The 125,728-nt window shown below is 41.8% G+C and overlaps 1 protein-coding gene across 3 annotated transcripts; it reads left to right on the top strand.

The window, feature by feature from the left end:
• The first annotated feature begins 48,130 nt into the window (after positions 1 to 48,130).
• LOC119901600 lies at positions 48,131 to 107,318 on the top strand. 3 transcript variants are annotated; one of them, XM_038717179.1, is made up of 11 exons: positions 48,131 to 48,460; positions 65,035 to 65,092; positions 72,537 to 72,698; positions 84,231 to 84,428; positions 85,451 to 85,609; positions 88,806 to 88,886; positions 89,537 to 89,687; positions 92,107 to 92,151; positions 92,521 to 92,988; positions 98,927 to 100,461; positions 104,532 to 107,318. In XM_038717179.1, the coding sequence occupies exons 1-11, from the start codon at positions 48,399 to 48,401 to the stop codon at positions 104,577 to 104,579; spliced, it is 2,967 nt and encodes a 988-aa protein (XP_038573107.1). In that variant the 5' UTR covers positions 48,131 to 48,398; the 3' UTR covers positions 104,580 to 107,318. The 3 variants fall into 3 exon arrangements, with proteins under 3 accessions (XP_038573107.1, XP_038573106.1, XP_038573105.1); XM_038717178.1 differs by having other exon boundaries at positions 48,132 to 48,460; positions 64,574 to 65,092; XM_038717177.1 differs by lacking the exon at positions 48,131 to 48,460 and adding an exon at positions 60,701 to 60,824 and having other exon boundaries at positions 63,574 to 65,092.
• The last annotated feature ends 18,410 nt before the right edge of the window (positions 107,319 to 125,728 follow it).

Below are 125,728 nucleotides of genomic sequence, written 5' to 3'. Positions count from 1 at the left end.
GTCATTCACAACATGTTAAGTCTACATCCTGATAAAAGAGCCGTTGCTTTTTTATGCTTCTTTAAATCCATTGTGTATTTTTCTGCCATTCTCAGGCACCACCCAGTGAATGGCAGTATTTGTGCTTTTAGTGCTTGCTGTGCCATTAATTCTGGCTACAAAGAGCCTGGGTTGACCTGGCTAGTGCTTTCCTTTCTCATGGTCCATGGTCCTGCATTTGTGAATGGGCGTGCTGGCCTTTCTTGAGGACCTTCGGCCAGTATTGTGAATGGGGTGCAGTGGCTGATTTAAAGCATGTGGTCAGAGAAGCAGGTGAAGGTCGGGGCAGCAGAGGTCAACCCCGGAACATCTGATTTACTTCAGTATGCCTGCAGTCACATAGATGGAGCTGTAATGACTGTTAGGACTGAAGCTGCCGGGGCACCCAGCACACTGTCACGCAGACATGATGTAGAGCTTTCAGATGCAGCTATGCAGTTTATAAAATAGTGGATTATCTATCCAATCAGATCATTTTGTTGTTCAAAGTTTTAAGAATTTTTTCTTTCCAGATGTCTCAGGAAAAGTGTGTTATAGTGTGGTTATTCTGAAAAGTGCTAGTTTGTACTGAAGAAACAGTCCATATGAACCCCTTTGACTGTCTGTTTTTTGGATTATCTAGGGACACTGAATGCATTTACCTCCATTAAAAGGAGTGTAGGCAGGAATCTCAAAACATATAGATACATATCTCAAAACCAAATAAAATAAAACCCAGTCTGTATGGGTAGATATATACTGCTAGGGATCTTGGAAAAATTCAATATTCTTCTTTATTTGGGGGAACCAACCCTTTCTGGAGCGACTGGTCCACTTATCAGAAGGTTGGTGATTCTATCCCCAGCTCCCCCAGTCTGCATGTCGAAGTATCAAGATACCCCAAATTGCCCCCAATGGCTGTGCCATCGGTGTGTTAATGTGTATGAAGGAGTTTCTGTTTCTGGTGAGCAGTTGGCACCTTAACCTCTGCTCATCAGTGTATGAATGTGTGTGAATGGGATGAATGCACTTTTGAGTGGTCAGAAAGACTAGAAAGGTGCAATACAGATCTGGACCATTTACCATTCAGATGATATGTAAGCTGACTGATTCCAACTCCAATCGAGTTAACATCCTCAAAACATAATCAATGCTGTTTCAATACCTGTTACGTCACCAGACAAAGCCTTTAAACTGAACACACACACACATCTTGTTGATTGAAAAGCTACAGTGAAGCTGTGAGCTGTGTTATGCTGTGTACTGTAGGACACCGTGAATGCACAGGTTAGCAGTGAATGAAGACCTGAATTGTTTGGTTTCATTCAACTTTAGATAGCAATGCGAATAAGCCAGATAATCTATCAGCCAATGACTCAGCTTCCTGCCAATAACAGATTTATTGGTTACATTACTCAACCTTTCAGAAAAGCACAACAATTATAATTGACCATAACAGCTCAGTATACAAAGATTAAAGCAATCAATCCTTACAAAATCCTTTTACTTGCTATTTGTGCAGATTTAGTTTTAAAGTTGACACTATAATGTTCCAAAGTCACAGCTGTGTCTGAAGGCTCTAAATGTCTTTATTTTAATACATAGTTCATAGTCAACATATGTACTTTATAAAAGTTATTACACCTGGGGGAATTAGTGTTGAATAATATGCCTTCAGACTACACCTGCAGGCCTGCAGGGAACAGGTCGGTTCACAGAGAGCTGTGATTGGTAGCAGAAGCACACAAAATGACAAATAAACAACAAGTCAACAACATGGGCAGGCTAAACGCTCCGCTGCTGAAACGCTTCTGAAACGCTTCCAGTGTGAGCTACCCGCTGAGGACGGGTCAAAACTGTGGTGCAGCCACCTGTGTGAGTCTGGGGTAACAGTGAGAACTGTGAAGTTATAATGGCTGTGCAGTGCAGCTGATTAGACAATATTTGTCAGCTGGTAGTCAAACAGCTGATGAATGAGCCACTGATTGTGAAGCATAAATGAAACAGCTAATCAGCTAACATGAGTGTGGCTTCAATGCTCTGCCTGAAGAAACACTGTAGGCCTACTCCATATTCTAATAATACATCAAATTAAACTTTCTAGAATCGAGGCGCTTTTCTTGCTTGCGGGTGCAGGTGCCGACAAACTGCTAGCCAAATTTGCTGGTTTCAAGCAAAAGAAAACTAATATGTATTTTTTAAATTATTATTAACATGTTACATTTTATAGGGCATTTTTGCAGTGGTACCGTAAAACTTTAATTAATAGCCTCGGCTTTTAGTTGCTAAAATCAGTGAATTGACACTGCCTTTATTTGGGACAGGTGTCCATATGGGACAGGCCTTTAATTCCTCTTACACAAAACTGAAATAGGTTACTATGAAACATTTTATTTATTTCAAAGAGATATTACTTAAAAATAATCCAATAATATCAAATACACGTCATTCATTTGATCTAGCTCTGACAGACGGCTTATATGCTTTTATTTTGAAAGCAGCAACGTCAGTGTGGCAGAAAGTTTGCAGACAGAGAGTGATGGACTTCACATGACAGGATTCACAACTTGGATTCATTTTTAAGACAAGCTGTTTTGATTCTTTTGATCAGTGGACCCTTAAAGACTGAAGGAATATAGGCTAAATAATCAAAAGGTTTCAAAGGTAACGGGAGTTGGCACTTTTTTTCATTTTCATCTCTTGTACAATGCAAGTTACACCAGTAAATCTGTAAGAATTAGACTTTATGGCTAGTTAATTGATATTAACCATTGAATTGTGGAGAATCTAACCAATCTAACGCTGTGTAGCATGTCCATACTGACATACTGATCATACGTTTAAACATTAATATTTGAATTAATGATCTAAGCAGCTTAGAAGCAGCTAAAACGGGCAACTCCGTTGGATTTAAAAGGTTTTATACATTCAAAGAACTTATGTAAAAACCAGACCAGGTGTTTAATGGAGACCTGCGTTTATTTGTCAAAATGTGTTCCCACACCAGGCCAGTTTAATGGGGTAGGCGGCTATTTGGGACTCGGCTATTAATTGAAGTTTTACCATAATTTCACTTTGCGACATTACAACTGATGTATGCACCACTTCCATCTAAAAAATATGATGTGGGAGTAATTGGTTGCAATTGTCTGAATAAACAAAAATGCTACCAAAATTCTAGCATATTCATACTGAAGGCTAACTTGTATCCAAAAATTCAGTCAACAATAATGTATAATAAACCAGTAATATGATCCCAGTAAAAGGCCATGGTGTGGGAGGGATTCCCACCTTCTTGTCACATTATCAACTGGTGTGAAAGCATGTGTTAAAAATGCTTTGAGTGCCACTGGGGTGTTGACTGTGAGTGTGTGAGGGTAACTGTGAATCCATTTGTGCATGCTTATGTGTGCACTGAAGTGTGCTTGTGTGTGTGTGTGTGTGTGCTTGTGTGTGTGTGTGCTTGTGTGTGTGTGTGTGTGTGTGTGTGTGTGTGTGTGTGTGTGTGTGTGTGTGTGTGTGTGTGTAGTGAGTAAATGAATAGCAGCCTGGGCTGTCACATTAGGCACGGTTGGGAGTGTTAGTGGGCATTTTTCTGTCACTGTGTGTTTTGGTCTGGCTGAGACAAGCCTGTCAGAGTGAAACCCTCAGTTCTCTTTCTCTGAGAGGACAGAAAAGAGACAAGTCAAAATGGAGGAAGAAAGAGGGACAGACCTCCTGCTCGTCCAGTCCCTGATGTGCTTTGTACATTGAGACAAGACATTAAATGTGTAGGTGTTTGTCACTGACAATAGATTGCAAACAGCATCATCTGCCTGCTTAGTTACAAACCTACAGCCACCACACATTCAAATCACTGGCTGAAACCACTCACTGGGTCCTTCATTTACCTGGTGAAAAACAGAATTTTGTGCTTTTTACTGTTAGAAGTCTAAAGGTATAATCTGGGATCCAAATGTACAGAAGAGAGTCACAGAGCCACCGAAACACTGCATTATTTGGAACCTCACTTCCTGAAACAAAACAGGCCTATTTTTGGTATTCATGGTGAGTTGTGGAACACATCTGACAATACACAGGATACTGTAAAGAGCTAGTGTTTCCCAAACAGTTTGTTAGTCAAACTGATCAATGACAGCATTGATTAGTTGGATGACATCCATGTTTCACTTAAATGTTATGGAGAAAATTTTTAAAATTATAATTATGTATTTGAGTTTTTTGGCAGTGTTTGTAATTTCTATTTATATATTTTATTGATTTTTGTATAGAATTTTCCTTTTCTCTTCTGTTAGTTTGTTTTTTTTCACCTACGTAATATTGCAAAAATCAGGAACATCCTGTCTAAAAATGATGCAGAAAAACTAGTCCATGCATTTGTTACTTCTAGGCTGGATTACTGCAATTCCTTATTATCAGGCTGCTTGAAAAAGTCCATTAAGACTCTTCAGCTGATCCAGAATGCTGCAGCACGTGCTCTGACAGGAACCAGGAAAAGAGATCATATTTCTCCTGTTTTAGCTTCTTTGCATTGGCTTCCAGTAAAATCCAGAATAGAATTTAAAATCATTCTTCTTACCTACAAAGCTCTTAATGGTCAGGCACCATCTTATCTTAAAGAGGTCATAGTACCTTACTACCCCACCAGAGCACTGCGCTCCCAGAATGCAGGGTTACTTGTGGTTCCTAGAGTATCCAAAAGTAGACTAGGAGCCAGAGCGTTCAGCTATCAAGCTCCTCTCCTGTGGAACCAGGTTCCAGTTTGGGTTCAGGAGGCAGACACCATCTCCACATTTAAGAGTAGGTTTAAGACTTTCCTCTTTGATAAAGCTTATAGTTAGGGCTGGCTCAGGTGAGTCCTGAACCATCCCTTAGTTATGCTGCTATAGGTCCATGATGGGGCGGCTGTGGCTCAGGAGGTAGAGCGGGGGAGCCGGGTTTAATCCCGGCTCCCCCTGGCTGCATGTCGAAGTGTCCTTGGGCAAGATATTGAACCCCGAATTGCCCCTGGCGGCTGTTCCGCCAGTGTATGAATGTGTGTGAATGTCAGTTTCTGTTTGAGCACTTAGGCTCAGTGAATGAATGTGTGTGAATGGTGAATGCAGATGTAGTGTAAAAGCGCTTTGAGTGGCCGAAAAGACTAGAAAGGCGCTATACAAATACGGAGCATTTACATTTACATGATGCACTGAGCTCCTCTCTTCTCCTCTTTCTCTCCTTCTGTATGCAACCTCATCCCATTAATGCATGTTACTAACTCGACTTCTCCCCTTTCTCGTTGTCTTGTGCTTTCTCGTCCCTTTCCTCTCTCCTCCTATCACTTCCTGCAGGTGTTTCTGGAGGTGTGGAGTCTGGATGTGTGGTTGCAAGTCATCTGCTGCCCCTGTGTTCCTGCTCGACTCCCTTTGCTACAATTTTGATTAGTAGTCGAAGATTTTTTTCACCAAGATGGTAGCACGTCTCTACTCGTCTACATGTCTGTCTGTGTGATTGTCATCAGTGTGATTGTCTAGTGATGTTGTTATCTCTGAAAAGTTGGACTTGTTTCAGGTAAACTAGGCTACTGTCTTCGATCCGTAAAAACCAACAGTAGTCAATATGGCAGGCAAACATTGTAGGTGGTTTGCAGGCAACGTGCTGGGACTAACACTGGGCGTCTTCTGCAATCATTGCTTGTTACACAATACCAGTGTATAAAGGAACCCGTCCATCACATGTTGAACTTGGACTTAACTGAAGTGAAACTTACTCTCTCACCGTTTTGGATGGCCTGGATCGTTCCATCAGTACGGAACGTGGATTCTGTTCACCGGAACCAAAACACTGACACACCATTTGTGCTTCTCTTTTGCCTCTGTTATTAGTGCACTGTAAAAAAAAATCTGTAATTTTAAAGTTTTATTCCTTTTTATTTCACAGTTTTTTTCTTGTATTTTTGAAATACATGAAAATGTCAAAAAATTGCAAAATTAAACTGTGAATTTACATGTCTAATGTAAAATAACATGAAAAACCTGTAGCTGTGATTAACCATAACATTTCTGTTATTTTAAAGAAAATATTGGGGTTTCTGACGTAAACAAACTGTTACAATACATTCAGGAATTTCCCGTATTTTCACAAATATTATTTTTATTATTTAAAAGAAAAACTGTTAAAAATAAGTTTAATATTGTAAAAACATTTCTTAAACTTGGTACAATTAGTAACAGTTAACCGTAACAAAAAACATTTGTTCTGTAACTTCACATAGATTTTCTTGTTAAATGACAAATATCTCCTTTAATTATGGATATTTGGAAAATAAAAACATTGAATAAATGTTATTTTAATCAGTATATAGTGTCTACAAGTATTGTTAAACTGTCAAAACACAGTTTTGATCATTGAAAACAGCCATAATTACTGTAATTTCACACCTTTTGACTTTTATTATAATTCTTAGATTACAAGTTAGATTAACATAGTATATAATTCCCCCAAAGTGGTAAAATTACAGAAAGGTAATATTTAATATATTGTTTTAATGGGGTTAAAAAAGAAAACTTCCTGTAAAATTACAGGTTTGTGATGAAAAATTAATTTTAATGCCATTTTACAGATACTTGATTTAAGAGTCTTATTTAAATCCTGTTTTTTCATAGTTAAAATTTTCCACATGTCCACATTATTACATTATTTTACATATATCCATTTATCCTATAATAGAGACCAGAAACTCATTTTGAGTAATCTTGTTATTTATGACACTGAAACTGTCACTCACTTCCTTAAATTTACTTAATTTGAGCAAACTCAGACATTTATTCATCACTCACACCAAAGGCATGTGTCTTATCCATTGCGCCATCACCACCCCACAGACCTTTTAAAGTACCACCACAATACAAATTCCCACATCTGATACTATTTATAGACCTTTTATTCTGTTCCATTTCTCACAACAAATGAGTCAAACCACACAAGTCAAACATTTCAGTGTAAAGAATTGTTCTCCTGAAACAAAAGTAGTTTAGTTTTTATATACCTTATTGACGACATTTTCAGATCTATTCATTAGAAACCTAATTGGGTCAACATAAAGAATATTTTGGATACTGTTAGACACAGCTCCATTAAAGTGCAATCTGAATGTAAAGTAACTGGAAAGTATTTCTTAAAATGCTGGCATTTTGTTTGGTGGGACTGTACAGACATGAAAGGCAAAGGAGAGGGGGAAATGGTGGTTTTACATACAGTGAACTTAATGCACAATCCAAAGACTTCTTTCCAGGTTTCCATATGATATTTTATGACTTTCTAAAGCCAGTTTTTGTATCTAGTAAATGTTGTTATGGCTGTATGTGTTTCTCTGTGCTGTGCATCCTTGTTACTTTTCTGTCCTCTAGTTCTGCCACAGGAGTACTACAGCTGATTGCTGAATTAGGTCCACCTGGCCTTGCAAGGCAGTGCACAACTGTGTGCACGGGAGTTGGGGAAGTCCAAAATTTCTAAATTAAGTTGGTATACAAAAAGGATGCAAATATATGCAAGTAGAAAGACAAGTGCGAATGTGAAGTTTATCTTGGCAGTCCAAATGAATCCAAGTTTTTGGTATGCAAGCCAAAAGTACATTTTCAGATTCAACTGACTTTGCACAACAACACCTCTGGATGACCTAAAGAAACCACTTGGGTTCTTAGCTCAATTTGCTCAACGGCAAACAAAATCAACAGTTATCCAAGGTCTGCAAGACATTAAGTAAGTTTCCCTTAATAATTGGTATGGTGACCAAATTCTGGAAATGTATTAGTCCATAGCCCTCTCCACAGAATTGGGGAAGAATTCAAGTCTGGTGGCTACATGGCAAAAATGACAGATCAGATAACCACTCCACTGTATAAAATCAAGCACCTAGGCATGCAGACTGCTTCTACAAACATTTGTGAAAGAATGGGTCGCTCTCAGGAGCTCAGTGAATTCAAGCTTGGTACCCGTGCAATAAGTCCATTTGTGAAATTTCAACTGTTAGTGGTATTATAACTAAGTGGAAGCGATGTGGAACAACAGAAACTCAGCCTTGAATGGGTAAGCCACATAAAATCACAGAGCGGGGTCGGCGCATTTGCAGAAGCTGCCAACTTTCTGCAGAGTCAAGAGCTACAGACCTCCAAATGTCGTGTGGCCTTCGGATAGCTCTAGAACAGGGCGTAGAGAGCTTCATGGAATGGGTTTCCATCATCACCAAGTGCAATGCAAAGCGTTGGATACACTAAACACTAATGCAGTGGAGACGTGTTCTCTGGAGTGACGAATCACGCTTCTGTCTGGCAATCTGATGGATAAGTCTGGGTTTGGCGGTTGCCAAGAGAATGGTACTGGCCTGACTGCACTGTGCCAAGTTTGGTGTGGGGGTGTTTTTCAGAGGTTGGGCTTGGCCCCTTAGTTCCAGTGAAAGAAACTACCAAAACATTTTGGACAATTTCATGCTCCCAGCTTTGTGGAAACAGTTTGGGAATGGCCCCTTCCTGTTATAACATGACTGCGCACCAGTGCACAAAGCAAGGTCCATAAAGACATGGATAAGCAAGTTTGGTGTGGAGAAGTTGACCGGTCTGCACAGTCCTGACCCCAACCCGACAGAACACCTTTGGGATGAATTAGAGCGGAGACTGCGAGCCAGGCCTTCTCATCCAACATCTGTCCCTGACCTCACAAATGCTCTTCTAGAAGAATGATCCAAAAGTCCAATGAACACACACACACAGCTGATTACCAGTTTTAGAACAGTATTTTGACATTTTCATTAAAGGAAAACCTAGTATTTGCGGGTGTTGTATCATTCTTTTTTACAATATATATTGATTACGTTAACAAGATTTTTATGTGAAATTATATAATAAAACTCAGCAACACTCTACTATAAATTTTAAGCCTGATAATTTGTATTATAGCAGTGTTCAACTATATTTAAAGGTAATTTAATTGTTTTTACAGGTGTATATGTTCTTAATTAAACAATAAAATGTTGTGGTGGCAGCTCGGCTGAAGGTGAGTGTCCTTGTTTTTTCTCATTTTTATCAGTTTTTCTTCTTTTTTCCTTGGTTTTCTGTTCCCTGCCTGCCTCCCTGTGTTTTCTCCCCTGTGTGCTCTCTCTCTCTCCCTCCGCTCCTGAGCCCAGCCAACTACCTGCACCTGCATCTCATCAGCCACCTCGTCAGCCTGCCACACCTGCCAGTAATCACCTCATGACTGCCTGTATTTCAACCCCGGTTCTCCACACCATCCTCACTTGATCGTTGTTGCTCCATACCCGGTGCCACTTCCGTGTTCAGGCTTCCATGTTTCTTGTTTTTTTCACATTTACCCTGTGCCTTGTCGCTGTCTTCCCTAACCTTGTCTCTCTGTCTGTTTCCCTCCCAGGTACACTCACCCTCGTCCTCCGTTCGGCTGGGTTCATCCACTGGCCCACTCCTCCTCAGACCTCCCTCACAGCGTCCTCCCGGTTCCCCCGCCTCTCCTCGCTTCCTCTGCCCCTGTGTTCCCCGGCTCCCTGGCCCCCTGTCTCCTTGGTTCCCCGTGCCTGTGCTTCCCCGACGTCCTCCTCTCCCTCCACTCCAGTCCCTCTCCCCCTTTTTCCCTCAATAAACCTCCTTCCCTCAGAGTGCTGCATTTGGGTCCTCTCTGTCCACACACCCCAATCCCGTAACAGAAACTGTTAGGAATATATTTATCTTGTTTCTGTTTATTGTCTTGCTGGAAAATAATCTGTGAATAGTTTTCTGTTATTTATGTCTTCTTTCAAAATTTCCAATTTATTGTCTACACTTGATTTATTTAGACAAAAGATAGAAAATATATTATTATTAATCCAGTTATTTTAAGGGATGCACAAATAATGACTGATTCATATAAATAAAATGCAAAATTTAATCACTTTGGCAATATAATTTTACAAGAGAAATACATAGCTGAATATACAAATTAGTTTAACAATTTCAATTGCATTTCAATCTACCAGTTTGTTTTCCATGTTCTCTTCCCTTTACCAACCCTCAGCTTGATGTAAGCCTTAACTGGAACATTGTTCATTGGTGGACAAAGGTTTATGCTTTTAATCTCCACTGATCTGGCTCCAATCATGATTTATTCATGAAGCTACTTCGATATTGAACTGATTTATATGAAACAAATGATCATGCATTATCTGCCATGCTAAAACCGCTGCACCATATTAAATAACTGTCAGATGACAAGAACCTGACTCATAATTTGATACACTAAACTTCTATTTCCTTTTCCTATCCAGTGTGAAGATACTGTTTCATCATAATGATACTCATTTTTAGAAAACAAGGGAAACTTCACATATTGAAGGCTGAATGTGGCAGTGAATTACTTTTTAAGCCATGTGTTTTGCATTGCTGATCTTTTAAAACCTTCTGCTGAGGCCTTAAGACATCCACATTCCTGATGTTGGTAACAAGTGTTGGTTTGGACAGCCTGATGAATGCATTTCATTGTTGACTCTGTGCTTAACCAGCAGTTGTACATTAACTAAAATTCAATAGTGGCGGGAGCCATATGTGTGTGCAGCCCGTGTCTGTTTTCTCTTTGTCTGATAGCGCTAATGCTGTGATCTGAGGCTGCAAGGTGTTGCTGATTAAGCATTTTAGAGACGGACAGACTTTAACCTTTTTGTCACTGGGGCAATTGGTGACATGTTAATACCGGACTCAGGTGTGTTTCTCTCCCCAAACAAAATGCATGTATGGTCATCCCACATACTTGGCAAAATTTGTAAATCTAAATTAAAAATTCAAAGTGCAAACATCAGGGACATCCAATCTTCTGCATTACAGTGAAGAGGAGTGATGTTTGCATTGCCTCCTGGATCTGAGTCCCTTCTTCCTCACACGTTAAAGGTGCTGGTGCAGGTGGGGGAGGAGAGCAGTCTTCTTTCCAGCCTTGATTATTTCAGGCGGGATACAATCTTTGCCTGGAGCTTTGACACAGGTGAAGGAGTTGATGGCCTGGTTGAGTTCCCCTATAGTGGATGAAACGTTGAGGTCCTCCTTGACAGGCAGGTTGGGGGTGCTTGTGACAGCTTCATCTGTGATTATGTTCTCCTTTGAGTGTTTTTGTAGAAGAAACTGTTAGGAATATATTTATCTTGTTTCTGTTTATTCTCTTGCTGGAAAATAATCTCTGTGAACAGTTTTCTTTTATTTATGTCTTCTTTCAAAATTTCAAATTTATTGCCTACATTTTATTTATTTAGAAAATAAAAGCAGAGATTCATAAAATACATATTATTAATCAATCTATTATTTCAAGGGATGCATAAATAATGAATCATATAAATTAAATAACGCAAAAAAAGAGAAACTAATGCTAATCTAGCTTTGTTAAGGATACATAAGTGGACTGTGTGCTTGCCACGCTATTAGATTTTTATTAATAAATTATTAATTAATTAAATTTTTGTACAGTGATGACATCATCAGCCCTGGACAGACCAGGCATTCAGGCATTTTAGCGGTAGACGTAATGTATGTGACGGTAGTGATCTGGGCACAAGTGCAAAGCTCCACACAAGGCAACCATACCTCTCTCTACCTCCACATTGTGATGTATAAAATATTTGCTTCTAGCCACTCTGTCACAAAAGGCCTGACATTCAAAAGTGGGATGACAACCTTGCACCTTTGGTTGGATGTAGAGGAGTAAGCATTTTCTTTAACAAAGTTTAACCTTTAGTAAATTGTTTTTTGTTGTCATTGGGCAGCAGAACAAGCCATAAACACAATATTGACAGATCATCACCTTTTAAATTAATATGGTGACCTGGCAGACAGTTACCTATTTACACATCTAGCAGTTACAGATCAACCTTATCATTCATGTGCGATTAGTGCACCATAGTTCATTCCTTTGTAGGGTTGCTGCGAATGCCAAGACTGTACATTCTTAGTCTGGATCAGCAGGCTCTGTTGCAGTTTCTGCAGGTGAAATCTGCAGGAGCTGATGCTGCCCTCTGCTGTCTGGCCTCTCATCTCTCTTCCCACTGCCCCTCTCTCATCTCCTCAATTTTATGTAGAGCAGGTTGCCTGTTAATCGGAATGTTGGTGGTTCAATCCCCTGCTCTTCCAGGCTCCATGTCAAAGTATCCTTGGGCAAGATGCTGAACCCCAAATTGCCTCTGTTGCCCTCAATATGTGTCTGTTCTGTTTGAGCACTTACGCTCAGTGTGTGAATGTGAGTGGCTTTGAGAGTCTTAGAAGACTAGAAAGGCACTATACAAATACCGCTCGGCCATCTTGCATCTGTCCAACCATGGCCAAGCCAACGCAGAGCGAACATACTTGGAATGCCTACTTGGCCAAGGATGATCTTGCTTGGGATATGGCCTTGCCTGAGATTGCAAGATTAAAGGGTCCATGTCTTGCTCCTTTAAACAGTGTGCTAAGTACACATTCATCTTGGTGTTGACCCTCTTTGCCAGTAGAGCCATGGCTGTTTCTGCTCTGCCAGTCTGCATGTTCATCTCAGCATCCAGGGAGAGGTTGCTGGGGATGGTGGAGCTAAGGTAGGTAACGTTGCCCACCACCTTGAAGGTGTAATCATCAATAGACAGGCTAAGGGTACTGCTCATATCTTGAACCAGTGTGTGGGTATTCCTAAGCCTGATGGTCAAGCCAAACTCTCTGCATGCATGTGTGAATCAGTTGATGATACACTGTAGTGCCTTCTCGGAGTGTACCATCAGTGTTTAGTCATCAGCAAAGTTCCTTATGAGTACCTGGCACACTTTGGTCTTTGCTTGTAGGCACGCTAGTTCGAAGAGACTCCCATCACTTCTGGTGTGGAGGTATATGCCATCCGAAAAGTGTCGGGGCAAAGTACACAACAGTGTTTCACTCTGCTCTTAATTGGGAGTGGATCAGCAAAAAAGCCATCATACTGGAGGTGCCCGCATGTCTTTATGAAAAGATATGATCATCCTCAGGAGCTTGGAGGGACATCCAATCTTCTGCATTACAGTGAAGAGGAGTGATGTTTGCATTGCCTCCTGGATCTGAGTCCCTTCTTCCTCACACTGTTAAAGGTGCTGGTGCAGGTGGGGGAGGAGAGCAGTCTTCTTTCCAGCCTTGATTATTTCAGGCGGGATACAATCTTTGCCTGGAGCTTTGACACAGGTGAAGGAGTTGATGGCCTGGTTGAGTTCCTCTATAGTGGATGAAACGTTGAGGTCCTCCTTGACAGGCAGATTGGGGGTGCTTGTGAGAGCTTCATATGTGATTATGTTCTCCTTTGAGTCTTGTCATCGCCAGCAGCAAACATCATCAGCTTGACATTTGTTGTGCTTGGGCCAAAGGCCCTTTTCATGCTGTCAAACAGGCTGTGGATGTTGCCACAGTCAGGACAAAGTTGGATGCTCTGACAGAGATTCCGCCAGGTGTCCTTTCTGCTTTGATGGGTAGATCCATTTGTGCTGTAGGTGTACTTTGCTATCAACCAGAGAACGCAGCTATTACTGCGACACCAACCAGCTGTGTGTAACGCGGACACAGTTTTGTAATGGTCTGTGTGTAATGACAAGATCCAGCTGGTGCCAGTTATAGGATCTGGGGGGCTGCCAGGATACTCAATGAATCGGCTTGGTGGGGTGGAATGTGTTTGTGACGCAAAGGTTTTCATAAGAGCACAAATCTAGCAGCTTCTGCCCAACCCACTTCTTTTTGCTGCTGAGCAGGTAGTGTACAGTTGATTTGTCAGAGCTTGAAACAGCTGGGTGTTGTGGCCATTGATGACACTATGAGAGCAGTGAGACTAAACCAGCTGTACCAAAAGTAAAGCTTTTGGCTTCATAGAGCTGAGGGGAACTAACTGAGTTTTGTTTATCAGGTTTTTTTTTTGTGGTGTGGGTTATTGCAGGGCAGACCTCTAAAAAGTATAAATGAATGGAGAAACTTCATATAAAGTCATTCTGACCTATCAATCGAAAACTGGAACAAAATTACATATTACCTAAGATGCCAAGTATACATAAGCTACTCATAGAAAGTCAGTCATTTGTATAACTCATATTAATCACCTGTAGGTATCACCATGGTCAACACTACAACAGTAATGTATCATTTCATGTTTTTAATTTAGCCAATGCAATTGTGTTATTGTTAAAATAAGTATTCACATGCAGCTATGGTTTCTAGTGGCCTCAAAGCTTTGTGCTGAGTCCCAGCGGAGACTGACCACTTCTTTGAATATAGCACCTATTACTAAAGCCTATATAGTGCAGCAGAGAATGATTAGTGATTACAGAGATCTTGAAGGATGTGCATGTTTACTCTTAACACTTAAGAGCCACTTAAGCAAACTCAAAAAGCCGGTTTCTATTTAAACTCAAGGGAAGGAAGGCAGGGCAGTGATTATCGAACAGGTCTTTAAGTGCCATTGTTGTTAAAGAAATATAGTGGCTAGCTTGAAGATGTATTTATATGTTCGCGCATAGAAGCTGAGAGGCCCATCATTAAGCCTAGACACAAAAGTCCAAAACAATACTGTGTGGAAACATAGCCCAGAGATTGACCAGAGCTAAAAGACTGCACCTGCTTGTCTTTCTGCGCCTTACAGAGCAGAAATTGTCTAATCTAGGAAACTCATGTACAATTTGGATTTGTTTTCATCATACAACATACAACAAAATGTTGCATAAGCAGTAATCACTAGTATTTTATAAAAGGGCATACCACATTACCACACTGTTTGGCCTGGTGCTTATCAAGCCTGTTCACAGTCCAGAACAGATGCTTATGAAATGTACGTGCTATAAATCTACTGAGAAAAAGCAGTCAGCACCGTAAAGACATGGCTCTAGGGATGGCAAACTTGGTTGGGCCATCACTTTGGACCAACATTAAACAAAGTATTTCAGCAACTATTGCGTGCATTACCATGGAAGTTATCAGTTATTCATGTCTATGGATGGATCCAGACTTTAGTTGACTTTAGTCTTTTCATCCAGCACCAACATGGGACAGAGGACTGTTATCCCAACATTCCCAAAACGTTACTCAGGATGCTTTTCAGACGCATTTTTTAGTGGTTTCACGCGCTTCTGACAGAACAGATAAGCTTGTATTTCAATCAAGGCGGCTGCACATGCAGGTTATGTAACATCTTGTCTTTCACTTTTGCTTTTCAAGCAGAACAGTATGCTTTAAGTCACAGTGACGGATAAAGGGATATTCTCGCTGTGACTTTGGCATCACACTGGGAGGCATCCCACCCTACCCCCATACAAGTCCACTGACATTGATCAAAGCCACTAAAATAATGACAAAATCCACACTTTCCAAAGTTATCTTTCACACTTTGGGCCATGCCACCATGCGACCTGGACACTGAACTTTACTTTTCCAGTCAAAGGACTAAACAGACACACACATACACTTATAAAAACATTTAAAAAAAACAAGCAGAAACATTATAATTGAAAAGGTGGAGGGGAGGGGGTGGTTATTAGACAAAACATGGCAGACAATTGAAGTGACCTTGAATGGGAAAGGTCTTTATTAGTAAGACATTAACAGCAAGTGGGTCTCCACCCCCTGGCTGCAGCCAGCATCTGCTTTCTTACCCTTAACTCCACTAACATTCGTCCTACTATTTATCCATTTCTCTTTTGTCTGTCTATCTATCCTTCCATCCATTTGTGTGACTGTCCATGCATCGATCACTTTGTAATAAGTAGAGTGGTTCTATCAATGTGAATAGCACTATTTAACTCAAACCAATCTGCCTTTGTAATCTTCACTGTTTGCCCATGTTTACACGTAAAATGCCTATTAGTGTTGTATTGATTTTATTGGTAGCTTTTGCATGCTAACTCCTGAATTCCACTTCTATCCACTGAGCTGTGAGGATGAAGTACTCTCTCTCTGTCTTGATATTTTCTCTTAATTCAGCCGCTACTACCTCTCTTTATAGTGCAGCTATTATTGTCCCCCAATAGACTACTCAAATGGTTAGCCTTGTTTGTTTCTTCTGACAGGTGCCTCTGAAGAGGTGTTCTGAAACAGTTGGTTCTACAAATGGGGTCAAGGAACACCCAAGGAAGGCCCCAGAGGTCTCATGACTTTCACTCTCAGCACAATTGTCTCCTCATATGACCTGTTTAATTAAAAAAATGTATATAAAGTCAACAACATTAATCCATCTTGGTATGTGGAAGTAAATTTGATCTCATCTGACTCTAGTTGCATTCTAGTTGATTTGCATGCTGTCGGAAAGTTAGATAAGACGATTACAAGGTAGTTTGTTTATCATTACACAACACAATGTTGTATAACGTAATGTATATGTGTTAAATGTTTATTTAAATATTGTGTTAAAAATTAAGTGTAAATTGTTTAAATTGGTAACATACTACCAAACTGTGATGTCGTTATTACACTTTGTTTTTTGTATGAAACAAATGAGATATAACATGCTAATTAGTCAGCTTTAGAAGTGTACTGGTGGGGCTGTTTTTTTTACCTTTTGACAGAGTCAAGCTAGCTAAGCTAATCTAACCAGCTGCCAGCCGTAGCCTTATATCTAACAGAGAAATGTGACTTCAGTCTTCAATCTCATCTAACTCTCTGCCAGAAAGAGCATTGTTGAACTTGTGCTTTAAAGATCACGGCCTGATTTTGTAATAATACTCTAAAGAAATAGAAATCCTAACAGAAATGGAACAGAAGTTTTTATGTTTGGGGTAAAAAAAATTGACAGTAGTAGCATTTGGAGTGAAATGAGTGAAGTCAATAATTTAATATTGAGTTTATTGCTGAAAAAACTGTTGTTCTAACTTCCATACAATAATTTTTTTTAATAATTCTCTATTTGTCAGTAATCATTTCACATCAAAGAATTATTAATATGTTGCCATCCATGGTGCAACAAAGCTAAGGTTTTATTGGTGCTGAGGATGTCAATCCCAGCAAAAGTTAGGGGCCAGGTCAGTATATTTGTGTTTGATTTTGATTGAGTTGCCTCTTTTAGTCTTTCAACAATGCCTGTGTGTTTGCAAATGGGGGTTGTGAGGACAAGAGAAAACGCAACTGGAGCACTGGTGTTGTATGCCCTTTAACAGTAGCTAAAAATATTCAAAATAATGTAAAGATAAATTGAGCAATAAAATAAGGAATCAGAACTATTGGTTGACTGTATATTAGACAACAAACAAGACTAAGGCATAGTTCATAAGAAATAATACTTCCATAAACACAGATATGAAACAGATCAAAGTAACTATACACAATAACTGTAGCCCTATAGAGCGAGGTAGTGACATTTTCTAAGATGCGAGATGAGTATTCTCTTTTTGTCATTACTGCCCTCTGTCAACATTGGCTTGCAACAACGTGGGCTTGACCCATTTGAATATTACTTCACTATTGTATCCTGTGGGTAAGAGTTGGTTGTGACATCACATGAATGATTGATTTTCTTTTGTATTTAAATTTTGGGACTATGTTCAACCAATGTAGAGTTTTGAACGTCAGCGCCAATATTTTTTGGACAACCACTGTCATATGAAGTTATATATAAGTTCAGGAACAGGACCACGCCTCTCTCTCTCTCTTACTAATTCAACCACCTGCGTCTCATTCAATTCCTCCAACCATCCCTTCCTAATCCAATCACCTGCATATACAGTCCCCTCCAAAAGTATTGGAACGGTAAGGCAAATTTCTTTGTTTTTGTTGTTCACTGAAGACATTTGGGTTTCAGATCAAAAGATGAGTATGAGACAAGAGTTCAGAATTTCAGCTAACATTTCCTGGTATTCACATCTAGATGTGTTAAACAACTCAGGACATACCTCCCTTTGTTTGAACCCACCCATTTTTCAAGTGAGCAAAACTATTGGAACATGTGACTGACAGATGTTTCTTGTTGCCCAGGTGTTGCCTTTTAGGTTGATTGTCCAAACATTAAATAGCTCTGCATGACTAGTCTAAGTTTTCATCCTTGGTTCAAACCTATAAAGACAGCATTTCCTGTTGAAGAGGATAAACCAACATGAAGACCAGAGAGCTGTCTATGGGAGAAAAGCAAGCCACTGTCAAGCTGAGAAAAGAAGGAAAATCGCCCAGAGCCATTGGACAAACATTGGACATAGCAAGCACAACTATTTGGAATGTCCTGAAAAAGAAAGAAACTACTGGTGTACTGAGCAACAGACGTCCAACAGGTCGGCAAAGGAAAACAACAGTAGTTGATGACAGAAATATGGTGAGAGCTGTGAAGAAAACCCCCAAAACATCAGTAAGTGACATCACAGTGCAGGGGTGAAGGTATCACAATCCACTGTTGGAAGAAGAAATATAGAGGCCACACCACAAGATGCAAACCACTCATCAGCAGCAAGAATCGGAAGGTCAGATTGAAATTTGCAAAGAAGTACAGAGATGAGACGCAAAAGTTCTGGAACACAATCTTATGGACTGATGAGCCCAAGATTAATCTCTAGCAAAGTGATGGAAAGGCCAAAGTGTGGAGAAAGAAAGGAACTGCTTATTAACCAAAGCATACAAGCTCATCTGTGAAGCATGGTGGAGGTCATGTCATGGCTTGGGCGAGCATGGCTGCTTCTGGAACAGGCTCATTAATATTCGTTGATGATGTAACTGATGATGGTCGCAGCAGAATGAATTCAGAAGTGGACAGAAACATTTTGTCTGCCAATTTACGGAAAAATGCATTGAAACTAATGGGAAGGACGTTTATAATGCAGCAGGACAATGACCCAAAGCACACTGCCAACAAAACAAAGGACTTCATCAGGGAAAAAGTGGAAGGTTTTAGACTGGCCAAGTCAATCAGCTGACCTTAACCCAATAGAGCATGCATTTCACCTCCTTAACAGTAGACTGAAGGGAGAAACATCCCGAAACAAACAAGAACTGAAAGAAGCTGCAGTAAAAGCCTGGAATAGCATCACAAATGAGGAATGCAACAGTTTGGTGATGTCGATGGGTCGCAGTCTTGAGGCAGTTATTGCAAGCAAGGGTTCTGCCACCAAATATTAAATGTTATTTACTTTTAGATTATTTGTTCCAATACTTTTGCTCACCTAAGAATGCTGTGGTCTAATACAAACGGTGATATGTCCTGAGTTGTTTAACACATCTAGATGTGAATACCAGGAAATGAAAGCTGAAATTCTGAACTCTTGTCTCATACTCATCTTTTGATCTTAAACCCAAATGTCTTCAGTGAACAACAAAAATAAAGGAATTTGCCTTACCATTCCAATACTTTTGGAGGGGACTGTACGTATATAAGCTTGTCCAACCCCTTTTTGTCTCATTTGTCTCACTTCTCAGGACAAAAGTACTTATTGCCTACCTTAACGTGGATCACAAGCTGATTCTTACACAGAGGCCATGGCAGCCATCGCCGAGTTTCGGGAGAAGTTCGTGCTTCCAGACACCTGACTTGTTAAAACATGTTAAAAATTAACACCAACACTCCAAAAGTATAAAAAATAGGAGAATTAAATGTGGACTCTAAACCATTGGAACTCTGTCCTCTAAAGCTGTACTAGTAAATTAATTAACATCAGACTATAATATTGATTTATTTTGTCATATTAAACCAAATATGTTAGCCTAAATGAATCCACTCACCCTAGCAATATTAATATGCATATTCCTTGAGGCACCCACCGAGGAGGTGGAGTTATTCATTTAAAGCCTTGTTCTTAGTTTTTTACACCAAACATTGCAGCCAATTCTATTTGTTATAGTATACCGTGCTCCTACTCCATATTCTGACTTTTTATATGAATTTGTTCTTATCTAGTAAACAGATAGGCCTCACTGGACCTGTGGTTCTCAGTGCTGAAGAGACATCTCGCAGGTAGAAATGGACGAATAAGCATGGGGAAGGCCAGGAGGCCGGCGTGCAGATATCGTCCACCGTCATCCCATCATCCAACGCCACAGAGGAAGAGACACCTCTTGTGGAGTGCGCCCTGATGCCATACGGGGGAGATTCACCATCTGAATCATAGGCCTGTAAAATAGCCTCGCACAGCCAGTGAGACAGATGCTGTGCAGACAGGGGGAGCCCCGCTGCAAAAAAAAGCAGGATTAGGGCGCAGGACAGCCGAGCTGCAGTCACCCCGGATCCTGAGACGTGAAGGGGCCACAGAGAAGGCAGCCAGATCACTCACTCTCTTGCCCGATGTCAGAGCCAAGAGCAAGGCAACCTTGGCCGAAAGGAACTTCAGGTCAGCCGTCTCCAGTGTTTCCCCTATATGAATCACGACTGCCGCTACTAAAATTTCCCACGATCATTAAACTATGCTCTACAAATGTTTTCACCTGCACACTGTGCAAGCACGGCAGCACTCAATGCTCGGCTCGCTTCCTCTCCTCGTTCTATGTAGAACATACATGACAGATGGTGTTATAAGAGCAGCGTAACTCTGAATCAGGAGGTGCGTAGCGAGTGTTTGTCCGAGCGGCAGAAAGTGACGGTGAACGCGAGCGGAGGAAAATATTCTGGCAGTAAATGTACGGTGTCTGTTACAGTGTGTCTGCTTCTCAAGACCAAGAAAAGTCTGTTGTTTCCCACCTGCTGGAAAAGTGAAGCCGGTCAGCGCTAAGTTAGCTAACATCTCCCCTCCCCTTCAGACTGTGCAGCTGAGCAGCTTCTACAGCAGCTACAGAGCTGATATGTAACTTAACATTAGCTCAATTTATAGAAAGTAACTGGAAGCTGTATTTTATTACTGCCTACTTGTCCAATATTGAGAACATCAGGTACAAACTTAAACTAAACTGACGTAGCCTGCAGCTCTGTCCTGTACAGACTGATTCAATTATTTTTCAGTTTTCAGTCTGAAAAAGTGGTTTTGGAAAAGAAAGGACAGAGGTGACTGGAGGAGCTGAGGTTAGTAATGCTAATTAGTGATGTGACATTTCTTTTTGGATTTCTTTTTGGATTTTAATGTGCAAATAAAATGCACCTCAGAAGGGAGGAGGTTTCTCATGTTGCCTTTTTTTTATATTTATTACAGATAAATGTCAGAAGCTGTAAAATGAAGACACAAAAGGCAAACAGGAACAGTCGTATCTATAATGATTCTGAGGTCATATTAACAGGGCTGTTTGTCCTGCCCCCGCTGCTGAAAAAAATCCTAGAGGAAACACTGTGTCTCCAAAGGCTCAAAAGGGGCTTTGGTTAAGGCGCGTGAAACCAGCACCATATCCCATTGCGGAGCAGCAGGCCCTGGCACAGGCCTGTGCATCCGCACCCCCTTCAGAAAACGCTACACCAAAGGATGTGCGTACACCATCTTGCCACTGAAACTTCCATGACAGGATGATATGGCAGCAGCATAGGTCTTAACTCTACTGAACGCCAGACCTCTGTCCATCAGCAGCTGGAGGAACGAAAGCATCCCAGGCAATGGACAGGCCACCAGGTCCAATGCCTGGTCCAAACACCAGAGTTGGAACGCTGACCACAATTCAGACACAGGGACCGTGTCGGTAATGCCATGATCATACACGAGCCGGGCTCTGTCTTGGGGAATGTGCGTAATATGCGGAGCAGCAACAGGATAACACTACACACAGAGCTGTGTGTGTGTGTGTGTGTATCCTGTCCACACACTTGTTGCCGTGGGCCCGAGCTGCGGGTTAGCCAACAGGCTAACGGCAGTGGCACACACAGTGTGGGGATTGTGTGCTTGGTGTGGCTGAGTCGACTGAGACAGGCACAGAGCATTTACCGTAAAATTTTGAATAATAGCCCGGCCTTTTATTTGCTGAAATCACTGAACTGACCCTGCCTATATTTGGGACAGGGGTCCATATGAGCTAGATCAAATGAATGACGTGTATTTGATCAAATACACGTCATTCATTTGATCTAGCTCCAACAGACAGCTTATGCGCTTTTATTTTGAAGTAATGAGTGGACTTAACGAGTGCTTCAAAGGTAACGGCAGTCATCACTTTTTTTCCTTTCCTCTCTTGTACCAGGTTACACCAGTAAATCTATAAGAAATTAGTCTTTGGGCCTTGTTGTTTCCCTTAAATGAACTGAACTATTGAATTGTGGAGAATCTAACCGATCTAACGATGTGTAGCATGTTCATACGGATATATTGACCATACGTTTAAACATTAATATTTGTATTAACAATCTAAGCAGCTTAGAAGCAGCTAAAGCAGGCGACACAGCGGTGTTTAAGAGGTTTTATACATCCAAAGAACTTCTATAAAAACTAGACCAGGCGTTAAATTGAGGCAGGCGTTTATTTGTGTTCCCACACCAGGCCAGAAAACGGGGACTCGGCTATTAACTGAAGTTTTACGGTATTCCAAAAACAGCTTGCACACAATGAAACAAACTTACACAACATTATCACACACAGTCCCGAGCCATAGTATACCAGTCGTTTGCTCTGAGCGATGAGGCTCGGACCAGCAACAAGCAATCTGGATGCTAGATGCTGTTAGCTGCAGCTAATGTGGAGCAACTTGGTTGGCTGATTCACAGGCAGACCGCATGTTAGCTTCATTGTTGGGCTCCTGTTAGCTTCACATTAGCTTCCTGTTAGCTCAATGTTAGCTTTGCCTCACCGGAGCAACATAGCCACAGCTGCTAACCTCAGCCCCAGAATTTCTGTATATACATATATATACATGTGTATATATAAATACTAATTATGGGAGGGAGAAAATCGACAGGAAAGAAATAGGATTAGTACGTCAGGGCTGTGGCAGAATGCCAGTGTACTTTTAACTCCTTATCACTATTTGCTATTGGCTTGCCAGGAACCTACAATACCACACCATAAAGGTTCAAAGCTACAGCTCAGCTTTTCCCATTTACCATGTGTTTCAGCCAACTCAGTGTACAGCATGTCAATCATTAACTGGCTCTGTGTTGCCTTAGAAAAGGCTGATAGCATCCAATAAAGCCATTTAGTGTCTCTCCATCACTAGCCTGTTGGTTTACAGTAACACACAGCCTCAAATCTATTGGCATCTATTGTATTTGATGGATGGTTTTGCAAATACAGAGTGAGACACAATGTGGGGGTGAACTTTCACTGGTCTGATGTATAGTATTTTTTCTAAAATTCTGCCATTTCCTGTTTGTTTCCCTTTATTTAGCAGGCACTTTGCTCAACACAGTACATACTGCATATCTATGATGATTTATCTTTCTTTTTTTTGTTATATCAACTCCAGGATCTCAGGTAAGTGCTTGCATTAGCAGACTGTTGACTTCCTTATACTTTGCTGGTGAATTAATCAGCCATGCCTATAGATGGCTGATATCTCCATAAAATGGTATATTGACATGTAGAATATTCATGTTTGATGCATTGATGCAGCCAACATGACATCTTGGGTTTGCCATCATACATTAGTTAATATTAACATTTACTTTTTTGAATGGCAAGTAGGTTATTAGTAGCTTCTAGTATATATAATTTTATTTTAAAAATAGAGTTGAATGACAATACAATTTATATATACAATGATACTATCCCCGTCAGCTTCTTTTCAACTGACTGCAAACAACTGCACCACAGGGGTGTAATGCTTGCAGAGGTTTCTGCCATCCCCCCAGTCACAACCCCCTCAGCTCAGGATCCCCTGTGCAATCAGTGTTGACTCCTGCTGGTATGTGACAGAGACAAGGACAAAATCCAAGGCAGAAACAAGACACAATTCAAATGTATGTACATATAGGCTAGCCAGTAATTTCTATAAATTTCACATCCCCTTCCTTCACTAATGAGTTCTCTTTTTTCATTCATTGCACAACTATGTCACTTTGTATGCGTAAAACTGTTCTTTTCTTCCAGGAGAGACTGTCAGAAAATGTGCATTGTTATCCCTCTCTTTTTATCCCGCCTTCGAACATGGCCATTTACAACAGCTTTGCCTTCTGATGAAGTCGAATAAAACATTGTACAAACTACTGTAGCTCTGTTCAATCCTTACACCTCACACAGGGTCAAAGGACACAGGGAGCACAACATACACTGTCCTGATCTTGACATGGGTTGCTTTAACAATGCACTAAACCTCTGCAACACTCCATCCTCATCTAGGGGTAAAATCAGAAAGCTTTATTGTCATTGAATGTAGTTCAACGAGATTTGAGTGCAACTCCCCTCAATGTACAGTCAGTGAAGATAAAAAGACATAAGATAAGATAAAAAGACATACGGGTAGTAATAATAAATAATCGACAGAAATTCACAGAAACGGTTAAAAACTGGAATCAGCAGGAGCAGAGGATATTGCACAGTCCACATATCAAAACAAATATTGCACAGTTAATATAATATACGCTAAAACTATTGCACAAATTCCAGTGGCCATCATAGCACTCAGCCATGATGCTGAGTAGTACTGTTCATTGTTTTTGACAGTTCAGTTCTTTTATGGCTTGTGGAAAGAAACTGTAGGTGCGGGTCTTGATGGACCTGTAGTATTTCCCAGAGGGCAGCAGAGTAAACAGGTGGCTGCCTGGGTGGGATGAGTCAGAAAAGAGGTACTTAGTGGAAATGTGGAATGAGGTACTTCACTTGGTTTTTTGATGATCCACTCAGCGTACCATTCTTTGTCTTGACACTGTCTTGATCAAAGATCAAAGTTCTAGTGTGTTTTAGAATCCAGCTCCCTAAATTAGCCATACTAGTATAGAAAAAAAGCCAGTAGTAGTAAGTGGCTCTTTGCTTTCCTTTTTACTCTACGTGCTCTTAGGTTAACACAGAGCACACTGAGCTGATAATGTGAAGTTAGTACTCCTCAGGCCCATTGATAAGAAGGGCGAAGGCCTGGTTTCATCCAGTCTAATCTGCTTATATGCTTCAATGAAAAGGAACCTATAACCCTGACCATGTTAGTTCCCTGCCACTACCCAGTGAGCAACACATGAATCATACTACTAGTTCATATAAAAGACATTACCAGGTAATGTCATGCCTTGAAAGATACCTGGTAAAATCTCTAATGCCACCTTGATAAAAGAAACATAGCTAAGATATCTGTGGTGTACTCCTGAAACCAAAAACTTCAACTTTGAAATTTAACAGTTTTAAGCTGAGAAGCTATGTTGGCATATTTCACATTAAACTAATTTAAAAAACAATTACACTTAAGCAACACTGCTATAATATTTATTTACTACCAGTGAAAGAAATTAAATGTCTTGCTTTCAAAATAACACTACAGGGAATGCAAAATAAACAGAAATATTAGTTATTCTGTACAGTGTAGGATTCCTGCCTTTCATCTATGGTTTGTCATACTAATACCTGCACCTCTTTAGCACAACAGGTGATCACCTTCCATTCTGATAGAAGCAGCAGTAATTTGGCAAGAACTTTAGAATTTGTTTATTTCATCTGAAGAAATACATACAACCAGAGGTGGGTAGTAACGAGTTACATTTACTCAGTTACAGTACTCAAGTAACTTTTTTGAGTAAATTGTATTTGTCAGAGTAGTTTTAATGCATCATACTTTTACTCTTTCTTGAGTAGTTTTTAAGAAAAAAATCATTACTTTTACTCCGCTACATTTGGATACTTTTCATCGTGCTACCTGCTACTACTATTTTTTTATTTACCGCAGTCTAGCATCCACATGGCTCTGTTAGAACAGAAGCTACAGAATGGCTTTCAAATAGCGCAGCTAATATTTAGGCTACAGATTAAAATTTAGCAAACCGTGCAGTCAGCCTCGTCTCATTTCAGGGCGTCCCATCCTGACGCTTTGTCAGGCTTTCTCACAGCCATGGTATTTGACACCCTGGAATGAGGCCGTGCTGGTGCAGCGGGTTTTGGTTGTGAAGTCAGTAGGATACACCGTGCTGACACTGAACTGACAGAGAGCAGTGTCTGTTGTGCTAATGCTAATATGTTTAATGATAAATAGCTACACACAGTATATCATGCTTAACAACGCCTCCTGCTTTCTGCCTTAAAGTAAATATTCAAGCCAACAATGCACGAGCAGTCTGCATTTAACTAGTCATGCTCGTTGGTGTAGACTGATGAAGACAGAACAAAATATGCACACACAAAAAAGACCAACTACTCTTATTTCATGTGGATGTGACCGATGTAATGTTTCAACCACAGATGATCTCCCTCAGGTAAACGTGAAGAAGTGAACACACCTGTATTTAATAGGCAACAAATTATGAAATATTACAGCATTGCTTCGTAATGTGACGTGTTTGCCCAATCATAATTTAATATGAGGGTCAGCAAGAAAATAATTTATATATTATATTTTTAAACAATCTTAACTGACTATAATATTAAATGCTCCATACTTGTATAGCGCCTTTCTAGTCTTTTCGACCACTCAAAGCACTTTTACACTACATCTGCATTCACACACATTCATTCATTCATCACTGTTAGAACAGCCACCAGGAGCAATTCGGGGTTCAGTATCTTGCCCAAGGACACTTCGACATGCAGCCTGGAGGAGCTGGGGATTTAATCGCCGACCTTCCAATTAATGGGCAACCCGCTCTACCTCCTGAGCCACAGCCACTCAGTGTGGGTGGTGATGGCGCAGTGGATAAGACACATGCCTTTGGTGTGAGAGACCTCGGTTTGAATACACTGTGAGACACCAATGTGTCCCTGAGCAAGACACTTAACCCTTAGTTGCTCCAGAGGCGTGCGACCTCTGACATGTATTTTGTAATTAAACTTGATGGATACACGCTGGGTGTAAATGTGGCAGGTTATCTAATCAGGACATGATTTTCATGATGATTGTGATTTCATCACAAATAAATACAAGTGTATGTTCACTTTTTTACGTTTACCTGGTTAAGACCAACTGAAATAATTCTAATCACATCCACATCAAATAAAAGACTAGGTGAAAATGACCCATTGTTTAGTAATGTTTTTCTTAAGTTACTCACTGAGTTACTCACTACTCAAGTATTTTTTAGTAAATACTTTTGTACTCTTTCTCAAGTAAGAGTACAGTAACAGTAACAGTAATTTTACTTGAGTACACTTTTTGGGCAACTTTCCCACCTCTGCATACAACACAGTGCAATTATTTTCAATTCAATTCAATTTTATTTATATTGTGCAGAGACCCAACAAATCCCACCATGACTCCACACACCGAGAGCCAGAAACACCTGCAGGAAGTGATAGGAGGAGAGAGAGGGACGAGAAAGCACAAGAGTACCAGAAAGGGGAGAAGTTGTGTTAGTAACATGCAATAATGGGATGAGGTTGCATACAGAGGGAGAGAAAGGAGAGGAGAGAGGAGCTCAGTGCATCATGGGAAATCCCCCGGCAGTCTAGGCCTATAGCAGCATAACTAAGTGATGGTTCAGGACTCACCTGAGCCAGCCCTAACTATAAGCTTTATCAAAGAGGAAAGTCTTAAACCTACTCTTAAATGTGGAGATGGTGTCTGCCTCCTGAACCCAAACTGGAACCTGGTTCCACAGGAGAGGAGCTTGATAGCTGAACGCTCTGGCTCCTAGTCTACTTTTGGAGACTCTAGGAACCACAAGTAACCCTGCATTCTGGGAGCGCAGTGCTCTGGTGGGGTAGTAAGGTACTATGAGCTCTTTAAGATAAGATGGTGCCTGACCATTAAGGAGCACTGAAGAGCTGAAGGTGTAAAATGTCCAGTGTTATTCTAGGCTTGCACTAACAGATGGTCCTTTCTAGTCTTTCAGATGAAATTTACCTTAAAAATGTGGACAAACATCACAGGGGGTTATGGCTGTTCCTGGTGTGAACAACTCATCAATCACTGACAGATATGGTGTATATTAGTCTTGTTATCATTTCTACTGGAGCCCCTGAGGTTGCTGGCCAAGTTATATAAGCATGCTGAATAGCAGTCAAACATTTGTGCTAGATAAAGAAGCCCTTGAAAGCTATGAATCCACCTGTATTCTGTTTGTCTTCTCTCAGACAGCTCCCACACATTGTTCGACAGTGGTCAAATATACAAGTGTTGTCAAACATTGCAGGGTGATTGCTATCTGCTCTGAGTGTGCAGCTTCTGTCTTTATGTGTGAATACCATATACATGTATGAGCAGTCACCACAGTCAGTGGCTCCCCGTGGGTGTTTTGAGACTGTAGCATTGGGAGCTCAATATGCTTCTTCAGAACTGCATGTCACCATGATCAACTAGCTGCAAAAATCCCCACACCTTTTCATGTTGGTTTAGGAAGACTTGGGAGGCTGTGTCCAATGTAAATGCTCCGTATTTGCCTTTCTAGTCTTTTCGACCACTCAAAGCGCTACATTTACCATTCACACACTTTCATACACTAAGCCTAAGTGCTCAAACAGAAACTAACATTCACACACTGGTGGAACAGCCACCAGAGGCAATTCAGTATATTGCCCAAGGACACTTCCTTGGAGGAGCCAGGATCAAACCGCTGACCTTCCGATTAACGGGCAACCCACTCTACCTCATGAGCCACAGCCGCCCCTATAACTAACGATTTCTGTAACTTCACCAAACTGGCAATCTGACATTCCAAACCCGCTTGATGCAGTGATTGGTCAGCTGCGTGGAGCCAGGTTTTTAACTTCTCTCTCAGCACTCTTTTTTCATTCTTGACACAACTATTTCTGTTACTTCTGTTACTTACCCTGACAAGTTTAACGCTATGAATGCCTTCCAGGAGAAATTGTGGAAATGTGCACCGTTAACTCCATCTTTAAAGGGGCAAGGGGGTCTGAATATTAAGTTAGGAAACTTTGTGAGTTTTGTACAATTGCATTGCTGGTATAGTTACATCATAGTTACATAGGTACCTCTCATTTTAACATATACATAGGTATTCTTAACTGCACAGTCCTCTGAAGTCCCCATGGACCTCTGTCCTTGTGCACCCCAACATTTTTGACCATATTCATTATCTACACTTGTGAGGGCACATCTATAGACACCCGATATAGTATAAACGGAACAGTGTAATGAGTACGTGAGTATATGCGACTGTAACAGCTCATGTGACCCAAAGCATTTTTTTAACTGGCCAACATGAAAAGCAGCGACAGTGACTTCAGTCTCCTAGAGTAAACACCTGTACTGTTGAGACGGTGGCATGCCGACATTTTGTTTTTCTCTCTCAAATTGGCACTAGAAAAGCAGCACAATCCATGCAATTAAGTCCCCTTGTTTTTGTTGTAATGGAATCAAGGAAGTCGTGTGCACAATATGCTTGATGTTCAAGTGGTAAATCATGGAAACACCACTGTCACGTTACTGTCGGCATCTAGATGCCTCTGGGCTAACAATTTAGCAAGCTAGCGAGTGGTCGTGAATACCACAATAGGAGGCTTTTATATGGATTCTTCTTGTGAACACAGTGAACACCCATTTGAAGGCTACAATAGTGTACATACAATGGAAACCTTTTTTCAGAATCTTTTAAGGGGAGTATATAGAGCAAATCTAAATGCAATTCAGCCATTATTCATTTTGTTGTTTTCACCTGTGCTTCTGCTACTAAAAGTGTGTTCAAACCATTGGCAAAGCAAATTATCGATTGCTCGTATCGTACGAATATGGCCGCTCTAGTGTCTTTTGGAGTATTTCACAACCCACAAATATCTGCCCTTAGCAGCCAGTGACCTGTTGAATGTTACTCATCAGTGGGTATCTGCCTAATTCTGCTCAACATGCATTTGTTAGTGTTTTTCTGTGTAAAATGTCTCAGCAGAATTCTGCACGTAAAGATTCTGCTGGATGTATGTCCCAATGATGACTAAACCCATACTTCAGTGTCAAACAGCTCAATGGGCTGGGTGACACTAGAAAAACTTGAAGCCAGATTTGAATAGGAATTTGGAAATAATAAAATGTTCTTTTCATTGCAGAGCTCTTGGACCTTTCAGTGGTGTCACAACCTGGGTCAACAGTAAGTGACAAAAGAGGTAAGCCAGACAGTCTGCAAATAATACTAAATATTTTAAGAAGTAAATTAAGGAAAATATATAATTGGAGGTGTCTGTCAGATCAGTATGTAAGCAGTGTATGTGTGAATGGAGTGTATGGGTGTAAAACACAAAGAAACAAACAGAACAGAATCAGTCAGCAGGCCAGGAGAAGAGAGAGTCAAATCATCAAGCAGGATCCTTTATAGCCACCTGAGCCCCTCCTGCTCAGGTGTGTCAAACCAGATTTCAGCTCCACCCACCAAATACCTGGATTAAAAGGACAGAACACAGCATGAATCAAAGAACAAGAGAGGGCGCAAACCTGGGGCCGTCACAGTGGTAACTGCCATGTTTAAACTCCCTCCCAATGGTTATACCAAGGTAGCTATAACTCATAGTATGTTCTTCTTGTACTTCTATGCACTTCAGCTGTCTATCTATCTAGGAGGAGTGGCCGGAAGCAGCATACTGATCCAACAGAGCAGCTGTTGATCTAGTATACCTTAAACAAAGTCGGACTGAAGCTGCTGCCCTGACGAACATGTGGGTGAAGAATTCACTGTGTTTGTCTCCAATTATAACAGCACACCTAATACATTACATTACAGCACTCCAAATAGATTCATTTAAACAGATCATACATTTGCACCCTATACCACAATGTAGAAGTCTGTAATAGAGCCATTCATGCCAAATACAGTTGAAAGCACATGTACATGATTGTTAATTAAAGTGTGAATGGTATATAGATGGTTGGTGGTACGGTGACCGTGGGAGTAGGTCAATCTCTCTCTCTCTCTCTTTTTCTCTCTCTCTCCCACCCCCTCTCTCCCCCCTGAAATGAGCACAGTACATTGATACAAAAAATGTTATTCAGGAGGTCTGTTTGCCGAGGTGGATAATGTGCCTCATACTGGTGCTTGGTGTCACTCAGGTCAGTGCTTTGTAGACTGCCAACATTGGCAGCTGGGCTTGTCCACCCACACACACATTCACACATAGAGACAGAATCGTGTGCGTGTGTGTGTATTCTGTTGTTTGTGGAGATAGACAAGGATACTCCTGAAAAGTGAGTTTCCATTTGACTATTTACCTGGATAGTATGGCATACTGTAAAATAATCAGTGAAACATTCATTTCAATGTGGTGATTAATGAAATGTATAGTTCACTTGAACCTGAAATGAAATGAGAATACATTTTCTGGAAATTAACTTGTGTTTAGTTCACTGTGTTAGCAGCTTAACACTACTGTTTATTGGAGGGAGAAACAGTTTACAGAAACTAGTTTACATGAGCTTTACATCAGTTAGTGCAAACCGTTTGAAGCCTTTTCTCTTGTAAGGGTGAAACATATGTTTGCAGAACCATCTCAAACCATGCTTAAATAGTCATTTCCCAAAAGCCATACAACAAATGCAAAGATGCAATTTAGAAATATCCACTCTGGAGACCTGAAAAGAAAGACAGAGAGACAAGGAGGCATTTTTTAATGTAAAGATACTAACATTTTCACTCACACTCATCACTAACATTAAAACAACAGTCACGTGTCGATATGAACACTTTGTGTTTCGACTGAGCTGGAGGAGGAGTAGGAATTTTGAACTAAAAATGCTGTAACTTTGGAAGATACACTCTTGATTTGTCTAACTGGGACAGGTGAAGCCAGTTTGAACAGGAGGGAAGATAACAGCAGGCGAAAATCATGTTCATATGAACACCTATCATTTAAGACAGATTTGAAAAACTTATGAAACTATCCTTTGAGTAGTAGTGTGTGTGTGTGTGTGTGTGTGTGTGTGTGTCAGCTGTGCCACATCATCTGTCAGGAGCATCGGGCTTTCACACACACAAGCCTTCAGCACCTATCAGAATTTGTGACAAACATGAAAGACTGTGTGTGTGTGTGTGTGTGTGTGTGTATGCGCCCTCCTGTTCCCTCTCTTCCCTCCCCCATCCTCTCTGTCTGTCTCTTTCATTTTGTTTCGTTCACTCTGAAAGGCGGCAGTACTGTTTTGTGATCAGAGATCATATTTGAGTAAAGGAAATCTCCACTTTTTTCATAAACTGAAAAGGAGCTTTTCTGCCTCTACTGGAAGGAGTCCAGAACCTTTTCAATACAGCAGAGGAGACAAAGGCCTCCAAAACACCCGCTTTCATTCAGGTTGGCAAAATGACACAGTGAAACGTAGAGAAAAGGAAATAAAAAGGAGGGGAGGAGATATCAATTCAGTCGGTGTCAGAAGTCACGCTTCATGAGGCTGAATGTGAGAATGCTAAATGCAGCCAGTCAGAGGCATGACAGAGCGTCATAAACAGCCCCAACAAAAGAAATATAACACAACAATCACTCAGGGATTAGTGCTTAGCATCTGGGATTCAGTGTATGTGTGTGTGTGTGTGTGTGTGTGTGTGTGTGTGTGTGTGTATATGTGTGTTATGCTGTGCTTGATTGGCCAGTTGTAGTTTTTGGCCATGTGTTAGTGTCTTGCTGACTGTCTGGCCCTGGCTAATTGCTGGTCTGCTTAATCTGTGTGGGCACTGAGCCATTTACCTTGGCATCAACAGATTTCATCAGGCCTGTTTGTGCCCCGGCCACAGTGTAGGCCGACTGAAGTGCCACAATAGTACCACTTCATCCAAGGGGGGTTGAATCAAGGGCAACTGGACTTAAGTTATTCAGTTCACAAAGAAGAACTGAAGAAGCCTCGTGGAAATGGTGTATCATCAACTAAGTCAGTTTTAGTAATTTAACCCTCGTTGGATAACTATGACCTGGATGAATGAGAAGCTTCACTGACACTAGTACCACTTTCTTTCAAGTAAACCTTTATAAAGTGTTCATAAGTGGTAACTAATGACTTAACTAATCGAATACAGGTTTATTGCTAATAAGGTTTTCACATTTAAGTAATTTGCCACGGTGCTGTGGTGCATAATAGCAAAACATACAAAGTAGGAGCTAATACAAGTATTTCAAAATGCAATCTAAAATTTTTTTTTTATTTTTATTACATTTATTTAGCCGATGCTTTATTTATATGCTGAACTGCTTCAAGTGCTACATTTAGAAACAATAACAAAAGAGTCCTGGTGCAGTCTGAACAGATGAGTTTCTGCTGTCCTGACGTTGATGGGGAGATTAGTCCACCATGGTCGAGCAAGGACAGCAAACAGTTTTTTGATTTTGTTGAGCGGTAGCTGCGCCCACTCATAGTGAGCAGCAAGCCTTTTGGCAGTAGCAGAGCGTGGCAGACGGGCTGGGGTGTTTGCTTTGACCATGCCCTGGATGTATGGTGGACCTGAGCCATTCACAGCACGGTAGGCAAGTACCAGAGTCTTGAATGGGATTCGAGCAGTTACTGGTGCAGGTAGTTGGAGGATCAGGAGCTGCAGAGGTCGGATGGCACATGCAGGTCCAATATAAAATAGCAATTAACAATAGATAGATATGTGCAATATATTTTCTGTAGCATAAAGAGTTGTAGAGATTCCACATCAGGAGAATAGTACTGTAGGATCCCTGACACATCGTTACACCAGATCCTCCACCTTTCATTTTGCCTTAACATTCTGTGTCCAATCCGCTCTCTAAATGGAAGTCTGCCAGCTGCAGCTCAGAGTCAGATTTAGAGCCGTGTTTCAGTGAAGCACAAAACAGAAGATGAAGACAGGTCTGTCATTTTTATTAAATAATTAGTTATTTCTTTTTTTTTGCTCTGTAGCTGATGTGGGACTACTGCTCTGGTTGATCACTAGTCACAATTGTCTATTTAGGGAAGAGTACACTTCAGATTGTGTTGGTGATCATAGTTTCTGTGCAGAGTGAAAAGTGTTGTGATGTACAAGGAAGCTAGAAGCTGTTATTCCTGATAAATCTGCTATTTTCAGGACACTCTGCAGTGTATACAGTATCCATTAATCCAGTCATCAATCAGTGGAAAAGAAGAAAAGTTGCTTAAATCATTCAAAGCTTCCAAAGCATCAGCATCAGAGGAGAACAGCATAAAAAACAAACACATTCATATTCTCATCTCATCCTAAAAACAAAACCTGCAAACACACTGCTTCTCCCTCTCACCAACTCCCCCTCTTCTCTCTCTCTCTCACACACACACACACTCCCTTCTCTTCCTACAAACGGAGCTACAAATCTGTTCAACCTGCTAAAAGGGAGTTTTTCCTTTACCATTTCATCTTTTCTTTCCTGTTGCTTTCTGTGTGAAATGCTAACTGAATAAGCAGGGGCAAGGTTAGGCAAGGCAAGGCAAGTTTAGTTTAGCACATTTCAGCAACAAGGCAATTCAAAATGCTTTACATAAAACATAAAATACATAAATCCAGTGCAGTGTAAGATATCAATCTAAAATTCTTTTTTTTAAAAAGACTATAGAAACTTGCTTTCATGGATGTATTGTATACAATAAGAATTAATGAAAGACCAGCATTCAAGAGCAAAGCTTGAGCAGTGAATCAGTAACATTTCCTAAAAGGGCAAAACCACTGACTGTTTAACAGCCATTAACAACAGATCTGATTAGTACACAATGCAATATTTTAGCTTCTGTGAAGTGTCCTTCTTTGCCTTTTTATAGAAACAACATTGACAGATTTTCTAAATCACACTAGCAGTAAAATTCCATCGTTTGTATGTGAGTTACAAAAGAATGACTTGGCATCTTCACTTGCATTTTCCCTCCTGACTTTTTAGAAATGAGCTTAAACCTGCAAGATTTGGATGGAAACATTCCCAGTAAAATACTGTGGCTGTACAATTTCCACTGGATACTAGAAAACAATACTAGATGTAAAGGTGTACATCTATGACACAGGATGTGCCCAGAAAATAAGATGTAGCACTATCAGTGTTCCCTGATTTAATAAAGGTTCAAATAAAAACTTTGATACTTTCTGCTTTTGCTATAACAATCAAATGATTAAATCTCCTCCCAGCTCTCTCCGCTGATGTTCACAGTTGAATTCCAAACATCCTCTTAAATTAAGTACTTTTGAGGATTGGAGGCTCTGTTGTGTGTTGTAACAAAATGTGGAAGTGTCTGTTTAAAGAATAAGCTAATCCCCTTTTACGACTCTGAATCTGCCTCAGGCCAGCCTTTCAGCTGGTTCACTGCATAACTTTCTGTGCTCTCTGTTGAGATGAATAGGGACCACAGTGTCTGGAACTGGCTGCCACTAGCCTGCCAATCAATTTGTTTAACTCTCCAGGCGAGGGCAGTGATTGGTGGACCCTGCACACACACTCCCTTCCTGCCAACAAAGCAGCCCATATGCCCTCCCAGCAGGGGCTGGCCCTGATATGGGGGCCCATGCATTTAGAGACCCAGTTATAGGAATTTGGAGCTAATAGGATGAAAGGACTACCATCAGTGAATTGAAGCACTGAGCAAATGAAGTGGAATGCACATTCAGGATGTCACTCATCATCATGCCTGTACCTCCATCCCAAATTCCCCACAGCCACACTGTAATGCTGACAGGGACTCAACACTGTTAGTATGTTTCATTTCAGACAATTCTAATGGTAAGTTGGTCACAAGTTTGTTGGTCAAACCAGTTTTTGTAGCCAGGGTGTTCATGGCCTAATTCATTCGCTTTTTGAAGAATTTAAAAATACATGTAATAAGTGTCGCTTGTTGTGATAAGTTTGTGTTTGGTTGGGTGGTGGCTCATCATTTGACAAATACACCAAGCAACATCATTTAGGGGTGAAAGATGTGAGTATTTATCAGGCAGAGAGGTTCTAACAAAAGGCACCACTGAGTTGCATTATGGGATGTCTAGTTTGACCCATTCTAGGGACTAAAAGTCACGATATTTCAGCCACTGCTGTGTCAATTTTGACAATCCTTTTTAACCTGTCTCTTTGAGTAATATTACTTTATTGAATCACAGTACTAAATCAGTTCAGTATCAACATTTTCTGCCAATTAGCAGCAAGTCTTATTTGGATAGAAAGTGTAATCCAATTTTGTATACCCTAGTATACAAAGAGGTTAGCCAAGTTTATTTTTTATTTTTATTATGGAAAATAAAATGAATAAAACAGTTGAATTATTATCACAGTTGAGTTCTCAGTTTTCCTGTGCAATGAGGAAGTAGTATAGAATAGAACAGAATAGAATAGAACAGGATTTCATTGTCCAGCCAAGGCTAAATGGTTAACATGATTCACAAAGGAGGCCATGTCCAGGAAGCCATCATCTTTTCTTTTAGGCATCCTACTATTCTTAAAACCTAGTAGCCACTACATAAAAGCCACTAGTTCTTAGTTACTATTAACTATTCAATTAGCTCCTAGTAACTATTCTTGTTTTGCTAGTAACAACTGATTAGATACTGGTACTTAATTTTTAGTAACTAGTAACTATTAAATTAGTTACAAGTAACTATTTTTTAGTTACTAGTAACTAATTGCAGATTTTTGCCATTGAAATCAATGGGGCTCTATAATTCAGATATCACTTGTTCATTTGTTACTAGTAACTATATGAAAAGCTGTTTTAACATTTATCCTTAAAACTTACTAGTCACTATTTAATAGCTTGTAGTACTTATTTATTATTTACTAGCAACTATTCCCGTTTTACTAGTAACAATTGATTAGTTACTAGTACTTATTTAAATAATAACTAGTAACTATTTCCACTTTACTAGTATCTATTATTTAGACACTAGTACCTATTCATTAGTTACTAGTAACTATTCTAAAAGATACCATCCATCCGTTCATCTTCATCCGCTTATCCGGGGTCGGGGTCACAGGGGCCGCAGCTCCAGCAGGGGACCCCAAACTTCTCTTTCCTGAGCCACATTAACCACCTCTGACTGGGGGATCCTGAGGCATTCCTATGCCTTTGTAGAGATATAATCTCTCCACCTAGTCCTGGGTCTTCCCCGAGGCCTCCTCCCAGCTGGACGTGCCTGGAACTCCTCCCTAGGGAGGCATCCAGGAGGCATCCTTACCTGATGCCCAAACCACCTCAACGGGCTCCTTTCGAAGCAAAGGAAGAGCGGCTCTACTCTGAGATCCTTGCGGATCTCACCCTATCTCTAAGGGAGACAGCAGCCACCCGCCTGAGCAAACCCATTTCGGCCGCTTGTAACTGCAATCTCGTTCTTTGGGTCATGACCCAGCCTTCATGATCAAAGGTGAGGGTAGGGATGAAAATTGACTGGTAGATCAAGAGCTTTGCCTTATGGCTCAGCTCTCTTTTTGTCACAACGGTGCAGTAAAGCGAGTGCAATTCCGTCCCCACTGCTCAGATTCTCCGGCCATTCTCCTGACCCCAAGGTACTCCTTCACTTGGGGTAAGGACTCGTTCCCTACCTGGAGTTGGCACTCCACCGGTTTCCTGCTGAGAACCATGGCCACAGATTTAGAGGTGCTAATCCTCATCCCAACCGCTCCACACTCTGCTGCGAACCGATCCAGTGAGAGCTGAAGGTCATGGACCGATGATGCCATCGGGATCACATCATTCGCAAAAAGCAGTGACGAGATCCCAAGCCCACCGAACCGCAACCCCTCCTCACCACGACTATGCCTCGATATCCTGTCCATGAATATCACAAACAGGATTGGTGACAAAGCGCAGCCCTGGCGAAGGCCAACCCTCACCTGGAAAGAGTCCGACTTACTGACGAGTACTTGGACTGAGAAGGCCCCCCCCCCACCCCATACTCCCGCAGCACCTCCCACAGTATCTCCCGGGGGACCCATTCATACGCCTTCTCCAGATCTACAAAGCACATGTAGACTGGATGGGTATACTCCCAAGCCCACTCCAGGATCCTTGTGAGAGTAAAGAGCTGGTCCGTTGTTCCACGACCAGGACGAAAACCGCATGGTTCCTCTTCGATCTGAGGTTCGACTATCGGCCGAACCCTCCGTTCCAGCACCTTGGAGTAGACTTTACCAGGGAGGCTGAGAAGTGTGATACACCTGTAATTGGCACACACCCTCTGGTCCCCCTTTTTGAACTGGGGAACCACCACCCCAGTCTGCCACTCCTTTGGCACTGTACCCAACTTCTACGCAATGTTACAGAGGCCTGTCATCCAAGATGGCCCTCCACACCCAAAGCTTTTAGCATTTCTGGGCGGATCTCATCAATCCCTAGGGCTTTGCCACTGTGGAGTTGTTTGACTACCTCAGTTACTACTTCCCTACTTCCACCAGGGAAATTGACGAGAAACCCCCATCAGCCTCCAGCTCTGCCTCTACTAGAGAGTCGGATTTAGGAGTTCCTCAAAGTGTTCCTTCCACCGCCCAATTACCTCCTCAGTTGAGGTCAACAGGGTTCCATCCTTACTGTACACAGCTTGGATGGTTCCCCACTTCCCCCTCCTGAGGTGGCAGACAGTTCTCCAGAAGCACTCTGGTGCCGACCGAAAGTCCTTCACCATGTCTTCTCCGAACTTGTCCCACACCCGCTGCTTTGCATCTGCCACAGCAGAGGCTGCAGCCCTTGGGGCCTGTCGGTACCTTGCAACTGCCTCCGGAGTCCTCCGAGACAGGCCTCCTTCTTCAGTTGGACTTTTTCCCTGACCACCACGGTGTTCAAGGGTTACCGCCCCTTGAGGCGCCTAAGACCTTGAGACCACAGCTTCCCACTGCGGCTTCAGCAATAGAAGATTTGAACATTTCCCACTCACGTTCAATGTCCCCAACCTCCACAGGGATACCAGAAAAGCTCCACCGGAGGTTTGAGTTGAAGATCTCATGGACAGGGGCGTTCCCAGTTCAACCCCACTACCCATTTGGGCTTACCAGGTCTGTCCAGAGTCTTCCCCTATCCCCTGACCCAACTCACCACCAGATGGTGATCAGTTGACAGCTCCCCTCTCTTCACCCGAGTGTCTGAAATATGCGGCCTCAAATCAGATGAAACGATTACAAAATCGATCTCACCTAGGGTGCTCTAGTACCACGTACACTTATGAGCATCCTTCTGTTCGAACATGGTATTCGTTATAGACAATCAATGCAACAAACACCCACTTGGTTTCAGATTAGGGGGGCCGTTCCTCCCAATCACGCCTTTCCAGGTATCTCCATCATTGCCCACTTGCACGTTGTAACCGCTAAGCCTAAGCTTAAAGCAGCTGAGGGTTACGCAGAGGGTTAAAGTAGTTACTGTGGCCGCTTCTTTGGTTCAGAAAGAATGTAACAGGAGTTCAAGTTCTGATTTCTTCTCTGTCATGAGAGATATGATTTATTGTTACACATACAGTCTTCAATATCCATAATGGAACAATATTCCATCTTCATCGACAGTGTCACAATATCATACATCATACAAACAGCCACAGCATCGGTGGCGGTCAAAAACTAGTTGGCTTTTCCCCTCAGGCAACACCTGTGTCTGATTGCACCCACCCTCCTAAGTAGATAGCCCCAGTTAGCTATCCCAGCACCCTAGCACCACCTACAGGACATACTTGGACATAAAACACTGAAATAGCTCCTACACGCGTTGAAGTCTCCCAGCAGAACTATGGAGTCCCCTACTGGAGCCCCATACAGAACTCCATCTCCCGCACAAGTTCCGGTTCCTTCCCCCACAGAAAGGTGATGTTCCACGTCCCCAGAGCCAGCCTCTGCTGCCCGGGTCTGGTCCGTTGAGGCCCCTGACCTTCACTGCCACCCGTGTGGCAGCGCACCCAACCCCTGTGGATCTTCCTATGGATGGTGGGTCCAAAGATTGGAGAGGGGGGTGCCACGTTGCTTTTTCGGGCTGTGCCCGGTCGGGCTCCATGACAAACCCGGCCACCAGGCACTTGCCGGCGAGCCCTCCCTCTGGGCCTGGCTGCAGTCAGGGGCCCCAGGCTTCCTCCGGGCAGGGTCTCTCCTCCTCTTCCTCGGTTTTTCATCAGGCGTCTTTATGAACCATTCTCAGTCTGGCCCCTCACCTGGAACCACTTCTTGGGAGACCCTACCAGGAGCACTAGGCTCCAGACAACACAGCCTCCAGGCTCACCAGGGCACGCAAACCTCTCCACCACGATAAGATGATGGTTCCCGGAGAGGTGTAACACCTTATCACCAAAGCAAATTCCTCATATGTGTAAAACACTACTTGGCAATAAAGCTCCTTATGATTCTGATTCTCCATTTCACTAATATCTATTACCGTGACCCTGTAGGCAGGATAAGTGGTTGATGATGGATGTATGGATGGATGGGTAGTATCTATTATTTAGATACTAGTACTTATTCATTAGTTACTAGTAAGTTTTTCAAAAGATACTAGTAACATGTGGAGTCTTATTAGTAAATTTTCTTTGGTTACTAATCATTCATTAATGACTAGTAAAATGGCTTGTTGAGAAATTGTTACTAGTAAGAATGACATAGTTCCTAGTTACTAGTAACTATTCCATTAGTTACTAGTAACTAAAAAAATAAGCCAACAAACAAAAGTGTAGCGAAGTTTGAAGGAGCTACCGGCTGCTGTTTCTATAAATGCTATCAGCTCATGTGATGTTCCCATTTTACATCTATTATTCGATGAGTACAATATTATCACAACTACTAAAATAAGACTCAAGTTGTATTAAAACTGGCATTTAATGTTGTATGTTGATCCTGAAGCTACTGAATGTCCAGTTGACTGTGTCTGGTACACATGAAGAACAATACTGGAGTACAGTGTCTCACAATACAGTTAGTGGCAACCGTGGCATCTGAACAATCCAGCATTTTTTTCAGCATTCTGTGTATTCATAATTAATCCCTGTATTTTATCAATTTAACTTGGATTAGTGTTCATGACACTATGAAAATTTCTAATTATTCCCCAGAGACACATGTTTTTGATGCTTCTAATCGGGTTTCGCAAGCTTTCTGGTAATATTTTTTGGATTAGTAAAATCAAGCCAATCTAACCGCCCAAACATATTGAAAGCAATAGATCTGAGAGGATTTGTGGGACAGATTTATATTCCAAAACCATAGCTTTTACATCTGTGAGCCATTTGATGTCTGTAGCTCTCCCCTTAATCACAAAGCTGATTGTTTTCACCCAACAAAACTATTTGGAATTAATCTCCTTCCCTGGTGGAGTCTGTTTTGGTCAAACATAAGCTGCCAGAGTCTGATTGAGCTGCATAATCCCTGGATGAGGAAATGAATGGTCCCTGGCCCCTCCAGCCTCTATTGGATATCTCTGTTGGTGGCTGGAGATGTGACCCCACCCCCGGCTCCTCTGGCGTAGGTTCTCTACTGTATGAGTCTGCCCTGGGGGCTAAACAATATGCTCCTATTTTGTCATTAATCAAACCTAAATCTTTGTCTATGAGAGTAGATTTGATGATGAGATGTTGATGTTCAGGCTTTTCCCCTGTTGATTGATTACCCTTCTCCTTCCTTTTCCTGTTCCCTCACTTACCCCACCACCCCACTACCACCCCGTTGCCCATCAGGAACTGCTTCAGGGTCAGTGTTTTTTGTCCCCTGATGTCTTGAGCAGTGAGCAGGCAAATTGCATAACTGAGTCCAGATAGGCGTCTGGAGCTTGACTGTGACACTGTGCAGCCGTTGGAGATGCAGTGACGTGGAAATGACTGACAGCTGGGCTGGTCGAGGAATGAATGGAGGATCAATGACACATATCAACAGACAACTCCGAGCTGTGGGAGGGAGAGGGGGAGGAGTGTGTGTGTGTGTGTGTGTGTGTGCGCTATGCCAAGTTAAATTTACATAATTCTGAAAATTTTTCATTGTGTGTGTTTTGTTGATAAAGGCATGATTTACTGTTGTGTTCACTAACATTAGTGACATAAACCAACTCCTGACTACATCAGAAAAAATGATGAACTAAGACTGAATTGTTGTCTAGTCGAGCTGCTGGAATTAAAAAATACCTATTGCCAGTTGTCAGATGTGACATCTTTAGATCACTTGTGCTGTCCAACCAAGTCTAAACCCCAAACTGCAAAAAACACTTAGCAGCAAATATTCATGTTTGAGAAGTTGGAACCAGGCATTGTTTGCCATTTTTTATAAATAAAAGTTAAATTTATAATCAAAAAATGTTGCCAAATGACTAATTAACTGATTAATGGACTAATTGTTTCAGCTAATTGTCCAGTGTTTATGAATTAAAAGAACCATAGCAGGGCTAAGCTTTTTTCATACATGTTGACCTTTTTTACAACAGTTACCACTTTCAAATCCAAGCCAGAACTTCCAAAACTCTCCCTCCAGACTTGTGTCATACATGGGGTTTCTGTGTCACTGTCCCCTTGATGGAAATTCATTGTGCATTTCCTGCACCTTGAGCGCCCTCTGGTGGTAACATTACAGTTGAGCATCATTCCCTTTGTGGATAAGGGTCTCAAACTACTGGCCCAGGGATCAAATCAGGCTTATTAGATCATTTTACATGTTTAAAATGTATTGTTTCATCAAATTGACTTTCTGTGTTCTCCCATTTAGATTTTTCTCCAGTCTCTTTAATTTAACAAGGCTGCCAAAATAAAAGCTGAAGAAGTTTTTTTTCTATTTTCACAGGGAATATAGAATATTGTATTTGATGTTTTTGTTATATGTTCAGACCACACTGGCTGAGAACAATAGACCATCTGTGATCAAGAACAATGGTAATGTCAGTTTCAACTGAGAGAGGGAGGGGGAGAGAGAGGGAGAGGCGGGGTGAATGGTGTGTGTGTGTGTGGGGGGGGGGGGTATAGTCAACAGAGAAATAAAATAAAAAATATAGAGTGCGTAGATCTGTCCTGTTACATTTAGGGAAAGGTTCATTCTTCCATCTGTTTCCATGGTTCCATGAGGCTGCTGGAGTAATGAAGTCTTTCAGTATTATTGTTTCTGTTGGCCCTTGTATGTCTCCCTCTGGTGAGTGACTGTATAATGAAACACTGACATTGCTATAATCCATGTAAGCGCACATGTACATATGCTTTCATACACTGACAAATGTGAATACATTAACATGGGTTAGGGGTATGTGAGTATATATACTCACAGTCTACAGCATTATATGTCATTAGATGCTTGTGCAACTAGAAAAATTACATTACATTACATTTATTCATTTAGCTGACGCTTTTATCCAAAGTGACTTACAATTGCTATTTATGTCAGAGGTTGTACACCTCTGGAGTAACTAGGGGTTAAGTGCTCAGGGACACATTGGTGTCACAGTGGGGAGTTATACCCAGGTTTCTCACACAAAAGGCATGCATCTTATCCGTTGTGCCATCACCACCCCAAATATGCAGTATTTTTTCTTTTTATGTTTTACAGTACAGTGCGAGCGTGACATTAATCTTGTCTATTAGCTATCTGCAACATTTAGGGAGGTCAGGATCAACTTAATACTCCCTCGAGACATGCTTCTCAACAAAACTACATAGCTTTCCCACACCTATGAGAGCACTGTTGTTTAAGGACATAGTCTCGCCCTTTCAACACTGTTTTATACAGTCCCCTCCAAAACTAGTGGAACATGTGACTGACAGATGTTTCTTGTTGCCCAGGTGTTGCCTTTTAGGTTGATTGTCCAAACATTAAATAGCTCTGCATGACTAGTCTAAGTTTTCATCCTTGGTTCAAACCTATAAAGACAGCATTTCCTGTTGAAGAGGATAAACCAACATGAAGACCAGAGAGCTGTCTATGGGAGAAAAGCAAGCCACTGTCAAGCTGAGAAAAGAAGGAAAATCGCCCAGAGCCATTGGACAAACATTGGACATAGCAAGCACAACTATTTGGAATGTCCTGAAAAAGAAAGAAACTACTGGTGTACTGAGCAACAGACGTCCAACAGGTCGGCAAAGGAAAACAACAGTAGTTGATGACAGAAATATGGTGAGAGCTGTGAAGAAAACCCTAAAACATCAGTAAGTGACATCACCAACGACTTCCACAGTGCAGGGGTGAAGGTATCACAATCCACTGTTGGAAGAAGACTCAGAGAGCAGAAATATATAGAGGCCACACCACAAGATGCAAACCACTCATCAGCAGCAAGAATCGGAAGGCCAGATTGAAATTTGCAAAGAAGTACAGAGATGAGACGCAAAAGTTCTGGAACACAATCTTATGGACTGATGAGCCCAAGATTAATCTCTAGCAAAGTGATGGAAAGACCAAAGTGTGGAGAAAGAAAGGAACTGCTTATTAACCAAGGGCATACAAGCTCATCTGTGAAGCATGGTGGAGGTCATGTCATGGCTTGGGCGAGCATGGCTGCTTCTGGAACAGGCTCATTAATATTCGTTGATGATGTAACTGATGATGGTAGCAGCAGAATGAATTCAGAAGAGGACAGAAACATTTTGTCTGCCAATTTACGGAGACATGCATTGAAACTAATGGGAAGGACGTTTATCATGCAGCAGGACAATGACCCAAAGCACACTGCCAACAAAACAAAGGACTTCATCAGGGAAAAAGTGGAAGGTTTTAGACTGGCCAAGTCAATCAGCTGACCTTAACCCAATAGAGCATGCATTTCACCTCCTTAAGAGGAGACTGAAGGGAGAAACACCCCGAAACAAACAAGAACTGAAAGAAGCTGTGGTAAAAGCCTGGAATAGCATCACAAATGAAGAATGCAACAGTTTGGTGATGTCGATGGGTCTCAGGCTTGAGGCAGTTATTGCAAGCAAGGGTTCTGCCACCAAATATTAAATGTTATTTACTTTAAGATTATTTGTTCCATTACTTTTGCTCACCTAAGAATGCTGTGGTCTAATACAAACGGTGATATGTCCTAAATTGTTGAAATTCTGAACTCTTGTCTCATACTCATCTTTTGATCTTAAACCCAAATGTCTTCAGTGAACAACAAAAACAAAGGAATTTACCTTACCGTTCCAATACTTTTGAAGGGGACTGTATGTCTGTTATGTTGATGAAGAGTTTGGAACCAGCTTGAAATCAATGTACCTACATTTAAACACACTCTTCCTATTCTGCTCCCTCAAACTTTTCAACCTTGTGTTAAACTGTGGGTGGGGAAATTAAGCTTTGTAACACTGGGATAAAACATGCAGTTTCCTCTCTGTGAAAGCTTGTAATGGCTGATCACAAAATGGAGATTTTGTCATTGACATATTTTTATGTTTATGTTATCTGACAAATGTGTGCAAAATATTTAGCATCTGGGATTCTTAGTAGTGAGTGAATGAATTCTTGTACAGTTGTACTCCCAATTTGAACCATTTTGTTAAAAACATATAGTCACACTGGTAGTTGTCAGCAGCCACTAACAGAGTTATCGCATCATGATTGTTTTTGTGGTCTTTAAATAAAACCAGTGTGTAGGATATTGTATATCACAGCTCAGTGTGTACATGTATCTACAGAACTCACAATCCCCTTTCACAATCCAACAATTCTGTGATAAATCCAGGTCTGTTGTCTCAATCTGAGTGGTAGGCTTTATGAAAATATATGACAGTAATTTAAATAATCAATGGGTTTTACTATCTGGCTGACACTCTGAGGATTTTAAGGCTGACATATGTTGGTTTGCTTATCAAGACGAGTGCAACACACAATAAGCATCAGGAAGAATCAAAGCTTTATATCAAACATACCAGGGTGATATATGTCTGTTTGTTCAAAAGACTTAATATGGCATACCTTTTAAAACCTTAATCCAACCAAAAGTTCTATATTTTATATTTATAATTAGATATTTCCGTATGTACTGCGGCTAAGATCGTCCGGGGCTGTCTTTATTTTTTAAAGGTGGTCGGAGAGGCAGGGTTCTAGATTTCATGTATTGACGAAAACGATTTGGTTCTGTCTGTATTCGGAGCGTGACGATGCATGAGATGAAAAGATTTTTAATACTATTTTGAAGAAATATGAAATGCTGTATGATTGAGAGAAAAATTGGAGCACTGAACACTTATTTTCCTGCATTCTGGAGACATTTCTGCTTCAATTTACAGTGGAAATGTCTTTATTTATATAACGGGGGAAACAAAACAAAAAATTCAGCTGGCTTTGACAATTCATAAATATAAAAATATAACAGAATGTAATGCAGTAATCAGCTGCTTATTTGTTTTTAGCTTAAGTTTTTTGGACAATGCTAGTTTGTTTCTTCTATATTTAAAATGCATTGCATGTTTTCTTATTGTGCAAATAAACCTTTCTCAAAGCATTGTCATTTGTTAGTTAAAGAGGTGGTATTATGCTTTTTGGCTTTTCCCCTCTCCTTTATTGAGTTATATCTCTTTTTTGTGCATGTAACAGGTTTGCAAAGTGAAAAAGCCCAAAGTCCAGCCCAAAGGGAGTTCCCATCTCCCCCAGAAAGCACTGCTCTGAACTGCCCTGAAAACAGCTCGTTTGTAGTCCAGCCTTTACTTCCTTTACTTGTGACGTCACAATGAAAACACATCATAAAGCTTGCCAAGCGGCTAGCGGGGTCAGGCACGCCCTCAAACCAAGCTAGTCTGAGCGGAGGCCCTTTGGCTCGACTCGTCTTTGTCTGGTTTTCCATTGTAGAAATGTTGTACCTGTACCTGCTTCCAGGTACTCACCTGGAGGTATCACCTCACCTCCATCGAGGTTCCAAGCGAGCTGAGGGATACTAAAATGTAACATGAAACAAGAAGTGATGGCGGAACAAAAATGTTCTTGAATATTTTCGGAGTTGAGGAGCTATAGCAAGTGGCGGCGGGGGAAGCCTGCGCCAACCCGCGGGAGGAGCGTGTGAGGCCGGCCAGCCGCCCGCTCACAGAGCCCTCTGCTCCCGCCGTCACACAGACCGCTGCAGCAACAACGGCAGAGGAAAACACAGCTGGAAGGTTTACATACCGCTTATCTGTCTTTACATTCTGAGGAATGTTGAAACGTTTTAACCGTAGACTGTATATATGTTAAAAGCTGTGTGGATCGCTGGTGTGGGTGTCGCTTTGAACATTACGTCGTGGCAGTTGTGTGGCGTCGCTATGACGACAAGCTACGTACTATCTCTGGGTACTATCTGCAATGGAAAACGGAGCAGGGCAGAGTAGAGAGTCCAGTCTATCGATTTGCACTATGGTAGCATTTTTCGGCAAGGCAGCATAGATCGTCAGAACACCGGCAACAGTTCAACGTTTAGTCCTGATGGTAAGATGTGGAACAATGATGTTGTGTGGTTGTGGACTGGTAATAACTTATAACATCTGCTAGGTTATGGTCGCAGTCTGAAGCGACTTTGATTTGGATCACACTACCTTGTTTCTTACGACCTGCCCTTCTCTGCTTCTGATTGGCTAGTAGTCCTTACCTGGGAACTGCGCATGTGCAACTCCCAACAAAGATTTTGTACAAGTAAGATTCATCACTCTGTAGCTCAAGAGCGGAGCGTACAACACACAGGGTGAAAAAAGGAGCTGCAGTAATGTGAAGTATGAGAAAAATATGGTGTTTTTTGAAAATTAAACCATGTAAACCTGTTCTGGTACAACCCCTAATTAAGATTTTGAACCTGAAAATGAGCATAATACCACCTCTTTAACATTTCTTGGTGCAAGCTATTTTTCAGAACATTTTAACAAATGCTTTCAAAAAGTGATGGGGACAAAATCAGTCAATTCAAAATGTGGTGGAGACATGTCCCCATGTCTCCATTGTAAATGGAGATGCTGGGGGTGATAAAATCTTTTTTTCAACAAATATGCATGAGTAAAATAAGTAAAATATTTTTTCAGCCTGTTTTCCTCAACAAAATAAATATCTTGAGAAAAATTGAGTGCTAATTTGTTCATGATTCAAATTAATTAAATCAAACATTTATGGAACATTTGTTATATTGTTATTGAGGAAAATCATATCACAATTATCATGATTGTTCTATTGCCCAGCCCTATTGTCAGTAGCTAATAGTAGTGAACATAATAATAAAATTTAACAAAATGTACACCAATTGAAGATTAGTGGGTGTGATTGTGCACCGTCACAGTGGTGACAGACATGGATGCGGCAGAGCAGCAGAACAGAGAGAGACTGAGAACACCTGATCGTTCTTCAACGTAAAAGCAGCTTTTTTATGGGAAAATCAAATGGGGGCAGAAGTGGACAGAACAGAACTGCCAAATGGACACAAAATGTCATATAATGGTGCATGATACTTTCCATGTCACTTATTACGTCGTATAGTAAAAGTCATACAACTTCGTGAAATTACGTAGTCTTATGTTGAAAGGCTGAACAGGAAGTCCTGTGTGTTTTTGTTGTTGACGCTCATTGCAGGGGGTATGATGCCACGGCTGCTACGGCTCACCGGGATTTGACTGTCCTCTCCGCCTGGTGACGGTCTCTAGCTAATAGAGGAAGCTTGGTATGCTGCCGGTGGCACGAGGACTGTCGGTAACAGAGGCGACAGCCAGAGGATGAGAGCGCGGGCACTGCAACAATGTTGCGTTTCATTCTGGACTGCTTAGGGACACCGAGAGCGAGAAACCCAAAGGATGAAGGGTAAAGTGACAGTTAAAGCTCTTCCACAAACAATGAGTCTTTTATAGCTAAAGTTACATTCGCAGGAGTCGCACTTTGACATATTTTAAGGTCAGAGTCTAAAACTTTTAGCTAACTTAAATTTAAATGGAGGAGATTCCGAATTGGGTTTTAAGCAATTTAGCAGCTTGGGGCCTGCCCAGGATGTTCGGGGGATTTAGCAGAAGACGACAGTTAGTGGTGCGCAGTGGTGGAATCTAACTAAAGTGCTGTACGAATTTGAGGTACTCTTTTCATGACACTTAATACTCCAAACCAAAAAATCAATCGATTAATGGAGAAAATAATCAGCTGATTAATCCAGAATGAAAATAATAATTAGTTACAGTCTGACACAAAATGAGCCACCTCAACAACTAACAGCAGTACAATCCTTAACATTAATGCATAGGAAATAATAATCTGATGATGTATGGAGCTAAATCAGGGCCAAATGTTTTGTTAATTTGATTTTTTTTTTTTTTTTTTAAGTTTTGGTCCAAACTTAAACTTGAAAAATACAACCATGTTTTCAAAATTAAAATAAGTGTGTAAGTGTTTTGTTTTCAGTTTAAATAAAATGTTGATTTAATTCAGTAATTATTTTGAATAAATTATTAATTTTCATTTTTCACTTTAATACATTTTTATATTTGATTTGATTAAATTTGATTATTTTTTCAGTTACTTTTTATGTTTTCAGAATCAAAGCAATTTTGTTACACCTTAAATCTTATTCTAGTTTTTCAGTTTCACCCATGCTGTCTGATCAGCATCTGACAGCACAGGTGGATGGATTATCTTGGCAAAGGAGAAGTGCTCACTAACACAGATTTGTGAATATTTGAGAGAAATAGGCCTTTTGTGTACATAGAGAAAGTCTTAGATCTTTTTTTAAAAATTTTATAAAACTGAATTTCGTTGCAACTGAAACTGTATTTGAACCTCACTAAAAATTCAACTCTTGTGAACTTTCACTTTCAGTTCTCTCAAATCAGTTTCACATCTCTCATTTCAATACCAATCAACAAGATTCAGTTTCAAGGTCAAAGACACTTTAAGTCCTTGAGGCAGAGCAATCAAGTGCAGATGCACAGAGCTCCTTTTCTATGAAGGGTGGAAATAACAAATATTAATTGATAAAAAAGGAGGTGATGAAAATGGATGTGAATTGAAAAATAAAGGGGTTAAAACGGATGTGAAATGAAAAATAGAGTGATAAATATTCAAGTAATTTGATTAATTATAAATCGATTTGATTAAAACAGTAGTGATAGAATGAAAACATAACCATTTTTATTTATCAATCATCATTCACAACCCAAAATTGGCATTCATCATTTAAAGCAGGTAGCCTCAAAGGTTAAAGTAACAAAAAGTAAATAATAAAATGGAGGTGATGAAAAATGCATGTGAACTGAAATACAGAGTGGTTAAATTTCTGTAGAGAGTAAACATGCCGCTTGAGAAAACACAGTGTTTTTTGCCATTTTGTGGCCGACCTGTTGAAGATACATAGACATGCAGGGTACCAAATGAAAGGTCTGCTCAAGCCTGATCGATTGACGGCCCCCTCAATCACTGTGGGATGTTCCGTTCTCAATCTACAGGCCTGTAAAGCATGGGTGTGCTTTTGGTGGCAGGAATGTTGATGAATACTCACTGTTTTTATCAATATTTCAATGTTATGTTATTTGGAACTTGGTTTTATGGACAGAAATAGTGTTTTAAAGACATCTACAACAATCAACATTTTAACAGTAAATATTGCCAAAATATGGACATTCGCTTGGTATATTTTGAAAATGTTGTATAACTGTTGTATTTTAGTTTATTTTCATCAGATTTATAGTTACAATTGCATTTTAGGTGTATTAGAAGATATTCAGTTGCATTATAATCTATCGTATGATGGTTTTGATCGTTTATTGCATTAAAATGTAGCTCTGTTTTTTTACCAGGCAAGGATGAAAATAGATTTTTTCTTTATCGCATCTCCATGTAATCTGTAATAGTAAAATAAATATATTAATATACAATGGATTTATATTCCTTAGCTTCTGACTTTTCAAAGGAGACCAGAATTATGCATCTAGGCCTAATGGTTGAGTTAAAATAATTTGTCTGGAGTCCCCACAAGGTAAATTTATGTGTAATTTTACAGCATAGGGTTATATAATGAGATGAAGTTTGTAGTTCCCTTATGCCTCTCACAAAAGCAAACATCTAGGGCTGTACATATCGATTATTTTTCAAGTCGATTAATCTAACGATTATTTTTTCGATTAGTCGATTAATCTAACGACTAATTTTGTTTATTCTAAAGAAAGAAAAGTTGCCTATTACTCGATTAACATACCAATTTATCCTAAATAAATATCAAAAACATTTCTAATCAATAAATCTATATTTTATTCAGTCATCCGGATGAAGCGCATTATAAAAATGACAATAGTAGCAAATCTTAAAATGAATCAAATTTCCACGTCACTGATGTGTTGTGATAATAACAATAACAGACATTAATTAGGCTACTTTACTTAAAACTTTAAATGTTTCTGACATGGATTAATTTCAATATTGGGTAATGCAGTATGATAATCAAATGTATTTCTGCGTCAGTGAACACCTGAAAGGACTCAGACTGTACAGACAGTCACAAATCGTCTGTACTGTTAGTTTCAGTTGTTTTCTCGCTCATACGTGGCTGTTAAATAAACAAAAAATATGAAACAGCCAAACATTAGATGACACGCGGTGTAACGTTACGTTACCACGACAGCAGCGGGACAGAAATTACTTTTAACATGAAGGCAATAAACATTTTAACGGACTACATGTCCTCATGCTGATAACGTGCCGTGCTTGTCTGGCGACAGAACGTAAACACGATTTGCGGTGCTGCCCTCTAGACAAAGTGCTGCAGGATACTTTCATGTCACATGTTTGTGGACAGCAGTTGTGCTGCAGTGAAGCTGTTTCCAGTTCGTAGAGCTCACGGAGCAGCACGTTGTTGAGTGTCTGTCTGAAACACCCCAAACGTTAGACGGCCACAGTGCTAGCTGATTGGTTACAAGTCACAAATAATAGCCTACCAACACTGACTATTGTGCCAATAGAACGAGCGAGCCATCACACTGCAGCCCCTCCCCTCCTCTCTCAGCAGAGCTCCACAAAGACAAAACAAAGACAGCAGACCAGTGTAAAGTTGACCATAACTACGGCCGCTTAAGTAAGTGCAGCAAAACCAGCAATAGTAGTACAATTAAAAGGCTGATAGTGCATCAGTACAACAAGCATGAACGTGCACAAGACGATACTTTAATGTGCTCTGTCTTATGAACCGCAGATGTGCTTTTGTTTTTACCAAGCGGCAAACTTCTGGTCTCCGGGCTGAAGCTTTCCTGGAAGACCGAAAACCTGCAATTCATCGAGTGGCCACTTGAGGCTGGCTCCAAAAGGGAGTCAATCCCCATTGACCCCATGTTAAAATTCCCAACTATACAGCAGAATAAAACATGTTTACAGGCTGGTACAAAAGATGGATTTAGTGTATATTTAGCTAATTTTGCCATTCATGACAACTGTGAGGGAGGTGAATTTTTTTTATAACTCACCTGGGGGGGTGCGGCTGCAGAGTTCTGCTTGACCGCCGAGGAGAGCCGTGCACCTCAGAGTGTACTGTTCATAAACAATATATTTGTAGTGGGATTCGTCACTGGGGATGATTGATTCAAAGTACATATTGAAGGATGTTTAGAGTCATCAATAAGTTATTACACTATGTAGATGTAGCATTCCTTATAATTCAGCAAACAATCTGAGGTGATAACTGCGTTTGATGAGCTACGTTTCTAATGGGGATCTTAAGAGGTGGATGCATAATTTGACAGAACATATGTTGTAGGCTACCTGCAGAGATTTCCACCTTTTTTGTCAGCATATAATGAGCGTTATGCCTGCAGACAGGTAGCTGGGCTGTAACTAGGGCAATGGTTTAGTTAAAGCAAGAAATTAGGTGTTTGACAGCCGCCTCTGAGTTTGTTTGGTGGATTAGAATTTGCCAAAAAAGGTAGTACAGTTCAATAAGAAATATAAAATAAGATCCTTATAATAAAAATTCAATAAGATCTGACTTGAGTTAGGGCTGTGCAGTGTATCGGTATAATGAGGTATACCGATATAATTTCAAAAGCGACATGAAATTAGACAATACCGTTTATACCGATATAGTTTGATGTTGAGGTAATTCGTCTTTCTGTAAAGTCCTGCCAGCGTTTGCTCCTCTTTGTCCCTCACCGCGCAGCCCCCCCCCTCCCTCTGTGTCTGCACGCAGCCGTCTACTCACAAACTCTCAACAAGATGGAGGGAGACACAGTGCTGGTTGACACTGTTAAAGACCTGGATTGTAAAAAGAAAAACACGGTTCATTCAGTGTTTCCCACACATTCACTTTACTCTGCCCTGGTTAATGCTTTGCGCAGCCTTTTCTTTTTACTCCCAACACCTGAACACTACTGATGTGAAATTATGGCACTGGGTTCTTATCAACAGATTCTATCATTATAATAACTCTTTTCAATTCGTATAAAACTACTTTTGAATTTGTAACCTTTTAGTATTGATGTTTTCATGAATGCAAGACTAGAGTTTAATATGTTATTTTTAGGGCTGGGCACGTTAACACGTTAATTAATTAACGCAGTCAATTTTTTTATCGCACATTAACGCAGTTTTTTTATTATTATTTTGAAAGTCACTGGCTCTGAATACACATAGGCCTACAGTCAAACCATGGGTCACAGGAGAGGTGGGATGTTGATCAGCCTGCAAATAACCCTCCCAAACAAGCAGCGGAGAGAGGCTTCGGTTGCGTTTTCGAATTAAAACGGAGACCTTTTGCTATGTTTGCACCTCCCGTCCAGACTACAGTGCCGAAAACAAAGACCTAAAACAGAGAAGTTTGGAAACGTTGCCGACCCCGTTTTGCGTTTCAAAACTCCAGAGGGTGTTTTAGTGAAGACGGCCCAAAACGGAGGACATTAGAAACGATGATGCAGTCGCTCAGGCATTGGCTCTCTGATTGGGCCTTCTAACCTAAGTCTTGCAAAGCAGAAACACGATGACATAGTATTTTTATTAAAATATTCTATACCGTGCAAATAACACATCCGCCTACATTTGTACTGTGCATGTCGGCGTTTACTTTGCGATAACTGCCAGTCTGTTTTCCGCCGCCACACTCCAGTGTTACATTCAGTTAACAGTCCCAGCACATTATTGGTGCATGCAAAAAAACCTGCTCTGATTCTTCGTCTGTATTTATTTATTATTTCGCCAAATCTTCTGTAACTATGGAATAGACCATCTGCTTCGTGTTTACACTGGCCCGCGCATGCCCAGTGTACCTGAATGGCCAATAGATGTGTGTTTTCAGTTGTTTTAATATAGACGGAGATCAACTCCAAAACGCTGGTGTGGACGGAGATCATATTCGTTTTAATTCTCCATTTGTAAACTAAAACGGAATAGTGTGGATGGGGCCTCAGGTGAACAGAAAGGGAGACAGCGCTCCGCGAGTGAACGGCAGGCGCCCTATGGATAGTAACCATGGCAACGGCTTCTGTGCGCTACACAGCCGTAGCCTTTTTAACTTAAATTAAAATTATACATAGGCTAACTTTACCTGGTAGGCCTGCATTCAGTTTTGCGGGGATGCTCTGCCATGTGAATTCCCTCCTGTTGATGTCCTGATAACTATTTAGATTCTGGAAACGTCGGGTACAAAAAGTTCAACTGAGGCAGCAGGTGGGCGTGTGCATGAGGCGAGCATTACCGCAACAGTTTCACAGGAACGCACCCAGTTCACCTTGTGCTCGACCACTTCACCTCACTGTAAAAGGGCAACTTACTACTGAACATTAACTGTTTCTTCTGCTCCCTGATAAAAGAAAAATGTTTCTGCTGATACCTGCTCAGAAAAAATCCCAAGAAAACTGGACTCTGATGGAAACTTGTGTAATGGAAATTTGTCCTTTAGTGAGTCTTCTGAAATAAAGATTCCAATCCAGACGTCTTTTAAGGGTTTTATTCTTTGCAAAGGGTCAGACAAACTTAAAGAGTGCAAAACAGTCTGCAGAGTGTAAGACAAAGAGCCAGTGAAGAAGCAGGTGACTTTATACTGTAAGGGTATTACGCAGCTATCCAAGGGAGGAAGGGAGTAGGGACCAGCTGTCCTGAGATGAAGGCCTATCAAGGACAGTCTGATAAGAAAACTCTCTAACGCTACAAATAGAACCGTTACTAGTTTAACTACATAGCTTGGTGGTAGCTTCGCTATTTTCTGAATCAAATAGCTTTTCAGTAATGAAGGTGACAACTCTTGTGAGAAGGATCAGGGTCCAGCCTGGACACCTCTTCCTCTAGTGAGGAGGAAACTTTGTAGTGCCAGAAACTTGTTTCCATGAGATGAGAGAGCGCGCTCGCTCCCTCTCTCTCTCTCTCACAACTTCCGGCGCGAGCAGGACGCTGATCCAGTAGCTCTAGCTGTGTAAAACTTTATATATCCTGTGGATACAATTACTTTTTACGGACAACATAGCAGTGTACAACTTGTTTATTCAAGGGAGAAGCTGCTTTCACTCCAAACCATGGGACGAGCCGGCATTTTCCACCACATACCTGAGGAGCTGAGGAAGAGGCACCGAGGCTGCAGAGCCGAAGCGAAGGTGAAGGCTAGGCTAGCGGCTAAGCGGTGGAAGTACAAGCCCTCGGTTCCGTCGATAGTGATGGGGAATGTGAACTGTCTGACCAACAAGACGGACGAGCTGGCTGCCCTTGTGAGGACGGACAGGACGTTCAGGGAGTGCAGTTTACTTTGCCTCTCTGAAACCTGGCTAACCCAGAACACCCCGGACGCTAATGTAGATCTACCTGGATTCACTACAGTGAGAGCGGACCGGGACTGTGGACGCAGCGGCAAAAGCAAAGGAGGGGGACTCGCGCTGTTTATCGACAACAGATGGTGCAACCAGGGGCATGTTACGGTGAAGGAGATCGTGTGCAACAGAGACATTGAGTTGCTGGCGGTAGGTCTCAGACCGTACTACATGCCTATAGAGTTCTCGTACGCCATTGCTGTTGTTGTTTACGTCCCTCCGCATGCACTCGCAGAGACCACATCTGACGTTATACACACCACCATCGCAAGACTGCAAACACAACATCCAGACACATTCATCGCCATCTCCGGGGATTTCAACCACGTGACACTGGACTCCACACTGTCAGACTTTCACCAGTTTGTAAGCTGCCCCACCAGGAAGAACAGGACACTAGGAGGTCGAGGTGAGGGAAGCTTACATTGCCACTGCTTTGCCCCCACTGGGAAAGTCTGATCATAACCTGGTCCTGCTCACGCCACAGTACAAACCATGGATCCAGAGACAGTCCAAGACCAAATGCTCCTAAAGGAAATTGTCTCCTGAGGCAGCGGAGGCTCTGAGAGACTGCTTTGAATGTACTGACTGGAGCATCCTGCAGGAAGCACATGGCGAGGACATCGAGGGGATCACACACTGCACTACTGACTACCTGAACTTCTGCAGAACTGTACGCTGCTTCCCTAACAACAAGCCCTCGATCACCAGTAATGTCAAGGACATCCTGAACAGGAAGAAGAGGGCATTCAAGGATGGTGACAGGGATGAGCTGAAACGCATACAGGGGGAACTCAAGGTCCACCTGAGAGAGGCGAAGGAGGACTACAGAAGGAAGGTAGAACAGAAGCTGCAGCACAACAACATGCAGGAGGTCTGGGATGGCATGAAAACCATCACAGGCAGCAAGAAGAAGTGCAGTATTGCAGGAGAGGGGGATGCTGGGAGAGCAAACCAGCTAAACCTGTTTTTTAACAGGTTTGATACTCCAGCTCCCACAACCAGCGACGGCCCACTTCACACCCCCATGTCCATCACCTCCCCCAATGCCACCCCCATGTCCATCACCTCCCCCAATGCCACCACCATGTCCATCACCACCTCAGACTGCAGACCACAAGCTGGACTGGACAGAAAATATGGACACTCTCCACAGGAAAGGTCAGAGCCGTCTGTACTTCCTGAGAAGGCTGGGGTCCTTCAACATCTGCAAAAAACTGCTACAAATGTTTTACCAGTCTGTGGTGGCCAGCGTCCTCTTTTATGCTGTAGTTTGCTGGGGTGGAAGCAGCAAGAAGAGAGCTGCCGGTCGACTGCACAGACTGGTGAGGAGAGCTGGCTCAGTGGTGGGCTCAGAGCTGGACTCTCTGGTGACAGTGGCAGAAAGAAGGACCCTGGACAAACTGCTGTCCATACTGGACAACGCCCACCACCCTCTGAACAACACCTTCATCGGGCAGAGGAGTGTGTTCAGTGGCAAGACTGCTGTCCAAGCCCAGCTCCACCAACAGACTTAAAAACTCCCCCTGGCCATCAGACAGTACAACAGCTCCTAACCATGGCAGGGAGGACAATAGACAAAATCTGTACTCTTTACTTCCATCTGCACTTCATTTGCACTGTTTACTGTTTTACTGTGGCTAAGTTATTTTAAATTTTATTTTATTTTAATATAGGTTTAATGTATGTATGTTTCATATGCTACTGGATACTTGAATTTCCCTCGGGATAAATAAAGTATATATCTATCTATCTCTCTTGCCCATTGCCCTGAATGTTTAGGTTGCAAAATTCACATAAAAAATATATAATTAATTAATAATGTGATAATTAAGTAACTTATACAAAGTTTCTGTGTGTCTGATTTAGCCCTCTCTCTCTTTGGCACACACTGTTTGGAGCAGGTTTTTAGTCTTTGTCTACTGCTACTGTGGAATGAAGTTAGTTCAATATAAACTAGGCCTATACCATGAGTGAGTGTGTGTTTGTGTGAGTGTGTGAAAATATATACACATACATACATACATACATACATACATACATACATATATTAGGGCTGTCCCCGAGGATTTACATAGTCGAATCAGAATCGTCAGGTTTTGCCTATAGTCGACTGATAGTCGAATCATGTTTTTGTTTTTCAAAACGATAAAATATTCTTTGTGTGGTTCATCAACGGTGATAAATTAATCCGAAAGTCCCGCAAGGTGCGGACAACTCGGCAAAACACCGTGAAGCTCTTCAGCAAGCGTTCCTCCACTGCCACTGCACACATACACGCTACGCCTACACATGCGCAATGACGACCCAGGGTTAGGGTTACAATTTTGGATTTATTCACGCACTTCAGAAACATTGAAATGTATATTGTAATAGGCTGTATATTAACTTATTGGGAGAAAACTGGCAGTTCTATGTAAAATCAGACGTTGAGCACCCCCAAATCACCAAAATGGCATGATCGCTGCAATGCTTCGACTGTGAGATTGACAGGTGTTTCTGCTTTTATTGTACCTCTGTATGAAAGAGGTTGTGTTGGTTTTGGATTCTGCACGTTCATGAGTTTAAGCGAGCATGCGTATAAGCACACATCTGGTTGCAATCTTAGAACCGCACCGCTAGTAGCTGCTGAAAACTACATAATGCCCCTTTAACTTAAAACAAGACAAGGAGAGAAATAAATGTCCTTCAGTGATTGAGTGATTAGAGAAAAGTAAAATCAAACTTTTAAGAAATTCAAAAAGTGAGTAAACAAAAAAATCCATCCATCAACTTCAATATTGAGGGCTAAATTAATCAAAGTATTGATCAAATTGCGTGCTGAACTGAAATACTGTATAGAGTATATGGCTGTGTCAGATGAAATGATAAGAATTATATAAACAGAGGCTTACCACATGTACAGCTTATTGTATTGTAACCATGTTTGCAGATGTTTTCTGCTGTATTTTTACAAGGTTGCTAATTTGTCATTATACAGCACAAGTTTGTAAAACGAAACAAAAGTTTCTAGTCCCTTCATGCTGCACACACAGAATTTAACAGATTCATATATTAATATTTGAATACACATTGAATTTGTATTAAAATATTTTCTCATGTAATATCATCCCTGCTGAGTCAGCACACATGTATAATTCAGATTTAGTCTTCCCTCCTCTTTTGTCTTTGCCTTTGTTTGGGGAAGTAACCTCTTTAAATGTACATGTGGCACATTTTCTCACCTCACTGAGAAATGATTTCATTTTAATTCAGTTAGAAACTCCTGGACTTTAATAGCGCCTGTGTTTCAGCAGGTTTTTTGCTCATGTTCAAAACTTTCTGTACAGTCAGAATCTCCCACATATCTGTGTTCTCTGACAGGTCCAGAAAAAAGTCAGAATGTTATGAGAATAACGTAATCAATTATTCATAATATCTTTTTAAAGTCTACCTGCCCTATACTCTGCTATGCAATATCCTGTGTTATTGCTCTGCTGATTTGGTAGTACACACCTTAAGACCGTCTGCAGACACAGAACTGTTTAGGACTGTACTGGATGAGAGGAGGAGGTGGATAAATGAAAAACACTTCTGATCAGGCAGAAATCTCACCGCAAATCCACACAAATGTTCACTTCAGCACCTCAGATAAAGTGCAGCTCAAAAGTCCCAAACAGAGCAAGTCTGTGCCTCGGATTTTAGATGGTTATTTTGCAAAACTCTTTCAGTCAGTTACTCACAGCCCGAGACGGTGTCGCATCAGCTAGGTGGAGTTACTGGGTCAATATTATCAGTTTGTTTTGTTTTTCTCTGTGTGAGTAAATTGATGTGTAGTGTGAGAGCGTGTGAAAAGTGTCAATTGCGTGAGTCCCACGCAATTGCCTGAGAGTTGGCAGCTCTGGAGCTAACATATGGTGTTAACATTACTTAAAGTTTAAGCAAGCTAAAGCTTTTATTTGCTATTCTGCCTAACTGCTCCTCATCTTTGCCTGTCAGACATATATGGTGCTTCTTAACACTTTTTTTGGCCAGAAATTTGGCCATTGACGCCCTATGATTTTATTTTTCTCTGTGTAATTTGGCTTTGGCTTTCTGAGCCCCTGACAGGCTGCAGTGTTCGCTGGAACATTAGATGGCTTTACAGTAGCGGGTCCTGCACATCTTCAGTGTTTCGACTGTACCATTTTAACAATAACATCGGGGGGTGGGTTGTCATATGACAAGTATGAAATATGTTTTAATGATAACAATACATGTAGTTATCATGTAAATACATATAAATTGTTTTGTTAGTAATATAATACAGTAAATAAAGTGTTGTATTTGATCCCATTTAAGGGACCTTTGCATGGGCACCCCCTGAGCCTTGGGCTGGGGTCATCTGTACCCTTTGACCCACCCTGTAGGCGGGCCTCGGTCCTGCTAATGTTTCACAATTAAATACCTTGTTAGGAAGGTATTCTGTCCAATGAAACGCTAGAGGGCTTTTAATTTGAAACAGACACAAGCAGTGTTGAGCTTACACTCACTTTATTAGGTACACCTTGCTAGTACCGGGTTGGACCCCCCCTTTGCCTTCAATACTGCCTTAATTCATCGTGGCATACTTTCAGCAAGATGTTAAAAATATTCATCTGAGACACTGGTCCATCTTGACATGATGGCATCACACAGTTGTTGCAGATTTGTCGGCTGCACATCCATGATGCGAATCTCCCGTTTCACCACATCCCATCCCAAAGGTGCTCTATTGGATTGAGATCTGGTGACTGTGGAGGCTAATGGAGTACAGTGAACTCATTGTCATGTTCTATGAGGGGTGGAAATAACAAATATTTATTGACAAAAAAGGAGGTGATGAAAATGAATGTGAATGGAAAAATAAAGGGGTTAAAATGGTCGTGAAATGAAAAATAGAGTGATAAATATTAAAGGGATGTGATTAATTTTAAGTTAATTTGATTAAAGCAGTAGTGACAGAATAAAAACATAACAATTTTTCAGTCATCATTCACAACGCAAAATTGACATTTATCATTTAAAGCGGGTAGCCTCAAGAGTTAAAGTAACAAACAGTAAATGGAGGGGATGAAAATGCATGTGAAATACAGAGTGGTTAAATTTAAGGTGAATTGAAATCTAAAGTACTAAATTGTCAACTGATGTGATAAACTTCATTTACCATCATTCACAACACCCTGCTATCATTCATTGTTCACCGCATGTATTTTTTGTTACTTCCTGCTGAAACTGTCAATCACAAACTACGCCCCCTGACGAACTGATCAAGGTTTTGGCTCTCAACTCGTCATCCTCTGAGTACGTCGCTGGAGCCAGAGCTAGCCCAGCTGACCGGAGGAATATTATGTACTCTGCTGTTAATTGTACAACAGACTGCCCAAGAAGCCACTGCTCCAGGTATTTCGGTGAGTGAAATTGTAGTATTTCATTTATGTTAGCAATAATTCGCAGGTATCGTTGTTGGCATAAATGGCATGTTAGCTTACAGCTTTGAGCGTTCACAAGCTGTGCTTACGATGCTAACTGAACGGGAGGGTATGCTGACCAAGAGTCATGCACAGAAGTCATAACCTGTTAGAGAAGTTAATTTTGGGGTGACAATACTTTGGAGCAAAAGGCTCAAAAGAGGTCACGTGTGAAGTTGGAAAGTGATGGTCTACCTTTTTGTTTAGCTGACTTAATGTAGCGTCAACATTAAACTTTCCACATGGACAATGTAACTTTAACGTCAGATTAGTTACTGTGACGAGTACTGTATTCAGGGAGAGAAAAGACATGCCGATAGCATTACACAGTACGTGGCAGCAGCTGGACCGAGGGATGGAGGTGTTTATGGGGGGGGCTGTGCTCGGTGCACTAGTTGCACAACACCAGCGGTGGACTGTGAGACGGTGAGAGTTCTGCCTGTCCGCCGAGCATCGTCTGCACCTCCAAGTACTGTTTAAAAACGATATAATGTCATCAGTGGTAATAACTGATTAGAAGTAATGTGTAAATCCATCAGTATTTCACACAGCGAAGTGTCTGAAAGTGCCTGATTTTTCCCTGTTCTGTTAAGTACTGTGGACTGTTGCTGCATTCCATTTACCTCGGAGGTCGGAGCTGGGAATGACGTCACACCCGAGTTGACGGCGTTCCAGTTAACAAGTCGGAAAACCTTGCTCGGCCAGCTGTTGTTTACAACTAGCCAGTTAGCTATTGATACGACGGTTGATTAAAAAAACGCATTGTGCGGTATTTACTCACACTAAACACTGTAGCAACACATCCACAGACAGCTGTTGGACAGCACTTTGTGTACGAACATTTCTGAGTCACAAGTACACAGAAGTGCAAATAAATAATATAAACTACAGCTTTCACTAACTGTTGATACCCCGACAGCCATCTTGGATCACAAAGTCGGGGTAGTGTGGTTCTCCCAACTTCCCGAGTCAGAAATACGACTTCAGGGGGCAAACGCACCACAAATGTGCTGATGTAATTTGGTATATCAGACTTGTATGGGCTCTGAGAAAATTACTGTGTTTCATTCGTCCCACGTTTCAATTGTCCCGGCTCTCCCCTATGCAGTTCACTATTTGATGCAAGATTAAAAGCCACCATAAAAATGTCCTTAAGGCAATCTTTTACAGTCTCAATGTATTTTTATATTAAAATTAACTACCTATAGATGTCATTTAACAGCCATAATTAAATCTAAATGAACGTATCAAAATGGATTAATGGATTCAATTTTAATGTTGTCTGTAAATTACTGCAGGCTGAGGTAATCTAATCACTGTTTCAGTGATTATAATTACAACAATTAGGTAAACGGAAGTTAGAACAGATAACTGTCCAGCATCCAGTACAAACAGAAGGTTGTTTTTATTTTATTTCAAAATTATCATTATGTGAGAAAATAATTTGTTTGAATTTCTGTCATTAATAAACATTTCATTTTCTTTTTTGTTATGATAAAAAGTGCAAGAGAGACAGAGAAATCCCCACGGCCTCCCTGAATGATGCTAACTCATTAACACCACGCTGCTGCCCTTCTTCACTGGGACAGGGAGGCTACAGTTATGGGGAGTCTGGGGTGCTGCTGACTCATCTGTTAGTCTGCTTAAAGGGGCAGGGACAATGCTTTAATATGATTGTCTTGCTAAATGTTTCCTTGCACTGATTAGATGTTGATGAAATGTAGGCTAACACTAGTCTGCAGCTAGCTGTCTTATTTCACTATGGACATTAAGCCAACAGGTTAACGCCACTCACAGAAAAAAGGCTACCCAGCTTTCTTGGGGAAAAACTGGGTCACAGAGTGACATCCATTCCTTTGTCTTTTCTCTCTTTCCTTTTTTGAAAACCAGATTTTGGTTTACTATGCATCATTGTGATCACTGGATTTCTGGCGCATCTAACTGCAACTAAACATTGTCACTGATACAGCGTGCTAAGGCAGGACCAAACCATTTCATGCAGATACAGGGGGGTGGTCGGTCAATATGGATGTTTACTTTTTGGTCAATGGGAATATTTAACTTCTATTGCCAAAAACAAAGAGATCATTAATTGTATCATTATATTTAAAATACTCAATGATGATGGTTTATATAAATATATTTTAATATTAGTTTTTACCTATTTTTTGGGGCCCTGTCAGTCCTTGGAATTGTCCTAACTTTTCCCCCCTATATGGCGCCCCTGCATATAATGGTAATGTTAGCTATTTAGCTTGCAAAATGTCAGCTATAACGGTTACTGCCTAACAGCTTACATTAAATATTGCTGTTCCACACACCGCTATTTAGATTTTGGATTTGAATACTGCTATCGACAGCGCTGTAAGATATTATTGTCCTGAAAATGACTATTGAGACTGAAAGCACCTTTATATTTGTTACAAGATGTTTTGCTACACACAACTTAAACTGTAAGTACTAGTTTTTGATACTTGACATTTGACAGCTGATGTTACATTGTCTGTCTTCAAAGGACAACAAAATAGTTATTTATATTTTGAGGTGTTCTGCCCTTTTCTCCCACAGGTGTGACATGATAGTACTGTCAACATTAGAAACTGAGCCATGTTTTATAGTTAACTTATTAACATATTTTTCATAACCTGAAGCATTTATTACACTGATTTACTTTCCTCCCATGTCACAGTGTGGATCATTTGTCCCACCTGATGATGGGGAGAGCTGCAGAGACCTGGGAAGCATCCTCGGTGTGCTGGAAGTCTGTAGGCTTGACTGGACTGATGTGGAAAGGCCTTCTCTCCTTTTGTTATATATAACTAGCCTTTACACCCATTACTAGAGCCTGAGAAGTTTTTAAAGAGTGCCTTGTTTGCTGCTCTGATATAAGTCTAGTTTAAACACAAAAGAATGTGCACATATCTAAACTAACCTGTGGGTAATATCTGAAAGAAAGAATGACCTGCACAGAGTAATTATTAATCCTAAGTGGTATCATTAATTATGATGTTGCAAACTCAGCTCTCAGAGCTGATCGAATGCATAAAATTAATCAAATCACTTGAATATTTATCACTCTATTTTTAATTTCACGACCATTTGAACCCCTTTATTTTTCCATTCATATGCATTTTTATCATTTAATATTTATTACTTTCCCCCCTCATAATGTTCAAGAAATGAGTATGAGATGATTTGAGTTTCGTGACATGGTGCATTATCCTGCTGGAAGTAGCCATCAGAAGATGTGTACACTGTGGTCATAAAGGGATTAAAATAAAAATAATTAAAATATGAGCAAATATAATCTCTATCAAACACAGGGAATTAGAAACAAAGGCATATATATGGCTCCTTCAAATTAACCTCTGGCTCTGCTGCACAGAGATTTATTTTAAATAGCTTTTTCTAAAACGGTTGTGTAGGCAGACCTAATGTAACCAAAAAGTGGTTCAGATGTCATTGGATGTTGTTTACAGCTTGTTCTGCTGCCTCCATGTGGCAAAAAAATCTGGTCATGTATTCTATTATACATTATAGAATATATCTGTGAATGATTATTAATTGATTAGTAATGTTTGCCTATGCCGACTGCTGCTTCTCTGTTCCCTGGAATTTTTATGAATGGCTCAGTCGCTAGTGTGTGTGTGTGTGTGTGTGTGTGTGTGTGTGTGTATTTGGGTCTGCAGTGGCCTGTGATGCTGATGGAGGGGGAGGAAGAAGTAGATGAGGAGATGAGAGATGTGCAAGGACTAGAGAAGCAGCGTGATGGTCGGAGGGAAAAAACGGAAGGAGAAAAAACATAGATGGAGGAAACTAGACAAAAGGAAATAAATGATCCCATGGACAGATGAGCCTACTCTACTGCTTTCACTCTGACTCATCCCCCTCTCGCTTTCCATTCTCACATTGGTGCATTCTGACTTCATGCATCAATCGCCATGGACACACACGCACACTGTGGCTCCGCCTTCTCTGCAGTGTAGCGACAGCTAGCGAGGGCAGCAATGGAGGAGCCAGCAGTGCAGCAGGAAAAAATGGAGGGATCGTGGGAAGGAGGGAATAATGGAAGAAAGGCAGAGTGGAAAAATGAGTGCTCTTTCTCCTCCCTCCTTAAACACTCCTGTCTTCTCTGCTGGTCGTCTCCCAGGGACACCGATGTCGTGGAAACGGATGAGAGAGTCCTTGCCAAGGCAGCCGAGATCAGAGTAAGAAGACCGCAGCACCTATCGCTGGTGTGTGTGTTAGTGTGTGTATGTTGGGTTTTTATACACCTGTGTGAGTGTGTTTTGTGTTGGTCTCACATTTTTTTGAGTTTGTCAATATAAATAATGTGTGTTTGTGTGTATGTGTAGTGTTTCCAGTTTGCACTCACCATCACTGCATTCCCCATGATGCTCTCATGTGATGTCATGATGCTGTAAGGCCCGTCTCTGACTAGATCAAGCTGTAGACTCACATGCTCAGTGCAAGTCCTGAATGCCCCAGATACACTGCTTTGTTGCTATTTGGTTCATTGCATTTCACTTAAATTACAGAGTGATTAAACAGAGTGATAACAGTAATCATTTCTCTATAAACTGAAATAATCAGGACCTTATGCATTTTTTTTCTAGTTCTGAGACTCTGCCTTGTAGTTAGGTTCTGTGCCAAAACAAATCACTGGATTAGTCGAATTCTAAACCAGGGTTAGGGCTGGGCAATATGGCCAAAATGTTACTACAATAAAAAATGTAATATCATTCAAGATAGATAATTATCATGATAAATGTCAAATCATTGTATCTTTCAATTAAAAAGGCTGATTTTTGCTTCTGACTGAAAGTTGAAGAGTGGTTAATTGTGGTTTTAAACTATTCAGAACATGACAAACAGTAGAAACCTTAATAAATCTGGGGTAGAACATTCAAAACAATTATGATAAAAAAGGGATTGGCACTGATTATTCAGATATTCATTGTAGATAGAATCTGCTATTTATGTTCTTGCTCAGATAGAAGAAAACAAAGAAAATATGCAAATTATTAAGGAATCTAGAACCTGTGAGTTTTTAGCAGTTTTGCTGAAAAGAACTTTTAAAGGATTGATTAATTATCAAAATTGTTGCTGGCTGAATAATTTTCTGATGATCAACTGTTTGACCAATCATTTGAGCACCTATGTTGTTTAGTTTCTACTATTGATGCACACGATACAGTACTGATATCACTGGAGCAAGTGTGCCAATGTGTGTGTTCGTATTTGACTGAGTTATTAGTCTGAGAAGAAGGGACACAAGTAAAATGTGTCAATCAGGTTCACAGGGTTAATAAAATGACCACAAACGAACTGACATGCATGTCAGTTTGTTTGTGGTCATTCAACTAGTACCCAGTATGCCTGCTGGCATAGTTGGTTCATAATTACAACAATAAGGTACAAGTGATCAGTTATTCATCAATTGTTCATTCAGTTTAAATCATTCAGTCTCAATTCAGAGGAGGGAATCTTCCATGCATAAACCCGCATTATAATCAAAGTGAATATTTAATAATTAACTAGCGTGAACATAAGTGAGAGTAAATATGCATATAAAGAAGATAAACAACAATGATTAGTCAACAACAAGAATGCAATAAACGGAAGTTTGAACAGAATTGATAGGGTTCAATGTAAATGCTGTTTGGCTATTGTGAAAAGAATATGACTCTAAGGAAATAAAGGAAATGAGCGGATGCAGGTTTTGGTTCCTACAGTAATCACTAACTTTGAAATTAGGCTATAGACTTCAGAGCTACAGGACATCAACCCTGATCACAGAATGTCGAGTTTGTTTGCCTTACTGCTTTGTTGTTTCCTCAGCTGACTTTTTTAACTAACTACCAAATTCTGTTGGTCTTTGGAAGTAGTGGAATTTAATTAAAACACAAACAAAGGTATGTAAGGTAAACAATCTAATAACTTTAAACAACACAAAATGAAAATAAATTCACTAAAGTTTCACGAGACCTTGGGTGTATAATAAGGTTGCTGAGATGAATCAAAAGAGAACTAGTCTGGGGAAATCTCAGTTAAAGCTTTTAGAAGATTGTCGAATCAGATCTCCCGCTTGGGAGTAGACAAAGCAGAATGGAGAACTGGGAAGTTCTTGGAGGCAGGAATGTTTCAGGAGCCTTGTAAGAGAAGATGATGCTGTGAGCTGGAAGGGCGAGAGAAAGCGTGTCAAACAGTGGGAGTTCACCTTCTCGTTCCTCAAGATTTTAAACTTTATTCTGAAGTAATGTCTTAAAGAGTCTATTCGTGCATGTTTTAATCATATACCTTTACACAATATCATTGCTCTTCTTAAATGTCATAGTAGGGCTGGACAATTGAAAAGTAATCGAATCCGAAATTCAGAGCCTCTAAAGCTGATGATACACGGGGCAACTTTTTGAGCAATGTTGCTGGGCAATGTTGCTAGTGGCAAGTCCAACTATGTTTTGAATGGATAGCGGCGGTGCGGGGAGGGTGGCGGAGTGGTGGCGGAAGGGGATTACGGTCATTACCATTGACGACAACGTTGCCCTGCACGATTGCTCTAAAGGTTGCTCTGTGTATCATCAGCTTAACAGACGTAATTTTACCATGTCAGTTATTTCATTTTTTTATAAATATTTTCCCTACAGTGGGTGTTTCAAGTACTTTCCTTTGTTTTAAAACATACCATTGTGTGTGTGGTCACTTGACTCTGCCCTGTCCAGTCCTGCTGAGCTTTCAGACCTGAGTCTGAAGCTCAGGCAGAGGTGAGTTAGCGCTAACTGCCTTCACTTTCCAGCAGTTTGCGAAACAACAGACATCCATTTTATTAACGGACACATTGTTGAGCCTGAATAAAGCGTGTGCGTGGGGATGAAAAAAAGCCATCATCAATGGAGCTCCGATACTACGATTCACCATGGCAACAGGTAAATAAAGGCAGAGCCTCCATTTTAATCGGCTGGAGCTAGAAATATGAATGCGTGCCAACGCGGACCCTGATAGGCTCTATAACGCAGGAGTGGAAGAAGGATCAATGCATTAACATTATTAGGCTACTATAAAGCGTTGCTCATTCATCATTTACCGGACTGGACTTTCCTTAATGATTGATAAAGTGCTACAGCCCATTACATTCGATTTTAAATAGGAAGGCTATATTTATTAAGCTGTAACCCGACGGGACAAAATGCCGGTGGCAATCGGCTACCTGATTATGAAAATAGGTAGGCTATAGATCAAATATACGACACAGTTTACTCATGACTGTGTGTAAAGTCACAGTCACACACAGCTGGTTAGCCTATTAATTATTTTTTTGCAGTGGAAAATGTGTCTATAGGTTAAAGTTTTAGATGTCTATTCAACATTAATAAAATCTTGCTCATTTGGTATTTTATTAATGCTGTCAAAACGCATTCAGACTATAAGCAGCTAATAATGAAAAACTCACTTTTAAACCTTATTTAGGTCTGTTTGTTTCAGCAGCACCACAGTCATCCTCACTCAGAAATAGTCACATTATCTCCAGTTCTACGAATGTTCCAATCAGTGTGACTAGCCTACTATATGAAAGATTACTGTTCATTGATCAGTTTTATAGGTTACATATTAAACAGTGATTACTGCAGTAATGTAGCCCACAGTAAGTGTTTCAGTGCAACGTTAGCGTTATAGGCTACCTAAAGACGGATATAGATTTTATTCAGGGCTGAGCATAAATCCACGATGTGCGGAGATCTGTCCTTACATCGATAACAGATTATCATAAAGCGGTCATGTTCAAGATTATGTTTGGGTAAAAAAGTAATAGCCTATCTAACCGCGATTTTAAAGTTTTTAAAGATGTAGCCTAAATACACACACTCCCTCATACTGGTCTCTGGAAGTTCAACATGGCACCTCATGGCAAAGAACTCTCTGAGGATCTGAAAAAAAGGAATAGTTGCTATACATAAAGAGGGCCTAGGCTATAAAAAAAATTACCAGGACCCTTAAACTGAGCTGCAGTACGGTGGCCAAGACCACTAAATCTTGTCTTTGAGCTAAAAGGCTAAACAGCTATGCTAGGCTTATTTGTTCACTGGGTGCACACATGCAGTTGACCTCAGTGTTGGTAATAAGCCTCTGGGTGAAACAACGAACAAGAAGCGTTTCAATGTATTTTTATTCTGCTGTTGATCACATGTTGAGCCAAATGGGGTACATGTTAATCCGTCCCTCCAAGATTTAGCGGGTCTTTTTAGTGATTGTTGTGGTCTAAAATGCCAGATTTTGCAGTTTCTTCTATTAAAAATTGCGATGAAAGTTGCAATGTTTTGGGACATTATTTTTGCAGTGAAATTGTGGGAATAAGTAAAAATTACACTGGTAGATGTGATTTTTTTTTAACTTTAGAATTATAGTTGAATCATTAAACAGTCCCTCCAGGATTTTGCGGCCCTAACCCTAACCCTGCATATTTAAACCAGCTTACCTTGATTCTTTCTTGCAGCTCACCAGGACGCAACAGCCTGTGTCACAGTGATTTGTCTCGTTTGACATCCTCCATGCGTTTCTGCCTTTCTCCGAGCACGTGTATCTTGTCCAGATGCACAAAAAAGCCTCTTGGAGCCATAGCATATATTTGTTTTTTTGTATTTGCATTTATTTGTGCACGTAGGTGAAACGTGCGGCGGGGGCTGCTTAGTTAAAGGTCACTTCCTGTTGCCAGCAGGTGGCGCTATGACTATGGGTGAATGTGTTCAGGGCGGGACTCTCATCCTACATGTACAGTTTGGTGTAGATGTGAGCATATACACTGAAGTTACAACAACTTCCTGTTTCATGGCGAATTATCGACGCCACAGACACGCCCATTGACGAAAACTTGCAAATAGCACAACTTTTCATCGTCAATGCCTTTAGAAGGCACAGCGGAAATTTGACGTTGATCCGACTAAATCCCTAGGAGGAGTTCGTTAAAGTACGAAGTGTGTAAATCATCCAAAAATAGCAGTAAAATTCAATCAATTGAATTTTACGTCAAATTTTGGATGATTTACACACTTCGTACTTTAACGAACTCCTCCTAGGGATTTTGTCCAACCGACTTCAAATTTGTGCTGTGCCTTCTAAAGGTATTGAAGATGAAAAGTTGTGCTATCTGTGAGTTTTCGTCAATGGGCATGTCCGTGGCGTGGCGTCAAAGATCAACTCTTCGCCATGACACAGGAAGTTGTTGTAACTTCAGTGTACATGCTCACATCTGAACCAAACTTTACGTGCTTGATAACTCTCCCACCCCGCTATGGAGGACCGATCCTGACACAGTCAGAAATAAATACAGAAATAAATAAATGCTCAATAAATAAATAAGCATCCAATTAAATACACAAAAAAATAAAGTAAATAAATAAATGTAGGTAGTAATTAAATTATACAAGGAGACATAAATGTATATATTTTAATTAGTGCCTTTACTTATTCACCTTTGTTATAATTACCTTATTTATTTATTCTCCGTTATAATCTTCAACTTTATTTATTAATTACAAATTTTTTAAATGTATTTATTTATGTGTGTGTTTTAATATTTTTGTCTGTTTTATTCTTCCTTTGTATTTTTTTACCTTATTTATTTTCACCCATGGTATTTATTTCTGCCTGTCCTTTTTACATATCTGTATGCATTTCTGCCTCATTATGCAAATGAGGAGGTGCTGTGTCTCAAGGGGTCATCTTCTCTCCTATTGGTGGACCAGTCAGACAGGAGAGCTCTAGGCCTACTCTGCCTGCAGACATCAACGATCTTGCCCCTCACACAGTCAGATGGCTTCCTTCAGTGCGCTGAGGTGTTTAACAAGTCTGAAGACAATACTACCAGCCATGTCTTCCTTCTCTTTTCACGTAGACGCTCCGACAGGCAGTGCTTTCAGTTTGCTGCATGCATGGACACAGAACTGCGGTATAGGGAGAAGCACACGGTCAGCTGGCTGCAGCTAAATCTGGAGTGCACTCGTATTCAATTCTGTATGGTAAATTCAGTTTTAACGGAGCAGAGCGAGCTGACAGGCAGAGTTAGAGACTTTTTCTGTCCGTTTCTCTCTTTACAAAGACGCATGTTGCAGTCAGAGTCTTCTCTGAAGAGGGCAATGAAGTCTCAGTAGTACACGATGAGAGCACCACATACAACATTATGATTATATTCACAGGAAGTATAAAACCTGTTACATGCGTCTATTAAAAGTAAAGTAACACAAAAATGTCAGGGAAATTACTTTACTTAGATTTCAGGACTGCAGTTGTACATTTGAAATACCTTCCTACCTTTCTGATAGGAAGCCTTCTTGAGGTGGTATAAAACATTTCTTCTTAAATTATGATTTGAGAACTATGACCACATGAATTAAAAAAATTAAACATTTCACTGCCCAAGTCAGCTGTAACACAAGTCTTGTTCATTAGACTACATGCTGTACAGTATTTGTGGACAGATTTTGTCCCAGGATTTATTATGCATTTCTTCTTCTTCGTTGCATGATTTAGAATAATAAGGTGAGAAATGGGTCTGTTCTGAGTTCATCCTGCACTGCAGCAGCTAATAAAGTCCATTTAATCCCAAAAACGCTTTTCTTTTAGGCAGGCTGGAGCAGAAAACAACTCTCCTTTCTCAAGTTGTACAGTAATGTCACATGTGTATGAAGGTGGATCAAACAAGCTAATCTTAAATGTCAAAGTAGAGAGGAGCCTAGTAGGCCTATTTATTTTCATTCATTACACAATATGAATAAGCTATGCAGACAGTTGTAAAGAAAGAACATTTTTTTCTTCTGTCCTCTACTTGTTATAGTTACACAGTATTAGGCGTGTGGGCTGTATTAAAAGTATCCACTGTTCTCCCATGCTCTAACACACAGTAACGATGAAATGTGTGCTGTTCTCTCATTCTTCCTCTGTATGTACACATAAACAACAAAGCAGGGAAATATAAATGGAATTTATTTTATTGTTTGGGGGTTATTTGTTGCTCTCCTTCTCCTCCTTCTTCTTTTCCTCTGAAGAATATGGTTATGTTCTGAATGGTGTTTTTGTTGAAACAGCAGCTGAAAACAGCAGAGCAAGGAGCTGCTCCGTGTGGGAGCATTTACCGTAAATACTCGAATAGGAGTGCACTCCAGATTTAGCTGCGGCTAATTGATGTGGCTCTCAGAAACAACAGCTTACTTTCCTGCAGTTCTGTGTACGTATAAGTCGCTAATTGAAAACTCTGTAGGTGTTTCATGTGGACACTCTGTACTTTAACGAACTCCTCCTAGGGATTTATTCTCTGCCGGCTCACACCCGGACGCGCTACAAGTGCGTCCGGGTGTGACGCACTTGTAGCGCATATTAATTTATGTTAATAGTTGCGATGGTGACATGCGGAATCCTGGAGGGACTGATTAATGTAATGACATATATCTCAGTTCACTTTTGTAACAACAGGACTCAAACCACTGACTGCCTATTAGGATCATTTTGATGTGTGAAAGAACAGTTCAGTCCACATTTCTCACTTCTGTGTGTGTGTGTGTACCTCTACATGCCTGTTTTATCATTCAACAGACAAGTTTGAATCACTCGTAAATCCTAAACTGTGTGTGTGTGTGTGTGTGTGTGTGTGTGTGATTGCAGGAGCTGGAGAATGCAGTGGCGGTGGAGAACTTGGAGCTTCAGGAGCAGCAGTCGGACCGTAAGGAGCTGGAGGAGACCCTGGTTAAATTAGAGAAACACAAAGAGAAGCTGATACAGCAAATAAAGGCAACAAGGCAGTTCTGCTATGAAGAGAGTCAACAGGTAATTATGACTTGCTGCTGTACAGCTACTTATCTCACTGTAAACTGCATGAGTACTTAAATTTAAATCAATTAAATACTGTATGCTTGTATATTAGGTACCCGCGGGGTCTTAAAAGTATTTAAAAATTCTTAACTTTCGAATTCTAAAAATAAGGCCACAAAAGTATTACATTTCATTAGCAAAGTATTAAATTTCATTTACCAAGGTCTTAAATTTGTTCCTGTCCTTTTGTAGGATTAAATAATGCCGTAACGTCATAAATAAACACTTTTTATGTGTGTGACTTTACAATTTACTCTGTTTGGTGTGACAACACTACAGTTAACAGTACTGTTTATGTCGGTGTTCAGCTTTACACTCTGGACTGTGGAGTGTTTGCGGTGCATGAGCTCTGGCATCAAAGGTCTGCACGAATCATTCAGTTCTTGGGAAAGAAACCAAAACGTCTCTGACGTGCTATTAACACACTAACGCTAGCTCGTCGCGTGAGAATGGGAAAGTGTCTGAAATTCAAAAAGCCTGAGACACAGACAAGTGGTGGTTGAGGCCGAGACAGTGGCGCTCACACTATGGCGAACGCTAATGGAACAGCGGAGCTGGAAGACCCGCCTGCAGGTTACTAGTCAGTAAATGTTACAACAGCAACGGAGAGACAGTAGTGTATGAGACAAGGACCGTGTCGGCGTGGCGCTACTGTTGCAGGGTAACGTTATGTGAACATCCAACAAGCTAACGCACATTAAACTTACATCACCCAGATGGGCCAATCACCGGGATGAGGAAAAAACAAACCAGAGCCCATCTCCTTATCCCTGCTGCTTTCAAGCCAATACTATATAATACTATCAAGCAGCCTTTAGATGTAAAAACAGAACAGGATGAATAATCACTTAAGCAATTGGCATATTACATTTCATTACCTTATCCAGCCAAGGTGTAACTAATTGTAACAACTCATACTGCACAATTTGTTTGTATTTTTGATTTCACCCCTTAAAGGTTCAGTGTGTAGGTTCTAGTGACATCTAGTGGTGAGGGTTGTGAATTGCATTGTTTTTTAAAATACAACAGAAACACAAAGAAATATTTCAGCTTGTGGTAAAACGATGCAACTATTTTAATGGGCATTTAGCATGTGAAAGTAAAAATTACTTATTTTTGTGCACAGAAAACAGACAACTTCCGCACCGCTTTGAAAACATCTGTCCCACATTAACGTTATAGCCTTCCATCTGGGAAAATCCACAAAATCCGTTCTTTTTGTTTTTTTATACCTGTCCTGCCCAGCAGCCTGGTATAGAGTATGATGACCTGGATACCATATTGTGCCAGACAGATTTAACTTTAACAAGAGAGTATTAATATACTCCTTTGTCTGTTTTATTATTTATTTAATTATGTATTGATTTGTCACCGGGCCGGACAGGGGGGCAGACACGGGAATGGGGGGGCACAAACAGACAGCACAGAGAAAGGACAAGACCTGTAAGAGTAGGGGAAAGGGGGATGTAAGGTGGGGACAACAGGGAAAAGCAGTGGGAAACACCAATTGCAGAAAGCAACGAAACCTGCAATAGAACAGAGAGGGGGGCTTGGGGAGGAGAAAAACAACAACAACAAACACAAACAAAAACAAACAATAAAAAAAAAATAATAGTAAAAGACAACCAGCCGAACAGCAGCAATAAACAGCTGACATAGTATGACAACTAAGAGAAAAATGAAAACAAGAAACAGTCACACACACTAAATAAGCAACACAGCACAGCCACGAGAGCTGGAATAATAACAATTAATTTAAATAAGTAACTGAAAGAAAAGCATCAGGAATAATTCTACCAGGGACAACCTAAATTTGTTTGTGTCTATGTGTGAGACTGTGTGTGTCTGTGTGCATGTGGGTACATGTGTGTGCGCATAAGCCTGTTAAAGAATGTAGTTGTTAGTGAGAGTGGGATGCCACGACTTACCCCAGCAACAGGCAGGCAAGAACCCCAGTAGCCAATAGGGGTGGGAGAAAGGAAAAAAAATAAATCAATCAAAAATACAAAGACTCCCAGATGCACCGCGATGCAAACACGGAAGACCCCGACCCAAATGCCAGTTGACAACGTAATGCCGACGAAATGCAACAAGCATAACCCGTGGAAGAGCAGCGCCCGGACCGACCGCGGCGCGCACACAACATAGACCAGTGCTCCCACCCCACCGCCACGCAGCGAACAACCAAAACGCCCAAATGCCACGCAATCATCAACACCAATGCACAAGTGACGAGTCCAACGCGCACACTGCGCGAGCACGGCGACACCCAATGCCGCAGCAGCCCCCTGCGAATCCCGCATGCGAGGTCAGGCAGACGAGAGAGAGCAAGCGGAACAACACGACAGCGAAAGCCAGCGGAGAGAAACACCGGCAGCAAGTCCCAGCCCGGCAGCAAACGCGCCGCAAAGGTCACCGTGCACCCGCCAATAAAAGTCCGCCGTCCCCCCAACCGCCGGAAAAAACTAAGGCCGCCGGCGCCAGCCAACATCCCCCATGCCTAGCACGCCCCCCGGCTGCTGTGCAACACCAGCCAAACCAGCAACGAGGCAAAATCAACCAGCTCAGCTGCATGCCACCACCAACCCACCCACTCCAATGCACAAACTAAACACCCAGCAGCCATTCAGAGACCCTGCCCAGGGAAAAGCACAATGCATCAAGATGCATTGACAATCGCCCCACAATCCCACCGCAGCCCTCCAAACCGCAACCGGATCAACCCGCGCAGAGACCCCCATCCCCAGAAGCCAGGGCACCTCGCGACCCCCCAAAGCGCAAAGGACCCCAGACCGCATGTCCCGGGGGAAGCTGTACCCCGCCCCAAGGAAGAACAGCAGAAGGCCGTGCCAGGAAGCTCCCTGCCGCCAGGGAGCGGTAACGCGGGAGAACCAGGCCAACGGTCCCCCAGCCCAGCCAGAGGCATCCCTCCCCAGAGTGCAGGCAGTGCCAGCAGCCCCCGAGGCCGATCTCATCCCGGACGGGGGCCCAGCCCCCCCAGTCAAGCACCCCCACCCCCAAGGAGGAGCACCAAAACCTACCCCGACAACACCGGCCATGCGCCCCAGAGTCCTAAGGGTGTATGTTGTGAGACATGACCAAAGGGGGAAAGGTGAAGGAGGTCATAGGTGAGGCTAGAATGGTCCTCCTCACTGGGACCAGATTCCTGACTGGCCCCATCATTCATTCAGTCCCGTCCCCCACCCCCCTAAGCAGGAGGACGCCAGGTCCCTCCAGCCCAGGGCTTATAGCAAGAGCCCCTCTAGCACTGGCAGCACCCCAGAGTCAGCAACAACCCCGCCCAGCCCCAGGACAGGTCCAGGGGGGCCCAGCCCCCCCAGCATGCAGACCCGCCCCAGACCCAGAGGCTCCAAAGCCCCGAGCCCCAGACCCCCACACACCCCCGAGGCAGGTCAGTGCAGCCCCAACCCAAGTCCAACAATCCCCGTCCTCGCCGGGGCCCTTCCGGCAGCCCCACTGCCACCCACCCACCTCACCGTTCCCACACAATCAGGAGCACTTCGAGCACCACCAGGCCATCGGAGCTGGCACAACCCCCCTCCACCCTCCCCCCACAAGGGAGCAGGTCCGGAAAAGCAAGGACCCCGCCCAAGGACAGAACGGCCCAACGGCCCAGACCCGAAGGTCCGCCCACACCCAGGAGGCAGTGTCACCCAGGCCAGGTCAGGCCAGAAGACCCCCACCCCTGTGCCCTCCCCTCCCTAGCAGCGAAGCACCCCACACACACACACCCACTGTCCCCACAGAAAAGAGACAGCAATCACCCCGCGACAGCAGCAACAGCCCCTCAGCCCTAGGGAGTCAGCAGATGCACCCAGCCCCTAGGACTCAACACGACCACAATCCAGAGGGCCGCGACGCGACCGCAAAGCAACCATCGACACACCCCAAAACACAATCCCTACCCACACAACCACCAAGCATCCAGTCCGGGCACTAACATCCAGAGGAGACACCCCCCCCAACCAGCTCAAAAAGGACCAGACCGCACCCCCAACCCACCCCGTCAACCCCTTCTTCCCGGTCCCCCACCCCTCCAACAACCAGTCGCCAGACCCCCTCAGAGAACCGAAATACAATTACATGCACAGCATGCACACAGGACATAGCCGCACACTAGCCCAGTCCAGGCCCGCACCTGATGCCCCCAACCCCCGACAAGCATGCAAGCCAATCACGACCTACAGGTGAGCCAACCAAAACTACCCCGCTACCAATTTAACTAGCAGCACACAACAGCCAAGTAATGCGCTGCACAGGAGAGATGCTAGCCGGCGCAAACCGCCCCCATATCCCCCGCAGCCAGGGAGATCACAGACCGCCACCCACGGATACACCGTGACCCACACCGCACGTTCACCACCGGACCGAAACCCACCACAAGCATCCCCCCCCTCCAACCCCCACCGCCATGGGCTTCTGTAAATAGCATCATAGAGTACGGTCTAGACCTGCTCTCTTATGAAAAGCGCTGTGAGATAACTGTTGTTGTGATTTGGCGCTATATAAATAAAATTGAATTGAATTGAATTGAACTTCTCTTCTTACTTCTAATAAACCAGAAGACTACTCGGAGACTGTATATTACTATTAATATTATTATTATTCCCTCTTCTTCTTCTTTGTATGTATTCAATGTAGTGACGGGCGTCTACACTACCGGAATTACACAAGCAGAAGAAGAGCACCGTGATGACAAAACGCGCTCTGTAGCGCTGTTTGTTCGTTGACGGCTACGGTAGAAACATGACGGATTGATTTTGCTGTGCAGTCTAAAACCCAATGACGATTAAAGGAGACCTATTATGCTTTTCCACATTTTATGACTTATCTACAATGTTACAATGTTGGATGTTCATGTTAAACATGGTAAAGCTTAAAAAAATGAGGTTAAAGTATTTAAAAGAAATCCCTGTGATCAAAAACCTCACATTTCCTCCTGTTCTGAACACTCTGTTTTGAACTGCTTTTTCTACCAAGAGCTCCATTCTACGTAATACCGAGCCAGAAGGAGCTGGTGTTCCATATATGGGCATAGCAACAGCCCAGCAAGGGCTCAGACTGCCTGTTCTGCCCAGCAACAACAACAGCCTGGTAACATGCTTCACGTCTTGGCCAATCAGAAGACAGTGGCTTTGAGAGGGGGGGCCTTACACACACCATATCACACAGAGGCTGAAATGAAGCCCTACATGAAGAGTCAGTATAAGAAAATAAAATAATTTTTTGAACTTTAAATCATGCAAAGCTGCCATACAAGAGTCACAGAACTACAAGGACTGGAAAAGCAGTTTAATAGGTCTCCTTTAAAAGTGTGCCCGTGGCGTCGAAAATCGACGTTTCGCCATGAAACAGGAAGTTGTTTTAATTCAGTGTACATGCACACATCTGTAGCAAATTTGATATGGATAATAACAGGAAGTGACCTTTAACAAAACATCCCCCGTGGCATGTTCACCTACATATACAAAATGTCTGTGGCACATGTATCATTTCCAGACGTACCAAAAAGCATCTTGGAACAATGCCCTAAACCCAACAGGAAGTTGGCCATTTTGAATTTTATGGTCATTTTTGGATGATTTGCACACTCCATACTTTGACGAACTCTTCCTGGAGAATAAGATCGACCGACTTCAGATTTTCATTGTCTAGTCTAATCGCACTGATGGTTAACAGGTGAGTTTTCGGGGAACTGCGTGCCCGTGGCGTGGCGTCCAATATCAATGATACGCTATGTAACAGGAAGTTGTTGTAACTTCAAGATGGCGCCGCTCAGGGCAGCTGTATTATTTTGGTGCACTTGTTTTGTTTATGTTTGTTAATTTTACATTTGCGGAGCCCTTTCACCAGCGAAGAGCTCATAAACATCAGGGGAACACCACCAGCAGACTTAATTCCCACTTTTCTCGTGTCATCAGTGGAATTATTGGACATTCTGGTCAAGGCCTCACTCTCCGTTGTTCATGTGGTGAAACGGCGGAAGAGGAAGTCTGGTACGCTGGTGCGACTATGCTGAAGAACACACCACACACCGCTAGCGAAAATATTTATCTCTGACGTGCGCTCACTGTGCAAATACTGGACGAATTTCTGTTCTGTGCTTCACGGAGACGTGGCTGTGTGGATCAATACCAGACTCTGCGCTGTAGCTGGCTGGCCAACTCTACAGAGCAGACCACGACACAGAGTTGACCAGATACTGTGGGTAGAGCGGACATTCCCGGACTCCTTAGTTATTGTTCTTGGTGACTTGAACAAAGGAAACCTCAGCCATGAACTCCCAAAATACAGACAGTTTATAAAGTGTCCAACCACAGAGGGAAACACTTTGGATCACGGTTACACTACAATAAGCAGTGCCTATTACACCGTCCCTGGCGCTCCACTGGGTCACTCTGACTACGTCATTGTCCACCTGATTGCTGCGTACAGACAGAAATTAAAGATCTGTAAACCTGTGGTGAGGACATCTAAGCAGTGGATCACTGAAACTGTGTAGAGGACCTTCAAGCGTGTTTAGACTGCACTGACTGGGATGTTTTCAGGACTGCTACCAACAATCTGGATGAGTTTACAGAGGCTGTGACGTCCTACATCAACTTCTGTGAGGACAGCTGTATACCAACACGGATCAGGGTGAGTTATAAAAATGATTCACAGCTGGTTCACAGCTAAACTCAGACAGCTGAGGCTGGAAAAGGAAGAAGCGTTTAGGAGTGGAAACTGGGCCAGGTTCAAGGAGTCAAAGTACAGGTTTGCAAGGCGGTGTGAGGTGCTAAACAGCTGTGCTTCAACACCAGTTCTCAAGAAACGACTTTACTTCAGTCAGGAGAGCCTTCAGATCACCAGCTACAGACCTAAAACCCCCCACTCCATGAACGACTCTCGCCTTACCAACGAGTTGAACTGATGCTTCGAAAGACAATGGGACAGACCTGATACCATCCCCCGTCACACCACTGATCGGCCATAGTCCACCATCTCATTCTCACCCTCATCAGAGGGGGGTAGCTCCACCTTCTCCCCTCTCTTACCATCCTGGAGAGGGATGTCAACAGACTGTTCAGGAGGCAGAAACCTTACAAAGCGGCTGGGCCGGACTCTGTCTCCCCATCCACCCTGAAGCACTTCACCTCACTGGAGACATGCCATGTGCCAGCCAGCTTCAAAGCCTCCACCATCATCCCTGTCCCCAAAAAACCAAGTACCACAGGACTAAACAACTACAGACCCGTCGCCCTGACATCCAGGTTATGAAGTCCTTTGAGCGCCTTGTGTTGTCCCACCTAAAATCCATCACAGACCCACTCCTGGACCCCCCTGCAGTTTCCCTACAGAGCCAATGGTCTGTAAACGATGCAGTAAACATGGCCCTTCACTACATCCTCCAGCACCTGGACTCCCCAGGAACCTACGCCAGGTTCCTTTTTCAAGTCTGCTTTCAACATCATAATTCCAGCCCTGCTGCAGGACAAGGGGTGCTTCTCAAGTCTCTTAATTGCATCCACGTTTCCCTCACTTACGTCTTTTCCGCCAAGCCAGGAGAGAAGGAACGAGGAAATGTGTTTGTAGAGACATGAGACGTCCTTTCCTCCGAAGGGTTTCATGAAGTGACGTCTGTTTCTGATGAGGGTGGCAGCTGATCACAGCTGATCCAGCTGTGATCAGCTGCCACCCTCACCAGTTGGCTCTAATAGCTGTAGAGGCTTTTGATGGAGTTTGTGTCTGCACACGTACACTGTGTTGATACTAATAAAGTCTCTCAGTTATCAGTGCAGAGCAGCATGATTCTCTCTGTAGCTGCTACCTGTTTAACAAACACCTGCACATGAATAATTATGGGTTACTGGATGTCCTGCTCAGAGGTACAGGATCATTTGTACTGGTACAATGCTGATACAGTGTTTCCTCTATATGCATTCAGCAGCGGCGGTGCCTACTAAAATTATACTAATAATTAAACTATGTGCTATAAATGTTTTCACTCGCACACTGTGCAGTACTCAATGCTCGGCTCACTTCCTCTCCTCGTTCAATGCAGGACATACCTGACAGATGGTGTTATAAGAGCAGCGTGTAGAGCTGTGCATATCGATTATTTTTCAAGTCGATTAATCTAACGATTATTTTTTCGATTAGGTGATTAATCTAACGACTAATTTTGTTTTTTCTAAAGAAAGAAAAGTTGCCTATTACTCGATTAACATACCAATTTATACAAAATAAATATAAAAAAATGTCTAATCAATAAATCTATATTTTATTCAATCATCCTGATGAAGCACATTAGACTAATGACAATAGCAGCAAATCTTAAAATGAATCAAATTTCCACGTCACTGATGTGTTGTGATAATAACAATAACAGACATTAATTAGGCTACTTTACTTAAAACTTTACATGTTTCTGACATGGATTCATTTCAATATTAAGTGATGCAGTATGATAATCAAATGTATTTCTGCGTCAGTGAACATACATTTTCTAGCTCATACGTGGCCGTTAAATAAACAGAAAATATGAAACAGCCGATCGTTACATGACTCGCGGTGTAACGTTACGTTACCATGACAACAGCGGGGCAGAAATTACTTTTAACATGAAGGCAATAAACATTTTAACGGACTACATGTCCTCATGCTGATAACGTGCCGTGCTTGTCTGGCGACAGAACGTAAACACGATTTGCGGTGCTGCCCTCTAGACAAAGTGCTGCGGGATACTTTCATGTCACATGTTTGTGGACAGCAGTTGTGCTGCAGTGAAGTTGTTTCCAGTTCGTAGAGCTCACGGAGCAGCACGTTGTTGAGTGTCTGTCTGAAATACTCCAAACTTTAGACGGTCGAAGGCGCGGTCTAGTAGCTGGAGCTTGCCTGGGAGAATCCCACACGTAATGCGCGTCGACGTATTTACGTAATCGATTACGTCAACGAATCGCCCCAGCCCTAGTAGCCAGTGTTTGATTATCGGAGCCGCAGAAAGTGACGGTGAACGCGAGCGGAGGAAAATATTCTGGCAGTAAATGTACGGTGTCTGTTACAGTGTGTCTGCTTCTCAAGACCAAGAAAAGTCTGTTGTTTCCCACCTGCTGGAAAAGTGAAGCCGGTCAGCGCTAAGTTAGCTAACATCTCCCCTCCCCTTCAGACTGTGCAGCTGAGCAGCTTCTACAGCAGCTACAGAGCTGATATGTAACTTAACATTAGCGCAATTTATAGAAAGTAACTGGAAGCTGTATTTTATTACTGCCTACTTGTCCAATGTTGAGAACATAAGGTATAAACTTAGACTAAACTGACGTAGCCTGCAGCTCTGTCCTGTACAGACTGATTCAATTATTTTTCAGTTTTCAGTCTGAAAAAGTGGTTTTGGAAAAGAAAGGACGGAGGTGACTGGAGGAGCTGAGGTTAGTAATGCTAATTAGTGATGCAAAGTCGTCCTTTTAAGCTAACGAGGAGACGTTTCTTTTTGGATTTTAATGTGCAAATAAAATGCACCTCAGAAGGGAGGAGGTTTCTCATGTTGCCTATTTTTTATATTAATGTCTACAGATAAATGCCAGAAGCTGTAAAATGAAGACACAAAAGGCAAACAGGAACAGTCGTATCTATAATGATTCTGAGGTCATATTAACAGGGTTTTCCTGCTGTTAAGGCTTAGGGGTGATGCCCAATACATGCTGTGCCATCACTGTAAAATCAATGTGGAGCAACAGAACCAACCAAATTACTTTCTCCAGATCTAAAGGATGTAGTTCCTCCAGTAGACTGATCTTTGGCTGTTATTGTATTTATTATCTGCTCTAGCTTTTCCAACTATTTGTTCAGAGATATGGTAAAAATAATGGCCCAATATGATGTGAAATTACATATTTTTCATTGGAAAACATAACATTTTCTTGGGGGAGCACCCCGAATCCCCCCAACAAACACCAAAACATTCATCTAAAGCTCAAATTAAACTGGGAAAACGCTGCAGTTTTAAGGTATTCTAAGGTGAATCGCATGCTCATGGACACAAGAGCAATGTTGCGGAGACATGTGTTGGGGTTTTATATTCAGACAAAAATTTTGCTTCACCTCCGTTGCTACAACTCCATCCTAGGGGAAACACTGAAGATTACTTGTTTTGAGAAGTGTGAGTATGTTTTTGGGGGGGACGCTGCTGTTTGTCCTGCCCCCGCTGCTGAAAAAAATCCTAGAGGAAACACTGCTGATATTATCTGCATTTAGAGTTATTGATTCTGATTGTGAATTCATTATTGAATAACCCAGAATATGATCATGTTGTCTTGGGATTTATTAGGCTAAATGTTTAAGGGAAATGTTTATCAAAGAGGAAAGTCTTAAGCCTACTCTTAAATGTGGAGATGGTGTCTGCCTCCTGAACCCAAACTGGAACCTGGTTCCACAGGAGAGGAGCTTGATAGCTGAACGCTCTGGCTCCTAGTCTACTTTTGGAGACTCTAGGAACCACAAGTAACCCTGCATTCTGGGAGCGCAGTGCTCTGGTGGGGTATTAAGGTACTATGAGCTCTTTAAGATAAGATGGTGCCTGACCATTAAGAGCTTTGTAGGTAAGAAGAATGATTTTAAATTCTATCCTGGATTTTACTGGAAGCCAATACAGAGAAGCTAAAACAGGAGAAATACGATCTCTTTTCCTGGTTCCTGTCACGTGCTGCAGCATTCTGGATCAGCTGAAGAGTCTTAATGGACTTTTTCGAGCAGCCTGATAATAAGGAATTGCAGTAATCCAGCCTAGAAGTAACAAATGCATGGACTAGTTTTTCTGCATCATTTTTAGACAGGATGTTCCAGATTTTCGCAATATTACGTAGGTGAAAAAAGGCGTTCCTTGAAATTTGCTTAATGTGAGACTTAAACGACATGTCCTGATCAAAGATAACTCCAAGATTCCTCACAGTGGTGCTGGAGGCCAGGGCGATGCCATCAAGGGAAACTATATCTTTAGATAATGTGTCACGGAGGTGCTTGGGCCCCAGAACAATAAGTTTAACATTAGAAAATTACAGGTCATCCAGATTGAAGGCACATTTGAAGTTTAACTAACTGATTAGTTTCATCTGGCTTGATCATATCATCGGCATAATAATGAAAGTTTGTGAGTGTTTCCTGATAATATTTCCTAAAGGAAGCATGGATCTGCTTACTGTCATGACATAACATGAATAATAATGGCTAGAATTCCTTATAAAATCCCCATAAACTTAAAAGTGGCTTGATTAGTTAGATGAGATAGTTTAAGCACAGTTGGACTTCCTATCTGTTTTTATCTACTCAAGTATGAGTCCCCTCTACTGACAAGGTGATGATTTATTTATCTGTACACTTGTGTAATTTGGAACTAACAGGGGAGGTGTTTTTTTGTTTTTCAAAACTAAACACTTTCTTTACAATTTGCTTAAAACTAATTAATAATTACACTGAGCTGTCTCTTTCCAGCTCTTGTCTCTGCAGGCAGAGGAGGTGCAGAAGGAGAGCCAGGTGGAGGAGTATGAGAGGGAACTTGCCAGAGCCAGGTGGAGACTGAGGAAGCTCAGAGAGGAGGTTAAGCAGGCCAAGAGGAAGGTGGAGGAGGCTGGAGACAGGAACACTCCTCTGCAAGACTCCATCAGACAGTCCTATGAAGAGATCCTGCAGGTACATGTTAACATATGTGTGTGTTTGTGTGTATCAGTAATAGCAATAGACATCATCTGTTTTGTTTCATTTAATGCATACTGGATTAATAGTACTCAATAGTACCCGTTTAAAGGGTCACTTCTGTAAATTTAAACCTATGCCCTGTTTTCACATATTTTGGTGTTGTAATGACTAGTAGGTCCAAACGTTTTGAATGATAAGTGATGTGTTTCGGTTTTGAAACGAACCAAAGAATGAACCATACACGGATTCTAAAGCAACTTAATTTATTGACTGGCTACTCCCTGCTATGTCAGAAGATGATACTTTTTATCATGTGTCGGCCACCATTGCTATGCGCTTGGAAAGGGGGTGGAGTGGTGAGTGAGGAATCACCGCTAGATGTTACTAAAACTTACACACTTTATATTATTTAGGGTTTTAAAGATTATGTAAACACACCTTATGATTACTGTTATTTTCTGTTCTCTGAATATTTAAACTCAATTTAAAGTTTGCCCACTTCTCAAAATCTCAAAACTGTTCCACTGTGAAGACCTACCACTCTATTCTGTCTATTCTGTCATTTACGAGTGTTTTCCACTACACCTGTCTCCAGGGAACAGGCTAGGTTTAGGGAGAACAGTTCCAGTAATAGTTCAAGCAGTACAATATTTTTTATACTACCCAACTGCTTGCTACACTTAGCTGGTATTGTCAATCAGATCAGTTTCATGTGGAGGGGAAAAAAACAGCTGCATGTAACCACAACCACTGAAATGCTACCATCTAGAAAGACTTCTCTACCATTTTTAATTCAAAAGGAAGGACACCCAGAGAAATTCACGGTTTGATCTTTCCGCCTTTAAGCTAGCTCAGTGGTGGATGATGACAATTATAAAAACTGAGGAATGGCACAAAATATAATAGTATTTTTTGCATTCCATTCCCATACTTAAAGAGAAATCTGAAAACCAGTCTAAATCTACAGTCTAAATCTACACTGTTTCCTCATGACACCTTACTGTTCTTTCTTGTAGGAAGAACACACTCTGTGTTCTCTGTCAGGAAGTGCAGTCACTCCAGAAAGCCAGCTGGAGGAGTCAACATCTCCAGCAGACACCACTGAAGATGATCCACTTCCTATGAGGCCATGGGGAAGGAGCCAATCACTGCCTGCCTATGCTGACCTGATAATGGTAAATCACAGTAACGTTGTATACCATTTCATACCTCATGCTGCGATAGTCCGACAGTATAGCCCTGGTCCATGCCAAGTGGTCCTGCCCATTTTGGTGCTGCTCTCCGCTGGCATTCCCTGCCATATTCCCTGCTCCTATGTTGAGACCTCACCAAGATACCATGACATAATGCAGTTTAAAAAGAAACTTTTGTTAAAAATAGTACTTCGAACAAAAGTACAACAAAATATATTAAGGTTGTGATTAGGGCTGACCCCCAATAGTCGAAAAGTCGATGCTTCGATGGGTGGAGCCTGATTCGACTGTCAATCTCACAGTCGAAGCTTCGCAGCGAAACAAGGATCCTGCCATTTTGGCGATATGGGGGTGCTCAACGTCTAATTTTACATAGACCAGTTTTTTCTCAATAAGTTAATATACAGCCTATTACAATATACATTTCAAAGTTTAATGCTGTAATAAACATGTAAAAGAATAAAACTTTCAATAAATGTTTTTAAAAGTGCATAAATAAAACCAAAATTGTAACCCTAACCCTGGAGCGTCAGTGCGCATGTGTAGGCGTAGCGTGTGCGTACTGGCTGAAGAGGAACACTTGCTGAAGAGACTGAGCCCCTGCTTCAGTGATGCCGAGTTGTCCACACATCGCGGGACTTTTGGATAATTTATCACCGTTGATGAACCACACAAAGAATATTTTATAGTTTTTAAATAGCCAGCTATTAAAGTAAATAGTGTATTGTGGGGGCCAGCAAAACAGAAACTATAAAAAATACCTATAAAATACTACTGCTACTAATAATAATACCATACATCATATCTCATGTCATTGCTATAATAATAATGATAAACGGGGCTCTCCTACATAGGCAAATAATTATATTAACATTTATTCATTTAGCTGACGCTTTTATCCAAAGCGACTTACAGTTGCTATATATGTCAGAGGTTGCACGCTTCTGGAGCACCGAGGGGTTAAGTGTCTTGCTCAGGGACACATTGGTGTCTCACGGTGGATTCAAACCCGGGTCTCTCACACCAAAGGCAAGTGTCTTAGCCACTGCGCCATCACCCCTGCTAATTATATATATATTTTTTGTCAAGAAGTAGTTATTACTTTACATATAATCTTCCAAAATGACTACTTTCTACTATGTAGCATATTCACATCTAGTTTATCCCTTTACCAGCATTCTATCCAAAGCTACGAGAAACCATTTTCAAACCAGCCCCTGGCTCTAACACATATTGTCTATGATACAGTGACCCAGAGGAAACACTGCTGTTAAATTAATCTAATACTGCATGACGGTCTACAACGAGGACCTGCAACTTTGAGTTAGAGAACTTTGTTAGGCAGGGAGTCGTGTTAGATACTTGTTCAGCTCACATTTATTCACAAGTCCGCTCTGGTTGAATCATTTCTGATAATCCAACTGTAACTAGAGACAAGCAGCTCGCAGATAGATTTAAAATACGTGCTGTTTCGCAATGACACTTGTTTTGTCTTGTGTTATAAATCCAGCGGCATATTCCCCTGTGGTATTTATTCCCATAATGCCTGTTTGTATATTCGATACGTACTGAGGAACCTTTTGCAAGCACTGGTTTATTGTTTATGCCTATTGTCGCTAATTTGCATCATACCTACATCATGCCTGAATTTATAACTTTTCTATGTTCTATAGACAAATTAACAATCGCCACTTAATTTAGCATCAGCCTGAAAGCAAATGAAAACAAAAATGTATACATTTTCATATATAATTGTAAATTAATCAAGGGTTGTTGTCAAGGGTTTAAATGATGGACGTTTTTCTATTGTTAAACAATATATATTGTCATATCGCACAGCCCTAAAATACAGGTAAGGAAAATGAGTTATAATAACAATGATGTAGCCTTCGAGTAAAAAATAACAAATAACTGAGAACTTATTTAAACACTGAAAGATTGAAAGTTGATTTATTTTTTCTCCACCACAACTAGAAATGCACCGATTGCATTTTCCCTGTCCGATTCCTTTTTTGTTTTTTTTAAGTCTGACTTGCCAATTCTGATTTTGGATGATTTTCTTTCTTTCTAAAAACTATAATTGACAGCATAGACAAACATTTTAGTACCTTTTCTTTATTGGAAAATGGTCTTCATTAGGATCTCCATTAGCATTTGCTCTTCTGACAGTTTTTCTCCAAACTGCAGCAGGTTACATGACCTTCTCTCACTCAGACAAATGTCAAAATAAGAAGTGCTCCAGGTTCCGCTGCTGGAATGACAATGTAACTGTAGAATACATAACCCTATTTCTAGTAGCCTATGTTATTTCTTATGTCACCATTTTAATTCTACTTAATTTGCCACCTTAGTTTAGTGTTTACTGACAAACTACAGTAATCTGCTCACCTTGCTTTTCCCTTCAGACACACTTACACCTGTCTCTCCCTCTTCCCTCTATGGGTCAGTCTATAGTCGGTTACTGTCTGTGCAGCTGTGCGCATGATGTAAAACACTGTCCAGCGCAGCATGTGTTTAACGTTTAATGTGACCAGCAGAAAATTAGACATTTGACGCTGCTTGGCACCGGTCACCGGTCGTGGCCGATTAAGTCGGAAACTGGCCTATTGCAGTTCCCAGCTGGTCACTCGTTGCATCCCTAACCACATGCACAAGGGTCTGGGACAGCATACATCATAGCTGCACCTTTAAAAAAAAAACTGCCCCACAGTGACGTCTGGCATGTTTTTGTTGAATATCGCGATAATTTGAAGCAGTCAAACGTTTGATGTGGAATAATCCTGGAATCAGTACTCCTCATCTGAGATCAGTGGTGTAGTTGCGCACTCTCACGTCAACAGGACAACAGTCTGAACAGCACAGAAACTCTTGAGATTTAGTAGTCTTGTAGTTCTACTGTGCTACACAGTAGTTTTTTAACCTTCTCAAATTCCTCTCAAAACCAATACTGGGATTCCCTGAAAAACCTGGAAAATTGGAGGCTAGTTTACTTGCATCAGAACTGCTGGGGTGCGGCAGATGTAACAACAATATCATTATTTGGAGAAATTCGTAGTTGTAGTTAAATAAAGTTGTCACTTTTTTGCCTGTCTTTTCTGTGATTTGACATTATTTAAAAAGTGTTTTTAATTTAAGAACTCTCTCACTGTCTGTCGCTGGATGTGTGGGTGACTACCAGAGGGCAAGTGGCTCGTCTTTCTGCAATAACCTAGCAGATACCAGAGAAGAAGCAGACGACAGCGGGACCAGCTCGCCAAAGGTAGCTCCACTACTGCATAGCACCTCTCATCATGAGTTTATGTACTGTTTATGTATCACCAAAGTGATACATAAACAGTGTTTTGTGCAATAAAATAAATAAAATACACTGTATGTATTACATTTACATTTATTAATTTAGCTGACGCTTTTACCCAAAGCAACTTACAATTGCTAAATATAATAGGTCGCACACCTCTGGAGCAACTAGGGGTTAAGTGTCTTGCTCAGGGACACATTGGTGTCTCACAGTGGATTCGAACCCAGGTATCTCATACCAAAGGCATGTGTCTTATCCACTGCGCCATCACAAACCCATCTTATACATTATATATACTGTACTTAGTATATCTTTAGCTGGTTTGCAGACTAAAGTCATCAAAGCTGTTATGATTTTGAGATATTGAGATATTTAATACTGTGATTATTCAATACCATGATGACCACGATCAACCTGCCCCTTACATATAGGACTACCAACCAGCAGAGTACGGTCTAGACCTGCTCTTTTATGAAAAGCGCTCAGAGAAAACTGTTGTTGTGATTTGGCAGTATATAAATAAAATTGAATTGAATTGAAAATTGAATTGGTCACCATTCAGATGTCCTCCTTGGTGTGGGATGCAAACACTGTGTGGTCATGTTTCACAGATGGACAGATCTGACATAGAGGATGACCCAGAGGAGGGGGAGATCAACAATAAAGGGGAAAAAGAGAGAGATATGGAAGAATCCACTTTAAACCCAAACCCTCTCAGCCAACTGGACTTCTACCAAGCCGACCCCTTCACCCACTGTCAGAGTATGTATCAGACATGGAGTCAAGCTGAGAATACATTTCACTGAAAACTTGGTAATAGAAATACTGGAAGTATAGATTTTTTTCATTTGTTCATCCGTCATGAGAAGGTAGTACTAGTAAAATGTTTTGTTTTAGGTCTACCGCTAGGCCTTCTGAATTCTACCAGCTCCTACTAGGCCATATATGGCTATATAAGAAATACATAGGTAGGGACACACATTAGGACTGTTGAGGAGATTCGGAATATTATATGAAAAGTTTCTAAATTGAAGTCTTCACATCCAGTCATACTCTGTGCGCACTGCCCACATCTCTTCATTAAGGATCTCACTGAGCTCCTTCCTTTTGTTGGCCTTTTCAGCGCAAATGTTTCTGCACATGAACAGTGAAGGCTGCTGGTTGCCACACATTATATTTTTGGTACAAGAACAGCATTCTTGCTGGATTTGCAGGATCCGTCTACGGTTAGAACTGGTCAGTGATTACTGACCAGTCGGTCAGTGTGTTGTCTAATTTAAGTACTGAGCTGTAAGGTTTATTCTCCTTCTTGACTGTCAAAGACTTCTTTGAGTGAATTATGTTGAGCTGTTTCCTCCTGCTCAGGCCAACTTGTTGGCTTATTTAAATCTTTCCACTGGTTTTAGTGGTAACTGAACTTCTCCAAAGCCCAATTGTGTATGTGTTTAATGATTAAAGGACTGTTGAAGGACTTTTTTTTCCTGTCTACCATATGGACTCGTTTTATTTATTAGAGGCTTTTCAGATATGCAGAGGAGGAGCAGAATTTAAGTTATATTTATGATGATGTTATAGACTGATGCGTAGATGCCATAACTAAACCAGTTGCATGATTTCAGGCATGTTGGAGACAGTTTTTAGGTAGGTGTGACAGACAACGCAGCATTACAAATCAAGACACATTTTAATTAGCATTGGTAAATGTTTAAGGAGATCGGGACAGTTCATAGTTAGCTCTGGTATAGCATATGCAAACAAAACACTGCACTATAGTTTGAAAATTCATCTAACACGACCCAGAATCTAAAAGTGAGCTGATTTAGAGTTACTCCATACTAGATCTTGTATGGAGGAAAAGCATTGTTTCATTGACAGCTGGGTGTTGGCCGGTGTGGTCTGTTTTAATGGCGAACACACCCACCTGTGATTTACTATTGTTTTAGTGTTGCATTACTGTTACATAGGGTGTGGAAAAAGCATGTAGTCATCACTAGTTGGCAGGGCAAGCAGTTTTAGACTGTTGGCTGTGACTGAAGATGTCACATTGGGTTTATGAGTGTAAAAAACTACTATTACCATTATTTTCCATTTATATTTTAGACCAAACAAGTACTAAATTAAATGAGAAAATAAGCAGCAGGTTAATCAATAATGAAAATGGTTGCTTCTATAAAAAAAACATTTAACTTTCTTTTCTACTGATGATTCAACCAGGACACTTACGTTTATCCAAGCTTTGAAGTCCTCCACTTGCCAGTTACTGAACATTGTCATTCATTAACTTTTAATGAATGCTCACATCTGCACCAAACTTTACATGTAGGATGAGAGTCCCGCCCTGATCACATGTACATACCGACATTCACCCACAGTCATAGCGCCACCTGCTGGCAACAGGAAGTGACCTTTAACGAAGCAGCCCCCGCCGCACGTTTCACCTGCATGTACAAATTTTCTGTGGTACGTGTATCTTGTCCAGACGTACCAAAAAGCCTCTTGGAGCGATGCCCTAAAACCAACAGGAAGTCGGCCATTTTTAATTTTACGTCAAATTTTTGGATGATTTACACACTCCCTACTTTAACGAACTCCTCCTAGGGATTTAGTCCGACCGACCTCAAATTTCTGCTGTGCCTTCTAAAGGCATTGAAGATGTAAAGTTGTGCTATCTGTGAGTTTTCGTCAATGGGCGTGTCCGTGGCGTGGCGTCAAAGATCAACTCTTCGCCATGACACAGGAAGTTGTTGTAACTTCAGTGTACATGCTCACATCTGAATAAAACTTTACGTGCTTGATAACTCTCCCACCCCGCAGACATCTACATGCCAATACCGATTTATATTTATAGCAGCAAGTGCTATGTAGCTCCACATAGGGGACACAGGAAGTGACATATAACACGTTCATACAGCGTCGGAACCGCGTAGCAAATTCACAGCCGCACCAGCAGAGCTCCAGAATATGCAACTACAAGCGCGAGGGCCCGACCAATGCTGCTTGCAGCTTCAATTTGGGTTTATTATTATTATTATTTATTATTAACAGTGATGTTCAAAAGAGTGCCGAACCATGTGTATGCTCTGACCTATGTATATTGTGACTTTATAGCGAGCCAGCCACGTGCATCCTGTACCCAGTTTATCCTGCCCCTTTTCAAATTTCTTTCTCCCTATATTTGTAGATAACCTCTTCGACGAAGACCTGTTCCCTAAAACTGACTCATCTGGTGAGTAATAATACACTCCGTATTTGCTGTTTATTTTACTTTATTTTAGGAATTAAGGGTTTTGTCCTGGACATGTTGTTGGTGGAGATCAGGTAAATGACAAGTCAAGGTGACCCCTAACCCACTTGTCATATACGTTGTTGCTTGAAACTCTTTGAACTCAAGTATAGTTAAATTTTGTTGCACTATTTTATGTACCACCTTAAATCTAGTGTAAACTAACTGTAAATCCTGTGATCCTAAATGCTTTTAGACAGCAGTGACAAGTTAATTTACTCAAGCACTGTACTGAAGTAAAAATTTGATGTACTTGTTTGTGTATTTTACATTTTAACTGGCATGGTTCTAAGCTTTTGTTAAATTTGCCAGATGGATTCACTTCAGACCCTTTCAAAGGCAGTGACCCCTTTGCAGCAGATATTTTGTTCCCAGAGGTGAATGTCTGCACCGCTGAGGGGTCAGGAAATGTTGTTGATGAGGCTGACACCAGTCTGTCCTGTGCTGAAAACAAAGCCTCAACAGGAACTCAGTGCTTTGAGTCTGAATTCCCTGATGAAGACAGTGACATAGAGATCAGCTACAGTCGAGAGGACCTGGATGCCATCGCTTTGATTGATGATTCTTGTGGGTTTAAACCCATTCAGAGCTCATCAGAGGAGCTGGGGCCAGAACCCATCCAAGGCTGGAAGTCCCAGAATCAGTATTCTGTAGAATCAGATCCTAATGGGTATGAGCTGGACCTTGGCACTGTCTCTCCTCCTTCTGACATTGAAGAACACAGTATGGGATCTCTAGCTGGAGATGCTAATGCTGAGGCAACAGAAGAACTGGAACAAGGTAATCCATTCCCACCTTTGATTTACATACTGTTTACACTTCTTTTGTGTGAGTAGACTGGTGCTATAACTCATATTTCATGCTTTCCTACTTAAAGGGATGTTTTGGTTTTATGTGGCTGTCCAATCAGTGTTGATGGTAAATGCAGTCCATTGCAAAGCCATGGGATTTCTAGTCTCCACCTCTAGGTAGCCAGGAGGCGTGGTTTAGATGCCACTCAAAAACTAAACTTTGTATTGCCAATTAGCTGACATCCCAAAATATGAGTGCAGAAACAGCGGAGAGAGGCAAAGGCTGCCACTGCAGTCGATGCCATGTTAGAGGATATGGCCTTAGAGGAGACGCTCCAAAACCTTAGCTGCCAAGAACTAGGGCTGCAACTAATGGCTATTTCATAGTCTATTCGTTTATACATCAGCTTTTACATTCAGCTTGAGGTTGTTTCAGGCATGTGTTAATTAACAATTAAGACAATAATCATCAATGCTGCATTCAAAAAAACATCTTTTAATTAAAGCTGAAAGCAGCGTTGGGCGGGCCCTCGCACGTGCAGCGCGTCGGGGGGTTAGGCAGCCGCGTTGCATATTCTCGAGTTCTGCCGGTGCGGCTGTGAATTTGATACGCGCTTCGGACGCTGCACGAAGGTGTTATACGTCACTTCCTGTGTCCCCTATGTGGAGCTACATAGCACTTGCCGCTATGAATATGTAGATGTCTGCGGGGTGGGAGAGTTATCAAGCACGTAAAGTTTGGTTCAGATGTGAGCATGTACACTGAAGTTACAACAACTTCCTGTGTCATGGCGAAGACTTGATCTTTGACGCCACGCCACGGACACGCCCATTGACGAAAACTCACAGATAGCACAACTTTACATCTTCAATGCCTTTAGAAGGCACAGCACAAATTTGAAGTCGGTCGGACTAAATCCCTAAGAGGAGTTCGTTAAAGTAAGGAGTGTTTAAATCATCAAAATTTGACGTAAAATTCAAAATGGCCGACTTCCTGTTGATTTTAGGGCATCGCTCCATGAGGCTTTTTGGTACATCTGGACATTATACACGTACCACAGACAATTCGTACATGTAGGTCAAACGTGCAGCGGGGGCTGCTTCGTTAAAGGTCACTTCCTGTTGCCAGCAGGTGGCGCTATGACTGTGGGTGAATGTCGGCATGTACATGTGTTCAGGGCGGGACTCTCATCCTACATGTACACTTTGGTGCAGATGTGAGCATGTACACTGAAGTTACAACAGCTTCCTGTGTCATGGCGAAGAGTTGATCTTTGACGCCATGCCATGGACACGCTCATTGACGAAAACTCGCAAATAGCACAACTTTTCATCGTCAATGCCTTTAGAAGGCACAGCAGACATTTGACGTCGATCCGACTAAATCCCTAGGAGGAGTTCGTTCAAGTACGAAGTGTGTAAATCATCCAAAAATGGCCGTGAGATTCAAAATGGCCGACTTCCTGTTGAGTTTAGGGTATGGGTTCTTGAGGCTTTTTTGTGCGTCTTGATATGATACATGTCCCCAGAAAATTTCATGCATGTAGGTTGAACGTGAACGAGGGGCTAATTTTTTCCAATTTTCGAGGTGGCGCTAGCGAGTCATTTTGCCACACCCATGCGCGAAACCCATAAAATACGAAATTTTTCACCAGTTCTGACATGTGTGCAAAGTTTGGTGAGTTTTCGGTTTATGCTCAGGTCCCCAAAATGGAGCTTACTTTGCACAAAAAAGAAATATATATAAAATCTTAGCAAATTGAATAGGGACCTCGCACAGTTCTGCTCAGGCCCTAATAATCTTAGCAAATTCAATAGGGACCTCGCACGGTCGTGCTCGGGCCCTAAAAATAAATAAATAATCTTTACAAATTCAATAGGGACCTCGCATGGTCGTGCTCGGGCCCTAAATATAATCTTTACAAATTCAATAGGGACCTTACACGGTCGTGCTCGGGCCCTAAATATAATCTTTACAAAGTTGTCAAGCACGTAAAGTTTTGTTCAGATGTGGTTCGTGCTCAGGCCCTAAATATAATCTTTATAAATTCAATAGGGACCTTGCACGGTTCGTGCTCGAGTCATTTTCCCACGGCCATGCGCGAAACCCATAAAATACGAAATTTTTCACCACTTCTGACATGTGTGCAAAGTTTGGTGAGTTTTCAAGTATTTTGTGCGAGGGCCCGCCCAACGCTGCTTGCAGCTTTAATTACGTGGATTGTATTTAGGAACAGAGTAATTCACTCAGTAGCCTAACCATATCTCCAGCTGCATTTCAACAGATAACACTGTTAATGCTGTCTCTCCATCCCTCCAAAGAAAAAAATCACTACTGTAAGTACAGTTACCATAGTAATCAATGCACATTTTACGAAAAGTGATGCAAATATAGTCTGCTGTTATGTGTTGTAACGTCACACCTCTTCCCTCCAAAATTAAACACAAAACGGATAATACTGCTTCCCCGACTCCCCAGAAGAAATGGTATCATATGTAAGTATAAGGATAGTAATCAGAACACACGCCTTTAATATTTATCCGAAAACTGCTGCAAATATAGTCGCTGCTGGTGTCTGTCCCACCTGAAACCATTCAAAGTGGTTGACAGCGCGGATTGGTTGGAACTACTGAGAACTGCATGGAGCACGTGGCGGCGAGATCAAAGAGTGTCGTAACTCTCTTATTTAAGGGCTCTGGTTGTGATTACGTTGAAAGTGACCAATCATAAGAGGGTCAGTGCCCTCCCTGGTTTCCGCCCGCAAACAGTCAAAAGTCATGTAGATTCGAGCGAGCAGAAATCAGCTGAGCGAGCAGAAATCCACTGCGCGAGCTAACCACCCCGCAAGCAGAAGCCCACTGCGCGCGAGCAGGATTCCACTGTGCAAGCAGAGTTATTCTTTGAGAGCATACCAGGCGCTCGCTCGCAGCTACCTGTACAGCTCTCGGTTGTTGAAATTGTGTGCGAGTATTTTGTCGTGCGCGCGGGAAGGTAAATTTTTGCGCGTGTGGAGTAACATAATTTGCTCGTGAGCATGTTTTACACGCTCACAACTTATGACCAAAAATAAACACCATACAGGTGGATCACATCAAGGAGAACAGAACAGGAAGCAAAGCAAAACACAGACAGCAAACACAAACAACTTCAGAATAAAACAGGAAGCAAAGTACACGGGAACACACCAGGACAAATCTACCAAAGTAAAACACAAAACATGGACTGAGACCGGACCAAACAGGAGACAGGACTACACCAAAACATGGAGACACAGGACTACACTAAAACATGGAGACACAGGACTAAGGACTCGAACAGGTAAAAAACATGCAGATGAACATAAGAATAAACTAAGCTACAAAACCCTAAACAAGACAAGATCAAAAATGAAACACAGAAATGCACAGACCAGGAATAACACTAACATGAACTAAAGCATAGAACTAAGAACTAAGGCACTGGACTAAGAACTGAGGCAAAGAACTGAAATGCAGGACTAAGACCTAAGATAAGAGACAAGACCGACACTAAGTAAACCTAAACATCCGAATGAATAAAATTATAAACAAGGCTACACAGAGAAACACAGAACCAAAAACAAACTTAAACAGGATCAACAAAACAAAGAGCAAACATGGGCAAAACACTAGAACACAAGACATGGAACCAAAACAAGACCAGAATCCTTAACTCATAACAAAGACAAACCTGCCTAATACTTTCACAGTCAGCCCCAGGCCTATTAATGATTCAGCAGTAAGAATCACAGTTGGTTCCCCTCCTCCAGGGAAAAAAACTAAGCTATTATGTATAGTTCACACACTGATGTGGTTATAAGATTTTTGAAAAAACACTACGAACTTGAAGCAGCATATGAAGGCTAACCACCTGGGAATTGAGGTAAGTTAATTGGGGTTGGGCCGATAGACGATGTCATCGTCCATCAGAGATGGCTGACAGATAGTCGATGGTTGAGCAGGCATCATGATTGTAAAACCCTGCCCCCCGACAAAAAAAATCAAAATTTTCCACACCGCCCTGTGACAGCAGGTTTTAATCACCACGAACATTATTATAAATTTTAAATATGCTTTGCACCTTTCTCAGAATTCTCCTTTCCCCACACTGAGATACAATAGAGGCCGGTAAAACACCGGCTTGCCCCGCCTCTGTCTTGTAACGTCATAGGCTACCAAGTTTTTACCATTAACACTAACTGGACATCTAGCTCAGGGATACATTGGTTGACGTGTCACAGTGTCGGATTGAACCTGGGTCTCTGACACCAAAGGCTTGTGTCTTATCCACTGCATCATCACCACCCCTATTAATATGGTCTCAAAGGTAATTGATCATCACCGTGTGTAGCTAAGAACCTTCCATTACACAAGTAAAAGCTTCAGTAATTAATTTGACAATAAGTGAGAGAAAGAAGAAAGACAGAGAGAGAGAGCAAGAGAGAGTAAAAGAAAGAGGGCCAAGCATAAAAACAAAACTATATATATATATATAACTATAATGTCATTAAAACACAGCTTGCCAGCTGCAGGCTGACAGTCTTTAAAGCTCTCTCCACCGATAAAACGCAGTATTCAACATTCAAAACAATAAAAAAAAACAGTTGCTTAACACATTAAAACTTGACTCACCCTCACCAGTTTACCTTGATGTGGACAGATAAAAAAAGCACAAATGAACTCCAAAACGTCATCAGTATTATATCCATGCAGAATATCAAAAACATACCACAAAGACCTCTCCCCACCAGTGCAAGAGTCGGGGGATGGTGGCCAGTAGGCCTATTGGCCTAATAGTGATACACACTAATGTAATTAATGTAAGCTAGCAGTATCAGCTAGTGGGATGCCTATTACACTGATATTAATTCACTAGGTGTATTATATGAAATGGTGAAAATTTGGTTATATCACAAGACATTGTGTCAGACAATGTATGCCATCATGCCCATTTTACACCGTACCATGACATGTTAATTGCACTATTTTTGCACATCTGCACATTGCTCCATGTACAATTTCCACATGTATATGATAATTCATCAGTTGCACAACTGTTAATTCGTCTGCCTGCACAATGACAAAGTGTATATATCTGTTAATTTTTTTTTTCTACGTCTGATGTTTACAATTTTTATATTTGAAGCTTATTTTATATCTCTATTCATCAAATTATCTTCATTGTATTTTTGGTTTATACATATATTTTATTTTACTTTTATTGTAGGCATTTGATGTGGACAGCAAAGTAAGAATTTCAACACTTTGAATCTTGAATGCCATCTAGACCTACCAAAGCAGTTAAAATTAAATTCTTGAAGATTCTTACCATTTTCTTACAAGTTGTTCACCAGGAAATCCAGTCCTTTCTATTGTTTTCTCCTGTCTCTCCTTGAGAGGGGTCAAGTGGAGTCGTAAACCTTGACCTGTGACTTTGAGTGTTTTGAAAGCCGGCTATTAATAAACTGTATTATTATTACAAAAAAGCCTAAGTGCAAATGTTTTTGATCAAGTTGAAACAGTTCCAACTTGTGCCCACACATCTTTGACTCATCTTTGTGCCACCCAGGTCAAGTTTTTACCTATTAAAGTCCACCTAGGTTTCCATTGTGTTACATGTTGATTTCCATGTAAAACCTTTCTTAAATTTGTAACTATGAAATAGTAGAAATAGTAGTACTAGTAAAATAATAATTATCCTGCTTTATTTTCTAAATTGTATGTCCTTTGACATTGAGCTCTACATCTACAAGTTTGAACGATTCTCTTGATCCTCTTTATAGACTTTTTAAACATTTGACTATAGTGTTTCATATTTTTTTGTATGCAAGAATAAAATTTGCGTCATTTGAACCAGTAGTTTTATTTTGTTGCTTTTTAAGGCCACTGAAATTGTCTTCTTTTTTTAGGTCTGATTTCTGGTTCCGCTCAGGCTGTCCCTGAGCTCGGCCAACAACTCCTGTCAGAACCAGATTGGACAGGTGCTATAGAGGAAACCCTGTCATGTGATGTTACTTCCAGTCAGGGGGCTGATTGGGTTAGCAACATTGAAGACAAACCCCATAATCCTGTAACTCCCCAAAACTCACTAGGCTCCCAGAGCATCTTCATCCAGCCCGAGTCAGATCAGAACAGAGAACTGAGCTTTGAGTTTAGCTATGAACCAACAAGTCAGTCTTCCTTTGACCCATATGGGTTTAAACTTAGTCCAGAACATTCTAGTCACACCCTCTTAGACCCTGATGAGGCAGAACTGAGTCCAGAACCCACTGAAAACGATCTGATCTTCGACTCAGTGCCCCCCTCTTCTCAACCAGACCAATTGAAATTTGATCCATATGGGTTTGACATCACTTCCTCCCAGATGGTACAGGACTCTGACCCTTATGGCTTTAATCTCAGCCCTGAGGAAGAGAACCAAGAGATACTGGACATCTGTGGCCATCATAACCAGGAGGCAATGGACCTTTGCACCTGTGACAACAATGAGCAAGTAGAACACTCTAAATATAGCAATCAGGAAGTACTGGAACCTCATAACCATGACAACCAAGAAGTGCTTGAACATTGTAGCCATAATAACCAGAAACTGCTATATTTGTTTAACAATGGAAACCAAGAAGTGTTGGAACCTTCTAGCCTTGACAACAGTCAGATAGTTAGCAACGAAAACCAGGAACTTCTGGATTTTTGTAGTGATGATAACCAGGAGGTGGTCGAACCCTATCACAATATCACCATTGAGGAACTACTTGAACCATGTAACTATGGTAACCAAGAAGTGCTGGAACCTTGTAGCCATGGCATTCGGGAACTGCTGGATTTCTCCTGTCCTGAAAATCAAGAAGTACTGGATTTAGATAGCCATGTAAACCAAGAACTACTAGATTTTGGTAGCAAAGAAAATCAGGAAGTGCCAGTTTCAGGTAGCCACGGCAACCAGGAACTCCTGGATCTTGGTAGGAATGAAAATCAGGAATTGCTAGACGTAGGTAGCCATGACAACCAGGAGGTGCTGGACTTGGTTAGTAAGGAAGTTTTCCCTGAAGCTAACAATAACCAATGTATTGTGGAACCAGAGCTCAATGTCAGTCTCACTAATAACAGCTCAGACAGTGATGTGGCATCAGAAGACCTGCTGGGACTCGAGCTCAGTAACACCAGTATCTGCACTCCCAACAAAACCAGTACCAGCACCAGTACTGCTGACAGCGTCAACATTGCTGTCAGCAACATGTCTAACCAGGACTTCGGTACATCCAATTCTCCCACCAGTCACAACTTATTAGAAGGGGATCTGGGTTCAGTGTTTGGGGCCGGAGGATACATCAGCTGTCCTGATGTAGCTGACGACCTAGAGCCTCTGGATAGAAGGCAGGCAAACCCAGTAGCAGAGCCAGTACGACCGGTCAGACCAGTTAGGCCTCCTCGGCCCTCACTCAGGGTAAGTTGGAAACCACACACATGCAACTCATATATGATAAATACAGGTATCTATTGGTCCAATCTGTTTTTTTGTGTCCAAGACCCTGACCGAGTTAGTCCATATCCCAATAATATTCATTCTAATTGGGTTGTAGGGTCCCATTGTATTTGGTTCTGTTCAAGTCAACTGTATTTTGGATGCTTTAGTCTATTTGTTTAGTCTATTTATTCATTTATTTTTGCACGTTGGGTTTGGGTAGGTCCTCCGTTAATTTGGATCAGTTTAAAACACTTAGGTTAGACTTAGGGCTGGAGCGATTCGTCGACGTAATCGATTAAGTAAATATGTCGACGCGCATTAAGTGCGTTATCCCGCAGCACTTTGTCTAGACGGCAGCACCGCAAATCATGTTTACTTTCTGTCGCCACATAAGCACGGCATATTATCAGCACGAGGACACGTAATCTGTTAAAATGTTTATTGCCTTCATGTTAAAAGTAATTTCTGCCCCGCTGCGGTCATGGTAACGTAACGTTACAACGCGAGTGATGTAACGATCGGCCACATATGAGCGAGAAAACGGCTGAATTTAATTACAGACCATCTGTGACTGTCTGTACAGTCTGTGAGTCCTTTCAGGTGTTACATACATTTTATTATACTGCATCACTTAATATTGAAATGAATCCATGTCAGAAACATTTAAAGTTTTAAGTAAAGTAGCCTGATTAATTTCTGTTATTGTTTAGTAACACATCAGTGACGTGGAAATTTGATTCATTTTAAGATTTGCTGCTAATGTCATTAGTCTAATGTGCTGAAATTCATCAGGATGATTGAATAAAATATAGATTTATTGATTAGACATGTTTTTGATATTTATTTAGGTTAAATTGGTATGTTAATCGAGTAATAGGCAACTTTTCTTTCTTTAGAATAAACAAAATTAGTCGTTAGATTAATCACCTAATCGAAAAAATAATCGTTAGATTAATCGACTTGAAAAATAATTGATATGTACAGCCCTAGTTAGACTATAGTTAATTAATTTATCATGCTGAATTCATTTTCTTTTTATATAACTGTTCAAATGTCACTGGTCAGCATGATTTCATTGTTTTATAGAAGTTGGTTCCTCCTGGTCACTTTTTTCACAGTGATCTTTAGTTTTACAGCCCCACATACGTTACAAAGCCTTTTATGATCACATTAGTTATTACAGGGACCCAGTAAAGACTCGAAGCATCCAGTAGTTTGTCAATTACTTAGTCTGTCACCAGAGAGCGTACGTATGGAGCGATGCCCTAAACCCAACAGGAAGTCGGCCATTTTGAATTTTACGTCAAATTTTGGATGATTTACACACTTTGTACTTTAACGAACTCCTCCTAGGGATTTTGTCCGACCAACCTCAAATTTGTGCTGTGCCTTCTAAAGGCATTGAAGATGAAAAGTTGTGCTATCTGTGAGTTTTTGTCAATGGGCGTATCCATGGCGTGGCGTCAAAGATCAACTCTTCGCCATGACACAGGAAGTTGTTGTAACTTCAGTGTACATGCTCACATCTGCACCAAACTGTACATGTAGGATGAGAGTCCCGCCCTGAACACATGTACATGCCGACATTCACCCACAGTCATAGCGCCACCTGCTGGCAACAGGAAGTGACCTTTATCGAAGCAGCCCCCGCCGCACGTTTCACCTACGTATACAAATTTTCTGTGGTACGTGTATCTTGTCCAGACGCACAAAAAAGCCTCTTGAAGCGATGCCCTAAACCCAACAGGAAGTCGGCCATTTTGAATTTTACGTCAAATTTTGGATGATTTACACACTTCGTACTTTAACGAACTCCTCCTAGGGATTTTGTCCGACCAACCTCAAATTTGTGCTGTGCCTTCTAAAGACAGATGAAAAGTTGTGCTATCTGTGATTTTTCGTCAATCTGCGTATCCGTGGCGTGGCGTCAAAGATCAACTCTTTGCCATGACACAGGAAGTTGTTGTAACTTCAGTGTACATGCTCACATCTGAACAAAACTTTACGTGCTTGATAACTCTCCCACCCCGAAGACATCTACACACCAATACCGATTTATATTGATAGCGGCAAGTGCTATGTAGCTCCACATAGGGGACACAAGAAGTGACATACAACACCTTCATGCAGCGTCGGAACCCGCATAGCAAATTCACAGCCGCACCGGCAGAGCTCCAGAATATGCAACACGGCCGGCTCACACCCTGACACGCTACAAGTGCGAGGGCCCGCCCAACGCTGTTTGCGTCCCCATCCCCCAATTGGAAGGCAGTGTCTCGAGATTTCAGCAGGGAATGGACCTCAGCTGTCAACCACTGCTTCTTGTTCTAGTGTGTGGTGATCGGCTTCATGCATTCACTATGTAGGGCCCTGTGATTTCTATGATGAGGAAAACACAGACAGAATTGCAGAAATTGACAATAAAAATGAGAAACTGTAACACAATAAACTTGGAATATCTTGGAATCTGCCTTTTTTGGATGCAATTTATAAAAATATGTGCTTTTCTTAGCATTACAAATGTTTTCCCACCACAGCACTTAATGCTATGTTTTGGTATCATTTACGGGCTTCTGTCCTCTGCTGTCTCTGTCGGTGTGTCATGGCTCCTCTGGCCCACACACACACCACCCCCGTCATATTGAAGACAGTCAATGCATTAGTAAGTGCGGGGTAGTGGGTTCTATTTCTATTACTAGTAGGTTTTTTCTCATTTCACTATATTAATTCTCCACCTTATTTTAATGTTTCCTCACTACTTGAATCTGCTCCCTTTACCTTCAGCATCCCTTTTCCGGCCAAACAGCCAAAGTTCTGTTCCAATTCAAAGTCGCATCTAGCCAAGTACAGTCAAATACCCGGATGTGTTCTCGCTCCGCCCCTTTTTACCGAGCCTGCATCGGTGGTGACTTGTCTGGACTTTGGATAGCCAGGTATCCCATAATGCATTTCGTGTCATCTGCTGGTGTTGGTCCACTGTGTTTTCTGAGGTCCAAGGTCAACGCAGCCATCTACCAGGAAGTTTTAGAGCACTTCATTCTTCCTGCTGCTGACCAACTTTATGGAGATGCAGATTTCATTTTCCAACAGGACTTGGCACCTGCACACAGTGCCAAAGCTACCAGTACCTGGTTTAAGGACCATGGTATCCCAGTTCTTAATTGGCCAGCAAACTCGCCTGACCTTAACCCTATAGAAAATCTATGGGGTATTGTGAAGAGGAAGATGCGATACGCCAGACCCAGCAATGCAGAAGAGCTGAAGGCCACTATCAGAGCAACCTGGGCTCTCATAACACCTGAGCAGTGCCACAGACTGATCGACTCCATGCCACGTCACATTGCTGCAGTAATTCAGGCAAAAGGAGCCCCAACTAACTATTGAGTGCTGTACATGCTCATACTTTTCATGTTCATACTTTTCAGTTGGCCAACATTTCTAAAAATACTTTTTTAGAAATTCTATTTTTCAGAGATACTGAATTTGGGATTTTCATTAGTTGTCAGTTTTAATCATCACAATTAAATGAAATAAACATTTGAAATATATCAGTCTGTGTGTGATGAATGAATATAATCCAAGTTTCACTTTTTGAATGGAATTACTGAAATAAATCAACTTTTTGATGATGTTCTAATTATATGACCAGCACCTGTATTCATTTATTTAATTTTTTGCTAGATAGTTTGTTGCAATTTGCAAGCTCACCACTAGATGCCAATTTCATCAGATATCACTAGGATTGGCTCAGCTGTTGAAAAGTTATGAAATGAGTAAAATGACTGAAAGTATTAACCAGATCCTCTAAATTATGGATTTTCTACTTTACGAAACAATCCTTCTTGTCCAGTCATACTTACTGGAAGTAGCTTCAGACAATGCTGACAGCTAAATGAATATAATGTTGTGCAATGTAAAAGTGTACTTGCATATGCCCTCAGTCACCTTGTGCATAAAAGACAGTGGTTTTTTGCAGCAATTGAGCTGTTAAAACAGAGGCCCATTTGATTTACCATCATGCTGTCCGTTGTATTTCATGTGCGTTTTAGGCCAAGGAGAAGGCTCAGTCCCAGACTCAGGACATTGACCTGAAGTGATCTCTCACCGACCAACACTCATGTGGGGGTTACAGTGTCAGCAGGGTTCCCATAACAACATGGCAACACGAGATGAAGAGGATGCGGAATGGACAGGTGAATGAAGACCAAGGGGGTTGGACTGAAGGAGTGATGACAAAAAAGATAGGAGGGAGATATCATTCTGCTGTTATTTATGGAAATAATTCTAGTTTCAGATGTTTTTAAGTTTGCAGGTATCAAAGGAAAAAAAGTATGTCAGAATAGAAAGATGAGAAGTAGGCAAGATGTAAAAACTACCAAGGCTGGCTGTCTCCACAAGAGACTGATTACCATTAAAGGTGGGGTAAGCGATTCTGGAGAAATCCAACACCAGGACAAATACCATGATAGAGAGCGAACAATGACACAGCAAGTAAGGGAACTAAGATTAAGCAAACTGTTGTAGCAAACTGTTGCTACACTTGCTGCTGCAAAGCTAACATGATGCTAACATGAAGCTAACATGCAGACAGGACGAGACGGTCCCAGAGCAGCACAGCAACACCAGACAGCGATAATCACAACTCTGCTGCTGCTATAGCTAACATCACAACAGCGTGTCTTGGTGAACTAGAAAGTCTGAATGAAAAACTGAATGTCTGTGGGCAAGTTATTTAACATTAATGACACACATCATGGCTGGAACGGCTGTTGTGTCCTTGTTTGCTTCCCATTTACAGAGCCAGGGCTGAGTACAAACACCGCACACAGAATGGACAGCTAGTGGACCATGTGGAGATACTGACTGAATTTGACAAAAAGACGTGGATTACATTAGAATCATTTACCCCACCTTTAAGGAAAACTGTTTGGCTTATGGCTTCAGTCTATTTCGAGCGATTTATAAAAGTTGGAAACAACTATATTAAAATATTAACATTCTTTCAGGGTGGTCTTACATAAAAAATAATTTATTCCATAGTGTTTTTATCCCAGGTGATGCTTGTTAGTCAACCATGAGGTTGATATTATCTGTTAATTGTTCACAATATTAGCTACCAACACACTCCTTTGTCCTCTCAGTTAAGCTTTCCATTGTTTTTGACAAGTTTTGACAGGGCTAATTGGCCCACTGTTACTCCTAAAGTCCACTGAATCCACTGAGTTATGTGGCCATTATTGTCAATGCTTGTGAGTCCACTAGACGCAGCAGCAGCAGCAGCGTGTCCCAGAAGCGGCTCTCCACTCTGCTCCACAGAGATGGGTAGCAGCTCTATTTTTGACTGATGACGTGTCAAGCAGCACAGAGCAGATCAAACCAAGCAGGAAGTCAGACACATAGAGAATCCAGTCAATTTTCAAAATAAAACACCCTGTGGGGACTCCCGATTGTAAAACAACAATAACCACAGTTAAAACAGACACAAAAAGAAATCATTTAATTATGTAGCCTATTTAATCATAGTTGAAACACAAAAAGCAAACAGTGGTTACCAAATCATCAAAATCTAAACATGCCAGCAAAATCAGGCAGGCAAAATGCTCTGAATCTCAGAAATGCTCCTTATGGGATATACAGTGTGAAGTTGACGAAGCGAAACATTGTCACGCAGAGCCGTGAAGAAGATAGTAGAAGCACAAAAATACATATTAATAACAAGTCAATAACGCTCCACTGCTGAAACGCTTCTGTGGACTATGGCTATGGACGCATCAAAACCGTGGTGCAGCCGTAACACGCCATAGCCAGAGTCAGTGGACTTAAGGAGTCAAAATAATCTTCCTTATTGAGATTTGAGTTTAGTGTTTAGCATGTGTAAGTGGACTGTCACATAGATAACATGTATAAAAATTATATACTCTGTTATTGTGGTTTTCAGATTACCTAGTCAATTAGTAGTTTTAGGTCTAAATTCAGTGAGAACTGTAGAGAGGGTTTGGTTGGGTTGTACAGTGAGTGTACTGTAGCAAATAAAGCAAATAACGTTAACTAAATAATAACATCCTGCTGCCAGTAAAGCAAATTTGAATTGAACTGAGTGCACATCTATACCATCACCATGGTTACATGTCCAGTGTTTTCAGTCATCAGTTTCTTTAATATGCTGCTTAAAGAGTTGTTCACTGCCATCTCTGGCTTAAAGTTTCAAGCCTGGCTCCCCTGATGGGTGTGGTCAGAGGTGTGCTTTGTTGAAACTGTAATGTCACCCAACAGTGATGTCACAGCATCCTGGACTACACCTGCATCTCACTGCCACAAAGTGAGAAGTTAAACCACTAGAGGTCAGCAAAAACAACATTTTCAGGGGAGCAGTAAACAAATGAAACATCACTTGGACATCAAAGCTGAAAACTGTTAAATCGCCTCTATACTGCATTTCACTACATCAGTGTCCCAGTTCTACACCATATGCTAATAATATTAATTAAAAACTATGCATTAACGTTGACTGTGCAAATTTTGATAATTAGTATACAAGACATTGATTTTCTTCATTGTTTGATACTAACACAGAAGGATAAGTGTGAAACTCCAACTTTGAAAGACTACTGCCAATTTCAAATAAGAAAACAACAAATTATATTTTTGTTTTGTTTTAGTTTTCTGAGCCACAGCTAGACTCTTTTTCTTTCACTAATTTACAAAAAACCTGTTGTGCTGCTTTGTGGAGCCAGTGATGTGTAGAGGAAGTTTCATCTTAATGATCGTTTAAACTGAACATTTGTTCTCCAACATGCTGCAGTTTTACAGAAAGGCTGCACCCCACATCTTAACTACATCTTAACTACATTTTTATCTTTTTTTTGCTACTAAAGCTAGCGACCAAACATAGGACAGTTTTCCTTGAAACTCCAAAATAAAAGCATCCCTGTCAAAATAAAAGTATTACATTTTCTGATCTACAGTTTAAACTGAAGATGAATTGCTTGTTTAATTATTTAAATCGAACCAATAAATTAAATCAATATGTTGTCCACATTAGCAAGAGTGTGCACCAACACAACACTCAAAACATTAAAAACCAATTTGAAAGAAATTGAAAATAACTGTTATGGGGAGATAATATTTCAGCTTGTTTAAATTACTACCCATATATCGGTATCTGCATATATGGTGGCTGATGAGTACCAAAAAATAAAACACAGAAATGTCATAGATATGGTTTAGAGAGTAACAATGAAAATTGGTCTATATCTCAGTTTTTAAACTCAAATCAGCTCGGCTATAATATGCACTATATACTAATTGTCATAGTTTAGTGTTTTTGCAGTTGGATCTCGATAAATCAATTTATCTCACAGTATTAACTAACAGGAAAGTGTGAACACATACTGTTAACCTGCTTACCGTTAGTATTATGGATGGGATTGGGATACAGCTAGAATCAGTAACCAGGCGAGATCAGGCATAAGCAGCGCTTGTTTGCTTGAAGAGCGCTGTTTGGCCAGTGGAAACACAGTGAAAGCTTTCAGAGTTTCTTACAGGGAGGTCTGTTTACCCTCATCAAACCAAAGACATCAGAGAGGGGGAGTGAGAGCAGATGAAAGAGCAGAAATGGGCTTCCTGCTGCTGATCTACCACCATGGCATCAGTTTTGATGTACGCCTCTGGGTTGGGTGGGGGTAGTAGTCCTGCTGAATGAATGGTCAGATGAAACTGCATGAAGTAAAACATCATCCTTCTTTTGTTAAGCCTCCCATAACTGTGTTTTTCTGGCCACTTGAGGGCAGCAGAAACAAGCTGTGAACACACCACTGACATGTCATCACCTTTGTTGGTATGGTGAACTTGTAGCAAATAGTTGTTTACTTACACATGCAGCAGTTACGGAGCAACACTATCATCCTGCAGGAGTTGCGTCCACCTGGTAATTGTGAGTCTCTCTACTAGCTCTAGTTTTGGGCTCCTGAAAAAAACAATCTGGCTCTTTAGAGGTTTTTCTCTGAAAACAGCTGGTTACTGTGGCTGAACAGTGAATCTGCAGCCGGACAGATAAACAACAAGTCACTAGCTCCGTAAAGCTAAGGGGAGCAGCAGATTCAGGTGACTAATGACCCTTTTCACAATGTCATTTCATATATTGTTATTGTTACCGATTACAGCTGCTTTAAGGTAACAGACTGTGTATGTGCAGCATTTTAACTGTTAGGGCACTGTTTCTGCTTGCTGTAAGAAACAATCCACATGTACTGTGTAACTAATCCATTTGGTAGACAAAGCAGTGCACATTCAATATACAATGTAACCAATTCAATAAGCAGTTTACAAATACACTAAAGTGTATATAGAAGTATTCTTGTATAAAGTGAAGTATGTAAATGTTTGATAGATTTATGGTGTGTCCATTGTGAATATATATCAAATGACAGTCTACCCTCACACTGGAACAGACTTAGCAGGCACTAAAGAAACATTTTAGTTAATACTACGTTTCAGTTCACGCCTACCTCATTACTACTTTGCCATGCACACATGACAACACTGTGAAACCTGTAAAAGCAAACATTCTGTGACTTTGCAGTCAAGAGAAAATGCAAATTCATGTACACATTGTAAAACCAGGTCATTTTCAGACTGACACTCTACAGGAAGAACAAATGAGTTTGTCAGTCATATGTATCAAACAACATAACTAATATTGCATATGCATATGTCCATGTGAGCCAGTTTTCAGTGCTGTCTTGTTTAAGTCACTGTCAGCAAAGTGTTGCTTCTTATTCATAACAATACACAGGCCTGACACAGATTTAGATTTAACTATGGGCGATGTGGATAAATCCTCTACCCACACACACACACACACACACACACACACACACATATACACACACACAATTTTCCATCATTTCCATAATATGTCCAGATTTGTCTTCATGTTCAAAGTCAGAAATCCTGTTTGCAAAGCAGGAGAGGTGAAGCTGCAGTGGAACATATCACAGTTTGTTAGAAGGACACACAACATTGCTGCCTCTCTGACTGATGACCCACTGATGACTTACCTACTGGCATCACAGTGATCTGGAGTTTATTGTTTGGATTTAAATTTATTATATCCTTGTCCTGGAAGTATGAGAACCCATAAAGAGGAATTTGTTTTTTCTGACTGTGCTGCAAATCCCAATATTAGAAGGCTGTTCGTGTCTACAATACTAATGATAAATACATTATCAACATTATTCTGGACTGTTCTCTCTACTACACAGAGAAGACCTCCCTTCATTAGAAAATGTTTTTGCCATGGCTATAGGTGGCACCTTCTTTCATCAAAACAGATCCAGATAAAAATTACGTTAATTTATATGATAGATTGAGTTTCATGAAAGAAGCACCTGTATGACCAGATTTGTTCTTTGGAGATTTCCCAATGTTCTGCCGGGAGTTTACAAAATGCATGAGGAAATCTACAACTTTCACTCTACAACAGTTGCTTCTGGTGCATTTGTAGATGTGTGCACTTTAAAAGCCATGGTCAAGTGAAATGATATTCAAAACTTGTGTTTTGCCATTGTGAAGCTGTGGTTTCTTGTGATGATAATGCATTTGTTAATGTTGTGTGTTCTGCCATCCAAATGTGAGGTTCTATGTTGGAAAAATGAAGAAATAAAACTCATCTATAATTCCAGCATGTGGTCTGGTTCGTCTTTGAGAGACCACTCTCAAAGTGGAATACAACGGGGGTTATGTATTTTAACCCGGATTTTATGAGTATAGGCGCAGCCCTCTAAAGCTATCGCTATTGGTTTTCCCCTTTCGCACGCCTGCGCGGCACTGAGAATTTTGGTTTACGCCCACCCACAGCGTGGGCCTCTCCTACGTCCGCACCTTGTGTATGACTGACCAATCTTTACCAACTAACTTCAATAATTTCTTCATCTAAACCATCAACCTGCCTCTTAGACCCCATCCCGACTAGGCTGCTTAAAGATGTTTTACCCTTAGTCAGCACTTCTATACTAGATATGATCAATCTATCTTTATCAACAGGCTATGTACCACAGTACTTTAAAGTAGCGGTAATTAAACCTCTTCTGAAAAAGCCCAAACTTGATCCGGATGTTTTAGCCAACTACAGACCTATATCTAACCTTCCATTTCTCTCTAAGGTTCTGGAGAAAGCAGTTGCTAAACAGCTGTGTGACTTTCTACAGAGCAATAGTTTATTTGAGGATTTTCAGTCAGGATTTAGAGCTCATCATAGCACAGAGACAGCACTGGTGAAAATTACTAACGACCTCCTTATTGCATCAGACAAAGGACTCGTCTCTGTACTGGTTTTATTAGATCTTAGTGCTGCATTTGATACCATTGACCATCAGATCCTATTACAGAGACTGGAACATTTCATTGGCATTAAAGGAACCGCTCTAAGCTGGTTTAAGTCCTATTTATCAGATCGATTTCAGTTTGTACATGTTAACGATGAGTCCTCCATGCACGCCAAAGTTAGTCATGGAGTTCCACAAGGATCTGTCCTCGGACCAATCCTCTTCACTTTATATATGCTTCCGTAGGCAATATTATCAGGAAATATTCCATAAGCTTTCATTGTTATGCAGATGATACTCAGTTATATCTAGCGATCAAACCAAATGAAACTCATCAGTTAGCTAAACTTCAAATGTGCCTTCAGGATGTTAAAACCTGGATGACCTGTAATTTTCTAATGTTAAACTCAGATAAAACTGAAGTTATTGTTCTGGGGCCTAAGCACCTCCGTGACGCATTATCTAAAGATATAGTTTCCCTTGATGGCATCGCCCTGGCCTCCAGCACCACTGTGAGGAATCTTGGAGTTATCTTTGATCAGGACATGTCGTTTAAGTCTCACATTAAGCAAATTTCAAGGACCGCCTTTTTTCACCTACGTAATATTGCGAAAATCTGGAACATCCTGTCTAAAAATGATGCAGAAAAAATAGTCCATGCATTTGTTACTTCTAGGCTTCTACTTCTTACTTCTATTACTGCAATTCCTTATTATCAGGCTGCTCGAAAAAGTCCATTAAGACTCTTCAGCTGATTCAGAATGCTGCAGCACGTGTTCTGACAGGAACCAGGAAAAGAGATCATATTTCTCCTGTTTTAGCTTCTTTGCATTGGCTTCCAGTAAAATCCAGAATAGAATTTAAAATCATTCTTCTTACCTACAAAGCTCTTAATGGTCAGGCACCATCTTATCTTAAAGAGCTCATAGTACCTTACTACCCCACCAGAGACCTGCGCTCCCAGAATGCAGGGTTACTTGTGGTTCCTAGAGTCTCCAAAAGTAGACTAGGAGCCAGAGCGTTCAGCTATCAAGCTCCTCTCCTGTGGAACCAGGTTCCAGTTTGGGTTCAGGAGGCAGACACCATCTCCACATTTAAGAGTAGGCTTAAGACTTTCCTCTTTGATAAAGCTTATAGTTAGGGGTGGTTCAGGTGACTCCTGAACCATTCCTTAGTTATGCTGCTATAGACCTAGACTGCCGGGGGATTTCCTATGATGCACTGAGCTCCTCTCTCCACTACTTTCTCTCCCTCTGTATGCAACCTCATCCCATTATTGCATGTTACTAACACAACTTCTCCCCTCCCCGGTAGTCTTGTGCTTTCTCGTCCCTCTCCTCTCTCCTCTTATCACTTCCTGCAGGTTTTCTGGCTCTGGAGCTGTGGAGTCTGGATCTGTGGCTGCGGGTCACCTGCTGCCCCCGTGTTCCTGCTCGGCACCCTCCTCTGCAATGACTATTGTTGCTAGTCCTATTATTATTATTGTTATTATAATCATTAACATTACGATTGTTATCATTAACACTACTATAAATTTCTGTACCGTTTTTCATTTAGTCTGTAGCAACATCACCTTTACTGTCTGTATCTCTGTGTGTGTATATTGTGTAGGCTGCCTCCCTCCCCTCTCTCTCCTTCCATCCCTCTCTTTTTCTCTCTGTTCCTCTCCTGCCCTCTCCCTCTCTCTCTATCTATCTATCTCTCTCTCCCTCTCTCTCTCTCCCACTCTCTCCTTCACCCCAACCAGTCGAGGCAGATGGCCGCCCACCCTGAGACATGGTTCTGCTCGAGGTTTCCTTGCCTCTGTCGCCTAGTGCTTGCTCTTGGTAGGAACTGTTGGGCTTCTGTAAATAGCATCATATAGTACGGTCTAGACCTGCTCTCTTATGAAAAGCGCTGTGAGATAACTTGTTGTGATTTGGCGCTATATAAAATTGAATTGAATTGAATTGTGTATATATACACAACGGTGAGACCCAGCCATCGGCTCCCAAATGCCTTTTCTTCAGCACTGAGAACCAAGGTCCAGTGAGGCCTTCAACTTAGAGGGCTGTGCCTATACTCATAGAATCCGGGTTACAGTACGTAACCCCCGTTCTATTTCGTATAGGCTTCGCCCTCTAAGGCTATCGCTATTGGGTTAGAGGCGAAGCAGGATGAGTCAACGCCTCACTGGCACGTACGGTACCACGAAGCACAACTCACCTGCCCAGAGCCATAATGAGCCACCCAGTCGCCCGCTGACCGCAGCAGTGGTGTCGGCGTGCGCGAGAGTACCGATGGCACAGCATGGGAGGCCGAGGGCCTACCCATGAGTAAGTCGGGAACTGGGTCAGGGGGCCGTACAGACGCAGACGGGGTCACGACAGCAACAGCATCAGCTGCGCACAAGGCAGGGCCACGTAAGCAGCGGCCGCCCCCTAACACTGTTCCGTGGGAGAGAGCACACCGCACACTCACAAGGAGAATCACTCAGCCTAAACACTCAGTACTGAGTGAGTCAAAAAGGAGGTGCGCAAAGGCGTCCACTCCCAGCACGGGGACGTTCCGCGGGTTCAGTGAAAACCAAAGGCCGCACTGAGCGTTCTCCTTGTTGGCAAGGCGGGTGAACCAGCACTGCAGCCTCCTCATATGGAGGAGGCCCAGGGGGACCACTACGTGAGCCGTCAACATGGGGCCCAGAAGCCTCATGACCGACAGAGCTGTCACCGCCGCTCGAGGGACAACACGGCGGAGCAGCTCCACCAGAGCATCCCCCCTCTCCTGAGAGAGCCGCGCTCTCCGGAGAGAGGAGTCCAGTACCGCGCCAAGGTAAGTGAGTCTCTGGGAGAGGAGAGGAGCACTCTTCTTCCAGTTCACTGTGAAGCCCAGGTAAGACAGGTGAACTGCAGCCCGTGATCCCAGCGGATCAGGCTGTCCATCCATCTGTGCATCGAGCAGGAAGCGAGCCACTCTGAGGAGCGTTTCTGAAAGCGGGGCAGCAACCTCCGTTCCACCAAACAGGAGAGCTTAGCACCTGGCGGGGGGAAAGGAGGGTCATGGGCGCCAACACACACCGCCATGCAGGAGGCATGCAGGAGCCAGCACTCGCTCCACCAGGGCCCTCCACGCTTTGCCGCCTGGGGAGGGGGGGGCCGGGGGGGCACATTGTGAGAGACCTTCACACACAGTCAGAGGGGTCTGTTGGGTGTCCTCCCGTGGCGTAGTCACCCTCGTGGGTCCCCTGCCGTACCGCATCCCCAGTGGGGGAAGGGAGGTAGAGGCAGACACTGTCGCTGGGGCACGAGGTGGGGCAGTCACCGCACCTGCACCTCATCAACCCAGCAGTATTTTAGGAGCAGCCACACATCCAGTCAACGCCAGATCGTTGTGAAGTATTATGTATGTTACCGCTTTCCAGCCAGTAATAGAGCTAAGTTACCTGTTTCTGCCCGCCCGTTTCTGCCTGCCTGAGCTACTCGCCTCTCATCTGTTGTGCCCACAACTAACCGTCTCTCTCTGTCTCAGGAATCATCTCTGGAGACCAGCCCTGAATACTCAGTCCCAGAACTCAACTCACTCTGCTCACGTCTCTTGTAAAACCGTGTGTGGACCTCCACCCTCCAAGCCAGTCAGCCAGCCACTCTCAGGAATGTCCCCCACCTCTGGACCCCCACTCTTGCCTGCCAGCAACCCCCCTCACACAATTACACTTTGTCAAATAAACCGTTGAAATCACCATCACTTGTCCGGTCTGCTTCTGGGGCTTCCTCTGAATCCTGACACATTATGTACATGTTGAAGGTGGATATAATATACAGGTACACATACATGTACACAGTGTGATGGAACCCTGGAAAAAATAAATAAGACCTATGACCTTATTACCAGAGGTAGGTGTATAGATATAGTGGAACCCAGAAACCAGAAAGATTCCACAGCAGACACAGGGCTGTTGAGTATGGTGATGGGGGGCAGAGTGGGGGGGGCTCCTCCTGAAGTCCACCGTCATCTCCACAGTTGAACGTGTTAAGCTCCAGGTTGTTCTGACCGCACCAGAGAGCCAGCTGATCAACCTCCCGTCTGTAGGTCGACTCATCACCGTCCCGGATGAGGCCGATGACCGTTGTGTCGTCAGCGAACTTCAGGAGATTGACAGATGGGTCTCCTGAGGTGCAGTCGTTGGTGTAGAGGGAGAAGAGCAGTGGGGAGAGCACACACCCCTGGGGGGCGCCAGTGCTGATAGTCCGGGTGCTGGATGTGATGTTCCCCAGCCTCACCTGCTGACTCCTGTCAGTCAGGAAGTTTTTCATCCACTGATAGATGGAGGGTGGGCACAGTGAGCTGGGTGAGTTTAGTGCTGAGGATATCCGGGATGATGGTGTTGAACGCCGAGCTGAAGTCCACGAACAGGATCCTTGCATATGTCCCTGGATAGTCGAGGTGTTGCAGGATATGATGCAGACCCAAGTTGACAGCATCATCCACTGACCTGTTAGCCCTGTAGGCAAACTGCAGGGGTTCCAGCAGGGGGCCTGTAATGTCCTTCGGGTGGGACAACACCAGTCTTTCAAAGGACTTCATGACTACAGATGTCAGGGCGACGGGCTTGTAGTCATTTAATCCAGAGATGGAGGATGTTTTCAGGACAGGAGGGAGCTTCACACAGCTCCAGTGATTTGTTGAAGATCTGAGTGAAGATGGGGGCCAGCTGGTCTGCACAGATTTTCAGGCAGGATGGAGACACATCGTCGGGGCCAGGAGCCTTCCTGATCTTCTGCCTTTGGAAGAGGTGGCTCACGTCCTCTTCACAGATCTTGAGTGCAGGTGAGAGGTCAGAGGGGGAAGGTGACTGTTTGAAGATGGCTCTGGAGTGGGGGAGAGGTGTCACTCTCTGGGCTTTTCAAACCTACAGTAGAAACCATTCAGCTCGTCTGCCAGTTGTTGAGTACCAGCAGTGTTGGGGGATGGTCTCTTGTAGTTTGTGAGTGTCCGTAGGCTTCTCCACACTGACGCAGGGTCATTGGCTGTTATTTAGCTTTTCAGCATTGCAGCTCTTTGCAGCTTTGATCTCTTTAGTCAGCGTGTTCCTGGCCTGGTTGTACAAGACTGTGTCCCCACTTCTGAAGGCCTCCTCCTTGGTCTGATGAAGCTGCCTGAGTTTCGCTGTGAACCAGGGTTTTTGGTTGTTGTATGTGCGGAAGGTTTTAGTTGGTACACACATGTCCTCACAAAAACTGATGTAAGATGTCACAGTGTCAGTTAGTTCGTCCAGGTCAGTGGCTGCAGCCTCAAAAACACTCCAGTCCAGTCCAGTCACAGTCTTTACAACAGGTTTAGAAGATTTCAGTTTTTGCCTGTGTGTCGGGACAAGATGAACCAGACAGTGATCAGAGAGTCCCAAAGCTGCACGGGGAACAGAGCGATAGGCGTCCTTTAATGTAGTGTAGTAGTGGTCCAGTGTGTTAGTGTTCCTGGTGGGACACTTAATATGCTGTCTGTACTTTAGAAGTTTATGACTGAGGTTTGCTTTGTTAAAGTCCCAAAGAACAATGACCAGGGAGTCTGGATGTTTTTTCTCTATGTTAGTTATCTGGTCGGCCAGGTGTAGTAACGCCTCACTAACACAGGCCTGAGGTGGAATGTAAACAGCGACCAGAACATACGAGGAAAACTCCCGCGGTGAATAAAGCGGTTTACAGTTTATAAATAATGTCTCTAGGTAAGGCCTGCACGATTTCTTAAACACTGTGACATCTGTGCACCAACCTTTGTTTATCTAGAAACAGAGTCCGCCTCCCCGTGTTTTTCCCCGTGAGCCCCGTAGATGAAGTGCGCTGTCCGGGATACGCTCGGTGAGCCAGGATTTGGTGAAACAGAGGGCAGCAGATCTGCAGAAGTCCAAGTTAGTTCTGTTGAGGAGCAGCAGTTTGTCCATTTTGTTGGCCAGAGAGCGGACATTTGCCAGGTGGATTGAAGGGAGCACAGTGTGAAATCCCCGCTGTCTCAGCTTAACCAGCGCACCTGCACGTTTTCCACTGCGCCGTTTCCAAAGGATCCCAAACACAGCTGCCGCTCCTCCAACTAGTAACTCCAGGAAAGTTCCAGGGTTATTAAAGAGCGGTGGAATAGTATGAGCAGTTGAAAGTTCAAGTCCCTCTCTGGTAAAAGTTACCAGAGAGGGACGGCAGAAAACAGCGTTAATTAACAAAAACACAACAAGCACTACGGAGCGTAATCCCGAGGCGGCCGTCTGCGGCACCATCTTGGTTTGTATTGCCACTCCCCTGGTGAGGGGAGGGAGGCAGGGGCTCACCACCGTGCCGCTTGACTGGCCAGGGAAGAGGGCGGGGGAGACGTACATGTGGGCTCAGGCCAGCCACCTGACCAGGGGAGAAGGGCGCAGAATGGCAGACGCCACACGTGGGGCGAAGCCTATACGAAATAGAACTGGTTTTCTATTTTATTTTCCACTTTTTAATTTGTGTCAATGAACATACTGTACATCTAGAAACAGAGGAGTATACTCTTTTGCCATTTATCAGATGTCAATGAGCAGCATACTGCAAAAAAATATATGTTGCAGGAAACACAACATGTCTTGGTGTAGTTGTAGTTTTACAGTCAGACTGTGTCGCTTTTAAGCTTAAAGCTACATTAGTCCATTTCTTTGGCCACTTGGGGGAAGGTGAAGATTCTGAAACATTATCAGCTTGTAGCCACACCATATTTGTTAGCTAACAGTTGCCTACACACCCATGGTGGGCCAGTATTCACTGTCTTTTAGTCCTGGTTTGGTCTCCATCTGAGAAAATGATCTGACCTTTCATTTGTTGTTTCAAGTCAGTCAGAAACCATTTTTAGATTTCAATGTCGGACACCGTAGTTTTCTCTGGACCCCTGCCAAATCTGACCAGTGATGACATGTATAGCCGCATGTCGTCATTCCGCCGCTGGTTTTCGAGGTAGTGTCCAGCAAACGATGTGGGCTTTGTAGATCATTGGCATACTTTCTGGGGAAGACCTGGTCTGATCCGGAGAGACGGCATCCATCCCACTTGGGAAGGAGCAGCTCTCATTTCTAGAAATCTGGCCAAGTTTATTAGTGGACCAAATCCATGACAACCCAGAGTTGAGACCAGGAGGCAGAGTCGCAGTTTAACACACTTCTCTGCCCTTCTAATTCAGCAGTTACCCACCCAAAACCCTACGCAGAGTCGAAGTCTAACACACTTCTCTGCTCCTCCATTTCAGGAGTTACTTAGTGAAAATCCTATAGTGACGGTGTCTGCCCCCCGACCATCGAAATTATTTAAAGGTAAACAGAAGAGGAGCTGTGCATAAAAACCTCATAAAAATTAAAACCACAAGAGCAATAGTGCAAACGAATAGGAGAGTTAAATGTGGACTCTTAAACATCAGATCTCTCTCTTCTAAAGCTTTACTAGTAAATGAACTAATATCAGATTATGATATTGATTTATTTTGTCTTAGTGAAACCTGGCTGGGTGATGGAGAATATGTTAGCCTAAATGAATCCACCCCTCCCAGTCATATTAATACTCACATTCCTCGAGTTTTTGTCAACTTTAGTCCTTAAAACGGACAAAGTTGTTATTATAGGGGATTTTAATATTCAGGTGGACGTTGAGAATGACAGCTTTAGTACTGCGTTTATCTCTCTGGTAGATTCCATTGGCTTCTCTCAGAGTGTTCATGAACCGACTCACTGTTTTAACCACACCCTCGACCTTGTTTTGGTGTATGGTATTGAAATTGAACATTTAGTGGTGTTCCCACAGAATCCCTCTTTGTCCGACCACTGTTTGATAACTTTTGAGTTTGTATTGCTGAACTACACGCCATTGGGCAAAAATTTCTTTACAAGATGTCTGTCTGATAGTGCTGTAGCTAAATTTGAGGATGCGATTCCATCAGCTCTAAATTCATTATCAAGTCACAAAGTAACTAGTTTCAGTCCCTCCCAAATCGATCATCTTGTTGATAGTGCTGCAGGCTCGCTGCGAATCACACTGGACTCTGTTGCCCCTCTAAAAAAGAAAATACTAAAACAAAGACGGTTAGCTCCATGGTATAACACTGAAACTCGCAAATTAAAGCAAATATCGCGGAAACTTGAGAGGAATTGGCGTTCCACCAAAGTGGAAAATTCTCGTTTAATTTGGCAAGATAGTCTTAAAACTTATAGGAAGGCCCTCCGTAATGCCAGAGCAGCGTACTACTCGTCATTAATAGAGGAAAATAGGAACAACCCCAGGTTTCTTTTCAGCACTGTAGCCAGGCTGACAGAGAGTCACAGCTCTATTGAGCCAAGTATTCCCAGAGCACTCAGTAGTTACGACTTCATGAGCTTCTTTAATGATAAGATTTTAGCTATTAGAGACAAAATTCACCAAGACCTGCCCTCAACTTATCTCTTAACTCAGGAACCTTAGAAACAGCTGTAGAACCAGATATATGTTTAGACTGTTTTTCTTCCCTCAATCTTTACCAACTAACTTCAATAATTTCTTCATCTAAACCATCAACCTGCCTCTTGGACCCCATCCCGACTAGGTTGCTTAAAGATGTTTTACCCTTAGTCAGCACCTCTATACTAGATATGATCAGTCTATCTCTATCAACAGGATATGTACCACAGTACTTTAAAGTAGCTGTAATTAAACCTCTTCTGAAAAAGCCCAAACTTGATCCGGATGTTTTAGCCAACTACAGACCTATATCTAACCTTCCATTTCTCTCTAAGGTTCTGGAGAAAGCAGTTGCTAAACAGCTGTGTGACTTTCTACAGAGCAATAGTTTATTTGAGGATTTTCAGTCAGGATTTAGAGCTCATCATAGCACAGAGACAGCACTGGTGAAAATTACTAACGACCTCCTTATTGCATCAGACAAAGGACTCGTCTCTGTACTGGTTTTATTAGATCTTAGTGCTGCATTTGATACCATTGACCATCAGATCCTATTGCAGAGACTGGAACATTTCATTGGCATTAAAGGAACCGCTCTAAGCTGGTTTAAGTCCTATTTATCAGATCGATTTCAGTTTGTACATGTTAACGATGAGTCCTCCATGCATGCCAAAGTTAGTCATGGAGTTCCTCAAGGATCTGTCCTCGGACCAATCCTCTTCACTTTATATATGCTTCCGTAGGCAATATTATCAAAATTCCATTAGCTTTCATTGTTATGCAGATGATACTCAGTTATATCTATCGATCAAACCAGATGAAACTCATCAGTTAGCTAAACTTCAGATGTGCCTTCAGGATGTTAAAACCTGGATGACCTGTAATTTTCTAATGTTAAATTCAGATAAAACTGAAGTTATTGTTCTGGGGCCTAAGCACCTCCGTGACGCATTATCTAAAGATATAGTTTCCCTTGATGGCATCGCCCTGGCCTCCAGCACCACTGTGAGGAATCTTGGAGTTATCTTTGATCAGGACATGTCGTTTAAGTCTCACATTAAGCAAATTTCAAGGAACGCCTTTTTTCACCTACGTAATATTGCGAAAATCTGGAACATCCTGTCTAAAAATGATGCAGAAAAAATAGTCCATGCATTTGTTACTTCTAGGCTGGATTACTGCAATTCCTTATTATCAGGCTGCTCAAAAAAGTCTGTTAAGACTCTTCAGCTGATCCAGAATGCTGCAGTACGTGTTCTGACAGGAACCAGGAAAAGAGATCATATTTCTCCTGTCTTAGCTTCTTTGCATTGGCTTCCAGTAAAATCCAGAATAGAATTTAAAATCATTCTTCTTACCTACAAAGCTCTTAATGGTCAGGCACCATCTTCTCTTAAAGAGCTCATAGTACCTTAATACCCCACCAGAGCACTGCGCTCCCAGAATGCAGGGTTACTTGTGGTTCCTAGAGTCTCCAAAAGTAGACTAGGAGCCAGAGCGTCCAGCTATCAAGCTCCTCTCCTGTGGAACCAGGTTCCAGTTTGGGTTCAGGAGGCAGACACCATCTCCACATTTAAGAGTAGGCTTAAGACTTTCCTCTTTGATAAAGCTTATAGTTAGGGCTGGCTCAGGTGAGTCCTGAACCATCCCTTAGTTATGCTGCTATAGGCCTAGACTGCCGGGGGATTTCCTATGATGCACTGAGCTCCTCTCTCCTCTACTTTCTCTTCCTCTGTATGCAACCTCATCCCATTATTGCATGTTACTAACACAACTTCTCCCCTTTCTGGTAGTCTTGTGCTTTCTCGTCCCTCTCCTCTCTCCTCCTATCACTTCCTGCAGGTTTTCTGGCTCTGGAGCTGTGGAGTCTGGATCTGTGGCTGCGGGTCACCTGCTGCCCCCGTGTTCCTGCTCGACACCCTCCTCTGCAACGACTACTACTAGTCCTATTGTTACTAGTCCTATTGTTATTATAATCATTAACATTACGACTGTTACCATTAACACTACTATAAATATCTGTACCATTTTTCATTTAGTCTATAGCAACATCACCTTTACTGTCTGTACCTCTGTGTGTATATTGTGTAGGCTGCCTCCTCTCTCTCTCTCTCTCTCTCTCTCTCTCTCTCTCTCACCCCAACCGGTCGAGGCATCTCTCTCTCTCTCTCTCTCTCTCAACCTAGTCGGGATGGGGTCTAAGAGGCAGGTTGATGGTTTAGATGAAGAAATTATTGAAGTTAGTTGGTAAAGATTGAGTGAAGCAAAACAGTTGAAACATATATCTGGTTCTACAGCTGTTTCTAAGGTTCCTGAGTTAAGAGATAAGTCGGTGCCAGTTGAGGGCAGGTCTTGGTGAATTTTGTCTCTAATAGCTAGAATTTTATCATTAAAGAAGCTCATGAAGTCGTAACTACTGAGAGCTATGGGAATACTTGGCTCAATAGAGCTGTGACTCTCTGTCAGCCTGGCTACAGTGCTGAAAAGAAACTTGGGGTTGTTCCTATTTTCCTCTATTAATGACGAGTAGTACGCTGCTCTAGCATTACGGAGGGCCTTCCTATAAGTTTTAAGACTATCTTGCCAAATTAAACGAGAATTTTCCACTTTGGTGGAACGCCAATTCCTCTCAAGTTTCCGCGATATTTGCTTTAATTTGCGAGTTTCAGTATTATACCATGGAGCTAACCGTCTTTGTTTTAGTATTTTCTTTTTTAGAGGGGCTACAGAGTCCAGTGTCATTCGCAGCGAGCCTGCAGCACTATCAACAAGATGATCGATTTGGGAGGGACTGAAATTAGCATAGGAGTCCTCCGTTACTTTGTGACTAGATAATGTATTTAGAGCTGATGGAATCGCATCCTTAAATTTAGCTACAGCACTATCAGACAGACATCTTGTATAGAAATTTTTGCCCAATGGCGTGTAGTTCAGCAATACAAACTCAAAAGTTATCAAACAGTGGTCGGATAAAGAGGGATTCTGTGGGAACACCACTAAATGTTCAATTTCAATACCATACACCGAAACAAGGTCGAGGGTGTGGTTAAAACAGTGAGTCGGTTCATGAACACTCTGAGAGAAGCCAATGGAATCTACCAGAGAGATAAACGCAGTACTGAAGCTGTCATTCTCAACATCCACATGAATATTAAAATTCTTTACAATAATAACTTAACTGTCCGTTCACAAAAACTCTGCAAATTCAGATAAGAATTCAGAGTACGGACCAGGTGCTCGGTACACTATAACGAAGAGAATTGGTTGCAGTGATTTCCAGCTTGGGTGTGAAAGACTAAGAACAAGACTTTCAAATGAGTTATAGTTTGGTTTAGGTTTAGAGCTGATTAATAGGCTAGAGTCGAAGATAGCTGCAACTCCACCTCCTCGGCCTGTGCCTCGAGGACTGTGAGTATTAATATGACTGGGAGGGGTGGATTCATTTAGGCTAACATATTCTCCATCACCCAGCCAGGTTTCACTAAGACAAAATAAATCAATATCATAATCTGATATTAGTTCATTTACCAGTACACCTTTAGAAGAGAGAGATCTGAGTCCACATTTAACTCTCCTATTCGTTTGCACTATTGCTCTTGTGGTTTTAATTTTTATGAGGTTTTTATGCACAGCTCCTCTTCTGTTTACCTTTTTATATAATTTCAGTGGTCGGGGGACAGACACCGTCACTATAGGATTTTCACTAAGTAACTCCTGAAATGGAGGAGCAGAGAAGTGTGTTAGACTGCGACTCTGCGTAGGGTTTTGGGTGGGTAACTGCTGAAAAAGAAGGGCAGAGAAGTGTGTTAAACTGCGACTCTGCCTCCTGGTCTCAACTCTGGGTTGTCATGGATTTGGTCCACTAATAAACTTGAGAGCTGCTCCTTCCCAAGTGGGATGGATGCCGTCTCTCCGGATCAGACCAGGTCTTCCCCAGAAAGTCTGCCAATGATCAACAAAGCCCACATCGTTTACTGGACACCACCTCGACAACCAGCGGCGGAATGACGACATGCAGCTATACATGTCATCACTGGTCAGATTTGGCAGGGGTCCAGAGAAAACTACGGTGTCCGACATTGTTTTTGCATATGTACACACCGACTCAACATTAATCTTAGTGACCTCCGATTGGCGTAACCGGGAGTCATTACCGCCGACGTGAATAACAATCTTACTGTATTTACGTTTATCCTTAGCCAGCAGTTTCAAATAAGACTCAGTGTCGCCCGCTCTGGCCCCAGGGATGCACTTAACTATGGCCGCTGGCTTCGCTATAGCAACATCACCTTTACTGTCTGTACCTCTGTGTGTGTATATTGTGTAGGCTGCCTCCCTCCCCTCTCTCTCCTTCCATCCCTCTCTTTTTCTCTCTGTTTCTCTCCTGCCCTCTCTCTCTCTCTCTCTCTCTCTCCCACTATCTCCTTCACCCTAACCGGTGGAGGCAGATGGCCGCCCACCCTGAGCCATGGTTCTGCTTGAGGTTTCTGCCTCTTAAAAGGAAGTTTTTCCTTGCCTCTGTCGCCTGTAAATATCATCACAGAGTATGGTCTAGACCTGCTCTTTTATGAAAAGGGCTGTGAGATAACTGTTGTTGTGATTTGGCACTATATAAATAAAATTTAATTGAATTGAAATTGAATTTCTAAATTTCATCTAAGCACCCCTAAAAAATTTATATTTATTAATTATTTATTTAATAATTTATTATTATTTTCTGAAAATATAATTTTTGTCCTCTAACTATAGATTTTGGAGAAGTAAGAGAAGGGACAACCAATTAACCTACAGCTTCATATGGCTTTTCTAATATTAAACGGGTTTAATGTCCCTAAATGCTGGCATTTTTCAGTTTCTTACGTTTTACCTAATGATCTGCGACGGCACTGGCTGGAAAGTCTTTTTTGCTTAGGAAGGTTCAACTGAGTGAAGTGACCCGGAAGTATTTCAGTAGCAGCCATGATGAGCGCTGGTCGAATTCTCTAAAAGCTAAGGAAAGGAGCCTCAATGCTTCCTTTCATATCTCCTTTAGCATAGGGTACACCGGACCATCCTTTATGAAAGGAAAGGAGAGAATGCCGTCCCACAGTTCCTTGCAGCGGCAACATTTTTAAAGCGACGCACGTTCTCAAACTCAAACGATAAAATCTATCGACCACATTTGCATAATCCTTGCAGCACAGATGCACATTATGATAAGACTCTGTTTCCTTCTTTCTTTGGTTTGTTTTCTTTTGGCTTTGCTGTAATCTGATGCTGTTTAAACACTGTTTGTGTTTCAGATTGTTTCCAGCCTTCAGCAATATAATTAATTGATTTTACTTCAGTCACAGATAACACCCTCACCTTAATAAAGGCCACGATCAAGCTGGATGACCTCTACAGTAAATGTAATGTATTATTTCAGTGTTTCCCACTCTGATTTATTTGTGGCGGGTTAGGGTTAGGGCTACTCCATTATCAGTGCTGACCGTGTTTTCTTACATCATCTAAAATGAGCAGCGCATATATTCGCTCAGCACCTCCTCTCGCTCGGTAGCTCCCTCTCTCTCTCCACAGTTATGCTGTCATTCTGTGGGAAACACTGTGTTTACAAACAATAAGCAAACATTCTCAATGTGACAACCCTTTCCATTATTTTGTGACTGGTATCCTACAGGCCTTTTTGCTATCTTGATTGTTAAGTAGCCTACTAATATATTCCACCGTGTTGTCCACTTTTAGATGGCCTGCATTAAAACAACACAGGGCGCAGTGTCAAAGATGCACTTTTTGTAGTCCATCTTCAGGCTACGTCACTAACATCCGCCGTTGCATAATTACGTTGCCTAGAAAAGAGCTGTTGGTTTCTTTGAGCCCAGCGGTCCTCTTTTCCCGAGTCCTTATGAATTCTCCTTCACATCTTTCCTTGACCTCATGATGTTTTTCATCGAGGTCAAGGAAAGGTGGTTAGGAAAGGAGATTTTTTTGACTTTTCGGACCGACAGCCCATGTGTCTGTCGGTCCGAGGATGGGCCAGATACTTTCACTATTGTGGGGGGATACGAGTAGCCCCTCCCAACTTGGACTGATCCTCGTTTTTGCTGAATTCTGATTGGCTCAATGGCGCCGATCGAAGGAGTTACTTTACATCTGGGGCCAGATCAATCCAAAACCTTTTGTACCGGTTTGCTACGTTTTGTCAGTGCTGTTGAACTCAGCCCAGGGTTGTGTGACAAGTGCAACAGACAAGGGGGCGAAAGAACATCTATCTCCCTCGTTCTCCATTCTTCCTTTTACATAACTTTAGCTTGTTGGTTGACAACTGACTTGAATAACATCAGGTCCACTGCAGCTGACCTGCTACGCATTCACGCCATGCATTCAGTAACTCAGTACTGCAGCGTTACTTGAATTAGTAGGCTAACTGTAATACTATTACTGTTTTGTAAATAGTAATCTGTTATACTACCAGTTAATGGGAAAATGAGTAAATGTAAAATGAGAAAAGTAATATTAGTACAGTTCCTG

This window comes from Micropterus salmoides, unplaced genomic scaffold, assembly GCF_014851395.1.
Source record: "Micropterus salmoides isolate LMB-PRFRI ecotype aquatic unplaced genomic scaffold, ASM1485139v1 Ms_hic_scaffold_14, whole genome shotgun sequence".
Classification (NCBI taxonomy): Eukaryota; Metazoa; Chordata; class Actinopteri; order Centrarchiformes; family Centrarchidae; genus Micropterus; species Micropterus salmoides.
Note: the sequence above shows the minus strand (reverse complement) of the source record. Positions and strands in the feature narration are given on the sequence as shown.

Bases quoted from the DNA above. Each gene is read 5' to 3' on its own strand.
- LOC119901600 (XM_038717178.1), top strand. From the start codon at position 64,892: ATGGAGGAGCCAGCAGTGCAGCAGGAAAAAATGGAGGGATCGTGGGAA. The intron at 85,610-88,805 runs GTAAATCACAGT...GGTGACTACCAG, and splicing joins CCTATGCTGACCTGATAATG to AGGGCAAGTGGCTCGTCTTT. The intron at 88,887-89,536 runs GTAGCTCCACTA...CATGTTTCACAG, and splicing joins GCGGGACCAGCTCGCCAAAG to ATGGACAGATCTGACATAGA.